General features: G+C 40.4%; 1 protein-coding gene across 2 annotated transcripts; it reads right to left on the reverse strand.

Annotated features, from left to right (window-relative positions):
• Positions 1 to 5,368: 5,368 nt before the first annotated feature.
• LOC149164583 (chaperone protein dnaJ 72-like) lies at positions 5,369 to 117,586 on the reverse strand. 2 transcript variants are annotated; one of them, XM_089432108.1, is made up of 3 exons: positions 116,977 to 117,586; positions 13,166 to 13,235; positions 5,369 to 5,598 (listed from the first exon to the last, which is right to left on the reverse strand). In XM_089432108.1, exons 1-3 carry the CDS (start codon positions 117,402 to 117,404, stop codon positions 5,437 to 5,439), a joined length of 660 nt encoding a protein of 219 aa, XP_089288234.1. In that variant the 5' UTR covers positions 117,405 to 117,586; the 3' UTR covers positions 5,369 to 5,436. The 2 variants fall into 2 exon arrangements, with proteins under 2 accessions (XP_089288234.1, XP_089288235.1); XM_089432109.1 differs by lacking the exon at positions 5,369 to 5,598 and adding an exon at positions 10,222 to 10,333 and having other exon boundaries at positions 116,977 to 117,582.
• Between the last annotated feature and the right edge of the window lie 26,593 nt (positions 117,587 to 144,179).

Below are 144,179 nucleotides of genomic sequence, written 5' to 3' on the forward strand. Positions count from 1 at the left end.
CCATATATAATACTTTCAGGGTTAGCGGGGTGGTGCAAGGACAACGAGTCACTTTTCTAATTGAAAGTGGGTCAACCAACTATTTTATTGACTTCACCTTGGTAGCCATAAAAAACATCCCTATAAAGGAATTTGAGGGATTTGATGTGGAGGTGGCTACTAGTGTAAGGATGGAATGTACTAGGAAGGTCCCATAACTAGAGCTAAAGATGGAGAACTACTCACTAACATATGATTTCTATGTGGTGGAATTGGCAGAAACCAATCTTGTATTGGGTGTTCAATGGCTTGTCTTTATAAAGGGACATTGGAAGAATTACCAAATTATGGAGATGGAGTTTACCACAATAGATGGCCAAAAATTGTTTTTGAGGGGTATGACTAATGGAAACTCTAGGTTGGTTACAACCAAAAGGATGGAGAGTAATTTTCAACATGGTGACATATCTTGAGTTGCAGAGTACTTGATCACATCATAAAAATATCTAGATAACAACCTACAATATCATGTAGATATTCAGTCATTGTTGAATAAACATGACAAGGTATTTAGAGACATTTCAGCTAGGATACCTCTTTATAGAGTTTTTTATCATACCATTGAGCTTGAAGAGGGGGCCAAACTAGTGATAACAACCCCGTATAGGCACTTCAAAAGGTTTAAGGAGGAAACGAAGAGGCCATGATCAAGGAGTTATTAGAAATGGGGCATAATAGGCCTAGTTCCATTCCATTTTATTCATCCATTATATTGGCTAAGAAGAAATATGGGACCTTGAGAATGTGCATTGACTATTGAGCCTTGAGCAAAAATACAATAAAAAACAGGTACATTATAACTAGGATCAATGAATTGTTAGATGAATTGAATGAGGAAGTTTTTTTTCAAAGATTGATCTTCGATCAAGGTATCATTAGATTGCGTCAACGAGTAGGACATCCCCAAGACCGCTTTCTGGTGTCATTATGGGCACTATGAGTTTTTGGTCATGCTGTTTGGATCAACCATTGCACCTACAAATTTATAGTAATGCATGAAACATATTTTCAATATCTGCTGGTATTTTTTGATGATATTTTGATATATAGTTGGACATGGGAGGACCACTTTCAATATCAAGATGAGGTGTTGGAAATATTGGAGTAGTCACTATATGCCAAAGAATCCAAATGTGAATATGGCATGATGAAGATATTATATCTAGGCCATTTGATCAATTCACAAGGGGTACATGTGCATCAAGAAAAGATCCAATCAATCGTAGATTGGCTAACACTAAACACTCTTACAGAGTTACAAGGATTTCTGGGAATTTGCAACTATTATCGACAATTTGTTAAAGGGTATTGACATTTGGTTGTGCCTCTAACAAATTTGATGAAAAGGGGAGCTTTCAGGTGGACAAAGGAAGCTCAACAGATATTTGACAAGTACAAGGAGGTAATGAGCACTTGCCCAGTTTGGTGCTTCCAGATTTCACTATGCCCTTCGTGCTCGAGTGTGATGCTTCGACACTTTGCCTAGTTTGATGCAAAATAGGCACCTAATTGCATTCAAAATAAAGAAGCTCAGGGAGACAAAGAGTTTATATTCCATTTATGACAAAGAGATGCTCACCATCATGCATGTGTTGGCAAGTTCATATAATATCTAGTAGGTGGTAGGTTTGTGGTTAAGATTGACCACAACATTTTCCAATATTTACTGGAGTAGAAGGACTTGAATAAGAGGAAATATAAGTGGATAAGCAAGATAAAATCTTACGACTTTGAAATCAAATACATGAATGGTAAGAAGAACATTGTTGCAATTTCCCTTTCTAAGAGACCTGCAACATGCTCTTTTATGGAGATTTCAGCTAACTGGAGAGAACACCTATTGGTGGAGTATTCCAAGAATTTTTTTTCTTGCAAACTAATGGATGGGCACATCCATAATCATAGGTACAAGGTGGTGGGTGACATCATCTACTATAAAGATAGGATATATCTAGTCTCGGAGTCCAAGCTCAAGGAAAAGATCCTAAGGGTCATTCATGAGTCACCTCTAGCAAGGCACCCTAGGTATTTTAAAACCTATACATAGATCAAAGAGAGGTTCACTTGGAACAACCTCAAGGATGATGTATCGAGGCATGTAAAGGAGTTGTGACTTGTCAACAAAAAAAGTCAGGGGCTACTCATCTCATATAGGTTTGTTGCATACCTTGCCAATTCCAGAGAAGAAGTGGGAGAATGTGTCCATGCTTTTTATCACAAGCCTTCCTGGGGTACAAGGAAAATATTGCATCTACATAGTGGTCGATCGACTGACCAAATTCACACACTTCTTTATAGTTCCACCAAAATGTAGGGTAAGATAGGTGACGAGCTATTTTTCAGGTAAATAATTAAACTCCATGGATTTCCTAAATACATTGTTAGTAAATGGGATAGTAGATTTCTCAGTGCAATTTACCAGGTGTTCAGGTTAGTTAGAACAAAATAAACACCAAACACTAGCTATCACTTAGATATAAATGGTTAAATAGAGATTGCAAATATGGGTTGAAGGATATATGTGGAACTATGGGTCTGGGCAACAAAACTCTTAGATCAAGTGGCTACTTTTGGGTGAGTACTGTTGCAACACCACCTATCATGTTTCAATTAGCATGATACCATTATGGGAATTATGATTTTTGATCCTTGATTTTTGGATTGGATTTTGGGGATAGTACAACTCCTAGAGCCAAGGATTAGATACAAGAGATCCAGAATATTCTCAAGGCTCTTAAGGAGAACCTATAAGTTGCCCAAAACCAACATAAAATGTATGCATATAAGCACATGATTGAACGCAATTTTGAAGAAGGAAACCTGGTTTTTCTACACTTTGATCCATACATAAAATATTCACTGAAGAAAAGTGAGGTATAAAAATTGAAACCACATTTTCTTGGTCCTTACAAGCTTTTATAGAGAATCGGGGAAGTAGCATATGAGCTCGAGCTACCTAAGGAAAGCATGATTCATAATGCATTTCATGTATCATGGTTAAAAAAGGCCCTGGGATGACATGTTATGACTTCGACGGATTTACCCCCACTAGATGAAGAGGGGAAACTCTAGTGAGAAAGTAGTTTCGGTGGTGAGGCCATCCACCCTAGTTGGTTAAGGTTGGTTTTAGTGGTGAGACTTATCTACCCTAAATAATATAAGGGGAGGACCACTCAAGTTCTCCATAAGGATTCAACAAGGGGGAGGACGAATTTGCTAGAGATAATGGAACTAGAGGGCAACATTAGATTATCTATTGTAATAGTTTTATTATTTTTCTGGGAAGGTCAAATTCATCTTAGGAAGGTCGAATTAGCATGCTAGACTGAGAGGCTAAATTAAATAGTGGCAGGCCAAATTTATATGAGTAGTTGAATATTCTGGGAAAGGCCAAAAATTCTTGTGGAGGTCAATTTTTAATTTGCTAGAGATCGAATAATTTTTGGAGTTGAATTTCTTCCCTATGGGGTTGAATTAATTATAATGTCTGGATATTATATGACGAAACTAGGGTTATTTAAGGAGGCCAAGTTGTATTTGGAGGATCAAATTATTTGGCAACATTTTTTGGGTATTATTTATGGACGTTGAATTATGTTATAGGTTTAATTATTGAAGAGGCCAAGCTAATTTATGAAGAGGTTGGATTCCATTTAGGAAGTTGAATTGATTTTAGGAGGAACCAATCGCGCCATTGTTGAAGCAAGTGTTCAGGTTCCAAGAAATAAGTCTGTATGTAATTTTCACATTTAATCTAATAATATTGGTTGATGTTATTGTAATGATTTTTATCAAGTAAAAATTTATCAATGGTGGTATCTTTAATTTTATTGTGTTTGAAGAAATAATTGCTTGTAAAATGTTTGGTTACTGTTTGAGAGAGTTTTTGCTTTGGTTTGCAAATTAAGTAAGCAAAATTTAGTAGGGAACATTACACTAGACATGTGAAGACTATGATGAAGACTCTAAAAGAGTCAATATTGTGACTCAAGTTAAGTGTTGAAAGAATCAAACTTGACTTCTAGTTTGCTATCAAGCTATGTTATAACAGGGCTAATATGAATAAAATGGATTCTAATCAATTTTTAGTGTATCTTGTTCTATAATAGCATATAGAAATAGATAATGGGAGTGAGAGAGCATAAGAGAGGGGGTTTAGTGTTGGTAGCAACCTACCAAGCCACATGTCTTACATAACTCCACATAAATTGTTTTTTTGTTTGTACTAGCATTATTTCCATTCTAGAAAAAAGGTAGTAGAGTAGCCTCATCTTCCAACTGATTTTTCTTCCATAAGGGTTTTCAAGAACATATATTGTGTTCATTACAGTTAGTGAGTGATCGCAATGTATTGTTCTTTATTTTTTGTAATTTATCTATTACATACATAAGCGAAAAACAATGATTAATAACTCTAGAATCTAAGGAAATTAAGTCTCATAGTATATATTTCAATATATGTTTTTCAAATTTGTTGTGACGAATTATCCAGTGGAATACCCATGACAATTTATGGATCAAGCATAGTTTTCATTTTAATTTAGCCGATTCCTTTTAATACATTAACCTTCCTTAAATGTATTAAATCCAGGAAACAAAATTGTTAGCAAAAAAATTATTTTATACAATTGAAAATGATAGTTCACTAAAGATAATATGAGACTTTGGTGGTCTTTATCCATATGAAGAAATATCACCAAGTCTGAAATCCTTATCCATCCTAGTAGTTTTGTACTATGAAGTAGCTTGATTATTTAAGGCACTTGAATATTTACTATTATAATATCATGTCTTTAAGTATAGCAAGAGGGGTTGTGGAGCAACAAGTCCCTGCCCAAGGGCATGGTAAGAGCAGAAAGGGCATGGCAAGAGCATCAAAGATTGCAAGTGAGATGGCTAAGTATGTGAATAGAGATGAAGAAATGTAAGTGCTATGTCAAGGTCCTTAACTATGGAAGTCATGGAAGTCAAGGATCCTATACTTGTACAAATTTCCTTTAGCCATATTTAATATAAAAAGTTTTAGTTTCATTCCAACGATCAAAACTATCTACAGAATGAAGCAATGGAAAGGCAATAAGTCTCAAGAAAACAACCAAACAACATTCCAACATATTATATCATCAATCATTCATATTATTTTAAGATTTTCACACACTTACAATCAAGGGTTTAGAAGAGAGTCATAAGTGTGCATGCCACTCTCACTCATAAACACATTCTATTGAACCAGAAACATTAGCAGCAGAACAAAATTGAACTTTGGGAAGAGATCGAGTTGATACAATAAACATTGTATGTTAGGTTAAAAAATGATGTTTTTTGGGGAATGAAAAACAAGAGTGAAAAAACACACTATCGTAGGAAAGACCATAGCTTTTCCACAGACCAACCCAGTTAAAATAAATCTCTTGAACTCATCGGCCATTGACTTCTTGATATATTTATGAAAATCAAATTTGTCCTTGTTTGACAGCCAAGGATCCTAGACTTGTGCAAATTTCCAACAACCATCTTTAATATAATAAGTTGCAGCTTCATTCCAACGATCAAAACTATCTGCAGAATGAAGCAATGTAAAGGCAATAAGTCTCAAGAAATCAACTAGACAACATTCCAACATATCATATCATCAATAATTCAGATTAGTTTAATATTTTCAGACACAATAATTTAAGATTTTCACACACTTACAATCAAGGGAACAAAAGAGAGCCATAAGTGTGCATGCCACTCTCACTCATAAACACATTCTATCAAACCAGAAACATTAGCAGCAGAACAAAATCAAACTTTGGGAAGAGATCGAGTTGATGCAATAAACATCGTATGTTAGGTTAAGAAATGATGTTTTCTGGGGAATGAAAAACAAGAGTGAAAAAAACACTATCATAGGAAAGACCATAGCTTTTCCACAGACCAACCTGATTCAAATAACCCTCTTGAACTCATCAACCATTGACTTCTTGATATATTTATGAAAATCAATTTGTCATTCTCTGACAAATGACCCTGTGTAGAGTTCCAACAAAGAAGATTTGCAAGCCTTAATCACATGAATGAAATTGGTGCTTACATAACAAAGATAAGTTAGAAAAGGAAGTTGGAAAGAGGTTCAGGCCATTGCAACAAGTCCAAATCTCAAAAAGGCCACAACCAAAGCATTTCTTCATCCTATAGCAAACCAGCCTGGGGAACCATCATATTACACATTCTACAAGACTCCAAATGGAGTCGGTCCTCCCTAGGAAATTACATTATTGGCATTACCAAAACAAAGAAGGCAAGAAGTGATCAAGTGTTCTCAGATTTGTATGATTAAATCCATGGCCTAGAGGAGCAAGAAGAAGCTACGACAAAATATATATGTTGTCTAGAAAGAGCAGATGGCAAAGGAGTTATTGGGAGATACAAGATAAACACAACTTGCTCCAAGTGCATAATCAATCTCCTTAGAGCTACAATGGGCTTTCAAGCTTTCAATTAGCCAAGTAAGCCATTGGATTTATTTCCTATGTAAAAAACATTGCGGTAAGGTAGGTTAGATTATAACTCTACGACTTCTTATTCTAAGGCTAATTTCTAGTTGGACTAGTCCTTAACTCTTATATATTCAATGCAAAGAACAATTTCTTGCGACTTCTGTTGAACACGCCAAATTATACCTATAATGTCAATCATGTTTTTAGAATAATAAATAACGTGGATCCACCTTGAGCATTGTAGCCAAATATTTTTATTCTTATTTTATTTTATTTTCGAATATTTTGATATAAGTCTAGCCTATATGTATCTAACTTACCATCACTAAATTTAAGAAAATAAAAAATAAATGTCCTCCATTTATAAAATGGTATGATATTTTAAGAAAATAAAAAATAAATGTCCTCCATTTATAAAATGGTATGATATTTTTTTATTAGATTTAGTTAAAATCATTTTTATTAAAGAGTTCCTCAAAATCCATGAGTTTTGTTATTTTCAATTGAGTGAACCAGTGCGATAAAGTATAATTGAAGTTTTATTAACAAAAACGTTTTTTTTTTTTTAACAAAAACATTTTTGAAAAAATAAATTATATAGTTTCTAATGAATACAAAGTCTATTTCTCACTAATAATGATATTTTATAAATATGTTTTATCAAGTGATAAATGAATTATATTCCAATTTTTATATTTTCTAATTTAATTATATTATAAATGGTTTAAAACTTATTATTATTTTGTTTTATTTAATTAATATATAAAAATGTACATATATTTTAATAAATAAATAAAGAATAAAATAATAATTAGACTTTGGTATAAACTATGGGACAATACCATAATTTGTTAATAGCACATGCTCCAAAATCCTTAATGCGTGTTCATTAAGGGATGTTTTTTTAATTAATCAATTTAATCAAAAAGGAAGAAATGACTTAAATACTTTTAAAATAATTCTCTCTCTCATTTGCCATCCAACGCTATGAATATTATAGAATATTTTGTGAAGGTTAAATCACTACTATCTACTTAATAATTATTGATAGTTAAATTAAAATTATGGAATCCCTATGTTACTACCATGATCATATAAACAAAATAGTTGGTAAATGCATATAGTCATCAATTTATGATAAACATCAAAATATTTACTTCATTCTTAACCATGGAGATTCATGCCCACTTTACCATATTTACAGATAGGCTTTGTTACAATATCATTGACCAATATTATGACTTGTCAATACCACAAGCTTAAGAGACGTATAACTCATTTCATATGACACTTGTCCAAATGACATTTCTTTAATTAATTAAATTAAAAAGGAAAAAATGCCATAACTATTTGGAAATAAATCTTAAATTTTTTATTTTACATATTAAATATCTAAATTGTTTAATTGTTAAATTTTCCTACAAAATATGGGGGAAATGATACCATAAAATGACCATTTCATTTATTAGTCAAATTAGACCAAATTAGTTGCCACGGACTAGCTGAATTTTGTTAGCGTGTATTTTACAAAGTGAATTGACTATATATACCATAGCAGTTTGGCGATTTCTGTGGTGCAATATTTGGGATTGAGAGATCAGAAATTCCACGATCTTCATTTTTAAGTCTACGTTTCGAGTCTAGAACAAGACTCATCTTCAGTTCTGAATCTCGGCAAGATTCAATTCTGAAGAAGAGTCATGTTCTAGACTCGAACCTTAGACTTAAAAATGAAGACTCTGGAATTTCCAATCTCTCAATCCCATATATATATCATCTATAGCATTTGTAGTCTTTGTTCAAATGTGGGGGCTGATTTATACCTTTCAAAGTTCAATAATTAAACTAACCAGCAGGGGACGCTAGCTATGTGGCCTTGTTTATATTATTTATTACTACATGCATCTTGATGACCTCTTCTTTTAAGGAAATTCAAAATACTACCTAAATTTAGCCCCAAACATTAAATAAATTAAACGGTTTGATCCTTATCATAGGTTGCCACCACCTATTCCACACTTTGAACTTTGGCTCTCATTGTTGTTATATATCCTCTACTTCATGAAAACAATCATCACATCAAAACAAAAACTGCCTATTCCATAATTATATATCCTCTACTTCATGAAAACAATCATGACATCAAAACAAAAATTGCCTATTCCATTTTATTCCATGTAACTTAAAATGTTGTATCTCAATTTTACAAAGAAGGCTGGACTTTGCTAAGTGCTGCAACTTTGTTTTTGTTAATAGTGAAAGATGCACATTGCCAAGTGCTGCAATCTTTGTTTTTGTTAATAGTGCACCTAACAGTTAAAGAGATAAATAGTAAAATCCCCTTTTATAATGTTGTGTTTCTATTTACTGCGAGCGCTGGACATTGCTGACTATTACATTCTTTGTTTTTGTCAAAATTGCTTAAAGAGATAACTAGTACAATACCCTTTGTGGCACTATTTCTTTGGTGCCTTGTTATTTAGTATTTATATACGAAACAAAAGACATCGATGAAAACATATCAAATGGAGCTAAAAAAAATGTCCAAATACCATTGGGATCAAGACTAAATTATTAGCATGAGTTCTCATGATTACTGTTTTATTTATATTGGAATTTAATCGCAAGTTTCATGATCAACTGCCAATAACTCTCCACAAGCAAAAGAGAGAACGGACATCAAGAATGTACAGAAAATATTGAAAAAAAACCCTAAAGAACGCACTATATCATTAAAGCATAATACATCAGATATAGATCAATGTTGAGAGAAAGGAAATTGAGAGGACTCCAAACCAATACATCACAAATAACTAAACGAGACCTCTATTTATACTATTTGGTCCCCTTATTTGTTACAATAACCTCCCTTGAATTAAGCCACACAGGTATGGTTAATGCCCATTCAAACAGTCCCATTAACACGCAACCCACTAAGTCGGGTTTGCACATGCCTTTATATGAAAATATCTCTACATTTTACCATAGCCAGAAAAATCAAACGACTTCATATCAATACAATCATACATATTCTCTGATCATTTCCACAAGTTATTTCGTCGTTCACAGTAGATTATTGTCCATCATTCAGATCTATTTACAATATTACTCACTGGATTCATATTAAGAATTCAAATTCTCTTTGAATGTGGCAATTGCCTTATAAGCTATGTTTTTGTTGTAAGGCCATAGTTGAGACTGTCGTTATATGACAGCACAACATGAAGGCTAGCTAGCTAATTGTTATAATACCGCAAGAAGATATATTTCAGTGAAACCAAGCTATTGAAAATATTTATTTATGCCCAAGATGTCCCCTTGAACAGCTTGCATACAGAACCTGCACTACTTTAGCGTTGCAAAACCATCAGTAGAGATAGTTAACTTATTTAACTTCTGAAAAATTGCAGTCGACAAACTATAGCTACAAATCTGCCTGTATTATTGAATCCCTGAAACAAGTGATAATAGAGTTATCTACCAGTTGTCACTTGACAAAACTGGAAAATACCTTCCTTTCAGATGTGGACTTGAAATGTTCACCATAAGTTTTCTGGCAGACACCGCACTCTTACACAATAATTTCAGAACTAATATTTGATGCTTGGTCAAATCCATAGTGACAAGAAAAGAAGATCCATGCGTCTGATACTGCAATAAACTTTCTTGAAATTTGCCTTGCTTTTAATTAAATTTTACCTTGTGGCTAGCTTTAGTACCTAAACATTCTCTGAATCCATTGCTTCTTGTGTCCTGGGTAAACTTTCTTTCTTTGTCTTATTTAAAACATCCATAGTCTCTTCGAAAGATCTCTACATTCAAAAGACAAGTAGTGAGTGTTGAAAAATGTGTAACTAGGTTCGGTCTTCATAAATATGAAATGTAATTTTGATTCTTGTGTATGTAAAATGAAAGAAAAATTATTATTATTATTTTTGGAGCATGGGTTTCATGCTCAAGGTCTTTTATTTTAGAGGTCGAGCACCCATTGAATGCTTCTAGGGTTTGTCCTAGGGCAAGAAGTCAAAGGAGTCACTGTCATCAGTTGAAGACCCCATCGAGCACATTGTAACTTGTAAAGAAAATTATTTTGTCATTAAAAGTGTCAAAATACCCTTCAAGACCAAGTCGGCCTGGTAGCTAAAAAGTCGACCTAAATTGAGGAGCTTCGTCCACCTTAAGAAGCCTATATAAAGGAGGGAACTCGACCTCCTTGGGATACATTCATCACTCACTCATTCAAGCGAAGGAGAAAGAGCAAGAAGGTAGCAAAGAAGGAAGAGGACAAAGAAAACTTGTTTGTGCTATTTCTCTCTCACACATGCGAAGGAAGGCTAGGGTTTCTACTGTTGGTCTAGGGTTTTTCTTCTGCAGGTTCGATCTTGAAGAAGGAAGAGAAAGAAGGTCAACAAAGGTCACTTTAGGTCATCCTCAAGCACCAGAAGAAGGAGAAAGTCAAGCAAAGATCTGAAGAAGTCCTGGGAGCCCAAAATAAGCTCACATGTGTGGCAACAGCTGCTGCTGGGAAGGCTGAAAATTTCAGACCTGCAGTAGAGGCTGAAATTATAAAGTTGGGGGTAGAAGTTGTGCCACTGGAAGAGATTTGACAAGGTTTGACTTGGATAAAGGAAGCACATCATCTAGAAAGGTTGGACTTGGTCTTGGAGGGTATTGGTCTTGGTCAAGAGGTCTTGGAATTCATCAATTGAAAAATATATAAGAGGAGATTTGTGGGTTTTCCTCTCAAGTGGAGAGGTTTTGGCCCTGGCTTGTAGCTTACATTTTGTGTTCTTGTTCTTTTTGTTTTGGTAGTTGATTGATGATATACAAACATAATAATAAGTAAAGAAGCTAATAAATAAGAAAAAGTAAAAAGAGATCACAAGCAGTTATCAAGAAAAGAAAAATCACTCTAATCTTTTCCCTGTAGATTTCTCAAACAGTGAGGGATACCAACTTCCATCTCTTTACATCAAGGGAAGTATCTGTGACAATTCCATAACAAAGCTATAGCCATTCCAATAACACAGGACAGGAAAAAAGCAGTCACATATTGACCAATATTGTAAACAGTCATATCTTATTAGTGCATACAAGTTTATATTCCAGCATGCCTATGTTGGGATGACAATATCCCACATTTTAAAATCACCATGACAAATCCTTCATGGTGACAGTGTGTGGACTTAATGTTGCTTGAACTTTTTAGAGATAAACTGCTATGCTTTCTGGACTTTTTGGCTTTCTTATAGGCTCAGAGTGTTTGCTTGGTTTATATATCAGGGGCTCCCCTCCAAAGCTAGGTTGGCCAAGAGTGGGCTCTCTGATGGTCTTTGCCCAATTCACCAACACCCAGAGACAGTAAAGCATATGTTCTGGGATTGTCAATTTGCCAAGAAAGCATAGCAGAATATCCAGGACAAGTAGTCAGCTATTCTTCAGGGAAGGGTCCATTGGAGGGCGGCTCTGCTGGGTGATTGCAGTTATTTCATGCATACATCCTTTGTTGGTATTCAGCATTTCCTGCAGACGTCAGTGCTTTTTACTCTGTGGAAAGATCCAATGTAGATCTATTTTTTACCATGAGGTCAGTTCTTTGTCTAGTTTTTGTTCCATGTGGAGGGATTAGGTACATATGACATTGCTGGCCAAAGGGGCCTTGCTAATAAAGGACATCAAAGTCCCAGATGCAAGTGTACTCTGATTTTATTTCAGCTCAAGTATTTTTTATGAAGAGAATATAAGTTCCATTGCATATAAGGATACCCTTCTACCTTTTGGTTTTGCTGATGTAAATATTTTTCTGTTTATGTAAAGATTTATCTTTCCAAAAAATAAAGGTGCAACAGCGGCTGTAAAACAGCATTAGAGCACTACAAAGAGAAAGCACGAGAGTGTTAGAGAAAATGAGCCATAGCCATAACCATAAGTGCACCAACAAGAGATTCAAACCATAAATAAAGCATTATAACAGGTAAAGAAGCACAATATGGAGAAGGTGCCCTTAGGCTTAAGACAATGAATGAAAAATAGAGATGGGGAGTTGTGTATTTATACACCATCCATGAGGTAGGGCACAAGTCCCAAGGATGTTTAACTAGGTCAACCTTAGCCTAGAATAGCCAAAAAATACAATATAATAGTGTGACACAAAGGTAGGCATTTGGCCATAACAATACAATCATATCAGCTCATGGCCTCTAATGGAATTAAACCCAGACGTTTAACACTTGGGGCCTTCCCCATCTACTTCTAGTCCTGTAGGGTCAGTTAGCAATATAGTGAAAAAAGGATTTTCGCTTGACATCATTGGGAAGGAAATCTTCTAGCCACCAAACAATCTAGGGAAAAATGAAAGAAGATCAGGTAAAAAGACATAAGACTGATTACATTCTTAGGTCTTGTTTTGTTGTAATCTGCCAAACAGGTATCGCTGGAGCCTGATTTACGTAGCCTTATTTCTATTAGTAGAAAATCAGACCTGTTATTTTATAAAAAGGGAATATATGCAACAATGTAAGCACATTACATAATCTATCTAGGAAAACGTTGAAAAACATGTCACATTGTTGTTGCTTATAAATAAATTGCATTAAAGTAATGGTGCCTTGATGTTTCAAGCTTAAGATCATCAAATTACATACTCCTTTGTTATTTTTTTGCCATATTGCTTTACCAGTGGCATCGGCAACAAAGAGACCCCCCGCGAGAACCCTAAAAAATGAAATCAAAGAGGATGTTAGATTTAATTTAAACATTGTTTGATGAGGATAAGCTTTTCTATAATTATTCTATGAGAAAGATTGAACTAATATCTTCAACTAAACTGGTATCTAAAATAAGAAATCAAGGATATTATGCAAAATATTCCATGAATCTATTCCATTCAATTTACACTCATTGATAGTTGAAAGAAAAAAGATCGAAAGCATAGAAGTACCAGTTATACATTATCTCCCATTTTCGCCAACTTACAAAAGAGGCATGACAATGATCACAACAAAACTGTGGCATTTTTACTTCCCTTATATCTTGACACAATCTTAAGTCTATGTCCTCACAACTTAATTTATATTAGATCTCCAAACTTTAAAATCCATAGTTAATATCCTTATTTGAGATAAAGTCCATAAGTTTTCAGCATCTGACCCATGAATTCTCTTTCCTCCCTTAGAGGATTGAATAGCTTATGCTTCTTCACATGTCAAAGAAGTGAAATGCCTCCTCCAATAGATGAATCTTCATATCCTACAACATTGAAATATGTCAATCTGATATGTATAACCATGTATAGGCCAATTAAAGTATATACAAGAGCTGGTCGGATCATAGTTTTAAAACTTGTCCCAGTCCGACTCGGAACTAGTCAATCTAGCCAAGCTGATAAGCCACGGGGTCAACTCTGAGATCAACTCAGACCCAAGGGGTGGTTTGGTATCTGTTCCCCAGCCATATATATGGCCCATGGGTAACCACAAGAGAAAAAATTTCTTCTATGATGCCGATTTCCAGCCAGCAGTCGCACTTCTCCACACTAGATATAATTGATGATACCTCCAATGCATGTCTTAGCTCTCACTTGTTGGAAAATGTAACTAGGTTCGGTCTTCATAATTATCATGGTACTTATGTCATTATATATTTCATGTAAAAAGCAAAAGAAGAAAAAGAATTTTTATTTTTCAAGCATGGGTTCATGCTCAAGTCAAATTGTTATTTAGGTCAAGCATGGTCTTCATGCTTCTAGGGTTTATTGAGTCAAAAGAATATTTGTCATGAGTCAAATTATTGTACTTGAGTCAAGTCCTATTTGGACTTTTGAAAGAAAATGGAAAAATAATTTTATTTGAGTAAAAATTGTCAATTTTGTCCCCACAAGACCAAGTCGGCCCTGAAAGGGACCCATTCGACCTCCTAGATGTGTGTACATATACAGTGCAGTTCGACCTCATTTGAAGACCATCAAGCAAGTTCGATTTCTGTGCCAAGAAGTGAGAGAAAAACCAGTGAAATACAAGAGAAGAAGAGCTAAAGTCAAAGGAGAGAGAGTGAGGATCAAAGGAGGAATAAATTTGCCACATGTGAAGATTCTGTTCTAATTTCTGTCACACATGCGAAGGTACAGATCTGCTGCAGGGCCCAAAATATTTCAGAAGTACTGCAGGTCTGAGAATCTGTTGCAGGGGCCAAAAATCAGAACTCTGGCCAGATTTGAAAGGCTTTGGCTATTGTTGACTTGAGTTGACTTTGACTAGTTGGAAGAGTTTGGATGGAGGACCTACTTGGGTCTTGTGGGAGGTCTTGGTCTTGGATATCTCACTTTGATCTGATCCTATAAGAAGAGAAGAGTTGACTGGGTTTTCCCCCTTGTGGGGTTTTGCTATGGCTTGGAGCCTATATCTTGTGTTCATTGTATTTTTGTCATCTTCATGGTATGGTTTTGGAAATTGTTTGATGAAAAGAACATAATGAAAATAATAAGAAACCAGCATATATTCACAAGCAATTATCAAGTAAAGAGAAATCAACCCTAACTGCTGCCCTCGTGATTTCTCAACATCACTCAAGTGATATTTTTCTGGTGCCATATACTTAAGCGTACATTATTTCCACTCTTCATAATGAGTGTATTTTCATATATAGGGGCCATTCCAGTGATCATTGCGAGATTTGTTGGATGAATCAAGACACTCTTTATTTGTGTTGTTTATGTTGTTTTTAGTGAAACCGTAGGTCATCACCCTCTTCTAGCAAAGTGTGACATCTCTTCAGGTTGGTTGTACTTTTAGCAAGTGCTTGAAAGGGGTTATTGTGTTTATATCCATACCATGCATAACATTTTCCATCTTTCCCTCGTATTCGTATTCATGGTCGAATTGTATGTTGAAAAATGTGTAACTAGGTTTGGTCTTCATAAATATGTATTATGAAATATATTTTTTTATTCTTGCAAATTGTAAAATGAAAGAAAATTATTATTATTATTTTTGGAGCATGGGTTTCATGCTCAAGGTCTATTTTGTAGGTCAAGCGCCCATTGAGTGCTTCTAGGGTTTGTCCTAGGTCAAGAAGTCAAAAGAGTCATTCTCATAAGTTGAAGACTCCTTCGGGCACATTGTAACTTGTAAAGAAAATTATTCGTCCTTAAAAGTGTCAAAATACCCTTCAAGATAAGTCGGCCTAAAATGAGGAGCCACGTCCACCTTGAGGAGCCTATATAAAGGAAGAAACTTGACCTCCTTGAAGCACATTCACCTCTCACTCGTTCAAGCAAAGGAAGAGAAAGAAGAAGTGCTAATTTTAGTTAACATGTTATTTGCTTAGGTCAATTACTTCAATGTTCCACATTAGCCCAATTTTCATTTCCATTTGTTTTCATTAGAAATCACATAAACCATTATAACATTGATAGTAATTGAAGAAAAAACATAAAAACATATGCAGAGGACAAGCCAAGACAAGAGAACACAGAAATTGGCTCAAGCCAGGGAAAAACCCCAAGATGGGGAAAACCCTTGAACAATTCTTCTTCTTATTAATATTAAGTGTTCAACAGAAAAAGAGAGAGAGAGAGTACAATCAAAGTCAAAACTGACTTGCCAAACATGATGACTCGTACCACTGTCCAAATGCCAAAGGAACTGCCCAGTCAAGTATGCAATTCAGCCTTCAAATAGTAGCAGACAAATTTTTCCCTAACATGTGGTCAGCAATAGTCAAAGCAACTACAAAATAATATCCTAAAGGAGTTTGGTCCTGAATCAAATAATGCAGCCTCCTTTGCTGAATATAATGAGCCCAAAACAGTCCAAGAATGAGCAGTCAAACCAGGTCAATGAGATAAGGAACTTTGCAGTCAAATGTCTACAATTAGGACTTGTAGTTATAGAGCCTAGATTTGGTCTCAATAGCTGCGATCCTCCTTCCTAGGCAAGTTGCTTCAATCTGCTACTGCCTAGCCTCCTAGGCCTATAAACTGCCCCATGTCTTTCTCTGTTTAAGCTCCTCAGACCTGTGGCTCCCTGCTGTAAGTTCTTGCCCATCAAACAAGAGGAGTAAGGCCTATGACCTAGCTAAAAGTACCCTACACAAGTGCAGCCTGCTGTAGGGAAGGTCTGCCACATAAAACATTCACAAATACACTTCTGAATTAGCCCAGAAATCCTCCTTAAGGATGCAGCCTTCTCCTGCAATGGCCCAGACTTGCATAAGAAACAAAATAACCCAAAACATGCTTCTTCGTCCTCCTTGCTTGGTCTCCTAGGGCTGCGGCCAACTTCAGAGAGAAAATATGTGTTGTGGATGTGTCTAATGAGGATGGAGATCACTTCTATTTATTGAAGATGGAGAGGGTTTCACTTTGTTTAATTTACCCCAAGCCAACCTTAACAAATTACACATATGTGGCTTGCTTTCAAAAATATACTTTTTCTTATCCAAATTTAGTGATCTTTAGGTCAATTTTGGTCCTCTCAAAAAGAGGAATTCAATGCCACAGTTATTTTCTTCAAAGGAGCTTCCCAAAGTGGAATTGGGCACTAGTTGCCAATTTTAACAAGAAGGCAACTAAGAAGGAAGAGGATGAAAAAGACCTGGTTTTTAGCTACTTCTCTCTCACACGTGCGAAGGAAGGCTAGGGTTTTTGCAACAGATCTAGGGTTTTTCCTCTAGAAGTTCGATCTTGAAGAAGGGAAGGCAAGAAGGTCAAGCGAAGGTCTAAGGAAGCCTTGGAAGACCAAAACAAAGCTCACAAGTGTGGTAGCAGCTACTACACGAGAGCCGAAAATTTCAGGTCTATAGTGGAGGCCAAAATTCTGCAGCTGGGGGTCGAAGTTGTGCCACTGGAAGAGAATTGACTGAGTTTGACATGTCCAAGGAAAGCACATCATTCAAAAAGGTTGGACTTGGTCTTGGAGGGTATTGGTATTGGTCTATAGGTCTTGGAATTCATCAATTGAAGAATCTATAAGGAAGAGAAGAGATTTGCGGATTTTCCTCTCAATTGGAGAGGTTTTGGCCCTAGCTTGCAACCTATATTCTGTGTTCTTGTTCTTCTTGTTTTGGTAGTTGTTTGATGACATACAAACATAACAATAAGTAAAGAAAGTTAAAATACATCACACGCAGTGATCAAGGAAAGAGAAATCACTCTTATCATTGCCCTATAGATTTCTCAACATCGTATTAGAGCTAAGGTTGGCTAAGGGCATTATGAAGATCTCTACTACATTAAAGAAGTTCCTCAAGAAGTGTTCAAAGGTAGCAAACCATCTCAAGGAGTGTATCAAGGAATCATGGAATCTTCTATTTACTCCAAAGAAGGAAGTGACCAAGACAAAGGATGAAAGACTCTTCTCAGTGCTCACTAGCACATTTCAAGATGAGAACATTTGGGTGAACGATAGTGGTGCATCAAGCAACTAAAGACATTATCAAAAGGAAAATCTTCTTACTCCATAGAACTTGGAGATAATAAGAGTTATCATGTAAGAGGAATTGGATCAACCTCAATAGAGTTGGAGAATGGAAGCAATATTCATCTCAACAACATCCTATTTGTTCCAGGTTTGCATAAGAACTTACTCTCCATTTCAAGTCTAGAAGATAAAGGTGATAGAGTGGCTTTCATTGATGGAAAAGTTGTAGTATGGAGTAAGAACTCAAGCATAGAAAATGCTAGAGTAATTGGCATTCGTGAAGGAAGACTTTATAGGTTGATATCTCCTCTTGCTCAAGCTTTGGTTCACATTGAAATCAGCCCATGTGAACTTTGGCATAGAAGATTTGGACATCTCCATTTCAAAATCCTTCCAACTCTAAGTTCAATAGTAGATGGAATCCCCGAACTAAAAGAAGATCACGAAGGAGTATGCAAAGGATGTGCATTGGGTAAGAACACCAAGAGACCATTTGGAAGCAGTGCTTCATGATCAAAAGAAATCTTGGATCTTATTCATTCTTATGCTTGTGGTCCTATGACTCCCAAATCACCTGGAGGTCATTTATATTATGTCACATTTATAGATCATTCAAGGAAGACTTGGGTTTACTTAATGAAATCAAAGGATGAAGTATTTGTTGAAGAAAGTGTAACTAGGTTCGGTCTTGATGACATTGTAATTATGATTTTCGTAAACAAGAAAATGAATTCATTATTATTCCTCGTTGCATGGGTTTCATGAGCAAGAGGTTTATTTATTAATAGCTCCCATTGAGAGCCTTAGGATATCAAAGAGTCAATGTCATGCTCTTCTTGAGCCTATGTGTAATGTATACAAGCCTATAGAAAGGTCTAGAAGCCCTCCAAAGACAAGCACAATCCTCTTGAAGAAGGCAACAAGCTAAACAATGTATAACATTGTCATGTTGGCCTGTAAATTAAATATAAATCATGTCGGCTTGCATCAACGAACACACCTCTTCACACTGTCATGTCAGCTCAATATGGAGGAAGAATTACTATATATACCCAACTAGGGTCTGCGCAAAACAGAGATATAGAACTCAGATTTGTCTGAAATTTTCGAATGTCTTATCACGCGATAATTTTCGGATGGGTATAGGGGTCTGCAATCTGCACTACAGGTCGACACAACTTCGGAGTTCTTTGAAACTTCGTAGGCACAGTTACATTCTCGGTGTAAACGCAGTCACTAACATTGTTAGCGCAATTACAGTGTCGGCATACTCTCTAAGCACAGCTACAGTCTCGACATACTAGTGATGAAGAAGATCTAGGTGGTATCTCTGTAACAGTCTCGGCATAGTTATGATGGGAAGGATTTTGGTGATCCAACAGTGACATAATCTGTCTCAGCTTGAATTCTGAATGCAATCATGATCTCAGAATCGCAGTAGTCATGATCTCAGTCATGATCGTGATAAAGATGTAGTTTCAAGATCTTGATCTTGATCTTGGTGCAGCGGTCATATATATATAGACATATCTAAAAGTATAAAGATCTCACTGTTTTGGTGAAGATCTCAGTGAGAAAGCAATTGTGATCTCAGTGAAGGAGCAACAAAGGTCTCGGTAAAGGAGCAGTAATAATCTCAGTCAAGATGCAGCGATGATGGAGCTAGAATGACCTCTGTGGTGCAATAGTAATTACCTCCGTGTAGCTGTAGTGATGATGATAAATTCAACAGTGACAAAGAAGAGGATTGGTGTCTTGGTCTTGGAGTGGCTTAATTAGGTCAAGGGTCATGGTCTTGGTATTCGTCAATTGGAATCTCTATAAGAAGAATTTTGAGCGGGTTTTCCTCTCTAAGAGGGACAGGCTTTTGCCCTGGCAGAAAGGCAACATCTTGTGTTCTTTTCTCTTGTATTTTGGTAACTGTTTGATGAAGTAAGAAATACTCACACTAATGATATCAAGAAAAGATTATGCTAATAAGCAAAAGTTAAAATACCTCATAAATAGTTATCATGCTAAGAAGAATCACATTAACTCTAATTGCCCTAGATTCTTCAACATGGTATCAGAGCTAAGGTGTTGAAGTCAAAGGAAGGGCAGCAAAAAGAGGCATTCAAGGATCAACTTCAAGAAGGGCATCAAAGCAAGTTGAAGGGCTTTGTCAAATTGAAGAATCAATCTACAACAGCAGGGGTTTTTGTCTATATAATCAAGGAGACAGTCTACAAAAACAAGAGCTTTTATATCCATAGTCATCATCAAAAGGCCACCAAGATCCTCATCAAGTTGTCTACAAAGCAAGGTAGCTCAAAGGAACTCAAAATTGAAGAGCACATCATTTGGAACAGTCTTGATCTACACTACAAAAGAAGGTGAAGCATATTAAAGGCAAGAAGGTATTGTCATTATCTTCAAGGCTATAAATCAAGCAAGAATCATCTCCTTGCCCTAGAAGAAGATCATCCGAGGAAGCAACAAATCATCCTCATCAAGAGAAGCAACCTTTTCTATTGAGGAAAGCCTTTCACATTTGAAAGAAGATCATTCAAGAGGAAGCCCTAATGCATCTGCTTCAACCACTTCCTACATGATCAAGGTGAAGATTTTATCTTCACATCTCAAGTAAGTATCTTTTCATTCTATAATCAAGTTTGGTTAAAATGACTTCGTGTTTGCAAGGGGATCTATAAATCGGTTGGGTCATCAAGATTCCTTGCATAAAAAAGGAGGATAGATATAGTCCCCGTAAAAGAAGTCATACGAAATCAGTCCTAGGTCCTCTCATCCCTATATAGCAAGAGAGGTGACATAAAAGAGAGATATGAAATGCTAGAAGATATACTCTCTGAAATACAGTAAAGAAGGCCATATCACTTAGACCTGATTGAAGGTATCAAAGAATGAAGGAATATCTTCATAAGATCTCAATTGGGAGATGAAGATAATCATCGTTGTTCTAACTAGTAGGCAAGGTAACGCAGAGGCTGCAAGAGTGATGCAGAAGGCCAAAGAGGCTGCGCAGAGTCTCAGCGGGCTAACGCAGAGGGTTTCAGGTCACACAAAGGTCAGTAGGGCTGACGCTGGGTTCAAAAGAAGTGCTGGAAAATTTGTCTATCTGTGGGTAAGCCAGTTTGGCACCCTGTTGTACTAGAAAATTGCTGAATAATAAAATCCTCCCTTGCTGCACCGGTTTTTCCACATTGGGTTTTTCCGGGACATTAGTCCAAAATAACTGTGTCAATGTGTTGATTCTTGTGCATATGTTTGTTTCTGTATTACGGTGTGATATCTGCAACAGTATTTATTTTAATGTTTATTGAAGTAATTTCATGAATAACTTATGGTGAAATAAGTAGGAAAAGTAAATCAGTTGCTGCAGTGATAGAATTTTCACATGGTATCAAAGCGAGTAATCAGAGACAGAAAGGGAAAATCAGTTATGGGTCAAGACCATGATGCAGAGGCATCCACCTCAGGGGACTCACGCAGATTTTCAGAAGATTGCACAAGAGAAAGAGATTTTGATTTCTCTATGTTGGCTTCCAGGCTGGAAGAAGAAGTGGCGTGCATGACTAGTGTTGCATCATCAGAAGTATGGTATATAGACAGTTGAGCCTTGCGGCATATGATAGGAATCAGGGAGTGTTTCTCATAATATCGAGAAGAGAAGATGAACTTTCAGATCACCATGGGGAACAAGGCAAAGTGTACTCCAGTAGGGAAGGTTACCATAGTTTTTCAGACAGAATTAGGAGAGCGGTTCCGTGCCACAAATGTGCTGCATGTACTAGGATTAGGGATGAACTTACTTTCTGTGTCACAACTACAAGGCAAGGGCTATGACATCTACTTCATCAAGGAAAAGGTATACGTCAAACACCCGGGCTGGAAAAAGAAAGCGCAGATCGGGATCAAAAGTAATCAGTTGTATAGATTACAACTAGAATCACCAATGGCACTAATAGGCAGTGATGGGGACAAGGACTTGAACGAACTATGGCACAGAAGGATGGGTCACTTGCACCATGGAGCTCTGAGAATTCTCAAGAGCACTGTAACAGGAGTTCCAGACCTGAGTACGGAATGAGATGATGTATGTAGGGGATGCGCTCTAGGAAAGTATGCTAAGGCGGCATTTCCTAGGAGCAAACACAAGGCCAAGAGTTTCCTAGGATTGATACACTCAGATATCTGCAAACCTATGTCTGTCAAAGCTCTCAGTGTTGCCGAGTATTTTCTTACCTTCATTGATGACCACTCGAGGAAAACTTGGATTTATTTTCTGAAAACCAAGGATGAGGTTTTTTGTTGATTCAAGGAGTTCAAGGCTCTGGTGGAGAATCTGACTGGGAAGAAAATAAAATTTTTGCGCTCAGATAATGGTGGAGAGTCTGTCGATAAGAACTTCACTGATTATTGCGCTAAGGAGGGCATCAGAAGAGAGTGCACAGCTCCCTACAATCCGGAGCAGAATGGGGTGGCAGAAAGGAAAAACAGGACTATTGTAGAAGCAGCTAGGGCCATGTTGTATGATCAGGATATGCCAAAATTCATGTGGGCGAAAGCATGCAACACAGCGGTCTATGTTCAGAACAGGACTCTTCATCGAGCATTGGGCAAGATTACTCCAGAGAAAGTCTTCACTGGGAAGACGCATAAAGTCAGTCATTTCAGGATATTTGGGAGTTTAGCATATTGCCGCATACCAAAAAAAAAAGAGTGTGAATTTTAGGTATGTTCTATGCTAAAAGCAATTTCTTTCAATTTTCACAGTTAGCTCCATATCTTTTCCAGATTAGCAATCACATCAGCATTAAAGTAAACTGCAGATAGAACATAAACATAAACCGTAGAAGACAAGCCAAGACAAGAGGACACAAGATGTGGCGCTAGCCAAGGACAAACCCCAATGTGGGGAAACCCTTGATCAATTCTTCTTTTATGTTCTTCAAAGTTCAGCAGAGAGAGAGTGAGATAGTACATTTACAATAGAAGTCAACACTTTGACTTATCTAGATATGAGCATAGATCATCTCCTATAATGACGATACATGAGATCAGTTGAAGACATTCTGCTTCAACTGATTCTCCAAGGTGACAGCTTCACCTAACATAGTGTTGCAGCTTGTACTCATGTTGCACCCATCACTATGTTGCACCTAGTCACTGAGTTGCTCCCATCTGCTCCCATCATCATGCTGCTCCTTACTAATATGCCCATCATGCTGCATCATTCATCATCATGCTGTCTCATTCATCATCATGCTGCCCTTTACTAATATGCCCATCATGCTGCATCATTCATCATCATGCTGTCTCATTCATCATCATGCTGCCCTTTACTAACATGCCCATCATGCTGCATCTTTCATCATCATGATCTGAGACTGTTCATCCTTATCATTCTCATTATGTTGAGATTGTGTCCTTTCACTGGTATGTCAAGGATCTCTTGACCATCATCAAAACCTATTTCGTTATCAGAGTTATGCCAGGACTGTAACTTCTAACATAATCTTCATTGAGCCGAGAGAATAGATCTATCACTGTTGTTCATTGTGTTTGGGCTGCTACAGGTATGCCACCGAGGTTTATATACCAAGACAATACGGTACCCTCATCCGAGCTCTTCTCTACTTCAAGTCATAGGTATGCTGAGAGTGTATTTAGTCCAAAACTTTGGTCAACACTGCGTCCTCATCACACCTCCTAGATCTGGTTACGATTGTACCTCAGAGACATCTCTATGTCGAGACTGTCTATTTGGTGACCTTGCTGCTCCATCAATCTGGGATCCAGCTTGACTGCACCTTATACCCATCCGAGGTGTAGTCAAGCCTTTAGACAAGGATACCTTAATTCAATGCAGATCTACTACTCCTTAATGCGAAGAATTCAGAGAGAGATAATGTGAGATCTATCACCCTTGAATGCGGGTCCCTGTACCCGAGTTCAGTTCACTTCATCTGCGGATACCTTATGCTTTGACTGCGGCTACTACACCCGAAATTTCAGAGAGGAAGAATGCGAAGTTCTTATCTTCTTTGACTGCGTGAACAGGTCTCCTTGTTGTGTTTAGATGTCTCCATTGACTGCGTTTAGATTTCCTCATAAGCTTGCGGCTTACTACAACTAGGGCATCAGCTATTGCGGCTAGGGCATCATCTATTTAGCCCAGCGTACTCTTAGTGTCTCTCTCCTTCACCAAAAACCCAAAGACGTGGAGAGGAGGAGATCACATGAAGAGTGTGTCTCCCAAATGACTTCAAGTCCTCTCCTATTTATACTAAAACATAGATGATGAATAGACATGACTATTGGGCTTCTGAGCCTACACAAGTTGCTGGCCGACTTGACAATTTGTCTTATAACACAAATAAATTCATAACTCCATGAATACTTGACGGAATCGGATGATCTTTAGATCAATCCTACACCTCTCGATGAGAGGGATCCAATAAAAATATCAGCTGCCATAAATAAGATGACCCACATGGAGTTTGGCCCTAGTTTCCAATTTTAACAAAGAGGAAGAAGCTGGATCAGACTGCAGAAAAGGGATATATGGTGGGATATAGCGAGAACGCAAAGGCATACAAAATCTATCTTCCAGGGAGTAGAAAGGTAGTAATACGACGAGATGTAAAGTTCATGGAGGACAAAGCTTTCAGAGGATCTCACGAAATGCCTTCCGAGGAGCAGTCAAAAGAGGATTTGTTGGTCATGCCTCTTCAACCAACAGAAGTGAAGAATTCTTCCTCAGGTCAGGAAGATTCTCAGGATGAGGAGGAGGAGCGAACAAAAGCACCTGCTGGCAGAGGGAGAACTAGCAGGGAACTTCATCAGATTTTGCGTAATGCAGAGAACTTCATCGGTGATCCAAGGAACAGTAAGAGGGAGCAAAAAACAACCAGACAAATATCAGGCATTAGTAGCTCAGGATGGAAAGCCTGCCGGTTTCAAGGAGGCAGCTTAGCATCAGGTCTGGCTAGATGCGATGGTAGAGCAGTATAACTCCATAATGGTGAACGATGTCTGGGAGGTGGTGTCAAGGCGTCAAGACAGATCTGTGGTAGGTTCAAGATGGATCTACAAGATCAAATATACTGCAAACGACAGTGTTGAGAAATACAAGGCAAAGTTTGTGGCTAAGGGATATGCTCAAAAGGAAGGGATTGACTGAGGAAACCTTCGCCCTGGTAGCCATGTATACATCTATTAGGACCGTGATATCTCTTGTAGCCCAGATGGGATGGGAGATCCATCAAATGGATGTCAAGACGACATTTCTGAACGGGGTAATAGAAAAAGAGGTATACATTGAACAACCAGAGGGCTTTGAAACTCATGAGAAGTCTCATGTATGCAGACTGAAGAAAGCCTTGTATGGGCTGAAGCAGGCACCGAGAGTGTGGTATGGTCGAATAGATGGCTATTTGCAAAAGATGGGGTTTGTCAAGAGTGACCCAGATCCGAATCTCTTATATCTAGTCATAGAGAACGAGTCGCTTATCTTAGTATTATATGTGGATGATCTCTTTCTGACAAAATCATCCAGACTCATTGAGGACTGCAAGAAGAATCTAGCCACAGAGTTCAATATGAAGGATCTGGGACGAATGCACTACTTCCTAGGGTTAGAAGTTTGGCAGCAGAAAGGAGAAATCTTCCTTGGGCAAGGGAGGTATGCTACAAAAACCCTGAAAAGGTTCGGGATGGGAGACTGTAGACCTATGGCTACACCAATGATCACCAACTGGAAGAATATTGATGCATCAGAAAACAAGGATGTCGATCCCACCCTATACCAGCAACTCATAGGGTCCCTGACATATTTGGTCAATACCAGGCCAGATATTTGCTACGTTGTCAACACCTTCAGTCAATTCATGGTGGAACCAAAGAGGGCACACTAGGCAGCAGCCAAACACGTTCTCAGTTATTTACAGGGAACAGTTGATTAGGCAGGAAGTTCAATGGATTGGAAAAGTACCTCTGGGTACTGTTTCAACATTGGATCAGGAATGACCTCTTGGTGCAGTAGGAAACAAAAGTCCATGGCTCTAAGCTCAACTGAGGCAGAATATATGGCAGCAAGCACAACTTCATTTGAGGCCATATGGCTTAGAAAACTGTTGGTGAACCTATTCAAAAGAAATATGGAGGCGACTAGGATCATGTGTGATAATTATAGTTGCATCAAACTCTCTGAAAATCCAGTGTTTCATGATAGGTCGAAGCATATAGATGATCGGTGTCACTTTGTCAGAGCTGTATCCAACGAGGAGTTGTACAGTTGAGCTACACTCCTACAGGAGAACAGGTGGTAGATATTCTTACCAAGGCCCTTGGAAAGTCAAAATTTGACTACTTCAGGGAAAAGATGGGGATGGTAAAGAACCCCTTTCAGAAGCAGAAATGAGTATGTTAGCAACACGAATGAAGAGGGAGTTGCAGTGCAGATGCAGAGTTGGGAGAAAGGACCAGCGGCAGCACAGATGAAGAGGGAGTTGCAGTGCGGGTGCAGTGTTGGGAGAAAGGACTAGCAGCAGCACGGATGCAGAGGGAGTTGTCGTACAGATACAGCGATGGCAGTAGTAGAGTCATGGGTAGCAGTACAGGATGCAGCAGTGCAAAGGATGTTGGGCAGGGAGCAATGTTGCACGAAGCGAGGACAAAGCGGGGACATTTTTTGGAAGCAGGGACGCAGAAGCGTCATTTTCCAAAAATCTAGGAAGCGAAGCGTCTGTGGAAGCGTCTGATATATATATATATATATATATATATATATATATATATTTATATATATTTATATTTTTTTGCATTTATACTCAAAACAAACATCCCAAATACCAAATTAGTTGTAGAAGACATGAAAACATGCATATTTTTGCATAAATCAAGATAGATATGGCATCCATGATTCCATTGTAGTTACTAGTATGTACATCAACCATCTATATTCTAGCAATTACAAACATACATCAAATTTTTAAGCATATTATAAAACATAAAACATTTAAGCATATTATAAAACATAAAACATAGAGCATATTATGATTTATCTAGCAAGTGAGCAACTGTCAACATTTGTCATGTCCAACATTCAAATAATAATGTTTACAAAATATGTCACTTGGTCACCGCCAAGACAAAAAAGGTTCAAATTCACAAACCTACAAGTCTAATGAGTAATCTATGACAAAAGTAGTAAATTGTGAATATATCTACTAATCTCTCCTCCTTCCACCATGAAGAGAACGTGGTGGCGGGCCTCCACGTGGTGGCGATGAAAAAGATGGTGCCTGTGGAAGTTGCGGCAGTGGCACTGAAACTGATGAAGACGAACCCCCTGCTATTGGTGTTGAACCATGGAACCTAGGAACCAAGGGACCAGATGGGGGTGGGGGTGGCATATCAACACGATCATCATCATCCTAGAATCGCTCAAAAAATTCATGCAAAAAAAAAACACTAGTTAACAAAAAAATTAAAAACATGAATTAGAGAAATGTTTTATAAGGAAAATTCATACTACAATGGACATACCTGGATAAGAGCATCCTCTAATTGCTCTAATCGCAACACTCCATCCTCCAAATTGGGCTCCTCTGGATTCTTTGTCCCAAATCAACAGGTCTTTATTAGTCTTTGCATCTTCGTAGTAATGGGACAACAATCGCAAGTTGTAATGAACATAAACCAAGCTCTTTGCCCGGTCTAAACTCAACCTGTTCCTTTTAACACTGTGGATGAAAGAATAAGAGCTCCAACACCTCTCTGCAGAAGAAGTGTTTACCACCTGTCATAGCACCCGCAATGTCAAAGTCTATAGAAGTGGAGTAGCCCCTCCATGCATGTTCCACCACTCAAGAGAAGAAAAAGTCTCTCGATCTCTAATTGCATACATGCTCCCAAATGGACTAGTGTTAAGCGTATAGTTACTCAACTGTCTCCGTACCATGGCAGCCTCCTCCTCATTAGGGATTAATTTACTCAATGCAGCCATATATTTTTTGTGAACCTCTTGATCTTGGTGTGGTTTTCTCCTGCTTCCCCCCCCAGGTGCTGGTGTTGAAAGCCATGATGGATGATAGTATTTAGGTGTCAAAACATATGCTAATGCATGCAATGGAACATTTAGCATTTTCCATCGATTTTCCACCTCTGCACGAATATAATTGTACAAGTTGATATCTCTAGGCTCAACAATGTCTTTAATCTGCCCCAACATGCTATCCATTTGCTCATACACCTCCCCAATTATTGGTCGATCTGAATCTCCAAACTTGATCATGTAATAAATTGGTTTGGTGAATTGCAAAACATATTTAACCTGTGACCAAAAGTAAATGTCAAGAACAGTGTCCTTGACTACATTAGCACCATCTCTGTCAGTGTTAATTTCATCCCATGATTCAGCACACACCAAATTAGTTAAAGCTTGTCTCACCTTCACTAGCCGCCTAAAGGTGAGGTAATAACTGGCAAATCTTGTCTTTGCAAGTTTAAGCAACTGCAACTTGGAGTAAGTGCCATAGAAGTAGTTTACCCTTGTATGCACTGTCATGAATTTAATTAGTTGCTTCCCTCTTCTGTAAAGCTCAGCAATCCACCCACATTCTTTGTGCTTCACAATATCATGCATCAAAAGGTTCAATGTGTGAACCAGGCACCCAGACCAAAAGATGTGTGGATGAGTACGCTCAATAATTTTTCCTGTTGCCTTACAATTTGCTGCATTATCTGTGATCACTTGAACCACATTATTCGGACCAACATCTTTGATTGATTGCAATAGGAGATCTGCAATGTTTTTTGCAGATGCACTGATGGAGGAGTCATGACATGTAATAAATATTGCACCACTAGCAGAAACACCAAGAACATTTATCAAATGTTGGTTTCTAATATTTGTCCACCCATCTGATACAATGGATACCCCAGAATCTACCCACTCATTTGTAAAACGTGTCAAAACTCTCTGAACCTTAGCTTTTTCTCTTTCTAATAACATTGTTCTAGCTTTCTCATAGTTGGGAGCCTTGTATCCTTTTGGGGCTTCATTGATGGCCTTTACCATTTCATGCCAATAGGGAGAGCGAAGCACATTGAATGGTACACCGCAAGCACAAAGAAAACGGACTATCTTTCCATCCACATCATCCCTCCTAGCGACATTAAGGAAATCCCCTATTGTTCTTCTACCTCCATAGCTTCCAGAAGTACCATGAGGAGATGAGCTACCAAATCTAGAGGTTGCACTTGATTCAGAATGAGCTTTTTGTTTCTTGTTTTTTTGTTGTGCAGCCTCCTCTATTTGGATGTAATTTCTTCTTTGTTCAAATGAAATGTTTGGGCAAATTTGTAGCCCCACGGGACCCTTTTTATCATCACTATCTAGCACCCCACAAAGATGCCTCCTCACACGGGTATATGAACCACTAAATGGTTTTCCTCCATGACAACCATGAGGGCACAAAAATTTGTAGCTTCCACCACCCTTTCCCCCTTCAAGTTTGATCACATAGTTCCACAAGGGTGTTAGTGCAGCGTTCCCCTGTAGTGTTTCAGTTTCCCCTTCAGGTTCAACATCATCCCCTTCCTCTTCAAACCCTTCCTCCTCATCATACATTGGGTCACTCATATTAGGACCACTGTCCTCTTGTGCTTCTTTCCTTCTATTCCTACTCCCCCTTGCCATCATTAAAACCAAAAGTGGAATGAATATGATACATAGGAGCCAAAAGAACACCATCTTGGAATATGGATATAGGTGGTGGACAACTTGCAAATAAAAGAGCAAGTAGAAACAATGGGAAAGAGTAGGAGAGGGAGGAGAAAAATACAAAAAAAATGTCAAAAAAATAAGGGAGTTTGGGGTTTGAACTTACCTCTTTAGCTGTTGTAGATGAAGTTCTCCAAGCTCCTCCTCCTTCTCCTAGCTCCTCCTCCTTCACTCCTCCGAGCTCTCCTCTCTTCTCCTCTCCTCTCTTCTCTTCTCTTCCCCAACACTCATAAACTCAAAGTGAGCAAATGAGGAATGAATGGGGGCTTTATTCCCTTCATTCCTCACCCCAAGCCAAGGTGGACCCACCCCCAATCTGCAAACTCACCAAAAATTAAAAAAATAAATAAATAAAATTTGATTTTCTAAGCAGCGCAGCGCACTTTTCGGAAGCGCGTACAGAACCGTTCAATTCGGCCTACGAAGCGCCGCGCTTCGTACGACCGAATCGTCGTACGAAACGCGCTTCAGAGACCCTGAAACGTGCTTCCGAGGGACGCTTCAGGAAATTCCAGGAAGCGTCAATATCAGTCCGAAACACATTTTGGAATTTCGGAACCACGTTTCTGGAGCCGCTTCCTGGACGCATCTGCACAGACCGCGCTTCGGCCATTAGATCCGTGGGAGGGGGAACGTTTCTTGCAACATTGGCAGGTAGGCTTAGCATCAGCACAGGGATAGATGTCGGATGATCAAGTTGATACTCAGTGAGGAGTATTACTAGAGCACAGTGCTCGCTAAGAGGGAGTGTTGATTTGGGGTAGCATCTGATGTGCTCTAGCCACAAAAATTGGTGGTGTTAATTTTGGTTATGTTCTATGCTAGAGCAATTTATTTAATTTCTTTTCCATATTAGCAATCACATCAGCATAAAGTAAACTACATATAGAACATAAATATAAATTGCAGAAGACAAGCCAAGACAAGAGGACACAAGATGTGGCGCATGCCAGGGACAAACCCCACAATGTGTGAGGAAACCCTTTGATCAAATCTTCTTTTATCTTCAAAGTTCAGCAGAGAAAGAGAGAGAGAGAGAGAGAGATAATACATTTACAAAAGAAGTCAACACTTTGACTTATTTGGATCTGAGCATAGATCATTTCCTATAATGATGAGATCAGTTGAAGACATTCTGCTTCACCTAAATCTCCTAGGTGACGACTTCACCTATCCATTTCGTTCATCTGCTGCACCTTACCGTGTAGCATCATCATGCTGCATCATGCATCTTCATGCTGCTCATGATCATTGTGCTACCCATACATCAAGTTGTCCATGACTTCATACTTCAACTGCTCATGCATCATCATGCTTCATGCTGCATCATGCATCTTCATGCTGCTCATGATCATTGTGCTGCCCATACATCAAGTTGTCCATGACTTCATACTTCAGCTGCTCATGCATCATCATGCTTCATGCTGCCCATGTTGCCCATGATCTCACCATGTTGTCTCAATCATCATTATGCATGCCCATCATGCAGCATCATATTGTTCTATTGCTGAGTTGTTGTATACAACTTTACTGCCCTCCATCATCATGCTGTACATATTTCGCTGCTGTCATCATGATAACTTGTTAGGGTACCAAGCACTATTGAAACAGTCCTTCAAACAAACTAGGACACTTCTTTGGTTATGTTGTTGATTTGGGCATATGTACAAGTCCTCAAAACTCATACACAATCCTAGACTGTGGTGTTATGGCCTGCGGCCTAACACACAGTGTTTCTGTGGCTTCCAGGCAACATAAACCTTGCTTCTTGTCCTTCCAACGAGATCCCAACAGATCTATCCCTTAGCTCCTCTAACTCGGTTCTCCTACAAGAAGAGAACAACTTTATGTAGTCACAAAAGAATACGCAGACAGTCCTGTCTCTATGACGATGTTGTCACCTACAGCAACTCGAACTTTCCTCCTTCTTTTATGCTATCAACAGGCTTTGATTAGTTGTGATAGTGTCTATTCTTGGAGTGCATATTAGGCCTCTCTTATCTGTGGTTAGGGCCTCCTTTGGCCAGCGAAGATGGACTGCATTAGGCTGCGTATTAGGGCCTGAATATAAGTCTACAGGTCAGCGTATTAGGGCCTCCGTATAAAACTTTTGGACAGTGTAATAGTGCTTCCATATTAAACTTCTGGACAGCGTATTTAGTGCTTCCGTATTAAACTTCTGGACAACGTATTTAGTGCATCACTTGACTGTGTAATGGAGCTTCTTTAGTTAGTGGATAGGAGCCTTCCCTTGACTGCGGCTAAGGCACGTCTGAACTGTGGCTAGGGCACAGTTGAACTGCGGCTAGATCATTATCTCAACTGCGTATAGGGCATCATCTGAACTGTGTATAGGGTCTCCTCAATGTCTGCGGATCTAGCCTTATCCAAGCCTTCCTTTGTTGCGGATAGGGCCTTCCCTTTAGCTACATATGAGGCCTCCTTTACCGCAGCCAGATCTCCTTCAACAACGTACAGCAGCGAGGGCATCATCCAAGGCTAGCGTATTCTTCTTAGTGTCTCTCCTTCACCAATAACCCAAGACGTGGAGAGGAGGAGATCACTTGAAGAATGTGTTGTGCTAATGACTCTAAATCCTCTCTTATTTATACGAAAAGTGGATGATTGAATAGACATGACGTTTGGACTTCTAGAGCCTACATAAGAGCTGGTTGGCTTGATAATAATTACATAAACAAAATAAATTCATATCTCCATAAATACTTATCGGAATCGGATGATCTTTGGATCAATCCTACACCTCTCGATGAGAGGGATCCAATAAAAATATCAGCTACCATAAATAAGCCGACCCACATGGAGTTTGGCCCTAGTTGCCAATTTAACACTCCCTCTCAACTAGGGAGAACTCCATCCGTAGATCCATAAGTCCGACTATACTATCTCTGCCATCAGTGCCCTGCACTGCTCGGCCCAGCTCTGCTCAGCTCTGCTAGCTCTGCTCTGCTTTGCTCAACTTAGCTCTGCTGAACTATGAAGAAGAAGAATTGATCGAGAATGTCTCATGCCATTCTCCACTGACCCGAAGTCAGTCTCAGAGTGCGTACCACTGGTCCCAGACCAGTCTCAACCGACCCAAAGTCAGCGTCATAGTATGTACCACTCCTACCACTGGTCCCAGACCAGTATCGCAGTCTCAGAGAGTGTACCACTGGTCCCAGACCAGTCTCAGTATGTACCACTCTCACTGGTCCCAGACCAGTATCGCAGGCTCAGAGAGTGTACCACTGGTCCCAGACAAGTCTCAACCGACCCGAAGTCAGCGTCATAGTATGTACCACTCTCACTAGTACCAGACCAGTATCGCAGGCTCAAAGAGTGTACCACTAGTCCCAGACCAGTCTCAACGACCCGAAGTTAGCGTCATAGGATGTACCACTCTCACTGGTCCCAGACCAGTCTTGCACTGACACGAAGTCAGTCTCGGAGTATGTACCACTGGTCCCAGACCAGTCTCAACCAACCCGAAGTCAGCGTCATAGTATGGTACAACTCCTACCACTGGTCCCAGACCAGTATCATTGATCCCAGATCAATGGAGGTCATCCTAGCATAGGGAGTACGGTAGATACAACGATGCGTCCATCGGTACCACTATGGTCCCTAACTTCATTTCCCTGCTCATTGATCATACGAGAGGTACTTCCCGTGAGTCCCAGACTGCATGGATAGGATGCCTCAACAGGAGAACTAATGAATCCTATCCTCACAGGAGAACACATCAATCCTGCTACAATCGCCATGGAGAACACATCAATCCAGGCCTCACAGGAGAACACATCAATCCTGCTACACAGGAGAGCGAATCATCCTGTTCCACATTGAGCGAATCATCTTGTCCCGGAAGAGAGCGAATCATCTTGTTCCAGTGCGCACCACCAGGGGAGGGTGAGTCACCCTGTGGTCGTATGTTGCTCCAGTAAGAACCACAAGCCCCCCAGAGCTCCCAGAGCTCAATGTATGCAACATGCAGGACCTTTTTACAAAGGTCTCTCGACGACTCCAAGTCGTTTGGGAAAATCACAAATTTGATCTTTCCCCGGGGCTCTGACATGTACATCGTCTCAGTGCGATGGAGCCTCCTTGCTCATCGACTTACCATATCCCAGATAAGGCAGTATTTGATGTCTATCTGCTGGAGCAATCATTGAATATGGGATTCCTCAATAATCAAATCTCGCCTCTGGTTGTCACAGAGAATCACAGTGGTATTCATCATGTGTACTCACTGAAGAGTTTCCACAACCAGGTAACTTCATACGAGGTCATACTCATAGTTAGGTATCCGGTCTCGACGGTACTTATAACAACCGATTTCTGCTTCCTGCTCATCCATGATATTGAAGCAGAATCCAAAGAGAACCAACACTGAGAAGTGCTCTAGTGATCCTCCACAATGCCTGCCCAGTCAGCATTCGAATAATTATGCAGTTTTCATATTTCCGGCAGTGTATCTCAATCCATGAGAGATTGTGCCCCGAAGATATCTCAGAGGATTCTTGGCATCAATCCAGTGAGGCTCAACCAAATATGAGCTCACCATGCTAACTGCAAAACATATGTCTGGACGGAAGTTCACCAAGAACATCAACGTGATTGAGTTTATGAAACTCAGAGGCATTTCCCAAATCTGGTCCGACATCACTATCATATAGCTTCTGAAAGTTAATATCCTTGAGGTAGTCACAGGCTTGCAGTTTATCATTCCACATACGGAATCCAACTCCCTCTGTTTCCTACAAATGAGAGGGTCTGCACCTGTCAGACATAGGTGTCGGTATGAGAGGTCTATCATCCACAACCTTCGAGTAATGGTTTGGATCGATTTCACTCCTAGTGAATCTCAGCTTCATCAGACAGCTATCAATCCTCTCATACTACGCCCGGGGTGTTTTGCTTCAAGCCATAGAGGGCTTTCTTCCACCTGTATACATGAGATTCCTGTTCATGAATCTCAAACTCCACAGGTTGTTCCAAACCTGTGGACCTGCTACATGAGGGGGAATGGTCCCCTTGTAAGATTTTCCTTCGGTACATCTTAGACATGTACCTTCATGCTCTTTTTGAATTCAGGCATCTCTGTCACCATTTGACTCACAGACCTCCGGTGTTGTGTCAATGGACATGGTCCCCAGTGGACTTCCTGCAACTTGATACAACCCTAAACTCAAAAACATCTTCGAAAATTCAAGTTTCAAACACGTACCTTTCCATTGACGAATGCCACCATAAAACCTTTTACTTCCTCCCTTTTCGGGATAGGTGGCATCAGCTCCAAGTGTAATCCCACGATTGTTTCCATCTCTATCAAATTAGAGAGTGCACCCTTCTATCCGATGAAGTGCTTTGAAGCACTGGGGTTCCTTGCTTCCTTGAAGAGTCGGCCGTGTCTTTGATGACCTGCATCTCTATCATTCGGACACTCCTTCGCATAAGGGCCGAACTCATAACCAAGACATCTACCTTTCCTTCCACCCTTAGATCCGAACTTCCTAATGAAGTGATCTTAAGGTATGCCATTAGAAGTTCTGCTGCGCCATTCTGATAATATGCTCTGTTTCGACTTCACCCTAAGTGAATTGTGAAGAACCCATTGATCCTTTTGTCTTGTCCCAATTGTCTTCGGTAATTGCTCTTTCACTCTTGCTTGGGCATTGTCTTCACCTAAGCTCTGATACCATGTTAATTTTGGGTATGTTCTATGCTGGAGCAATTTATTTAATTTCTTTTCCATATTAGCAATCACATCAGCATAAAGTAAACTGCAGATAGAACATAAATATAAATTGCAGAAGACAAGCCAAGACAAGAGGACACAAGATGTGGCGCATGCCAAGGACAAACCCCACAATGTGTGGGGAAACCCTTTGATCAAATCTTCTTTTATCTTCAAAGTTCAACAGAGAAAGAGAGAGAGAGAGATAATACATTTACAACAGAAGTCAACACTTTGACTTATTTGGATCTGAGCATAGATCATTTCCTATAATGATGAGATCAGTTGAAGACATTCTGCTTCACCTGAATCTCCTAGGTGATGACTTCACCTATCCATTTCGTTCATCTGCTGCACCTTACCGTGTAGCATCATCATGCTGCATCATGCATCTTCATGCTGCTCATGATCACTGTGCTGCCCATACATCAAGTTGTCCATGACTTCATACTTCAGCTGCTCATGCATCATCATGCTGCCCATGATCTCACCATGTTGTCTCAATCATCATTATGCATGCCCATCATGCTGCATCATATTGTTCTATTGTTGAGTTGTTGTATACAACTTTACTGCCCTCCATCATCATGCTGTACATATTTTGCTGTTGTCATCATGATGACTGGTTAGGGTACCAAGCACTATTGAAACAGTCCTTCAAACAAACTAGGACACTTCTTTGGTTATGTTGTTGATTTGGGCATATGTACAAGTCCTCAAAACTCATACACAATCCTAGACTGTGGTGTTATGGCCTGCGGCCTAACACACAGTCTTTCTGTGGCTTCCAAGCAACATAAACCTTGCTTCTTGTCCTTCCAACGAGATCCCAACAGATCTATCCCTTAGCTCCTCTAACTCGGTTCTCCTACAAGAAGAGAACAACTTTATGCAGTCACAAAAGAATACGCAGACAGTCCTGTCTCTATGACGATGTTGTCACCTACAGCAACTCGAACTTTCCTTCTTCTTTTACGCTGTCAACAGGCTTTGATTAGCTGTGATAGTGTCTATTCTTGGAGTGCGTATTAGGCCTCTCTTATCTGTGGTTAGGGCCTCCTTTGGCCAGCGAATATGGACTGCATTAGGCTGCGTATTAGGGCCTGAATATAAGTCTACAGGTCAGCGTATTAGGGCCTCCGTATAAAACTTCTGGACAGTGTAATAGTGCTTCCATATTAAACTTCTGGACAACGTATTTAGTGCTTCCGTATTAAACTCCTGGATAACGTATTTAGTGCACACTTGACTGTGTAATGGAGCTTCTTTAGTTAGTGGATAGGAGCCTTCCCTTGACTGCAGCTAAGGCACATCTGAACTGTGGCTAGGGCACAGCTGAACTGCGGCTAGATCATTATCTCAACTGCGTATAGGACATCATCTGAACTGTGTATAGGGTCTCCTCAATGTCTGCGGATCTAGCCTTATCCAAGCCTTCCTTTGTTGCGGATAGGGCCTTCCCTTTAGCTGCATATGAGGCCTCCTTTACTGCAGCCAGATCTCCTTCAACAACGTACAGCAGCTAGGGCATCATCCAAGGCCAGCGTATTCTTCTTAGTGTCTCTCCTTCACCAATAACCCAAGACGTGGAGAGGAGGAGATCACTTGAAGAATGTGTTGTGCTAATGACTCCAAATCCTCTCTTATTTATACTAAAAGCGGATGATTGAATAGACATGACGTTTGGGCTTCTAGAGCCTACATAAGAGCTGGTCGGCTTGATAATAATTACATAAACAAAATAAATTCATATCTCCATAAATACTTATCGAAATCGGATGATCTTTGGATCAATCCTACACCTCTCGACGAGAGGGATCCAATAAAAATATCACCTACCATAAATAAGCCGACCCACATGGAGTTCGGCCCTAGTTGCCAATTTAACAGGTGGAGAGACTAAGGCACGAGATCTCCAATACCCATAAAGGGTTCGGGCAGTTTCTAAACAATTTGAGAGATTTTAAAATAATTAATATTTTTAATGGAGTTCCTGTATTAATATAAAATTGTGTTAGAATGGTCCAAAATCATGGATCAAGCCAGATCTAATCTTAGTTGTTGATTAGGGACTTAATCTCGATCGTTTATCTGTCAACGAGAAAAGTATAAGAGGAGGCTTGAGGGTCACTTGGAGAATACACTGAGGGAGACCAATCAATTCAATTTTTGGAGCGGGGTTAGCTGAGAAATTGAACCAGTGGTCTGGAGAGCAGTTAGGAGGCAGCGAGTATGGAACAGAGAGACAGGAGATCAACACAGAGGCAAAAAAGGCAGACGCAGGGCCAGAGGGAGCCATGCAAAGGCAGCAGAGATTGCACAGAGCCAGCAGGGCCTGCATCATCCACGCAGAGGCTGCAGGAGTGACGCAGAAGGCCAAAAGGGTTGCGCAGAGTTTCAGTAGACTGACGCAGAGGGTTTCTATTAAAATCGGCAACTAGGGCCAAACTCCATGTGGATCATCACCTTATTTATGGCTTCTAATATTTTTCCTAGATTCCTCTCATCGAGAGGGGTAGGATTGATCTAAAGATCATCCAATTCCGATAAGTATTTATGGAGATATGAATTTATTTTGATTATGGACAAATTGTCAAGGTCAACCAGCAAACTTATGTAGGCTCAGAAGCCCAACAGTCACGTCTATTCATCCTCAACATTTGCATATAAATACAAGGAGCATTCTCCTCATTTGGACAATTCATTCACTCATCTTCTCTCTCTCTCCTACGCATAAAAGGAGCCTCTCTCTCTCACACGTGTGGCTGAAAGGAAGACGTCCTAGGGCAAGGAAGACGCAGAAAGAAGGACACTAGGACAACAGATCATCTCTTTGACCAGCGTTGACCATCCAAAAGTGTGGATTGGGTGTGGTTGCCTCTCCTAGGCAGGCCGCAATTTTTGGCACGAAAATCGAGGTGATCTGACCTCTAGTTTGATCGGTGTTGACTGCCCTAGTTTAGCGTTGAAAGTTGACTTCAGAAATCTGCAAATTGACTGAACTTTTGGGGTTGTTCAAGGGTTGTTTCTTCAGGGTGTTCGAGGAAAAGTTGACCAGAAATTGACCAAGTATTTTAGAGGTCTATTTCAACTAGTTTGACCAAGTTTCACTTCGCTGATCTAGGGTTTGCTGCTGCTGATATAAAATTACAGAATTTAGATTTTGTACTATTTCTCTCTGCTGAACTATTGAAGATAAAAGAAGATTTGATCAAAGGGTTTCCCCGTTTTGAGGTTTGTCCCTGGCTAGCTGCCACATCTTGTGTCTCTTGTCTTGCCTTGTTTTCTGTTGATCATTTAATGTTCTATCTGCACTTTACTTAATGTATATGTGATTGCTAATCTGTGGATAATAAGAAGAAAAATAAGTAAACTGCTCTAAGCATAGAACATACCATAATTTAACATGGTATTGGAGCAGAGGTGAAGACAAAGCCCAAGCAAGAGCAACAACAAGAGCAATCACCGAAGAGAAGGTTGGCAAGGCTATCTGAAATAAATCATGGGGTCCTCAACACACTTCCCTGCTCAAGACAAACTCCGTGAGAAGTCTGACTATCACGGATGGAAGATGTCTCTTGATCTAACATTAGAAGAACAGGAAGCATTGGACCATGTGAGAGGTGGAATTGTTGAACCTCCATCAAATGCATCCGTTGCTGCTAGGAACAAATGGACCAAGGGAGAAGTCAAAGCAAGGAAGGTCATCCGGGACTCTATCGACAAGCGCTTGGTGGCCTATGTTTCCGAGCTGAACACCTCCAAGGAAATCTACGATAGACTAATGAGTTTATTTAAAGTTAATAATGCAAATCAAGTCTTATTTCTTAGAAATAAGCTGAAGGAAATTAAGAAGGGCAAAGATGACAGTATACAAGCATATTTCTTAAGGATCACCGAGATCAAAAACGGTCTCCTATCTATTGGGGAAGTAATTCCTGACAGGGAAATGACACTCACAACTCTTGGAGGACTACTATCTGAATGGTATAAATTCAGGACTACTCTTCTCAACAATAATGTAATTCCTAGATTTGAGGAATTAATGGCCAAATGCGTTCAAGAAGAAACGAGGATGGAAGAGCAAGAAATGCCCATACTTAAAGGTCATCCCTCTGCTTTTTCTTCTCATACTAAAAGAAGAAACAATTCCGGGGCTAAATTCAAAGGAAAGGCTGGACCAAAGGGTGGAAGAAAAGGACGATGTTACAATTGCAATAAAACTGGTCACTATGCAAGGGAGTGCCCTGATAAAAGGGACTCACACCGAGATGATGATCAAAATCCCTCTCAAGGCAATCAAAGGAATGGCAGGTCAAATGGCAGAGGTAAAAGAAGTGTCGGAAATCAAGGAAGAGGACAACCATTCAAGGCGGCAAGAAATTCTAGGTATGAATCTAACATTGTTAACAATAAGCAAGATGAATATTATCTACCAGCAGCTCTATCTACTACTGCTCCCCCGAACTCACTGGGAAATTGGCTTATTGATAGTGGTGCCTCAAGGCACTTCACTGGTTACAAAGAAGCTCTCTATAATCTGATAGAGAAGGAAACCAACCGGGAAATTGTTCTTGGAGATAATTCAAAATACCCTGTGAAAGGCGTAGGAAATGTCACTCTTCAATTGAATCAGGGTAATAACATCCACTTACAAGATGTATTATATGTACCTGATCTCAAAAAGAACCTGGTGTCCATTTCGGCAATGGAAGACAAAGGCTACAAGGTGGCCTTCAGCGATGGCAAGGTACATGTATGGAAAAAGAACTTTAAAGATGCTTTTACTCTTGGGATTCGAGTTGATTCATTATATCGGGTCGGAGGAAGTCCGCTGGGTGTCATGTCTTGTGACATATCTCTTCAGTGCGAACTATGGCATCGGAGGTTTGCTCACCTTCATTATAAAGCTCTACCCAATGTAAGGAAAATGGTGACCGGGATTCCCGAGTTCAGACTTGAGCAAGAAGGGGTGTGTCCAGGATGTGTCAAAGGAAAGCTCAAAAGGGGACCATTCCCCTCAAGCCAAAGCAAGACCTCCGATATATTGCAGTTGGTTCACTCAGACATATCCGGTATGATGCCTATGAACTCCTTGGGAGGATATTTATATTACCTCACTTTTACAGATGATTATTCTCGCAAGACTTGGATATACTTATTGAAAAAGAAGGATGAAGTGTTCTCCTAGTTTTGGCACTTCAAAGCCTTGATCGAGAATCAAACCAAAAAGAAGATCAAGACCTTAAGGACTGATAATATGGGACTGAATATGAATCCAATGAGTTTCACGACTTTTGCAAAGAGGTTGGCATTAAGAGGGAGACTACTACACCATATACTCCTGAGAAGAATGGTGCGGCGGAAAGGAAGAATCGTACAATTGTGGAAGTTGTCCATGCTATGCTCCATGATCAAAAACTTCTGAAGTTTCTATGGGCCGAAGTTGCAAATGCCGCCGTATATGTACAAAACTGATGCCCTTATCAAGCATTGAGTTCCAAGACTCTCGAAGAAATGTTCGCTAGTAAGAAACCTGACATACCTCAATTTAGAATTTTTGGAAGCCTTGTATATTTTCATGTGCCGAAAGAGAAAAGGAATAAATTGGGTGCATCTCGAAAGAAAGGAATCTTCATGGGCAATAGCGAAAATTCTAAGGGCTATAGAATCTATGTAGTTGGTCAAGGGGAAGTCGAGATTAGTCATGATGTCACCTTTGACAAAGATATGGCTCTTAGCAAAGTAGACAATCTTCCTACTTTAAGGGGATCTAAAGAAGCTGACAGCAGGGAACCGAAGGAAAAAGAAGATGAGACGATACCCGATGTGGAAGAACCTATGGATCCTATTGATCCTCCTCCGCAAGAGCCTTCCTCTTCTAGGAAGAGGCCTTCATGGCTTAGGGGGACACTTGATGATGTTGACGGACACATTGCACCCAGAGGAACCTTCCGTGAAAGTAAGAAGCCGAACAGGTATCAAGGATACCTGACCATCATGAGCACGATCATCCCAAACGAGCCTTCATCATTCACAGATGTTGTCAAGCATCAAGTATGGAAGGATGCTATGATCGAGGAATATGAGTCCAGCATAAAAAAACGATGTTTGGGATCTGGTCCCCAGACCCCAGGACAAAGCAGTTGTCACTTCAATAATGGCTTTACAAGATAAAGCATGCAATTGATGGAAGTGTGGAAAAGTATAAGGCGCGTTTTGTCGCTCATGGCTCCTCCCAAAAGGAAGGTATAGACTATGACGAGATATTTGCACCTATTACTCGATATACCACCATCCGCTCGATCATAGCCCTTGCTGCTTCGCAAGGATGGAACCTACATCAGAGGGATGTCAAGACTACATTCTTACATGGTTCGATCAAAGAGGAGGTCTATATGGAGCAACCCGAAGGATTTGAAATTTATGATCAAGAATCTCATGTGTGCAGGTTGAAGAAGGCCCTCTATGGGCTAAAGCAAGCACCCCGAGCATGGTATGAGAGGATCGATAGCTACTTGATGAAGTTGGGATTCACTAGGAGTGAAGCCGACCCTAACCTTTACTTTAAGGTTATAGATGACAAGCCTCTCATACTGCTGCTATATGTTGACGACCTCTTTCTAACAGGTGCAAACCCTCTCATTCACAAATGTAAGAGGGAGCTAGCTTTTGGGTTCGAGATGAAAGACCTAGGACTTGTGCACTATTTCCTAGGACTGGAAGTCTGGCAGAAACCAGGGGAGATTTTCCTATCTCAAGGAAAATATGTGGTGAAGATATTGGAGAGAGTCGGCATGGTGGACTACAAGCCCGTAACTACCCGATGGAGCTTGACTTCAAGAAGTTAAGCGGTAGTGCTGTCGGACCTGTTTTACGAAATGCTACCAAATATTGTCAACTCGTCGGAGCATTAATGTTCTTGGTGAACTCCCGTCCAGATATATACTTTGCAGTGAACACATTGATTCAACACATGGTTGAACCTCACCACTCACATTGGATTGGTGCCAAGAATCTGTTGAGATATCTTCGTGGCACCATCACTCATGGGTTGAGATACACTGCCGAAAATGTGAAACTACTTGGGTATACTGATGTTGATTGGGCAAGCAGTGTGGTGGACCGAAAGAGTACTTTCGGGTGTTGTTTCTCTTTGGGATCTGCCTCCATATCCTGGATGAGCAGGAAGCAGAAGTCGGTGGCTTTAAGCACCGCCGACGCAGAGTACATAGTTGCTAGCATGGCCTCCTGTGAGGCAGTCTAGTTGTGAAAGCTCTTTAGTGAGTTGTTTGGTCTTACATTGGATACCACCGTGATCCTGTGTGACAACCAGAGCGGGATCCATTTATCATAGAATCCCATATTTCATGATCACTCCAAGCATATCAATATCAAGTGCCACTATATTCGAGATATGGTGCAGCGGGGAGCAATAAGGCTCCAACATATCGGTACAGATGAACAGGTCGCCGACATTTTGACAAAGCCCCTAGGAAAGGTCAAATTCCTAACTTTCCGATAACGACTTGGTGTCGTTCAGAGACCCTCTTATGAAGGTCGAGTATGATGTATTGAGCTCCGAGAGCTCCAGGGGGGCGCAGGGTACTTGGAGCGACATGTGATCACAGGGCGACTCACCATCCCCTGGTGGTGCACTATATACAGGGTAAAGGTTCAACCTTCCCTTGTGACACCCCGTGGCGACTGTGGAACAGGATGATTAGTTCTCCTGTGGGCCAGGATGATTCGTTCTCCGTGGCGACTGTGGAGAAGGATGATTAGTTCTCCTGTAGGCCAGGATGATTAGTTCTCCATGGCATCCACTGGGCAGGATGATTCGTTCTCCTGTGGACAGGATGATTAGTTCTCCTGTCGAGGCATCCTACCCATGCAGTCTAGGACTCATGCGAAGTACCTCTCATCTGATCAATGAGCAAGGAAATAAGGATAGGGACTATAGTTGTTAATTTATGGTATGTTCTATGCTTATAATAGTTTACTTCTTTTCTTATTATATTCCACAGATTTGAGATTAGCAATCACATGTACATGAAGTAAAGTGCAGATAAAACATTAAACGAACGACAAAAAACATGCCAAGACAAGAGACACAAGATGTGGCGGCTAGCCAGTGACAAACCCCACAATCACAATGTTTGGGGAAACCCTTTGATCAAATCTTCTTTTATCTTCAATAATTTAGCAGAGAGAAATAGTACAATAAATCTAATTTATATCAACACTAGCAAACCCTAGATCAGCGACATCAGCATTAGCAGCTTCATCATCAAAACTAGGGCAGTCGATATCTCACAAACCGACCATTGGATCGGCAAACCGACCATTGGATCGGCAATGCGGCCTTCAGAGGAGATCCAGATGGACCTACAGCGCAGTTTTAAAGAGGAGGTTTGATGGTCCACGCTGGTCAAAGTTTGCATCTGCAGTTGCAGCTTCAATTTCAGCAGCTTCCTTCAAACTAGGGCAGTCAATATCTCGCAAATCGTCCGTCGGATTGGCTTGATTCCACCACAAAAAGTTGCAGCCTTCAGAGGAGGTTCAGATGAACCTACAACGCAGTTCTGATGAGGAGATCTTCTGGTCCACACAGGTCAAACTTCACTACTGCAGTTGCTGCCCTAAAATCTGCAACTGTTCCTCCACATGTGTGAGAAAGGTCTCTTTTCTGCGCAATAGAGAAGAGCCTCTTTTCTACGCAGGGGAGAGAGAGAGATGTGATGAGATGAGTGAGTGCAAATGAAGAAAAGTTCTCTTGAATTTATACACAACTGTTGATGTTTGAATAGATGCGACTGTTGGGCTTCTAAGCCTACATGAGTTGTAGGTTGGCTTGATAATAATTCCATAATCAAAATAAATTCATATCTCCATGAATACTTATCGGAATCGGAAGATCTTTAGATCAATCCTACACCTCTCGACGAGAGGAATCTAATGAACATATTATCATCCATGAATAAGATGACCCACATGAAGTTTGGCCCTAGTTGCCAATTTTAACACTCCCTCTCAACTAGGGAGAACTTCATTTGCAATCTTTCTGTCGGTTGCTACTATTCATCCATCAAATGCACTGCCCTGTACAGCGTGACCCTTGCCCTGCTCTTCTCTATTCTGCCTGTTCTGATTCGTCTTGTTCTGCCCTGTACTGATCTGTACGACTCTGCTCTGTTATGCTCTCCTCTGCTTTGTTCTGTTCTGCTCTACTTTTGTCTGAATTATGAAGAAGAAGAAATTATCGAGGATGTATCGTACTGACTCAAAGTCAGTCTCAGAGTATGTACCACTGGTCCCAGACCAGTCTCAACCAACCCGAAGTCAGCGTCATAGTGAGTACAACTCCTACCACGGTCCCAGACCAGTCTCAACCAACCAGAAGTCAACGTCATAGTGAGTACAACTCCTACCACTGGTCCTAGACCAGTAACGGCCGACCCGAAGTCAGTGTCATAGAATGTACCACCCCTACCATTGGTCCCAGACCAGTATCATTGATCCCAGATCAATGGAGGTCATCCTAGCATAGGGAGTACGGTAGAAACAACGATGCATCCATTGGTATTACTATGGTCCCTAACTTCATTTCCCTGCTCATTGATCAAATGAGAGGTACTTCCCATGAGTCCCAGACTGCTTGGGTAGGATGCCTCGACAGGAGAACTAATCAATCATGTCCTCACAAGAGAACACATCAATCCTGCTACAATCGTCGTGGAGAACACATCAATCCAGGCCGCCATGGAAAACACATCAATCCAGGCCGCCATGGAAAACACATCAATCCAGGCCTCATAGGAGAACACATCAATCCTGCTACAATCGCCATGGAGAACACATCACTCCAGGGCTCACAGGAGAACTCATCAATCCTGCTACAATCACCATGGAGAACACATCAATCCAAGCCTCACAAGAGAACACATCAATCCTGCTACAATGTCGCCACGGGGTGTACATGTATACCACCAGGGGATAGTGAATCATCCTGTGGTCATATGTTGCTCCAAGAAGTACCCCACACCCCCCTGGAGCTCCCAGAGCTCAATGCATCATACAAGACCCTCATTGGAGGGTCTTTGAACAACTCTAAGTTGTTCTCGGAAAGTCAGGAATTTTACTTTCCCAAAGGGCTTTGTTAGAATGTTGGCGACCTGTTCATTTGTACCGATATGTTGGAGCCTTATAGCTCCCCGCTGCACCATATCTCAAATATAGTGGTACCTGATATCGATATGCTTGGAGCGATCATGAAATATAGGATTCTCTGACAAACGAATCCCACTCTGGTTGTCACAAAGGATCACGGTGGTATCCAACGTAAATCCAAACAACTCACTAAAGAGTTTTCGCAACCAGACTGCCTCACAAGAGGCCATGCTAGCAGCAATATACTTTGCTTTGGCAGTGCTCAAGGCCACCGACTTCTCCTTCCTGCTCATCCAAGATATCGAAGCAGATCCCAAGGAGAAACAACACACGGAAGTGCTATTACGGTCCTCCACATTGCTTACCCAATCAACATCTGTGTATCCAAATAGTCGCACATCTCCGACAGTGTATCTCAACCCATAAGTGATTGTGTCACAAAGATATCTCAACAGATTCTTGGCACCAATCCAATGTATGTGGTGGGGTTCAACCATATGTTGACTCAACATGTTGACTGTGAAGCATATATCTGGACGAGAGTTCACTAAGAACATTAATGCTCCGACGAGTTGCCAATATTCGATAGCATTTCGTAAAACAGGTCCAGCAGCGCTACACTTAACTTCTTGAAGTCAAGCTCCATCGGGGTAGTTACAGGCTTGCAGTCCACCATACCAAATCTTTCCAATATCTTCACCACATATTTTCCTTGAGATAGGAAAGTTTCCCCTGGCTTCTGCAACAGTTCAAGTCCTAGAAAATAGTGCATCAATCCTAGGTCCATTTCAAATTCAGAAGCCAACTCCCTCTTACATTTGAGAATGAGAGGGTCTGCACCTATTAGAAAGAGGTCGTCCACATACAGCACCAGTATGAAAGCTTTGTCATTTTCAACCTTAAAGTAAAGGTTAGGATCGGCTTCACTCCTAGTGAATCCCAGCTTCATTAAGTAGCGATCGATCCTCTCATACCATGCTCGAGGTGCTTGCTTCAGCCCATAGAGATCTTTCTTCAACCTGCATACATGAGATTTTCAATCATAAATCTCAACTCCTTCGGGACCTCTTCTTTGATCGAACCATGCAAGAACGCGGTCTTGACATCCATCTGATGTAGGTTCCATCCTTGTGAAGCCGCAAGGGCTATGATTGAGCGGATGGTCGTATATCTTGCAACACGTGCAAATATCTCATCATAGTCTATACCTTCCTTCTGGGAGAAACCACAAGCAACAAAACGAGCCTTATACTTTTCCATACTTCCATTTGTTGCATACTTTATCTTGTAAAGCCATTTTGATGTGACAACTGTCTTGTCCTAGGGTCTGGGAACTACTGCCCATACATCATTTTTCATAATAGACTCATATTCTTCGGTCATAGCATCCTTCCATACTTGATGCCTGACGACATCTGAGAATGATGAAGGCTCATTTTGTATAATCATGCTCATGATGGTCAGGTATCCCTGATACCTGTTAGGTTTCTTACTTTCACAGAAGGTTTCTCGGGGTGCAGCATGTCCTTCAGCATCATCGAGTACCCCCCTAAGCCATGAAGGCCTCTTCCTAGAAGAGGAAGGCTCAGGGGGATAAATAGGATCCATGGGTTCCTCCACATCAGGCATTGTTACATTATTTATCCATAGAAACTTCGGAAGTCTCTGGACAGATTCCACAGTCGTACGGTTCTTCCTTACTGCCACACCATTCTACTCAGGAGTATGTGGAGTAGTAGTCTCCCTCTTAATGCCTGCCTCAGGTATGCCTGAGTGAACTAACTGTAATATATCAGAGGTCTTTCTTTGGCTTGAGTGGAATGGTCCCCTTTTGAGCTTTCCTTCAGCACATCCTGGACATATACCACCTTTCTCTACTTGGGATTCGAGCATCCCTGTTACCATTTGTCTTACATTGGGCAGAGCTTTATAATGAAGATGGGCAAACCTCCGATGCCAAAGTTCGGACTGAAGAGTTGTGTCACAAGACATGACACCTAGCGAACTTCCACCGACCTGATATAATGTTTCAACTCGAAACCCTAGAGTGAAGGCATCTTTAACATTATTTTTCCATATACGTACCTTGCCATTGCTGAAGGTTACCTTGTAGCCTTTCTCTTCCATTGCAGATATGGAGACCAGGTTCTTTTTTAGGTCAGGTACATATAATACATCCTGTAGGTGGATCGTATTTCCTTGATTCAATTTGAGAGAGACATTTCCTACACCTCTTATGGAATATTTCATATTGTCTCCAAGGACAATTTCCAGGTTCATTTCTTTCTCTATCAGATTATAGAGAACTTCTTTGTAACTAGTGAAGTGCCTTGAGGCACCACTATCAATGAGCCAAATTCCCATTGATTCCGTAAGCGCAAAGGTAGATAGAGCAACTAGTAGATAATATTCATCCTGCTTATTATCTACAGTATTAGATTCATACTTGGCATTTCTTGCCCTCTTGAATGGTTGTCCTCTTCCTTGATTTCTAGCACTCCTTTTACCTCTGCTATTAGATTTTCCATTCCTTTGATTGCCATGAGAGGGATTTTGACAACTGTCCCGGTGTGAGTCCTTTCTATCAGGACACTCCCTTGTATAGTGACCTGCTTTATCGCAAATATAACATCGTCCGTTTCTTCGACCCTTAGGTCCAGCCTTTCTTTTTTATTTAGACCCGGAATTATCTCTTTTCTTAGCATGAGAAGAAAAGGCAGCAGGAGGACCTTTAGGCAAGGGCATTTCTTGCTCTTCTACCCTTGTTTCTTCTTGAATGCATCTAGCCATTAATTCCTCGAAACCAGGAATTACATTATTGTTCAGAAGAGTAGTCCTGAACACATACGATTCGGATGGTAATCCTCCAAGAGTCGTGAGTGCCATTTCTCTGTCAGTAATAGTCTCCCCAATATATAGGAGATCGTTCTTGATCTCGGTGATTCTTAAGAAGTATGCTTGCATACTCTCATCTTTACCCTTCTTGATTTGCATCATTAACTTTAAATAAACTCACCACTCTATCGTAGATTTCCTTAGAGGTGTCCAGTTCAGAGATGTAGGGCACCAAGTGCTTGTTGATAGAGTCTCGGATGATCTTCTTTGTTTTGACTTCTCCATTTTTCCATTTGTTCCAGGTAGCAGCAGATGCATTTGCTGGAGGCTCAACAATATTGCCTCTTACATGGTCCAGCACTCCTTGATCTTCTAGGGTTAGATCGATAGACATCTTCTATTTGTGATAGTTAGCTTTCTCACGGAGCTTGTCTTCGGCAGGAAAGAGTGTTGAGGACCCCATAGTTCTTTTAGGATAGCCTTGCCAATCTTCTCTTCGGTGATTGTTCTTGCTCTTGCGCAGGCTTTGTCTTCACCTCAGCCCCGATACCATGTTAATTTATGGTATGTTTTATGCTTATAACAGCTTACTTATTTTCTTATTATATTCCACAAATTAGCAATCACATGTACATAAAGTAAAGTGCAGATAGAACATTAAACGATCGACAGAAAACATGCCAAGACAAGAGACATAAGATGTGGCCGCTAGCCAAGGACAAACCCCACAATGTGTGGGGAAACCTTTTGATCAAATCTTCTTTTATCTTCAATAATTCAGTAGAAAGAAATAGTACAATAAATCTGATTTATATCAACAGTAGCAAACCCTAGATCAGCAGCATCAGCATTAGCGGTTTCATCATCAAAACTAGGACAGTCGATATCTCACAAACCAACCGTCGGATCAGCTTGATTCCACCACCAAAAAATGCGGCCTTTAGAGGAGATCCAGATGGACCTACAACGCATTTCTGAAGAGGAGGTATGATGGTCCACGCTGGTCAAAGTTTGGATCTGCAGTTGCAACTTCAGTTTCAGCAGCTTCCTTCAAACTAGGGTAGTCGATATCTCGCAAACCGTCCGTCGGATTGGCTTGATTCCACCACAAAAAGTTGCAACCTTCAGAGGAGGTTCAGATGAACCTACAGCGCATTCTGATGAGGAGATCTTCTAGTCCACGCAGTCAAACTTCACTACTGCAGTTGCTGCCCTAAAATCTGCAACTGCTCCTCCACATGTGAGAAAGGTCTCTTTTCGCGCAGTAGAGAAGATGCGCAGGAGAGAGAGAGAGATGTGATGAGATGAGTGAGTACAAATGAGGAAAAGTCCTCTTGTATTTATACACAACTGTTGATGTTTGAATAGATGCAACTGTCGGGCTTCTGAGCCTACATAAGTTGTAGGTCAGCTTGATAATAATTCCATAATCAAAATAAATTCATATCTCCATGAATACTTATCGGAATCGGATGATCTTTAGATCAATCCTACACCTCTCGGCAAAAGGAATCTAATGAACATATTATCAACCATGAATAAGATGACCCACATGAAGTTTGGCCCTAGTTGCTAATTTTAACAATAGTAGTACTATCGATGGACGCATCGCTGTATCTACCATACTCCCTATGCTAGGATGACCTCCATTGATCTAGGATCAGTGAGAGTGGTTCACACTCTGACACTGACTTTGGGTCAGTTGAGGATGGTATGATACATCCTCGATCACTTCTTCTTCTTCATAGTTCGAGCAGAGCAAAGCAGAACAAAGTGGGGTCCAGCTGTATAGGACAGTGCATTTCATGGATGGATAGCAGCGACGGTCTGACGGATTGCAGATGAAGTTCTCCCTAGTTGAGAGGGAGTGTTAAAATTGACAACTAGAGCCAAAATCCATGTGGATCACCTTATTTATGGCTTTTGATATTGTTCCTAGATTCCTCTCATCGAGAGGTGTAGGATTGATCTAAAGATTATCCGATTCCGATACGTATTTATGGAGATATGAATTTATTTTGATTATGGATAAATTGTCAAGGTCGGCCAGTAAACTTATTTAGGCTCAAAAGCCCAACAATCATGTCTATTCATCCTCAACGTTTGCATATAAAGACAAGGAACATTCTCCTCATTTGGACAATTCATTCATTCATCTTCTCTCTCTCTCTCCTACGCATAAAAGGAGCCTCTCTCTCTCTCTCACGTGTCGCTGAAAGGAAGACGTCCTAGGGCAAGGAAGACGCAGAAAGAAGGACGCTAGGACAGCAGGGCATCTCTTTGACCAGCGTTGACCATCCAGAAGTGCGGATTGGGTGTGGTTGCCTCTCCTAGGCAGGCCGCAATTTTTGGCACAAAAATCGAGGTGATCTGACCTTTGGTTTGACCAGTGTTGACTGCCCTAGTTTAGCGCTGAAAGTTGACTTAAGAAATCTGCAAATTGATTGAAATTTTGGGGTTGTTCAAGGGCTGTTTCTTCAGGCTGTTTGAGGACAAGTTGATCAGAAATTGACCAAGTATTTTAGGGGTCAATTTCAACTAATTTGACCAAGTTTCACTTTGCTGATCTAGGGTTTGTTGCTGCCGATATAAAATTACAAAATTCAGATTTTGTATTAGTTCTCTTTGCTGAACTATTGAAGATAAAAGAAGATTTGATCAAAGGGTTTCCCGGTTTTGGGGTTTGTCCCTGGCTAGCCACCACATCTTGTGTCTCTTGTCTTGGCTTGTTTTTTGTTGATCATTTAATGTTATATCTGCACTTTACTTAATGTATATGTGATTGCTAATCTATGGATAATAAGAAGAAAAAAATAAGTAAACTGCTCTAAGCATAGAACATACCATAATTTAACAATTTTAGGTCACATAAAGGTCAGTAGGGTTGATGCTGGGTTCAGAAGAAGTGCTGGAAAATTTGTCTATCTGTGGGTAAGCTAGTTTGGCACCCTATTGTATTAGAAAATTGTTGAATAATAAAATCCTCCCTTGTTGCACCGATTTTCCCACATTGGGTTTTTTTCGGGGACATTATTCCAAAATAACTGTGTCAATGTGTTGATTCTTGTGGATATGTTTGTTTCTGTATTACGGTGTGATATCTGCAGCAGTATTTATTTTAGTGTTTATTGAAGTAATTTCATGAATAACTTATGGTGAAATAAGTAGGAAAATAAAATCAATTGATGCAATGATAGAATTTTCACACGAGGAAGGAAGAGATCGTGAGATATGCAACCATGATGAAGGCAATCAACATCCAAATGACCAAGAAGATTTGACTAGGAAATCTCCCGGAAGGATATGAAGACTTTGATGGAAGTCAAAAAAAGATAGATACCCTCGACAATGGATATCTTTGGGAGATGTGTCAACGTGAATGTAGGCTGTTGATACCTACAGAAAGATGTCATGATGAAGAGCCATCTAGTAAGGGCTACTGGAACAAGAGTTGTAAGTACAAATACAAATGGCATTCATTTGGTGGATGGAAATTCCTGAAAGAAGCATGAGGGGAAAGAAGTAGCTACATGACGAAGGTTCCAGATATGTATCAAGAAGGCCACTTTCCATGAAGAAGGAATGACATGACGAACCAAGAAGGAGAGTGATCGATGGTTGATGCCCTACAAGGAAGAAGCTCAACTGAATTTTATGACATCAACGAAATAAGTTGATCAAGCCCCTGAAGGACCCATGAAGAAGAGGTTGCTGATGAAAAGGAGAGTCTCTTGTTAAGAAGGAGCTCTGACAAGTCCCAGATCAAGAGGGAACTTGGATTGGGCCACCTCTAATTAAAAAGGAGTGACAATTGTGTTTTTCTAATTCATGTGTCATGCACTAAACCAAGACTAACAACCATAAGTCTTAGTGAAGGCCATGAAGAGAACGTAGACACATAATGGATCTATCTTCCCTAATTGAGAGGGAGAGATAGACACAACATTCTTGTCTTCACCTGGAAAGAAAGAATGGGAGGATTGGGTAATTATCTGGCATCCTATGCTCTGAGGATGTGTAGGGCATTCAAGACAAGAGGACCGATATTCTTTGAGGGTTGGGAAACCAAGATAATAATAGTCCTAGAAGGTCATACTCAGTGAACACCTGGGTGGGTATGTACCTTGAGAGACAATGATGAAGGTGTCTATAGTCATTGGTCTCGCCAACATTGTGCTCTGATCTGATGAGAGATAGAGCTGTCAGTCAAGGCTTTGCTGTGGAAACAATGTTGGTTACTGTGATGCTATATAGATGGGATTGCCAATCTGATTCTTCTTATGAGAAATTCTTCAAATTGAGAATGACCAAGTACCATTATGAATACCTCACTAGTTAAGAGGGAGTGTTGAAGAAAGTGTAACTAGGTTCGGTCTTCGTGACATTGTAATTATGATTTTTGTAAACAAGAAAATGAATTCATTATTATTCCTTGTTGCATGGGTTTCATGAGCAAGAGGTTTATTTATTAGTAGCTCCCATTGAGAGCTTTAGGATATCAAAGAGTCAATGGCATGCTCTTCTTGAGCCTATGTGTAATGTATACAAGCCTATAGAAAGGTCTAGAAGCCCTCCAAAGACAAGCACAATCCTCTTGAAGAAGGCAGCGAGCTAAACGATGTATAACGCTGTCGTGTCGACCTGCAAATTAAATATAAATCATGTCGGCTTGCATCAATGAACACACCTCTTCACACTGTCATGTTGGCTCAATATGGAGGACGAATTACTATATATACCCAACTAGGGTCTGCGCAAAACAAAGATACAGAACTCGGATTTGTCTTAAATTTTCGGATGTTTGTCACAAGATAATTTTCGGATGGGTACAGGGGTCTGCAATCTGCACTACATGAGGACATAACTTCGGAGGTCTCTGAAACTTCGTAGGCACAGTTAGATTCTCGGTGTAAATGCAATCACTAACACTGTCTTAGCATAATTACAATCTTGGCATACTCTCTAAGCACAACTACAGTCTCGACATACAAGTGATGAAGAAGATCTAGGTGGTGTCTCTGTAACAGTCTTGACATAGTTATGATGGGAAGGATTTCGGTGATCCAACAGTGACATAATCTGTCTCAGCTTGCATTTTGAATGTAGTCATGATCTCAGAATAGCAGCAGTCATGATCTCAGTCATGATCGTGATAAAGATGTACTTTCAAGATCTTGATCTTGATCTCGATGCAGCTGTCATATATATATAGACATATCTAAGTATAAAGATCTCATTGTTTTGGTGAAGATCTCAGTGAGAAAGAAGTTGTGATCTCAGTGAAGGAGCAGCAAAGGTCTCAGTAAAGGAGCAGTGATAATCATGGTGAAGATGCAGCAATGATGGAGATGGAATGACCTTTGTGGTGCATTAGTAATGACCTCCGTGTAGCTATAGTGATGATGATAAATTCAACAATGACAAATAAGAGGATTGGTGTATTGGTCTTGGAGTGGCTTAATTAGGTCAAGGGTCATGGTCTTGGTATTCGTCATTTGGAATCTCTATAAGAAGAATTTTGAGCGGGTTTTCCTCTCCAAGAGGGAGAGGCTTTGGCCCTGGCAGAAAGCCAACATCTTGTGTTCTTATCTCTTGTATTTTGGTATCTGTTTGATGAAGAAAGAAATACTCACACTAATGATATCAATAAAAGATTGTGCTAATAAGAAAAATTTAAAATACCTCACAAATAGTTATCATGCTAAGAAGAATCACATTAACTCTAATTGCCCTAGATTCTTCAACAGTGTTTACAAAATTTCAAGAATTCAAAGTTGAAGTAGAGAACCTTACAAAAAGACGAATCAAGATATTAAGATCTAGTAACGGAGGAGAATATACATCCAAGGAAATCATAGCTTTTTGTAAGGATTCTGGGATTAAGAGGGAGCTGATAGTCCCATATAATCCCGAACAAAATGGAGTTGTAGAACGAAAGAATTGATCCATTGAAGAAAGTGTAAAAGCAATGTTACATGATCAAGACTTACCGAAATTTTTGTGGGGTGAAGCTACAAAGACAATTGTATACATACAAAATCGAAGTCCCCACAGGTCTCTAGATAACAAGACTCCCGAAGAGGTGTTCACTGGGAAGAAACCAACCGTAGATCATCTTCAAATTTTTGGTTGTCTTGTCTATATACATATACCTAAGGACAAAAGAAAGAAGTTGGATCCATCTGGCATGAAGGGAACCTTTATGGGCTACAATAACTCTTCTAAGGCCTATAGGATCTACATAAAGGAAGGACATCGAATAGAAGTCAGTCGAGATGTGATATTTGACGAAAGTATTGCATTCAAGAAATCAAAGGATCTCCCTATGGACTCTGATGATGAAGAACTTCCAGTATTTGAAGAAGAAGTTACTAAGGAAGAAGAAGAATCAAACCATGAAGATGAAGGTCCCTGTGAACCAATACAACCTGTGGTAATTCCCGAAACCAGAAAAAGACCTAATTAGTTGAAGTCTACACTTCTAGATGCAGAAGGTCATGGAGCAACTCAAGGTACATTCAGGGAAAGCAAGAAGCCCAAACAATATTTTGGGTATGCAGCCTACATGACAAAACTAATTGAAGCAGAGCCATCCACTTTTGAAGAAGTTGTCAATCACCAAGAATGGAAGGATGCCATGAATGAAGAATATTAATCTATAATGAAGAATGGAGTCTGGAGTCTGGGAGATGGTACCTAGGCTTGAAGACAAATTTGTGGTAACTTCCAAATGGATCTACAAGATCAAACATGCAGCAAATGGAATTATTGACAAGTATAAGGCAAGATTTGTGGCTAGGGGCTTCTCTCAACAGGAAGACATCGACTATGAAGAGACATTTGCTCCAACAACAAGGTATACAACTATACATTCGTTGGTCTCTTTGGCAGCATCAATGGGATGGAACATCCACCAAATGGATGTCAAGATTGCATTCCTGAATGGCACAATTGATGAGGAAGTCTATATAGAACAACCCTTGGGATTTGAAGTTAAAGATAGAAAGGCATATGTTTGCATATTGAAGAAGGCATTATATGGCCTCAAGCAAGCACCAAGGGCATGGTATGCTAGGATGGATGCATACCTACAAAGATTAGGCTTCACCAAGAGTTTTGTTGATCCAAAACTTTATATTAAGGTTGTGAAGGGAGAGCCAGTAATCATTCTTTTGTATGTGGATGATCTTCTCTTGACAAGTGTGGAAGGTCGAATTGAAGAATGTAAGAAGCATCTAGTAGTAGAATTTGACATGAAGGATATAGGACTGATGCACTATTATTTGGGACTGAAAGTCTGGCAAGGACCTGATGAAATCTAAGTCAAGGAAAGTATGTGATCAAGATGTTGAAGAGGTTTGACATGATGGATTGCAAACCAATGACAACCTCAATGATCACAAACTTGAAAAGACTAAGGAGTTCTGAATCAAGCCCTGTGGATCCTTCCAAGTATAGGCAATTGATTGGCTCACTGATGTACTTGGTGAATACTCAACCAGACATATGTTTTGCAGTAAATATTCTCAGTCAGTTCCAAGTGGAGCCAAAGCATGATCATTGGATAGCAACGAAACACATACTGAGATATCTGCAAGGAACAATCCACTACTGCCTAAAATATGATAGGAGGAATGATGTCCACTTGATTGGATATACAAATTCTGACTGGAGAGGCAATAAGCAGGATGGAAGAAGCACTATAGGAGGATGTTTTAGTTTGGGATCTTCCATGATCTTATGGATGAGTAGAAAGCAAGATACCGTTGCTTTGAGTAGTGCTAAGGTTGAGTACATTGCAGCATGTGAAGTAAGCAGAGAAGTTGTTTGGTTAAGGAAGCTTTTATCGAACCTATTTGTTAATTTATGGTATGTTCTATGCTTATAGCAGTTTACTTATATTTCTTATTATTATCCACAGATTAGCAATCACATGTACATAAAGTAAAGTACAGATGGAACATTAAACGATTGACAGAAAACAAGCCAAGACAAGAGACACAAGATGTGGTGGATACCCAGGGACAAACCCCAATGTGGGGAAACTCTTTGATCAAATCTTCCTTTATTTTCAATAATTCAGGAGAGAGAAATAGTACATAAATCTGATTTACATCAGCAGCAACAAACCCTATATCAGCCAAACTAGGGCAGACAATATCTTGCAAACCGACCGTCGGATCGGCTTGATTCCACCACCAAAAAATCTTGCCTTCAGAGGAGATTCAAATGGACCTATAGCACAGTTCTGAGGAGGGAGTCTTCTAGTCAACGCTGGTCAAACTTTGGTTCTGCGGTTGCAACACTGACTTCTGCGTCCTTCCTTCCACCTGTGTGAGAGAGTCACCTACTGTGCAGAAGAGAAGAGACTCTTTACTGTGCTGGAGAGAGAGAGAGATGTGATGAGTTGAGTGAGTCCAAATGAAGAAAAATCCTCCTGTATTTATACACAACTGTTGATGATTGAATAGATGCGACTGTTGGGCTTCTGAGCCTACATGAGTTGTTGGTCGGCTTGATAATTATTCCATAATCAAAATAAATTCATATCTCCATAAATACTTATCGAAATCGGATGATCTTTAGATCAATCCTACACCTCTCGATGATAGGAATCTAATAAAAATATTATCCGCCATGAATAAGATGACCCACATGGAGTTTGGCCCTAGTTGCCAATTTTAACACTCCCTCTCAACTAGGGAGAACTCCATTTGCAATCTGTCTATCGATCGCTACTATTCATCCATCAAATGCACTGCCCTGTACAGCTTGACTCCTGCTTTGCTCTGCTCTATTCTGTTCTGCCCTGTTCTGATCTGCTCTGCTCTGCTTTGTTTTGTTCTCCCCTGTTCTGATCTGCTCTGCTCTGTTCTGTTTTGCTCTGCTTTGCTTTGTCTGAATTATGAAGAAGAAGAAATGATCAAGGATGTATCATACTGACTCAAAGTCAGTCTCAAAGTGTGTACCACTAGTCCTAGACTAGTCTCAACCGACCCGGAGTTAGTGTCATAGTGGGTACAACTCCTACCACTAGTCCCAGACCAGTGTCATCCTCCACTGACTCAAATTTAGTCTTAGAGTGTGTACCACTGGTCCTAGACCAGTCTCAACCGACACAAAGTCAGCGTCATAGTAGGTACCACTCCTACTAATGGTCCCAGACCAGTCCTCCACTGACCCAAAGTCAGTCTCAGAGTATGTACCACTGGTCCCAGACTAGTCTCAACCGACACAAAGTCAGTGTCATAGTGGGTACAACTCCTACCACTGGTCCCAGACCAGTATCATTGATCCCATATCAATGAAGGTCATCCTAGCATAGGGAGTACAGTAGATAAAGCTATGCGTTCATTGGTACTACTATGGTCCCTATCCTTATTTCCCTACTCATTGATCAGATGAGGTACTTCCCATGAGTCCCAGACTACATGGGTAGGATGCCTCGACAGGAGAACTAATCAATCCTGTCCACAGGAGAGCGAATCATTATGTCCCACAAGAGAGCGAATCATCTTGTCCCACAAGAGAGCGAATCATTTTGTCCACAGGAGAGCAAATCATCCTATCCATAGGAGAGCAAATCATCCTATCCACAATCACCATGGAGAACACATCATCCAGGCCTCACAGGAGAACTAATCATCCTGCTACACAATCATCATGGAGAACACATCATCCAGACCTCACAGGAGAACTAATCATCCTGCTACACAATCGTCATGGAGAACACATCATCCAGACCTCACAGGGGAACTAATCATCCTGCTACATAATCGTCATGGAGAACACATCATCCAGACCTCACAGGAGAACTAATCATCCTGCTACATAGTTGTCACGGGGTATCACAGGGAAAGTTTTGATTCTTTTACCCTGTACATGTACACCACCAGGGGATGGTGAGTCACCCTGTGGTCATATGTCGCTCCAAGAAGTACCCCGCCCCCCCCCCCCAAAGCTACAAGAGCTCCATACATCATACAGGATCCTCATCAGAGGGTTTCTGAACGACACCAAGTTGTTCTCGGAAAGTAAAAAATTTGACCTTTCCTAGGGGCTTTGTCAGAATGTCAGGGACCTGTTCATCTGTACCAATATGTTGGAGCCTTATAGCTCCCCGCTGCACCATATCTCGAATATAGTGGTACCTGATATCGATATGCTTGGAGCAATCATGAAATACGGGATTCTCTGACAAATGAATCCCACATTGGTTGTCACATAGGATCACAGTGGTATCCAGTGTAAATCCAAACAACTCACTGAAGAGCTTCCGCAACTAGACTGCCTCACAGGAGGCCATGCTAGCAGCAATATACTCTCCCTCGGTGGTCCTCAAAGCCACCGACTTCTGCTTCCTGCTCATCCAGGATATCGAAGCAGATCCCAAGGAGAAACAGCACCCAGAAGTGCTCTTACGATCCATCACACTACCTGCCCAATCAACATCTGTGTATCCAAGTAGTCTCACATCTCTGGCAGTGTATCTTAGCCCATATGTAATTGTGCCACGAAGATATCTTAACAAATTCTTGGCATCGATCCAATGTATGTGATGAGGTTCAACCATATATTGACTTAATGTGTTCAAACTTCACTGCAAAGCATATATCTGGATGGGAGTTCACTAAGAACATTAATGCTCCGACAAGTTGCCAATACTCGATAGCATTTAGTAAAACAGGTCCAGTAGCACTACCGCTTAACTTCATGAAGTCAAGCTCCATCGGGGTAGTTATAGGCTTGTAGTCTACCATACCGAATCTTTCCAATATCTTCACCACATATTTTCCTTGAGATAGAAAAATTTCCCTTGGCTTCTGCCAGACTTCAAGTCCTAGGAAATAGTGCATCGGTCCTAGGTCCTTCATTTCAAATTCAAAAGCCAACTCCCCCTTAAATTTGTGAATGAGAGGGTCTGCACCTATTACGAAGAGGTCATCCACATACAGTACCAGTATGAGAGGTTTGTCATCTTCAACCTTAAAGTAGAGGTTAGGGTCGGCTTTACTCCTAGTGAATCCCAGCTTCATCAAGTAGCTATCAATCCTCTCATACCATGCTCAGGGTGCTTGCTTCAGCCCATAGAGGGCCTTCTTCAACCTGCACTCATGAGATTTTTTATCATAAATCTCAAAGCCTTTGGGTTGCTCCACGTAGACCTCTTCTTTGATCGAACCATGAAAGAATGAGGTCTTAACATCCATCTGATGTAGTTTCCATCCTAGTGAAGCCGCAAGGCTATGATCGAGCAGATGGTGGTATATTTGGCAACAGGTGCAAATATCTCGTCATACTCTTTTTCTTTTGCTTCCCTGGTGTCAGCTCTTCACTGTAGGAAGATTGTTCACCTTGCTGAGAGCCATATCTTCGTCAAAGGTGACATCATGACTAATCACGACTTCCCTTTGATCAGCTACATGGATTCTATAGCCCTTAGTATTTTCACCATAGCCCACAAAGATTCCTTTCTTTCTAGATGCACCTAATTTATTCATTTTCTCTTTTGGCACATGAAAATATACAAGGCTTCCAAAAATTCTAAAATGAGATACATCAGGTTTCTTACCGGTGAACATTTCTTCAGGAGTCTTGGAACCCAATGCTTGATGAGAGCATCGGTTTTGTACATATACGGCGGTGTTTGCAGCTTTGGCCCAAAGAAACCTCGGAAGTCTTTGATCATGGAGCTTGGCACGAACAGCATCCACAATCGTACGATTCTTCCTTTCCGCCACACCATTTTGTTCAGGAGTATATGGTGTAGTAGTCTCCCTCTTAATGCCAGCCTCTTGCCATCGCTAAAGGTCACCTTGTAGCCTTTGTCTTCCATTGTTGAGATGGACACCAGGTTCTTTTTGAGGTCAGGTCCATATAATATATCCTGTGAGTGGATCGTATTACCTTGATTCAATTTAAGAGAGACATTGCCTACACCTTTCACGAGATATTTCATATTATCTCCAAGGACAATTTCCAGGTTAGTTTCTTTCTCTATCAGATTATGGAGAACTTCTTTGTAACCAGTAAAGTGCCTTGAGACACCACTATCAATGAGCAAAATTCCCATTTAGTCCGAAGGAGCAGAGGTAGATAGTGCAACTGGTAGATAATATTCATCCTGCTTATTTTCAACAATGTTAGATTCATACCTAGAATTTCTAACCTTCTTGAATGATTGTCCTGTTCCTTGACTTCCAGCACTCCTTTTACGTCTGCTATTAGATTTGACATTCCTTTGGTTGCCATGAGAGGGATTTTGATCATCGTCCCGATGTGAGTCCTTTCTATCAGGGCACTCCCTTGCATAGTGACCTGCTTTATCGGAAATGTAACATCGTCCTTTTCTTCCACCCTTAGGTCCAGCCTTTCCTTTTGATTTAGTCCCGGAATTTTTCCTTTTCTTAGCATGAGAAGAAAAAGCACCAGGAGGACCTTTAGGCATGGGCATTTCTTGCTCTTCTACCCTTAATTCTTCTTGAATGCATCTAGCCATTAATTCCTCGAAACCAGGAATTACATTATTGTTCAGAAGAGTAGTCTTGAACACGTACCATTCAGATGGTAATACTCCAAGAGTTGTGAGTGCCATTTCCCTATCAGTAATAGTCTCCCCAATAGATCGTTCCTAATCTCGGTGATCCTTAGGAAGTATGCTTGCATACTCTCATCTTTTCCCTTCTTAATTTCCTTCAGCTTATTTTTAAGAAACAAAACTTGATTTGCATCATTAACTTTAAATATACTCACCAGTCTATCGTAGATTTCCATGGAGGTGTTTAGATCGGAGATGTAGGCCACCAAGCGCTTGTCGATAGAGTCCCGCATGATCTTCTTTATTTTGAATTCACCGGTTTTCCATTTGTTCCTGGCAGCAGCAGGTGCATTTGATGGAGGCTCAACAATATTGTCTCTCACATGGTCCAACACTCCTTGATCTTCTAAGGTTAGATCGTGTTGACCACTACCGGTCAACTACCCATGCAGTACACCCCCTCTTTTCTTGGCAGAAAGGGGTAGCACCTGAACGACGTGTCCGTGCCAGCCTGCAGTCATCAACAGCTTGATCATTTTAATTGTAAACCCAGTCTGCATGTATGAATTGTAAATAATCTTAGCAGATATGAGTCGTTTATGTAAAATTGCCTAGGTGGACCTAACTTTCTAATGATAATCTACGTCACGGAAGGTTTTTCGTCTCACCGATCTATGATCGGCAGAGTTTTCCTTCAGCCTGACCCCAAAGCCGGGATGCATTTTGTTATTAGAACTTTAGGAGAATCCTAGTGTGATAATCTGCTGGATTATAGTTGTGTCGCAGAACTGGGTGGTTTATGAGGGTCTATGATTAAGTGGGTTCGTCCCCTTAACATGTAAATTGTAAAAGTCATGAGGGTTGGAAAATGTTTTAAATCCTCTCATGAGTCCTAAGTCCTAGGTCCTAGGTGATGTTTCCAAAGGCTTAGTTCGATGATCCATTTAAAAAAATAAATAAAATAATAAAATAAATAAAAAATTTAAAAATGAAATAAATAAAAAATAATAAAAAATTATAAAATAAAGCAAAAACCCTGTATAATAAAATAATAATATTTTGAGTGAATGCATGCAAAATATTATTTTTAATAATAAGTTAGCAATTTCGATGGATGAGATTAAGAGATGTCTTGATCCTCATCGACGGTCGAGATCATTTCGACATGGATCACTCGAACTAGCCGTTGGGATCATTTCCTTTAAATAGGGTGCTAGGGGTCATTTCAGATCATTGGATCTGTGAGTCGTGTACTGAAGAAGCTCTCTTGTAATCTGTTTCTGGTTAATAAACGAAGACTTTGGGGTCCAAATCTTGCTGGTGCTACTCTCTGGAAGTGCTGTGAGCTAATTTAGTTTCTGCATATTTTACTTTTCAGCCATTAATAATAGCTTATTGTAGAGTATTGTGAGCACAGGTATCTTGTTCACTTGCTAGGGTTTGAGTGGTGTTAGGGTTTCTGAAGTAATGGCAGGTATCTCCATTACTTTTGGGATCTAGCAGCATTTTTGCCCTCTTTACTGATGGTTGTTTTGAGCTGTGCAGAAAACCCTTACTGAAGAAGATTGGTGGGCGTTTGGGGAAGTTCTCGGCTGAACCAGCCAACTCCCGCAAGCATTTTTTGCTGAGCCCAGTTGGATTTGACCCTGGGTCTATCATTCAGTTTATTTTTCCTAATTTGCATGAGAGATTTTCCGAAGTTCTTCATAGTGAAAATCTGAAATTTTTGTTCTTTAAAATATTTCTGCTCTTATTGCCAAATCTGGCTGTTGAAGGGCCAAAGTCTGTAAATTAATCAAGTAGTTTCGGGGTTTCGTTTTTTGTTTATTCTTCAACAGGTTGCAGGGTGTTCTCTGAAAGTTTCGGAGGGATTTACTTTAAAATTTTGCATATATCTGCGGGCTTTTGTTTTTCTATCTTGCAGATTACCGAGAAGATTTATGAGAATCCTGACGTTTTGGTTTTTATTTTTTGCTGGGGAGGTGACTGTATATGAAAGACAGCGTTTTGAAGGAAAGGCACATTTTTTTGAAACGCTGTAATCATCAGTATAATCAAGGCTTATAAATCAATCCGCATTCCTGTTCGCTGCCATCACCTGCGTAAATCTGTTGAACCAATGTCCATTTGCACATTTCATAACTCGCATTTCCTGCGGTGAAATACTCGGAAGTTTTCAGGACGTTGGTTGTCAACGAATCTATATATCCTCACGCAGAGAGCAGGGTTTCTGACAGCGTGGGTAAAGAAAACACTTGACGTTGGTTGACGGGTCAAGTGATTCATGAGTTTTGCTGAGCATAAGTCTTCACGCTGCTCTGTCCACCATCCGGTTGACCTGCGTACAAACAAAGCAAGCACACTATAAAGACGCAGCAGAAAACCGATCCAAGCACGTTGCTGTCAAGACAGTGTTGCTCAGTCCTCAGCGTGAGTAGGTTCCGGGTTAATGGTGCGTTTCGGAGTCAGGTAAAGCTCAATCGAAATCGCCAGGGTCATGATATTTCCTTTTCTCGGTGGCTGAGGTATCATCGCTCAGCATTTTTTAGTTTACGTTTTTCCGATATGTATATAGTTGCGTAGGTTAGTTTTAGTCTAGGGTTTATGCATAGTTTCGATTTTTTATTTTATTTTGATCGTATTTTAAAAGAGTTTTATTTTGGTTTTTAACTTAGCATAAATTCATACAAATAAAATAAAAAGGGTCAAGCGTAGGTTAGCAATAGTTTTTTATTTAGATTTTATTGTAGTTTTAATTTTACTTTTAAAAAATCATTAAAAAAAAAAAAAAAAAAAATTGAAAAAGTATAAAAAAAAAAATATATATATATATATATTGTGGAAATTTTTCCTTTTTTCCAGATTCAATTATTCTCGGGACATTATCGCGTTTTATTTCGAGATTGAAATTTTCGATTGATGCAAACGAATGACCATCTTAAAAGTGATATCCGGTTAATGATTTATGATTTGCGCGATTGTTTAAAGCATTTATTGAAATTTCCTTAAATTGTTGATCATTGTGGTTTTACTGGATATCTTGCATCGTTCAGGTTATTTGATGACAAATGATCGCTGTTCATGGTTTATATTTTTACATCGTCTAGCAAGTAATTGTTTAAACATCAATCTCATAAGGCACTGGTCCGCTAAATTAATAAAATCATTTTTAGTGCTTCGTGTCTCCCAGCCCAACTGTTTGGCAGTTGGCCTTCATCATCTCATAGGGTCTACCCCCCTTAGCCGTGGGAGACAGGCTTAAACGGAGAGATCGGGGATCAGAGTGACAGCCCCCGGTCTAAGCGTTGTCGTGTCAATCTGCGCGACAACATTTTTTGGCGCCGTTGCTGGGGACATTTTATTCTCGGCGTTTCAACGACAATCATCCTTTTCATCTCTTATCTTTTCATCTGGCCCGGCAACGCCAACATTTTTTGGCGCCGTTGTCGGGGACAGAGTTTTTTCTGTCCTTGGTTTATTCGACATTTATCATCATCTTTCATCTTTCTCATCTCTCATTTGAGCTGGCAGATTCAACATTTTTTTTGGCATCATTTGGATCTTATCTTTCGTCATATCAGCAACTTCTCTTCGTTTTGTTTCTTGTTTGGGTGGCGACTCCATTTTCTTATTTTTTCCAGACAAGAAGTCTTCCTCATATCTGCTTGTTGGTTGTTTTCTGGATCTCAGAATCAGATTCATTGTTCAAGTGGCGACTCCACTCCTTTCATCTATTGATTTTCTTGAGCAGAGATCTCGTTCTATCATCCATTTGATCCCTTATTATTCATCATGGATTATTCATTTAAACCATGTCGTTTTACTGACCGTCGCCATGATTTTCCGGAGGAGGCCATTTCTAAATTACCTATTTTTTCCGGTGGTGATTCAATCGCTGTTAGAAGGCATCTAGGCTTGTTTACTCGCATAATGATCATATATTGTAGACCCCCTCAGTTTAATCATGAAGATATCAAGATGCGTCTTTTTGTCTTTTCTTTAGAGGGTGATGCTTTGAATTGGTTTAACAATTTTCCTAAAGATTCTTTCACTTCTTTACAAGACATTGTCAATGCTTTTAAAGATAGATATGGTTATTCAAACAGCTTGCCTTCTGCCTCTAGAATTGTGCAAAAGAAAGAAAGTGATCCTATTAAAGGTCCAGCTGTTGAAGAAAGATTTCAAGATCAGAATGTGTCATCCACCAGTACTATTGCAGATCAAGTCCATGATAGTGGAAAATCAGGGACAAATGACAATGAAAAGGAAGATCAAAGGCAAATTATACAAGAACTAAGGCTGCTGGTGAAAAATATGGAGAGCAATCAAAATAATTATGTCAATGATGTGAAAACTTTATGCACACACCTTGAAAAACGTAATAGGGAGATAGAGATTATGCAAAATCAGCATGCTAAAGAAATTGAGGCCATGAAGACTAATCATGAAACAGAATTTAGATTCATGCAAAGCAAAATGTCAAACTTAGAGGAAAATATGGCGACCATGAAAGCGGATCATGATAGGGAAATTAATTCTATGCAAAACAAGTTATTAATTATGGATGAAGAAATGACTATCATGACGTTTGATCATAATAATCAGTTGGCCACCATGCAAGCAAATCACAAAGAAGAAATAAACTCCATGCAACATTGCTTGATGGACATAAAGGAAAAGAACGATAAAGTAATAAAAGATATGGAAGAAGACCATGTCAGGCAAATCAATGCTATAAAGGTTGAACACTCTAGTCAGATGGATGCCATTAAAATACAGGTTCAAAAGTTTCAACAATGGTCAAAGGATGAGAGAAACCAGGGGACATCAATAGATCAGGAGCCTTCTCATTTGCCGCAACAAGCTCCATCTTATTATGAGGAGGTCATTGGTTCGATTGAAAGATGGTTAATTGAAGGTGATCCAGATAGACTTAAAAATGATAAAGATCAGAAGCAGGATAAAGAAAGACATGACACGCATATCTTACATACTTCATCTGATAGCTTTGAAATAGAAAGTCACATGTCATCAGTGATACAACCTGCCACAAAGAAAAAGCATAAGAGAAAGAAAATGAGAAGAAGATTCGATACATCAGACGGCCGCGAGCAGCTTGATTTTCGGATAGGAAAAAGTCCTACCATATGCAGAATTGGACATGGCACATCCGACAAGCAGCCGACAGATTTGCCTGAAAGCAGGCAAATGCTCAGTATACACTATATTGAACACATCTGATGCCATGGGGCATCCTTTGTATTGTATTTCTAACCCTACTCCTTGTTTTTCCGCATTTTCATTTCTGTTTTAGGATTAGATTTACTTTTCTAGATAGTTAATAAATGAAGAGCTTTTATCTTTCCTGTGCTTAATGTATATGATGATTTTTGGGATGGACGCTACTTATATTTTATTGTGTGTTGCGTGGATGCAGATTCTGGATTCTCACATTCCTACAGTGCAGCAACGTGTCCCCAAGTAGAGCCAGATGTTGACCACTACCGGTCAACTACCCATGCAGTACACCCCCTCTTTTCTTGGCAAAAAGGGGTAGCACCTGAACGACGTGTCCGTGCCAGCCTGAAGTCATCAGCAGCTTGATCATTTTAATTGTAAACCCAGTCTACATGTATGAATTGTAAATAATCTTAGCAGATATGAGTCGTTTATGTAAAATTGCCTAGGTGGACCTAACTTTCTAATGATAATCTACGTCCCGGAAGGTTTTTCGTCTCACCGATCTATGATCGGCAGAGTTTTCCTTCAGCCTGACCCCAAAGCCAGGATGCATTTTGTTATTAGAACTTTAGGAGAATCCTAGTGTGTTAATCTGCTGGATTATAGTTGTGTCGCAGAACTTGGTGGTTTATGAGGGTCTATGATTAAGTGGTTTTGTCCCCTTAAGATGTAAATTGTAAAAGTCATGAAGGTTGAAAAATGTTTTAAATCCCCTCATGAGTCCTAAGTCCTAGGTCCTAGGTGATGTTTCCAAAGGCTTAGTTCGATGATCCATTTAAGAAAATAAATAAATAAATAAAAATTTAAAAATGAAATAAATAAAAAATTATAAAATAAAGCAAAAACCCTAAATAATAAAATAATAATATTTTGAGTGAATGCATGCAAAATATTATTTTTAATAATAAGTTAGCAATTTCGACGGATGAGATTAAGAGATGTCTTGATCCTCATCGACGGTCGAGATCATTTCGACATCGATCACTCGAACTAGCCATTGGGATCATTTCCTTTAAATAGGGTGCTAGGGGTCATTTCAGATCATTGGATCTGTGAATCGTGTACTGAAGAAGCTCTCTTGTAATCTGTTTCTGGTTAATAAAAGAAGACTTTGGGGTCCAAATCTTGCTGGTGTTACTCTCTGGAAGTGCTGTGAGCTAATTTAGTTTCTGCATATTTTACTTTTCAGCCATTAATAATAGCTTATTGTAGAGTATTGTGAACACAGGTATCTTGTTCACATGCTAGGGTTTGAGTGGTGTTAGGGTTTCTGAAGTAATGGCAGGTATCTCCATTACTTTTGGGATCTAGCAGCATTTTTGCCCTCTTTACTGATGGTTGTTTTGAGCTGTGCAGAAAACCCTTACTGAAGAAGATTGGTGGGCGTTTGGGGAAGTTCTCGGCTGAACCAGCCAACTCCCGCAAGCATTTTTTGCTGAGCCCAGTTGGATTTGACCCTGAGTCTATCATTCAGTTTATTTTTCCTAATTTGCATGAGAGATTTTCCGAAGTTCTTCATAGTGAAAATCTAAAATTTTTGTTCTTTAAAATATTTCTGCTCTTACTGCCAAATCTGGTTGTTGAAGGGCCAAAGTCTGTAAATTAATCAAGTAGTTTCGGGGTTTCATTTTTTGTTTATTCTTCAGCAGGTTGCAGGGTGTTCTCTGAAAGTTTCGAAGGGATTTACTTTAAAATTTTGCATATATCTGCGGGCTTTTGTTTTTCTATCTTGCAGATTACCGAGAAGATTTATGAGAATCCTGACGTTTTGGTTTTTATTTTTTGTTGGGGAGGTGACTATATATGAAAGACAGCGTTTTGAAGGAAAGGCACATTTTTTTTGAAATGTTGTAATCATCAGTATAATCAAGGCTTATAAATCAATCCGCATTCCTGTTCGCTGCCATCACCTGCGTAAATCTGCTGAACCCATGTCCATTTGCACATTTCATAACTCGCATTTCCTGCGGTGAAATACTCGGAAGTTTTCAGGACGTTGGTTGTCAACGAATCTATATATCCACACACACAGAGCAGGGTTTCTGACAGCGTGGTAAAGAAAACACTTGACGTTGGTTGACGGGTCAAGTGATTCATGAGTTTTGCTGAGCATAAGTCTTCACGCTGCTCTGTCCACCGTCCGGTTGACCTACGTACAAACAAAGCAAGCACACTGTATAACATATAAAGACGCAGCAGAAAACCGATCCAAGCACGTTGTTGTCAAGACAGAGTTGCTCAGTCCTCAGCGTGAGTAGGTTCCGGGTTAATGGTGCGTTTCGAAGTAAGGTAAAGCTCAATCGAAATCGCCAGGGTCATGATATTTCCTTTTCTCGGTGGCTGAGGTATCATCGCTCAGCGTTTTTTCGTTTACGTTTTTTCGATATGTATATAGTTGCGTAGGTTAGTTTTAGTCTAGGGTTTATGCATAGTTTCGATTTTTTTTTTTATTTTGATCGTATTTTAAAAGAGTTTTATTTTGGTTTTTAACTTAGCATAAATTCATACAAATAAAATAAAAAGGGTCAAGCGTAGGTTAGCAATAGTTTTTTATTTAGATTTTATTGTAGTTTTAATTTTACTTTTAAAAAATCATAAAAATTAAAAAAATAAAAAATAAAATAAAAAATTGAAAAAGTATAAATATATATATATATATATATATATTGTGGAAATTTTTCCTTTTTGCCAGATTCAATTATTCTCGGGACATTATCGCGTTTTATTTCGAGATTGAAATTTTCGATTTATGCAAACGAATGACCATCTTAAAAGTGATATCTGGTTAATGATTTATGATTTGCGCGATTGTTTAAAGCATTTATTGAAATTTCCTTAAATTGCTGATCATTGTGGTTTTACTGGATATCTTGCATCGTTCAGGTTATTTGATGACAAATGATCGTTGTTCATGGTTTATATTTTTACATCGTCTAGCAAGTAATCGTTTAAACATCAATCTCATAAGGCACTGGTCCGCTAAATTAATAAAATCATTTTTAGTGCTTTGTGTCTCCCAGCCCAACTGTTTGGCAGTTGGCCTTCATCATCTCATAGGGTCTACCCCCCTTAGCCGTGGGAGACAGGCTTAAACGGAGAGATCGGGGATCAGAGTGACAGCCCCCGGTCTGAGCGTTGTCGTGTCAATCTGCGCGACAACAAATCGATAGACATCTTCCATCCGTGATAGTCAGCTTTCTCACGAAGCTTCTCTTCGGCAGGGAAGAGTGTTGAGGACCCCATAGTTCTTTTAGGATAGCCTTGCCAATCTTCTCTTCAGTAATTGCTCTTGCTCTTGCTCGGGCTTTGTCTCCACCTCAGCTCTGATACCATGTTAATTTATGTTATGTTCTATGCTTATAGCAGTTTACTTATCTTTCTTATTGTTATCCACAGATTAGCAATCACATGTACATAAAGTAAAGTGCAGATATAACATTAAACGATCAACAGAAAACAAGCCAAGACAAGAGACACAATATGTGGCGGCTAGCCAGGGACAAACCCCAATGTGGGGAAACTATTTGATCAAATCTTCCTTTATTTTCAATAATTCAGAAGAGAGAAATAATACATAAATCTGATTTACATCAGCAGCAGCAAACCCTAGATCAGCCAAACTAGGGCAGACAATATCTTGCAAACCAACCGGCGGATCGGCTTGATTCCACCACCAAAAAATGCGGCCTTCAGAGGATAGTCAGATGGACCTACAGTGCAGTTTTGAGGAGGGAGTCTTCTGGTCAACGCTAGTCAAACTTTGGTTCTGCAGTTGCAACACTAAATTTTGCGTCCGTCCTTCCACCTGTGTGAGAGAGAATCACCTACTGCACGGGAGAGAAGAGACTCTTTACTGCGCTGGAGAGAGAGAGAGAGAGATGTGATGAGTTGAGTGAGTCCAAATGAGGAAAAGTCCCCCTATATTTATACACAACTGTTGATGATTGAATAGATGTGACTGTTGAGCTTCCTAACCTACATGAGTTGCTAGTCGGCTTGATAATTATTCCATAATCAAAATAAATTCATATCTCCATAGATACTTATCAGAATCGGATGATCTTTAGATCAATCCTACACCTCTCGACGAGAGGAATCTAATAAAAATATTATCAGCCATGAATAAGATGACCCACATGGAGTTTGGCCCTAGTTTCCAATTTTAACACTATTTGAAGGACCAATGGACCCTACAGTGATACATTGTGATAACACCAGTTGTATACGATTGTCTGAAGACCCAGTATTTCATGGAAAGACAAAGCATATCAATAACAAGTATCACTACATTCAGAAGCTAGTACAAGATGGTGTGTTGCAACTACAGTATATCTCCACCAATAAGTAGGTGGCTGAAATATTGACGAAATCTCTTCCTAATAAGAAGCTTGTGTATTTGAGAGACAAGCTTGGTTTGGTTGATGTATCCTCCCTAGTTGAGAGGGAGAGATAGGCACATCATTCTTGTCTTCACTTGGGAAGACAGAATGGAGGATTGGGTAAGCATCTAGCATTCGATACTCTTTGAGGATGAGGTAGGGCATCCAAGATAAGAGTAGTCATGGACCGATATTCTTTGAGGACTAGCTATCCAAGATAAGAATAGTCCAAAGAAGGTCATACTTTGTGAACACCCGGGTGGGGTATGTACCTTGAGAGACAATGATGATGGTGTCTATAAATCATTGGTCTCACCAGCATTATGCTCTAATCTTGTGGAGAGATAGAGTTGTTAGTCAAGGCCTTGCTATGTGACAATGTTGGTTGATATGATGCTAAACAGATGGGTTACCAATCCGACTCTTCTTATGAGATCTCTTCAGATTGAGAATATCCATGTACCATTTATGAATACCTCCCTAGTTAAGAGGGAGTGTTGAAAAATGTGTAACTAGGTTCGGTCTTCATAAATGTGAAATGTACTTTTTTATTCTTGTAAATTGTAAAATGAAAGAAAATTATTATTATTATTTTTGGAGCATGTGTTTCGTGCTCAAAGTTTTTTATTTTATAGGTCAAGCACCCATTGGGTGTTTCTAGGGTTTGTCCTAGGTCAAAAAGTCAAAAGAGTCATTGTCATAAGTTGAATACCCCTTCGGGCACATTGTAACGTGTAAAGAAAATTACTTTTGTCTTTAAAAGTGTCCAAATACCCTTCAAGATCAAGTTAGCCTGACAACTGGATAGTCGACCAAAAAGGAGGAGCCACGTCCACCTTGAGGAGCCTATAAAAGGAAGAAACTCGACCTCCTTGAAGCACATTCATCTCTCACTCATTCAACTGAAAGAAGAGAAAGAAGAAGGCAGCCAAGAAGGAAGAGGACAAAGAAGACTTGATTTTGGGCTACTTCTCTCCCACACGTGTGAAGGAAGGCTAGGGTTTTTGCAGCAGATATAGGGTTTTCCCTCTATAAGTGCGATCTTGAAGAAAGGAAGGCAAGAAGGTCAAGCGAAGGTCACAAGAAGCCATCCTCAAGCTCCAAAAGTCAGAGAAAGCCAAGTGAAGGTCTAAGGAAGCCTTGGAAGGCCAAAACGAAGCTCACACGTGTGGCAGCAGCAACTGCAGGAGGGCCGAAAATTTCAGGTCTGCAGTGGAGGCTGAAATTCTGCAGCTGGGGGTCGAAGTTGTGCTACTAGAAGAGATTTGACTGGGTTTGACTTGTTCAAGGAAAGCACATCATTCAGAAAGGTTGGACTTGGTCTTGGAGGGTATTGGTCTTGGTCTAGAGGTCTTGGAATTCGTCAATTGAAGAATCTATAAGGAAGAGAAGAGATTTGCGGGTTTTCCTCTCAATTGGAGAGGTTTTGGCCTTGGCTTGCAGCCTATATTTTGTGTTCTTGTTCTTCTTGTTTTGGTAGTTGTTTGATGATATACAAACATAATAATAAGTAAAGAAGTTAATAAGTAAGAAAAAGTTAAAATACATCACAAGTAGTTATCAAGGAAAGAGAAATCACTCTAATCATTGCCCTATAGATTTCTCAACATTGTATATGTTAATATCAAAGGTCCACCTTTTTGTAGTCCCATGAGAAGAAGGGCCTACTAAGCCCAAGTTCGATGCTAATGAGAAAGAAAGTTAAAAGAGCAATAATGTGTTGAAAAAGGTACCAAGGAGGTGTTTCCTAGTGTTATTTGCCTAAGCCTAGGAACACAAAGTGAACCCACCTTTTTAGTGTGACTTTATGAGTTATTAAAGTTGTGATTTTTCAGTGACTTTATGACGTACTAAAAGTACATTGTACTTTATAATATTAAAGTGACTTTATGAGAAAAAGGTACATGGTACAAGTTAATAAAGTGACTAGGGAGGCTTATAATGAAGTGGGAGACATAAGAGGGGATCAATGAGAGATTAGATCTCCACCCTTGACCAAGGAGAGTTGAGATCTAATCTCAGCGCTTGATGCTAAGGATAGGGCTTCTCATCATTATGAGACAAAAAAGGAGGGAAAAGGCAAAGGAGGCTCTCATTCTTCATGTGCAAGTGTTGGAGAAGAGGAGAAGAGAAGAAGTTGAGACAACCATATTCGCGGAAGGAGAAACTGAGGTAGAGCAACTTCTACAGGCGTGCATTTCGAGGCAGATCTGTAGCGCGCAACCCAAGGTAAAGGCAGAGGTTCCAGCATGCAAATCAAAGAAGAATCAACGTGATTTCGAGGGGCTGAGGGCAGAGACTCAACAAATTTTTCGAAATATTTCATAAGCATAAGCATAAGTTAAATAACATATATTGCAAATACAACAAGAATAGTCCTACTATATTCACAACATATGCATGAAAGTGTGTTGGCTCTGATTTTATTATTATAAATGAAAGTTCCATTCATACATACACCATTGACGACCACTAGCCCCAATAGTGGAACATTACAGTCAAGAACACTTGCTCCTCCAAAGAAGTATATTCTCTTTATGCTACGGAGAAGTCAAGGATCTTCACAATACTCCAAGCTCTTTCTAAGCCTAAGCCTAGACAAAATCTTGGCTCCCCAAAAGCCCTTTACATGAGTTATGAGGTTCTATTTATAACAAGAGGGGGTGACTCTTCAACTCCCCTTTGTGACCTTTGGACTACCCTCGTGACTCTTCAACTTCTTTACAAAATGACACATTACATTACATCATGACTCTTCATATTCCAATATTGGCACTTGGAATTTCACTTACAACATAATTACAAATAATATTACATTTTACACTCATACCCATATAGGACAAAATAGGGTAGAGACAACTTGACAACCTGAAAAGACAAAACACTATGATGCTTGAGTTTGGGAACACTCTAACTCGACAACTTCCACTTGATGCTTCTCGATCACGTATCGATGCCAAGCTTGGTACTGTGCAATGACATCCCCAAACTGCATGATGGTGTCAGGCTGGAAGCAGACTCTAGCCTCCATAGCATTCGAGTACAATGATTTGGAACCAGTCTTAACTTCTTTCTCGAGCAGGAGCAACATGGTTCTGATCTAGACAGGACCACCGATGTAGTTATGCATGTTTTGTCTGTTCAACTCTAAATCCTCCTTGGTGGCAACCTGTCTCAGCTGCTCCAAGTACTCTTCAATCTCCTGCCTGACTTGGTGTTTGCGTTTAGCTTCAATGAGTGAGTTGACTAATGGGATTTTGTGGGTTCTCACCATGAAGTCCAAATTGTTGTACAACCGTACATATGAGGCCTGAATGTTTTCAATGAACGAGGCGAGCTGATTTTTGTTCTAAATGAACATTCGAACTCTTACTTTCTCCAAATCTGTCTACGGCTTCATCTTCTTTACCAAAGTAAGTGGTGCCCCTTTGTATCGCATTGTCCATTCTTGCATGGTGGTGATGACAGTTTGTACATTCCTAAGAGTCTTGAAAAATTCCTTGCTCTGCTGCTGCAAGCTATTCAAGCAGACAACTGCCTTATGTATAGTCATGAGCTCCTCATAGAGGTCCCGCATGGTCTCTTCAAATGTTGATACCTCACCAAATATCGCTGCTCTCAATTCCCCCAAGTAGACCTGTGCAGGAGCAGCATTCTATGCTACTCTACGGATTTGTTCTATCTCTTGTCGGGCAACCTGTAGATTTGGTATCAATTGCTTACCCTCAGTTATCAAATATTGAGTGTTTGATCTTGTCGTACCCATGAAGGCCAAGTTGGCTTCGACAATGACATTTGGATTCCTGTTGGTGTCCGCCACTATCACCCTTTCTCTAATGAATTCAGGTGATACATGACCATTCGGAAATGCTCTCTCTACGCTTGTGCAATCCTCTTCTGAAGTTCATTATATGACAAATTGTACACATCCATTACTGGATCATCATCAAGAGGAACTATGTCCCCTTCCTCGCTCGAGGCTAACTCTGTAGCTAGAGGTTATGGACACTGAATGGTGACCTGTGGTGCACTGGGCATCAGGTCAAAATCTTTATCATGTGGTTCCGGTTCCAACTCCATGTCTGCAACTTCAATCAAGTCTTCAATCTGCTAAGCAAGCTCTCGATCCTATAGTTGTTCGCTCTCCCCCTCTACTGTTGGTTGGTTTTGTCCTTGCCCTTCAACTTGAATCGGCGTTGTTTCTCCTGACATTGTGCCTTGTCTTTCTTCTTCTTCCTGCTTCTGCTTCTCCTTTTGTTCTTTCCTCTTTTGTTCCTGTTCTTCCCTCAGTTCTTGTTCTTCTTTTTGCGCCCTCTATTTGCTTCTTGCAAGATCTACTTTTCTCTCTTCCTCTACTTTGCTCTTCGTATCCTCTACTTCCTTTTGCTTTTGCTGCCAAAGCCGCCTACATGAAGATTAGATCCGCTTTCATCTTGCAGCTTTGTTCCCGCTCTGTACTGTCTGCAACCTTTCTCTTTCCCTTATCGTGTATTGGGTTGCTACCTTCTGCTACTACTACTAGAATCGTTGCCATGTTAGTGTTGATTCATTTTCTATAAATAATTGAGTGTCCGCATATATTAGCAAGTTAATTGGCACTTGCTCAATTGCTTCCCCAGCACTGCTTTCAGTGGTCTCTTTTGAAGCATCTCTCTTTGGTGCCATGGTAACAATGATTGCTAGAGAGAAGTGTTTCACAAGTGTGGTACCTGTGGGACAAAAAGGACACTCATGGAAAGCAAACATTAGCTTCAGCAAATCTACCTTCAAAGCATGATCAAGAAGCAAGTCGAGCAACTGGATAGAAGGATTGCACAATTTTCATTGGCAAGAGAGATTGTCTGCCTGTGGGAACTGCGCACTGCACAGTCTCAACAGCCAAGGATGAAGCTTGAGGTTGGGGCTGCGCAATGCATAGTCCCAGCCTGGGCAGAGACTAGGAGAGACTACGCATTGCGCAATCTCAGTGGCCAAGGTGGCAGGTTGACCCCTAGAGCTGCACAGTGCACAGTTGGGGCCATCTTGTATTGCACATTGTGCAGTTCCAGAGGCCAAGCTTGTGGCTTGAGCCTTAGGATTGTGCAGTGCCCAGATGGGCAAGGCAACATCTGGCCAAGGGAAGTACAAATTTGCCTAGTGGAAGTGTGAAAAACGAGCAGATCTAAGTGATGGTGCAAGCTTGAGTGCAGATCTGACTAAGTGTGAAAGAATCATGAGGAGGAGGGTTGCCGCAACAGCGACCATTAATGCAAAAACTAAAAAATCGATGCGACAATTGTGAAAGGCAAGCGATAACTTGAAACAATACCTCTACAAGCTAAAACAAGTTGAACCACCAGCAACCATGAAGAGAAACAAGCAAAACAACACTCACACAAGCAAAACGACAAAATGCGACAGAAAAGGCGACAAAAGTGAAACTCACCCGAAAAAGCAACACCCCACCGAAGGTTCCTTGATCTCTTCGAGAATGCTAGATCTCCAAGATCGAATGTTCAAATGAGCTCTAGAGGCATCAATTAACTAGATTTTAGCAAATGAGGTTTTATGACGTGCATGCCTGAGATCAAGGACAAAAGCGACACTTGGCAGAAACTTCTAAAAATAGCAATGTGCCATCTTCAGGAAACTAATAATAGATCCCTACTTCCTAGGGATGCTTTTTTCCCTTTAGTTTTCTTTCTTTTCCGGGGGGGGAACTTGCCATCCACACTGTCGAGAAAGACTGCACAATTCTAGGGAACTGGGCAACTTTCCGCCTCAGTGTGCACTGCACAATTTCTGAGCTTAGTGAGGGTTTGCACAGTTTTTGGGCTCAATTTTGGGTTGCCTTCCATGATTGCGCAATTTCTGAGCTCAAGGCTGACTGCCAGTCAGGACTATGCAATTCCTATCATCAAGGCTACTGCCCTCAAGGATTGCACAGTTTCTGGAGGCAAGCCCAAAACTGCTGTGAGACCAAGTTGGGAGATCAACTTGTGACTTAGAAAGATAAGCTAAGTGTGAAAACAAGCAAGCACAAGCACAAATGAAAAAGATAAGTCTCAGTCGAAGCATGAATACCTAGATCAGTGCAAGATGAGCTCCTATGGATAAGAAGGAAGGCTCCAAAATCAAAGCATAGGAAAAATTTTGGAGGGTGGTTGTAACAGCGACAACACTGGCGACACATTGATAGAACTCCAGTTCTCTGTATGGATCTTGTCTCATGCAAAATAGGTCTCACCGTTCTGGAACTATTGTTCAATTCATTGATTATCACAGTTTCTTCACTTAGCTTGAGTTAAAGATATAGTCCCTACCATTCTCTTTATCGACAACACACATACCAAGCCAAGTCAAACTGAGTTGTTTCGATCAGGGATGAGGAGTATATAGATGCACAACTAAAAGAAACTGTCAGAGTCTTAGTTTTCATCTCTAGTGTTGCTCCACTGTTAGCAAGCCTGGACAGTACCCTGGCAGAGTCACTTCATGAACACAAGCATTGCTCCACTGCCAGCGAGCCTGGATAGTACCTCGGCAAAGTTGTTTGCTTCACCTGTCTATGCAGGAATTCTTTCTCTTCTTTCGCCCTTTATTTCATTTTTCATTTTTTCTTCATTTTTTATTTGTTCAAAGAATTGTGTATAGGCACTTATTTATTACATGGGGTGGAAGAGGGATCCCGACTTATTGAGAGCACAAGAGGTTTTCCTTTTAGAGAAGGATATTTATGTATACCTCTAACATACTTGTTATGGTTTTTCTCCCCTCCTTACTCTCCTCGACTTAGTTGCAAGAGTTAACCGAAAATAAAACACTGATTAGAGTAGGTGGTACAAGTTAAAAGTACAAGCATCGTGATTTCACCATGACTCTCTCCGAAAGGAACGTATTTTCCATCAAAGTATCATCGACTAAAAGAAATGCAAGATTCACATAAAGAGAGGGAATAGACAGATAACCAAGCATTGATAGCAATACAATTTCCTCTTGGATTTCACCGAGCTTGTTTGAGAAGCCAAACACGGTCTCATGCAGAAGCTAACCTATGACTGAAAAGAAAACAAACAAAAGGAAAGAAGCGGAGTGAAAGCAAAACAAAGTAAAGAAAATCAAAGGAAAAAAGCAAAGAAAAGCAAAACTACTCCTACTCCTAACCTAAACAGAGCATAGGCCAAACTCACGTGAAATGATACTTCCAATGCAGCCACTGGTGCATTGGCTGGCCTATGTGGGCGAGGGAATGCATGTCAAGAAAGATATACAAGCAAATTAGTAAACAAGAAAGATAGGACAATGCAAACCAAAATGTTCGAAGTTTGAATATACATGCAAAAAAGTAACAACGAAAAGTGCATGAAAGATATTCTGCAATTATATCATGGTGTCTCGACACACTGCGAGTTACAAACATACAAGCACAAACTTTCGAACTGCGAAGGTGAGCAAACATGAAGAAAGAAGAAAATTTTTGTTTTGCAATAGTGCTTGCCACATACGACTCCTCCAATGACTAAGTGATAGGATCGTGTAATACAGATGGAGGGTCCGACAATTGTAAGACAAATTGATTTTCAATATGTGTGATAGAGTGATGAGGAGCCTCAGAAGATTCAACACTATTCTGATCAGAAGTGAAACTAACCTCAAGACTACGAGAACCTGACATAACCATCAACTTGGGCTGAAGTGCCTCGACAGCTTGGGGAAGTTCCAACTCATCAGAAGGTAGATCGTCACAGATCGATGGCTAGGAAAGATTAGCAGTGGAAAAATCAAAATTGTAGTCATATGAATCAATGAAGAGGTTGTGACAGCCATGATCAGAAAGTTCAAGATCACAAATGGAGGCATCCTCATGATCTGATGAATCGCAAAGAGGGGAAGATGAAAAACGATAAATTTCACCCTCTAAGTTTTCAGAAAGATGAGATGAGAGATTAGGAAGATCAAGAGTAGAAGATTCATCCTCTCCACATCTGGATGAAAAACTAACATCCCATGTGTTTTGTGAATGATCGGAGGTAATAACATCATCAAGAACTAAATTTTCACAAGATTCAACAAAAATGACAGAATCGTGGGAAATGTTAGGATGATGAAGGAGAGGTGTAGAAGGAAGATAATCATCCTTCGTCGCAGGTTCTTGTTCAGTTATGGCTCCCCCAAATAATCATCGTGATTGATATCGCAAGTTCGCTGCTCAACACCAACTCCATCCAACACTTGATCCTCGTGAACATCACAAGAGAGATTTGAAACAGGTGAACACAACACATCACAATCCAGAGGATCAAAAGGACCAAAGGATGGAGGACGAGGAGATAACACTTCATCACAATCATCAAATTGACAATCCAAACCTACGCTGAAATTCTAAGTATGTGAGGTGGGAAAAGATGGTGGTAGATCAATAGATGAATTTTCAACTTCTCCTACCTCAGCCTGCGGAACTAGAGTTGTTTGATGAGAGGAGGACGGAGGGTCACTTGGAACAACAACCTTGTCTGTCACAAATTTAGAAGCTCTAACACCGAGGTATGTTGGGAGCGGCTCAAAAGATTCTAACTCGTGCGGATTTTCTGAAATGTGAAGAAGATATTGAAATCTTCCTGTCAAGAACTTCCAATCAAATTCATCTTTCGGATATTCAAAACACAAATGCATAAAACGAATGTGAAAATGATGCAATGATTCATCAAGTGATTTTCGCAATTCTAAAATTTTCTTGCCCAGACGTTTACGATCGAACATGTCAAAAGCGCAAGACAGTTTTGTGACAAGATGCTCGAAAGAGTGTATGGAGGCATCGGTCAATGTGTGACACCACTTCCTTACGCGCCCTTCGAACGTGAGGATGAACAACCTACAAGAAACATCCTTACAGTGGATGTTGTGCTCTGTGCAGAATTCAAGAAAGTGAACAGTATGCTCAAGCAAGGTTGTCTCACCCTCGCCATCGAATTTAAGGGTTGACAAGTCATCTACAATGCTTGTCGGCACTTGCAAACTTACGTCTCTGGAAAAACATGTCGGGATTATGATTGTGGAAGAAGTCATTAAATGAGTGCAGAAATTTAAAATAGACTTCAAGGGCTCAACGTGTCATTTGGCCCTCCTTCTAGCACCAGAAATGTTGACGGTGCTGGACCCGCCAACATTCAGGTGATCTCCCCGATATGAAGCCCCAGCTAGACCTCACACCGTTTGGAGTGGGAGTCCAAGCAGTGGGTGGTAATGTTATGCCTTGATTGCGGAAACGCGCAAAGGTAAGTATGATAACTTTGGGTGAGAGCAAGTGTGTGACCCTGCGGAGAGTCAAGTGCAATGCATGAAGGTTCCAACACACAAAGGGAGAAGGAAGTGCGCCCCTTGGAAGCCTGTAATAGTACGCAGCTTGAAAGGAACACATGAGCAGAATGACATCACAAGCTAAGATGTGGAATAGTCCACAAGTTAAAGTGATGAATTAATACAACAACACGCATTCAACAAGATTCATACAAAATGCAAACGAAATAATTCATAAGCATAAGCGTAAGTTAAATAACATACATTGCAAATACAACAAGAATAGTCCTACTATATTCGCAACATATGCATGAAAGCATGTTGGCCCCGATTTTATTATTATAAGTGAAAGTTTCATTCATGCATACACCATTGACAACCACTAGCCCCAATAGTGGAACATTACAATCAGGAACACCTGCTCCTCCAAAGAAATATACTCGCTCTACACTACGAAGAAGCCAAAGCTCTTCATAATACTCCCAAACTCTTTATAAGTCTAAGCCTAGCCAAAAGCTTGGCTCCCCAAAAGCCCTTTACATGAGTTATCATGTTCAATTTATAACAAGAGGGGGTGACTCTTCAACTCCCCTTTGTGACCTTTGGACTACCCTCATGACTCTTCAACATCTTTACAAAATGACACATTACATTACATGATGACTCTTCATATTCCAATATTAGCACTTGGAATTTCACTTACAACATAATTACAAATAATATTACATTTTACACTCATACCCATATAGAACAAAATAGGGTAGAGACAACTTAACAGCCTAACAAGACAAGACACTATGATGCTTGAGTTTGGGAACACTCTAGCTCGACAACTTCCACTTGATGCTTCTCGGTCACGTATCGATGCCAAGCTTGGTACTGTGCGATGACATCCCCAAAACTGCATGATGGTGTCAGGTTGGAAGCGGACTCTAGCCTCCATAGCATCTGGGTACAATGATTTGGAACCAGTCTTAACTTCTTTCTCGAGCAGGAGCAACATGGTTATGATCTGGACGGGACCACCAATGTAGTTCTGCATGTTTTGTCTGTTCAGCTCTAAATCCTCCTTGGTGGCAACCTATCTCAACTGCTCCAAGTACTCTTCAATCTTTTGCCTGACTTGGTAGTTGCGTTTAGCTTCGGTGAGTGAGTTAACTGATGGTATTTTGTGGGTTCTCATCATGATGTCCAAACTGTTGTACAACCATACATATGAGGCCTGAATGTTTCCAATGAACAAGGCAAGCTGCTTGTTGTTCTGAATGAACATTCGAACTCTTGCTTTCCCCAACTCTACTTGTGGCTTCATCTTCTTTACCAAAGTAAGAGGTGCCCCTTTGTATCGCATTGTTCATTCTTGCACAGTGGTGATGGCAGTTTATACATTCCTAAGAGTCCTGACAAATTCCTTGCTCTGTTGTTGCAAGTTATGCAAGCAGACAAATGCCTTATGTACAGTCATGAGCTCCTCATAGAGGTCCCGCATGGTCTCTTCAAGTGTTGATACCTCACCAAGTATCGTTGCTCTCATTTCCCCCAAGTAGACCTATGCGAGAGCTGCATTTTGCGTTGCTCTGCGGAGCTGTTCTATCTCTTGTCAGGCAACCTGTAGATTTTGTATCAATTTCTTACTCTCGACTGTCAAATACTAAGTGTTTGATATTGTCGCACCGCGAAGTCCAAGTTATCTTCAGCAATTGCGTTTAGATTCTTGTTGTTGTCCACCACTATCACCCTTTCTCTAATGAATGCAGGTGATGCATGACCATCCGGAAAATGCTCTCTCTACGCTTGTACAATCCTCTTATGAAGTTCATTATATGATAGATTGTACACATCCATTACCAGATCATCATCAAGAGGAACTATGTCCCCTTCCTCGCTCAGGGCTAACTCTGCAGCTAGAGGTGGTGGAGACTAAACAGTGACCTGTGGTGCACTGGGCATCAGGTCAACATCTTCATCCTGCGGTTCTAGTTCCAACTCCATGTCTGCAACTTCAATCAAGTCTTCAATCTACTAAGCAAGCTCCTGATCTTGCATTTGTTCACTCTCCCCCTCTACTGTTGGTTGGTTTTGTCCTTGCTCTTCAACTTGAATCGATGTTGTTTCTCTTGACATTGCGCCTTGTCTTCCTTCTTCCTGCTTCTGCTTCTCTTCCTATTCTTTCCTCCTTTGTTCCCGTTCTTCCCTTAGTTCTTGTTCTGCTTTCTGCGCCCTTAGTTTTGCTTCCTGCAAGCTCTGCTTCTCTCTTCCTCTGCTCTTCTCTATGTATCCTCTGCTTCCTTTTGCTTTTGCTGCCAAAGCTGCCTACATGAAGATTGGATCCGCTTTCATCTTGCAGCTTTGTTCCCCCTCTGTATTGTCCGCAACCTTTCTCTTTCCCTTATCTTGTACTGGGTTGTTGCCTTCTGCTACTGCTGCTGGAATTGTTTCCATGTTAGTGTTGATTCCTTTTCTATAAACAATTGAGTGTCTGCATATATTGGCAAGTTAACTAGCGCTTGCTCAACTGCTTCCCCAGTACTGCTTTCAGTGGTCTCTTTTGAAGCAACTCTCTTTGGTGCCATGGTAACAATGACTGCTGGAGAGAAGTGCTTCACAAGTGTGGTACCTATGGGACAAAAAGGACACTCATGGCAAGCAAACATTAGCTTCAACAAATCTACCTTCAAAGCATGATCAAGCAGCAAGCTGGGAAACTGAAGAGAAGGATTGCGCAATTTTCATTGGCAAGAGGGACTGGTTATCTGTGGGAACTGCGCACTACACAGTCTCAGCAGCCAAGGATGAAGCTTGAGGCTTGGGACTACGCAATTCGTTGTCCCAACCTGGGCAGAGACTGCGCAGCGCAGTCTTAGTGACCAAGGTGACAGGCTGACCCCTGAAACTGCGCAGTGCGCAGTTTGGGCCAGCCTGTACTACGCACTACACAGTTCCAGAGGCCAAGCTTGTGGCTTGAGCCTTAGGATTGCGTAGTGCCCAGCTGGGCAAGGCAAAATCTGGCCAAGGGAAGTACAGATCTGCCTTGTGGAAGTGTGAAAAACGAGCAAATCTAAGTGATGGTGCGAGCTTGAGTGCATATCTAACTAAGTGTGAATGAATCATGATAGATCAAATGCAAAAACTGATCAAATAGAAGGAAAATCAAGTATGTGAGGAGAGTCGTCGTAACGGCGACCATCAGTGCAAAAACTAGGAAACCGATGCGACATTTGTGAAAGGAAACCGATAACTTGAAACAACACCTCTACAAGCTAAAACAAGTTGAAACGCCAGCAACCATGAAGAGAAACAAGCGAAACGACAAAAAGTGACAGAAAAGGTGGCAAAAGACAACAAAAGCAAAACTCACCCAGAAAAGCGACGATGACCGCACTGAAGGTTCTTTGATCTCTTTGAGAACGCTAGAGCTCCAAGATTGAATGCTCAAATGAGCTCTAGAGGTGTCAATTAACTAGATTTGAGCAAATGAGGTTTTATGATGCGCATGCCTAAGATCAAGGAAAAAAGCGACACTTGGTGGAAACTTCTAAAAATAGCAGTGTGCTATTTTCCGCCGAGGGGGTGCGGGGAACTTGCCATGCACACTGCTAGAGAACTGGGCAACTTTCCGCCTCAGTGTGCACTGCGCAATTTTTGAGCTTAGTGAGGGTTTCGTAGTTTGTAGGCTCAACGTTGGGCTACATTCCATGACTGCGCAGTTTCTGAGCTCAAGGCTGACTGCCAGTGATGACTGCGCAATTCCTGTCATCAAGGCTGCTTGCTCTCAAGGATTGCGCAGTTTCTTGAGGCAAGCCCAAAACTGTTGTGAGACCAAGTTGGGAGATCAGCTTGTGACGAGTTAGAAAGATAAGCTAAGTGCGAAAACAAGCAAGCACAAGCACAAATGAAAAAGATAAGTCTCAGTCGAAGCATGAAAACTTGGATCAGTGCAAGATGAGCTCTTGTGGATAAGAAAGAAGGCTCTAAAATCGAAGCATAGGCCAAATTTTGAAAGGTGGTTTTAGCTGCTACAACAATAGCCTAATTCTAAACTTAGGAAATATGGTTAATTAATCAGTATTAATTGAGATAAGGTGAGAATTCTCTAGAAACTCGCATGGATCGACTTCTATATGATCTTGGCCTTGATTAAGTTTTAATCTTGATCGTTGGTACTCCAACAGAATATTATAAGAAGTCGATGGGCACTTGGAGAATACCCCTGTGGAGTTTGATTTCCAGAGAGCAGTAGCAGTTGCGGAAGAGCCAGAGATCGAAGCAGAGACAGTGAGGGGCAGGGACAATGATCCGGAGGAAGTTTCCTAGATCTGGAGAGGTAGCAGCAAGTGACAGAAGTGATTCACACATAAGCAGCGCAAGAATTGTGTAGTAGCTAAAGCAGGGCAGTTCGACTTAGTTGGGGATGAAGTCGATTCAGCATCCAGAGGCCGAGAACGTCTTCCAGAGAGCCAGAGAGTCACTTCTAGCAGCAGAGGCAGGCAAGACAACTTGCTTGGACGCTGATCTAAGCCGCATGTGTGAGAGGCAGCACAAGGACTGTGCAGAGGGCCTACGTTGGGGTTTGGACGACTAGTTTTTCAGGAGGAGCCAGTGTCAGGATTGCTTGTGGAGTGAGAGAATTTCTTCTCTCTAATTATTTTTGTCAGATACTTGTTGTTTGGATTGCTAGTTGGGCATCCATAGATTGTACTCAGATTTCACTGTTGCATAATAATAAAACCCTCAACTATTGCACTGGTTTTCCCAAGTTGGGTTTTTCTGGGGACAATTGTCCAAAAATAACTGTGTCATAATTTTGTGTGCTAGATTTTCTCAATTTCCAGTGCTATTTTCTTCCGCAGTTTATTTGTGAAAATCACAATGTGAATTATTTGATATTTGTCATAGCAAACAACAGATAAATTGTTAAATAAATTAACAATTAGAAAAATAATTTCCAGTTGTTGTGACAGATGAAATTTTAACATGGTATCAAAGCGTGATTGATCAAATGGGAAGCTCAGAAGTGAAGACGAAAATTTCACTATTCAAAGGGAGCAAGAGGCCAAATTTTCTAGTGTTGCGCCATACCTAAACAGGCAGATCGAATTACTGGGCAAGGGTTCGATTTTCAATTGCAAGGTTGCAAAAAATTCAGATTGCCTAGTATAGTGATTCTGGCAGTCAAAGGGAGAAATAGCAGCTCAGATTTTCGTTGAGAAAATTCCTTGGTTGGATGCAAAGCATTTTGCAGCAGCAGAATCAACATTGGGTGGAAGAGGAATAACACCAAGATTGTCTTCAGTAAATTCTTCAGTATGACCATGGACAGAGCTGACATTCAAAGGGCTTCAGATTTATCTTCCAGGTTCGAGGATGAATTTGCTTGCCTATCAGGCTCAGCTTCACAAGGTGTCTGGCATAAAGGCAATGGAGCATCAGCTCACATGATGGGGGTTAGAGAATATTTCTCTAGCTACAAGGAGGAGCAGATGGATTTCCAAATTACGATGGGAAATAGCACGAAGTGCACTCCAGTAGGGAGAGGTACCATTGATTTTCAGAGGGAGTCAAGAGCCAATACCAGCGCTACAGATGTACTGCATGTGCCAAGATTAGGTATGAACAATATTTCAGTATCCCAATTACAGGGTAAGGGATATGATATTCACTTTGTAGGGAAGAAAGTGTTTATCACTCGAGTTGGAAGAAGGTAAGACAAATTGGATTTCAAAGAAACAAGTTGTACAAGTTGCAGCTCGACTCTCCAATGGCACTAATAGGCAGTGATAGTAGCAGTGGGAAGGAACTGAATGAGCTATGGCATAGGAGAATGGGACATCTACATCATGGAGCACTCAAGATGCTTAAGGAGACAGTAACAAGGGTTCCAAAACTTGGCACGGAACACGATGATGTGTGCAAAGGGTGCATGTTTGGGAAATATGCTAAGGCCGCATTCCCAAGAAGTGACAGCAAGGCAGATGGTGTGTTAGGACTTATACACTCAGACATTTGTGGCTCGATGTCCACTAGAGGTCTCAGTGGGGCCGAATACTTCGTCGCCTTTATTGATGGCCATTCCAGGAAGACCTGGATCTACTTCTTGAAGACCAAGAATGAGGTCTTCAGTCATTTTAGGGAATTTAAGGTTCTCGTAGAGAATGCAACAGGGAAGAAGATCAAGGTGCTTCGCTCAGATAATGGTGGAGAATATATTTATCAAGACTTCACACATTTTTGTGCGGAGGGAGACATCAAAAGGGAGTGTACAGCTCCATACAATCCACAGCAAAATGGGGTAGCGGAGCAGAAAAACAAAGCTATAGTTGGGGTTGCAAAAGCAATGTTATATGACCAGGACTTGCCCAAGTTTCTATGGCCAGAGACATGTAACACAGTAGTGTATATTCAGGTCATAGAGCAGTGGGGAAGAGAACGCCAAAAGGGGTCTTCAATGGGAAGAAGCCAGAAGTCAGTCACTTCAGGATCTTTGGCAGTATTGCTTATTATCATGTGCCAAATGAGAAGCGCACCAAATTGGATTAGACTACAGAGAAGGGGTTCCTCTTTGGGTATAGCGAAACCTACAAGGAATACAGAATCTACATCCCTAGCAATAGGAAGATTATAGCAAGACGGGACGTAAAGTTCATGGAAGATCGAGCTTTCAAGAGATATCGCAAGATTCCTAGAGGTGATCAGACTCATCGAGTTGAAGCTCCATTGGTCCAACAGCAAGGGAAGCTAGTGGGACAGTCACAGGGATCCAATACAGTGACCAGTACTAGCATGTCCTCAGGAGCAAGGAATCCAATAAGATCTCAAGAGACGGAGCAACAAGGACAGGATGAGAAGGAATTGGTTGAACCTCCCACCACTAGTCGTTGAGCCAGTAGAGAGGTTCATCATACATTGAGAGACGCAGAGGAGTTCGATGGAGCTCCTAGGACGAACAAGAGAGAGCGCAGACAACCTGACAGATATCAAGCATTGGTAGCTCAGGTTGCAGAACCTTCCAGTTTTCAGGAAGCCGCACAGCATAAAGTGTGGGTAGATGTTGCAGTAAAAGAATACAGCTCTATCATGAGCAATGGTGTTTGGGAGGTGCTGTCGAGGCCTGAGGACAGGTCAATTGTAGGTTCTTAATGTATCTACAAGATCAAGTATGTTGCAAATAACAACATGGAGAAGTACAAGGCTAGGCTCGTGGCAAAGGGGTATGCTCAGAAAGAAGTGATAAATTATGAGGAAACCTTCACCCCAATTGCCAGATACACTTCTATTCGGTCAGTTATATACCTAGCAGCTCATATGGGATGGCAGATTCACCAGATGGACGTCAAGGTAGCATGTTTGAATGGGGTGATAGAAGAAGAGGTGTAAATAGAATAGCCAGAGGGCTCCAAGACCCATGAGAGGTGTACTCATGTGTGCAGACTGAAGAAAGCTCTATACGGGCTCACGCAGGCTCCCAGGGCATGGTATGGTCGGATCAACAACTACTTGCAGCAAATAAGATCCGTCAAGAGTGACATAGACCTTAACCTTTACTATATGATGGTAGAGAGTGAGCCACTCAGCCTAGTATTGTATGTGGATGATCTCTTCCTAACAGGATCATTAGGGCTCATAGAGGACTGCAAAAGAAACCTAGCAACAGAGTTTGATATGAAGGACTTGGGGTTGATGCACTATTTCCTAGGATTGGAAGTGTGGCAGAAAGACAGGGAGATCTTCCTTGGGAAAGGAAGATATGTTACAGATATTCTGAAGAGGTTTTCAGAATGCCGAATTGTAGACCCGTGTCTACGCCCATGATCACCAACTGGAAGAAGATAGATGCATCAAAAGACAAGGATTTCGACCCCACCTTGTATAGATAGCTTATCAGCTCTCTCATGTATTTGGTCGACATTGGGCCAGATATTTGCTTCACAGTCAATACCCTCAGTTAGTTTATGGTATAGAACCGAAGAGGGTACAATGGGTAGCAGCGAGGCATATTTTGAGGTATGTATGTGGCACAGTCGAGTATGGGTTGAGATATACCCGAGTGGATGATGTCAGACTATGTGGGTTCACAGATGCAGATTGGGTAGGCAGTTTAGTGGACAGGAAAAGTACCTCTGGGTACTGCTTTAGCGTTGGATCAGGAATGGTTTCTTGGTGTAGTAGGAAGCAGAAGTCAGTAGCATTGAGCTCTGCAGAAGTGGAGTATATGGCAGCAAGCACAGCTACGTGTGAAGCTATATGGTTTCAGAAGATGTTGGTAAGATTTTTCAGGCAGAGGATGGAGGAAACCAGTGTTTACTATGATAATCAGAGTTGCATCAAGCTCTCTGAGAATCCGTGTTTCATGATAGGTCGAAACACATAGATATTTAGTGTCATTTCATCAGAGATTGTGTGCAGCGTGGAGCAGTCCAGCTACAGTATGTTCCCACAGAAGAGCATGATGTAGATATACTCACAAAAGCTCTAGGGAGAGCTAAGTTCGTCTATTTTAGAGAACAAATGGGTATGGTGGAGAAATCGTTTCAGTAGTAAGGACAAATTAGTTCAGATACTTCTCAGTTGCAGTGGTTGCAGTTGCAGCAGCAACAGTTGAGAGGGAGTTGCAGTGCCGATGTAGGGTTGGCAGTAGTATGGCAACGTCAATGGCAACATCAATGGCAACACAGATGCAACACCAGAGTTTGCGCAGTGGTTGAAGGATAGTGACTAAGGAAACAACACAGTGACTGAGGGAACAGCGCAGTGACTGAGGGAACGGCACAGTGACTGAGGAAGTAGCATTGTGACTAAGGGAGCAACATTGTGACTAAGGGAGTAGCGTAATCATTTCCAGCAAAGTTTCCTGTCAGATATCAACAGTGTGACAGAGAGGTGATATAGAGGCAGGGTGTTGTAGCAGCAGTTGTGCAGCACTAGAACATAGTCTTCGCTAAGAGGGAGTGTTAGTTTTTGTAGCATCAGATGTGTTCTAGTCACGAAACTTGGTGGAGGGGGTAGAATACATGAGATCTCCATAACCCAGAAATCATTTCTGGAAATTCCACCTAGAGATGGCTCAATTAGATTATTAGCCGATTTTTTAATATTTCGTAAGTCTAAACTTAGGAAATATGGTTAATTAATCAGTATTAATTGAGATAAGGTGAGAATTCTCTAGAAACTCACATGGATCGACTCCGATATGATCTTGACCCTTGATTAAGTTTTAGTCTTGGTTGTTGGTACTCCAACAAAAGATTATAAGAAGTCGATGGGCACTTCGAGAATACACTTGTGGAGTTCGATTTCCTTGGCAATTCGATATCCAGAGAGCAGCAGCACCAGCTGCCGAAGAGCTAGAGATCGAAGCAGAGACAGTGAGGGGCAGTGACAGTGATATGGAGGAATTTTTCTAGATCTGGAGAGGGAGTAGCAAGTGATAAAAGTGATCCACGCAGAAGCAGCACAAGGACTACGTAGTAGTTGAAGCAGAGCAGTTCGATTTAGCTGGGTAGGAAGTCGATTCAACTTCCAGAGGCCAGGAAAGTCTTCCGGAGGGCTAGAGAATCACTTCCAACAACAAAGGCAGAGAAGAGGGTGATCTATGTTGAACGTGTGAGAGGCAATGCAAGGACTGTGCAGAGGGCCTATGCTAGGGTTTGGACGACTAGTTTTTCAGGAGGAGCCAATGTCGGGATTGCTTGTGGAGTCAAAATTTATTCTCTCTAATTATTTTTGTCAGATACTTGTTGTTTGGATTGCCAGTTGGGCATCCATAGATTGTACTCAGATTTCACTGTTGCATAATAATAAAACCCTCAATTGCTGCACCAGTTTTCCCAAGTTGGGTTTTTCCGAGGGCAATTGTCCAAAAAGAACGGTGCCATAATTTTATGTGCGCTAGATTTTCTCAGTTTCCAGCACTATTTTCTTCTGCAGTTTATTTGCGAAAATCACAGTATGAATTATTTGATATTTTTTGTAGCAAACAACAAATAAATTGTTAAATAAATTAACAATTAGAAAAATAATTTCCAGCTATTGGGATAGATGAAATTTTCACAAATAGAGCTTTGACCTTGGATACGCACCTAGATCCCTAGGTTGGTGGTAGAGCTTAAAAACCCGATGGTACCTAGATTGGCTAAAGCTTGAGTCCCCTTAGTCCCACCCAGATAGAATGCTCTGGTCAGGTATCTAGTTTGTAGCACTGAGTGTGCTAGAACTCTTCGTAGTTCATATCAATTTTGAGATCTTCCATGGACTTGTATATGTATGTAATTATGAATACCTGCCTAGTTAAGAGGGAGTGTTGAAGAACATAACTAGTGTCGGTCTTCGTAATTAAGTTTGAGTCATGATGTATTGTATTTGTCAAAAGAAATTGTATTGTTAAATAAATTGACTTATTAAAGTATGGGTTTCATGCTTGGGTCAATGGTCTATAGATCAAGCATCCACTGTAGGCTTCTAGGTTTGTGCCTTATGTCAAAGATCAATGTCATGGTGTATAAGACCCTTGTTGGGTTCATTGTATTAAAGAAAGAAAATTATTTGATCATGTTAACTCCTCCACTATCAAGTCAGTCTCAAGCTCTTCGAATTTGGCTCCAATTTCATCTTCTACAAGTTCACTTCTCCTACTAGTCATGTCAGCTCAATGTACAGGTGGAAACAACTATATACCCCAGTGAAGTTGACCCAATGCACAAAAAGTGAACAAGTTCGTATGGATTACAGACAGCGAAGTTAGAAGTGAATTACAGACATAAAAGTTTGGGTTATCAAGATGATTTGGATCACATATAGGACAGCGAAGTACTGGATGAATAAAAGACTGAAGCATGACATGAATTCAGGGCCGAAGTTTTCTCTCATTGCAGGGCCAAAGTTGTCTATAATTGTAGGACCAAAGTTTCTTTCTATAGTTGCAGGAGTCGAAGTCGTTTTATGATTGAAGAAGTGTCGAAACTCGTATTCTTGAAGATCAGTTTTGGAAAAGGACTACTTCAACTGAAAGGCTGACTTGATGGATGGAGAAAGGTTTAGGTCAAGAGTCTAGGACAGTCTCACTTTGGTTTTGATTCTACTAAGGAAGAGTTTCACTAGGTTTTCCCCTCCTTAGGGGCTTTTCCCTAGCTGAGTACCCACATCTTGTGTCCTTGGTTGTGATCTTCATTGTTTGGCATTTGTCTTGATGAAAGAAACATAATAATTGAAAGAATAATTAATAAGAAGAAAAGAACTATCAAAAGAAAATATCAAAGTCTAAGAGAAATCTACTTAAAAAATCTAATCTATACGATTGCCTTGATTTTTCAACAGAGCCCTCCAAGACCAAGTCAAAATTTTCTTCTTCTTGCAAAGTCAAACCAAGTCAATTTTTGCCTTGTAGCCACTACAATTTCTTCTTCAACCTAGACTTTGGACCTACAATCTTGGACTGCAATTCTCGGCCCCTGCTGCAAAAACCCTAGATGGCACGTGTGATATTTTTATGGTGATTTTGCCCTCCTCTCTGCTTCGCTTGAGATGACTTCTTCTTCTTGTAAATTCGGCTTGCAAGGGAGACTTCTTTTAACCCAAAACTCGGCTTTTAGTGATGACTGCAATCTGAACTTGCAGCAACTCTAATGTGCCCTAATTCTCCTTTGCACGTGTGAGAATGATGGCCCAAAAACACTTCCCAAAACTTAGATTCTTCTTCTTTAGAATCTTCTTCTTCGCTGATCTTAGATCTTCTTATCTTCATTTTATCGAACTTGTTGTGAGCATCTTGGATTGTCTCAAATGTGGTCGACTTCCCTCTTATATATAGGCTTCTAAGGAGCCTCATTAGGCTGACATGTCATCTCTAGGAGGTTGACTTTATTGTTTGATAAGCCAATTGTTTTTTTTTTTTGAATCTAGGATAACCGGTAACTGGTGATTGATAAGCCAATTTGTTGCTTGCACGTTGACAATGTCTTCGAGGGTCTTTGACTCTAACTTTGACTCAAATAAATTTTTCTTTACAATATGTAACATGCCCAAGAAGGTCTTCCATATATGACAATGACTTTTAAGATTTGTTGACTCAAAGACAAGCCCTAGAAACACTCAACGGGTGCTTGACCTATAAAAATAAATTTTCCTTGAGCATGAAGCCCATGCCTCAAGAATGACAATAATAAATTTATTTTTCTCTTTACATCAAATAGATAAAACCATGATTACATATGTCATTATGAAAACAGAACCTAGTTACACATTTCAACATCCCCCTCCCTCTCCTTTAACACCCCCCAATTCTTTATTTTCCCGTATCTCTCCCCTCCCCTTTCTCTCATATCCCCCTTTCCCTTCCCTCCTGCTCCACCCTTCCTATTGCCGCAGGCATAGATTTTTCGAGACTTCTCTTTGGTACCTCCCGTCTTTTCGTAATCATTGAGACAGTTAAAATCCTTGTCCTTGACGTGGCCATTTTTGGTTCTCGTCGCCATGCAGGGGTGGTTTTCTCTTATTCGCATGCTTGCCCTGTTGCTAATCCAAGGCCAAATCCTTGGAATCTCCAGCAAACCTAATTTCAAATGATTTCAGAGGAAGAGCGTCCGAGCAAAATTAATGTTGACATGAAAACAATCATGTGGCAGGTTAGGCAAATTGATGATAAAATGGCCCTCACACTGGTTCAGAGATTGTCAAGCAATTTGGAATTTTTGCGCTCCTATTTGCGGTCGGGGAATTGGGACAAAGTTTGGTGTGCGCATTTAGTTGTGGCGTCCAGTCGGGCTTCCTCTGGTCTCCTTTGTGTTGAGCCTTGGGGAGTGATCCTGGCTCTCTATCTGGCAATAGAGGATTCCAAGGCTCGCCACTTTTGTTCGTGGGTCATCTGGCGAAAAGGTCTTTCAGGATCGCAAGGCTCTTCTGTTGATCCCGACTCCTCAAACAAGAGGCTTCTTCATGCAATTAAGCTCAAAGGTAACTATGTGTCTACCCAATGAAATTTAGAAACTTCTTAGTCTTCACGTGGAAAGGCCAATTTGGGCTTTGGTATTGTTAAGTTATGGTATGTTCTACGCTTATCACAGTTTACTTCTTTTTCTTATTATAATCCACAAATTAGCAATCACATGTACATAAACTAAAGTGCAGAGAGAACATTAAATGATCGACAGAAAACAAGCCAAGACAAGAGACATAAGATGTGGCGGCTAACCAGGGACAAACCCCACAATGTGTGGGGAAACCCTTTGATCAAATCTTCTTTTAGCTTCAATAATTCAGCAGAGAAAAATAGTACAATAAATTTGATTTATATTAGTAGTAGAAAACCCTAGATCAGCAGCATCAGCATTAGCGACTTCATCATCAAAACTAGGGTAGTCGATATCTCACAAACCGACCGTCGGATCAGCTTGATTCCACCACCAAAAGTTGCAGCCTTCAGAGGAGGTTCAGATGAACCTACAACGCAGTTCAGATGAGATCTTCTGGTCCACGCAAGTCAAACTTCACTTCTGCAGTTGCAGCTTCAGTTTCAGCAGCTTCCTTCAAACTAGGGCAGTCGATATCTCGCAAACCATCTGTCGAATCAACTTGATTCCACCACCAAAAGTTGCAGCCTTCAGAGGAGGTTCAGATGAACCTACAGCGCAAATCAGAAGAGGAGGTTTGATGGTCCACGCTGGTCAAAGTTTGGATCTGCAGTTGCAACTTCAGTTTCAACAGCTTCGGCTTCACATGTATGAGAGAGATACCCTTTTCTGCACAGTAGAGAAGAGACTCTTTTCTGCGCAGTAGAGAGAGAGATGTGATGAGATGAGTGAGTGCAAATGAGGAAAAGTCCTCCTGTATTTATACACAACTGTTAATGTTTGAATAGATGCGACTGTTAGGCTTCTGAGCCTACATGAGTTGTAGGTCGGCTTAATAATAATTCCATAATCAAAATAAATTTATATCTCCATGAATACTTATCGAATCGGATGATCTTTAGATCAACCCTACACCTCTCGACGAGAGGAATCTAATGAACATATTATCAGCCATGAATAAGATGACCCACATGAAGTTTGGCCCTAGTTGCCAATTTTAACACTCCCTCTCAACTAGAGAGAACTTCATCTGCAATTTGTCTGTCGGTCACTACTATTCATCCATCAAATGCACTGCCCTGTAAAACCTGACCCTTGCCCTACTCTGCTCTATTCTGTCTATTCTGCTTTGTCTTGTTCTATCCTATAATAATCTGGACGGCTCTGCTCTGTTATGCTCTGCTCTGCTTTGTTCTGTTCTGCTCTGCTTTTGTCCGAATTATGAAGAAGAAGAAATGATCGAGGATGTATCATACTAACTCAAAGTCAGTCTCAGAGTATGTACCACTGGTCCCAGACCAGTCTCAACCAACCCGAAGTCAGCGTCATAGTGAGTACAACTCCTACCACTGGTCCCAGACCAGTAACATCCTCCACTGACTCAAAGTCAGTCTCAGAGTGCATACCACTGGTCCCAGACCAGTAACAACCGACCCGAAGTCAGTGTCATAGAATGTACCACTCCTACCACTGGTCCCAGACCAGTATCATTGATCCCAGATCAATGGAGGTCATCCTAGCATAGGGAGTACGGTAGATACAACGATGCGTCCATCAGCACTACTATGGTCCCTAACTTCATTTCCCTGCTCATTGATCAGATAAGAGGTACTTCCCATGAGTCCCAGACTGCATGGGTAGAATGTCTCGACAGGAGAACTTAATCAATCCCGTCCTCACAGGAGAACACATCAATCCTGCGACAATCACCATGGAGAACACATCAATCCAGGCCTCACAGGAGAACACATCAATCCTGCTACAATCACCATGGAGAAAACATTAATCCAGGCCTAACAGGAGAACACATCAATCCTGCTACAATGTCGCCACGGGGTGTACATGTATACCACCAGGGGATGGTGAAACATCTTGTGGTCATACGCTGCTCCAAGAAGTACCCCGCACCCCCTTGGAGCTCCCAGAGCTCAATGCATCATACAGGACCCTCATTGGAGGGTCTTTGAACAACTCCAAGTTGTTCTCGGAAAGTCAGGAATTTTACTTTCCCAAGGGGCTTTGTTAGAATGTCGGCAACTTGTTCATCTGTACCGATATGTTGGAGCCTTATAGCTCCCCGCTGCACCATATCTCGAATATAGTAGTACCTGATATCGATATGCTTGGAGCGATCATGAAATACGGGATTCTCTGACAAACGAATCCCACTCTGGTTGTCATAAAGGATCACGATGGTATCCAATGTAAATCCAAATAGCTCATTGTTGACCACTACGTGTCAACCACCCATAGCAGTACACCCCCTTTTTTCGCAAAAGGGATAGCGCTTAATCGACATGTCCGTGCCATTCGACAGTCATCGTCGACCTGATCATGTTATGTTGTAAACCTAGTCTGCATGTGTAACTTGTAAATAATCTTAGCAGATCTGAGTCATGTATGTAAATTGCCTAGGTAAACCTAATTTTCTAGTGATAATCTACATTCCGGAAGGTTTTTTTGTCCCACCGATCCATGATCGGCAGAGTTTTCCTTCAGCCTAACTCCAAAGTCGGAATGAATTTTGTCATTAGAATCTTAGGGGAATCCTAGTGTGCTTCGAGTCTATGTAAAAGTAATTTGGAAATAATTCTAACTATTTGGTTAGGTTATTACAAATTGCTTGATCTACTAGATTATATTTGTGTCGCAGAACTGGGTGGTCTATGAAGGTCTATGTCAAATGGGTTTTCCCCCTTGAGATGTAAAATTGTAAAATTCATGATGTAAAGTGTCTTGAGGGTTAGAAAATGTTTTAATCCCCTCATAAGTCCTAAGTCCTAGGTCCTAGGTGATTTTTCCAAAGGGCTAAGTTCGAGGATCCAAAAATAAAAAATAAAAAACAATAAAAAATAAAAGATATAAAATTAAAAAATTAAAAATAACTAAAAAATAAAAAATAAAATAATAATAAGTCAAAGTTTTGAGAAAATAAATGCAAAGTTTTAATTTTTTAATATATTAAAAAGCATTTAAAATTTCGATGAATGAGATTAAAAGGGATTTTGATCCTCATCAACGGTCGAGATTAGTTTGACATGGATCACTCGAACTAGCCGTTGGGAATTTTTCCTTTAAATAGGGTGTTAGGGGTCATTTGAGATCATTCGATCTATGAATCTTGTGCTGAAGAAAGCTCTCTTGTAATCTTTTTCTTGTGCAATAAAGAAAGACTTTGGGGTTGAAATCTTGCTGGTGTTACTCTTCTAAAATGTTGTAAGTTGTTTCATTTTTTGCATAAATTTATTTTCAGCCATTGGTAATAGCTTAATGAAGAGTGATGTTGAACACAGGTATCTTGTTCACTCACTAGGGTTTAGATGGTAATAAAATTTCTGAAAATAATGGCAGGTATCTCCATTGGATTTGGATTTTAGTACTGTTTTTTCCCTCTTTATTGATAGTTGAAGTGAGTTGTGCAAGAAATCTAGATTGTGAAGATCAACGGGCGTTTGGGGAAGTTCTCGGCTAAACCAGCCAACTCCCGTAAAGCATTTTCTTGAAGAGCCCAGCCAGTTTCGATCTTGGGTTTATCATTTAAATTTATCTTTTGAATGCATGAGAAGTTTTCTGAAGTATCTCATAGTAAATCTAAAATTCTGAAAATATTACTGTGGATTAATGACAAATCTGGCTATTTAAGAGCTTGCAAATCTATAAATATTGTAACTATTTGACTGGTTTGTAGGGTTTTAGTTTTAATCCTTGCATATATTATTTCTGGGTTTTCGGTTTTTGTTATTGCAGGTTGCAGGTCAGAAGAAAGCATATTATCCGAAACCAAATCCAAGCCCTGGAGGGTAGGATCTGGCCTCAGAACCAGTGTTCTTGCAAGTATACAATTATGTTCGCTGGGGTTTCATTTTCAGGAAAATTTTCAAAAAAAAAAATTAAAAAGACTGTGTGGGCCTCCTGGATCGTGGCCAACCTTCAGCACTGTCATTTTTCAGCGCAGCTCCCTCTTTATCAACTCTTGCAGGAAAATCTGAAACAGGGAATTTTAAATATTGATTTTGTGGAGAGCTTCAGGGGTTTTCCTGGGCAATTTGTTTGCAGTTGCCTGGAAACTTCAAATTTTTTGGGGAAAAATTCGAAATTTCGTTTCTTCAACTGTCCAAACCCTCGGACCTGCACTTCTCCATTCCCGCATCTTCGTAACCCGCAGCTTTCTCCAGATCAGCACGTTGTTATATAAATTGTATCCTTCGTCCCTTGCTACCATTGATTATCGCTTCTTTGGCTGCATCTAATCCTCACCTGCAAATTAAATCCGCAGCTGCCAGCCCGCTCCAATCTTCCGCAGCCATTATCGCAGTCTTCTCTATCAAGGCCGCGCATCCCTTTATTTTCCACGCAAATTTAGCATTTCATTTGTTGTTGTCGCAGCCTTTGAATACCGGCGTCCATCCCTCAGCCATCTCCACGATAGCTTCACGCTGCCTCCTTGTTGTCCAAAACCCTCCCACGCCTTTTCCTTCTACGCATTACGTAGCTACCTGTCTCTTGCATAAAGTCCTCTCCTATCCGCTCCAATCTGCTAAACGCAACTCCTCCCTTGCCATTCCGCCTACCTGCAACAACCATTTTTCTGCGTATTTCCTCTATGCCTCACGCCAACCTTTCTCAGAACCTGCGCAGCAAAACAAAAAATCGATTAATTCTTTTCATATGCTATACGACTAAGCCTGTTTTGATTTTCATTTATACGTACAGTGGCTTAGTTTTGGGATAAGTTTAGATTTTATTTGATTTTTATTTAGTTTTTATTTAAGTGTTGTATAGTTAGGAGTTAGATTAAACTTTGATTTTATTAAGTTAGATCTTAGCATTAGATTTTAGATTAAAGTTTAAGTTTTATTTTGGGTTTAGCTGTTAGCTTAGTTTAGTTTTAAATTTATTAAATTTTTGTTTTAGTTTTAGACTTGGATTTCTTTAAAATATTAGATTTAATTTTTTGAAGTTTGACTTTAAAAATAATATCAAAAAAATCATAAAAATTTAAAAAGGCATAACAAAAAAAAAAAAAAAATCTTTTATTTTAGATTTAGATTAGTTTAATATTTGCTTTTTTAAAGTTAGGTTTTTGTTTTAGTTTATTTGCTTTTTCACTTAGTTTAGTTTAGTGTTAATAATCTTTAAGTTTTATTTACTTTAATTTTTGCTTAGTTCATTTTCGTTCTATTTAAAAATCATAAAAATTATAAAATTATAAAAAGGTACCAAAAAATTTCCTTCATGGTTTAGGATTTTAATTTGGTTTAAATTTAGACTTTGAGTTATTTTGTTTAGTTTTTCTTTTAATTAAAAAAATAAAAATAAAAAAAAAATATACATATAAAAATATAAAAAAAATTGAAATATTTTTGTGTTGCATTTAGTCTTAGCATATTTTTGTCACGTTTCCAAATTTCGGTGTATTTCGCTAAGGCTAATAGATTTTTGATGTGGGATTAATTTTTATCATTTTTGTGTGGTTAAACATGCTTAAATATTCATTTGAAGATTAGCTACATGAAAGTGTTAACTGATCAGCATTTAAATTTTATGGCCATTTAAAGCATTTGATTTTTTTTTAAGTTTAATTGCTGGAACATTGTTAAAGCATTGAGCATTTATCGATTATCTCGCATTTGGTAAAATTAATCTTTGTTTGGGTTATTTGATGGTAAATGATTGTTAATGAGTTCATATTTCTGCAGTATTTGATAAACAATTATTCAATTATTAACTCCATAAGGCACTGGTACATTAACTTATAGAATCAATCAAGTGCTTGTTTCCCCTTGTTGTGTCTCCCAACCCAGCTTGTTTCCCCTTGTTGTGTCTCCCAACCCAACTGGTCCACAATTGGTCTTCCTTTATCCCATAGGGTCTACCCCCCTTAGCCTCGGGAGACGGCTTAAACGGAGAGATCGGGGATCAGAGTGACAACCCCCGATCTGAGCGTTGTCGTGACAATCTGTGCGACAACATTTTTTGGCGCCATTGCCGGAGACAGAGTTTTTTCTGTCCTTGGTTCCTTCGACATTCATCTCATTTCTTTCCTCTCGTCCTTAGCTCTTTCCTTTCGAGCCCTTTCGTGTTTCATTTCCTGTCCAGATGGCGACTCCACTTCATATATCATTTTCAAGAGTGTATACTAGAAGACATCCAAGCAGTTTGTGCAATCCTGCTCCTAATCCTGAAAGGGCTCTCAAGGTACGATTACACAAACTCTCTTCTCGTACACTTCTTGTTAACCTCGGACAAGAAGCCCTCTCTGATATCCATTTGCTTTTTACTAGTCAAGTTGGGCACGACATCATGGATATATATGCCCCTTGCGATTTTTCTAACATTCAAGGTTATCCCAATGATCTTCCAACACTTGGGATAGATAAGTTGCCTAGCTTTCAGGGAGATAATGCGATTAGTGCTACATCTGAGAGACTTTAGTATATGGATGGCTAAGTACACAAGCTCTGCTAATTTCGATCATGAGGATGTTAGAATGACTCTTTTTATTTTAATCTTGGGGGGCGATGCTCATGACTGGTTTTCAGAAAAACCTCAGAATTCATTTGATTCCTTACAATCGATCATTGATGCCTTTAAGGAAAAGTATGGAGATAAGAGAGAAGGAAGACACCTCGTGAAAGCTATTAGCATAATAAAAAAGAGAGAGAATGAAACCGTTGAAGAATTTAACAAAAGGTTTAATGATATTGTTAAAGAATTACCTCAAGATTATAAACCTACCGACAAATCTCTTCGAGATTTTTACATTGATGCCTTTAGTCCTGAGCCCTCTTATGAATTGAGGCGTGTTAGACTTAATGATTACAGGGATTGCCAAGCCTTAGCAATAGAGCTTGAAAAGGACAAGGCGGCGTCTGGGATGTCTAAGATCCCAGGTTTCGATAGGGCTACTACGAAACTAAAAGAACCTAAAGGAAAGGCAGTTCAAGAGCCTGAAAGCGAGCTTGTTCAGAAATTGCTCCAAAAGATCGAAAGCATGGAAATTAATCATAACAAGGAGATAGCTACTTTGCAGAATAGGTTGGTCCAAATGGAAAGAGCACAAACGCAAAGTTTCCAACCTAGAAATAATAATAACAGAAATAACAATTGGCAAAAAAAGGGTCAATCTAGTGAGCAAAGACCTCCTAATTCGCTTACTAATTTGGTCGATAATGCTCCACCTTACTGTCGAGTTTGTGATGCTCTTCATGAAAAGGCAACTTGTCCCATCGTTAGAAGAATTTTAGATAATGGAATGTTTGGGGCAGGTGATCAAATAAATGTAGTGGGTAACAAGTTTTCTTTATCTATGGATGATTGGATGGAGGTCAAGGAAAATAGTCGTGATGTTATGAATCCCTCGTCAACTTTTAGTATAAATAACCTTGAAAATGAAGATGACATTTTGGCTAAGTTATATGGTGAAAAACCCTTTCCAGAGCGAATCATGGAAATTGCTAGAGATAAAGGTTTAACCTATCAGAGAAGGGATAAAGATCAGAGCGGGAATCAAATTCCCCCTCGAACTTTTAACCCTAGTTTAAACTCTAGATTAGATGTCGATTTGGGAAGTTGGTTTAACAATGTGAAAATCTGGGTTCCTGTCTCCAAGATTGCTAAAATCCCTTCCAAAGAGATAAGTTACTAAAAGCTATTCAGGGTCCTCAAGTAAATATTTCTCAACATAAGACCCAGGAAGTTGACTATCACGATACTCCCATATATTTGCAAAGTTTAGATGCGGATAACAAAGATCACCAACCTTTTTTTATCACCTTGTTGGTTAATTGATATAAATTGAATAATTGCATGTTGGATTCTCGTGCATCAGCTTGTGTCATGACTAAAAGGGTCATGGAACAACTTAACATAAGAGTTTCTAGACCCTACTATAATAGATGTGCCATGGATTCTAAGAAGATTGAAGTGCATGGTTTGATCAAAGATTTACAAGTTCATCTATTAGTTTACCCAAACATCATGATTGTTATGGATATTGTTGTTGTTGATGTGCCTGATCCCTGCGGTATGCTTTTATCCAGAAAGTGGGCCTCTGATCTAGGAGGAAGTATTCAAATGAATTGGTCATATGCTATGATTCCTTCTCCTAGAGGTGATGGTTTTGTAAGACTTAATAGAGAACCCGAAAGAAAATTTCATGTTGAAGATCCTAAGAGACCCCACAACGATATAATTAAAGAACAATCTGACATTGGGAATTACGCTATCATGTCTAATTTCATAATTCCTCCTGATGATAAGATTAAGAATCTCAATGATAGAGTTTGGTGCATGTACTTTGATGGTGGATCGTCTAGGCATGGTAAAGGTACAGGAATAGTGCTTAAATCGCCTCTTGATCACATCTTCAAGTTTGCCTATCGATTAGAATTTGAAGCAACCAACAATGTCACTGAATATGAGGCTTTATTGTTGGGTCTTGAATTGGCAAAATCTTTGAGAATTAAGTTGCTTAGCATTAAGGGGGATTCTGATTTAATTATCATGCAGCTTAAAAATAAATTTACATGTAAAAATCAAAGATTAAGGAATTATCGAAATGCTGTGTGGGATACTATGGAACACTTTGATGCCCTTGACCTTAAATCTATCCCAAGGGGGCATAATAATTTGGCGGATGAACTTGCCATAGCTGCTACAACCTTCCAGTTATCTAATGAGCTAATTAAGGATAAAATCAAAATGGAAGTTATATTTAGACCATCTGTTCCAGATAACTCAGAGCATTGGCAAGTATTTAATGATGAAAAGCAAGTCATTCATTTTCTTGATAGTCTGGATGAGTTTGAAGATTTCCGAATAGATTCTGAGGAGGATGGATCTTTTAATCATGAGCATATCATAAATCCTACTCCTAGGAATGTGGTTGCCTTAGAGCAACACTTTGATCAGCATGATACCACAAAGTTGAGAGGGGAAAATAAGATGGAACCAGGCGAATATCTCGAGATAAACATTGGTACTCCTGCGAACCCAAAGATTGTTAAAATTGGTAAAGGTATTGGTGTGGAGGAAAGAAAAAAGTTAACTAATTTACTTCGCGAGTATCGAGATGTTTTAGCATTCCCTTATGATGAATTAAAAGGCTATAGGGAAGATGTCATGGAACATACTATCCCCTTAAAAGATGAAAATGCTAAAACCTTTCACCAAAAGCTTAGGCAAATTAATCCTAAGTTAGCCCCTTTGGTTCAGAAAGAACTTTCAAAAATGCTTGCGGCAAGAATTATCGCTCAAACAAGGCATTTGACATGGTGTTCAAATCTGGTGATTGTTAGGAAAAAGAACGGTACAATAAGGCTTTGTGTCGATTTTCGAAATCTTAATCTAGCAAGCAAGAAAGATAATTACCCTTTGCCAAACATGGAGACTTTGTTGCAAAGAGTAACCGGTTCTGGAATGATGTCATTGCTAGATGGTTTTTCTGGGTATAATCAGGTATGGGTTAAAAAGGAAGATCGTCACAAAACCACATTCACCACACCATGGGGTACTTTTGAATACATTAGAATGCCATTTGGATTAACCAACGCTAGGGCCACATTTCAAAGCGCTATGGATTATGCCTTCAAGGGGTTAATCGGGAAATTTATTGAAATTTACCAAGATGATCTTACTGTATTTTCTAAAGATGGTATCAGTCATAATCATCTTAGGCAGGGTTTCAATAGATGTAGAGAATACGGGATTTCTTTGAATCCAGCTAAGTTTGTTTTTGGAGTAACCGAAGGGAAATTACTGGGCCATATCATTTCTAAAGATGGAATCAACATTGATCCTGAAAGAATTGAAGCAATCCAAAAGATTCCTCTTCCTCATAAGCTAAAATCCCTTTAGTCCTTCCTTGGAAAAACAAATTTTCTTAGAAGGTTTATTCCAAATTACACAGAAGTAGCTAAGTCTATTCAAAGCCTTCTGAAGAAAGATGTAAAATTTGTTTGGCAAGAAGACGGCAAAAAGGCTTTTCAGGAAATCAAATGCGCTATTGCAAGAGCCCCTGTCTTAGCAAGTCCCGATTATTCCAAGGATTTCATGATTTTTTCGTTCGCTTCCAAAGATACCATTGCTGGTTTCCTGTTACAAAAGAATAAAGATGGTCACAAGCAGCCTATTGCTTTCATGAGTAAAGCGCTTCAAAATTCCGAATTAAAGTACAATACCATGGAAAAGCAAGCTTATGCCCTGGTCAAGTCTCTTAAGCATTTCAAAACTTATGTGGGTTATTCTAAAATCATTGCTTTTGTCCCACATTTTGCTGTTAAAGATATATGAACTCAAACTGATTGCTTAGGGACTCGTGCTAGGTGGGTTACTAAAAATACAAGAGTATGATTTGGAGATCAGACCCACCAAGCTAGTCAAAGGCCAAGGCTTGGCTTAGATGTTGACCGAAGGAAACGAGAAGACTCTTGGTTTGTTTTGTCTTAGCGATCTATCTTCGCCTAAGTTGCAAAGATTAGGAGAGCATGAGTGGTACAAGGACATTGTTTATTACTTGATGAATCTTACATGTCCTAACCATTTAGTTGTCCATAAGAGAAGGGCTCTTAGACTAAAAGCCACTAAGTATTGCCTTATGAAGGATGGCCTTGGATGGAGAAATCCTGAGGGCATAGTACTTAGGTGTGTTGATGAAATTGAGTCCAAGAAATTAATTTCTGAGTTTCATTCAGGATTTTGTGGTGGTCATTATGCTGCTAGAACTACCGCCCACAAAATTCTGAGAGCTGGTTATTATTGGCCTTCAATTTTTTTTGATGTGCATAAGTTTGTCTAGAAATCTTCGGCAAAATCACATAATCAACCTTTTGTCGACGCGTTTCGAACCAACCAGTGTGCATAAGTTTGTTAGAACTTGTCAAGCCTGTCAACTGTTCACTGGGAAACAGAAGCTTGTTGCCCTGCCCCTACAACCTGTCATTGTAGAGGCACCTTTTCAGCATTGGGGTCTGGACTTCATCGGGAAGTTCCATGAAAATTCTAGCAATGGCTACTCATGGATTTTCACTGCTACTGATTATTTCACTAAATGGGTTGAAGCCATTCCTGCTAAGAATGCCACTGAAAAGGTTATTATGGATTTCATTGAAAATAATATCATTACTAGATTTGGTGTCCCTACTAAGATCACTACTGACAATGCCAAAGCTTTTAGTTCATCATAGTTTTCGTCTTTCTATTTCAAGTATGGCATTGTCTTATCTCATTCATCAAATTACTATCCTCGGGGTAATGGTCTAGCTGAATCAAGTAACAAGAATCTCATAACCATTATCAAGAAGATAGTAGGAGATAATAAGAGATCATGGGATAGCAAAATCAAGTATGTTTTATGGGCAGATAGGATCACTAAAAAGAAAGCTACTGGTAAATCTCCCTTTGAACTAGTTTATGGCTTGGATGTAACCTTACCTGTGCACCTGAAATTGCCAACTTATCAGCCCCTTCAGCATTTTTCTACTAATAAAGATGTTGTCCAAAATAGAATAGATCAGATTATGGAGTTAGATGAAGCTCGTAGGACAGTGTTTGATGCTATATGTAAAAATCAATCTAACATTAAGAAAAGCTTTGATAAATCCTCTCGATCTAGATCTTTGTGGGTTGGAGATATGGTACTTTTTTGGAATCGCAAGAATGAAAAACCAAGAAAACATAAGAAGTTCGACAGTTTATGGCTAGGACCATACATCATCCGAGACATTGTTGGACCAAACTCATTCCACTTGAGCGGATTGGATGGCGAACCACTTGATTTACCTGCAAATGGCCAAATGCTCAATCTGTTCTTCAAAGATGATATTTGATGCCATGGGGCATCTTCTGTATTGTATTTCTAACCTTACTCCTTGTCATTTCAGCATTTTATTTCTATTTTAGGATTAGATTTACTTTTCATGTTACTAGATAGATAATAGATGAAAAGCTTATATCTTTCGTGTGCTTAATGTTATATGATGATTTTTGAATGGATGCTACTTATTTTTGATTGTGTGTTGCGTGGATGCAGATTCTGGATTCTCACATTCCTACAATGCAGCAACGTGTCCCCAAGTAGAGCCAGACGTTGACCACTACGTGTCAACTACCCATAGCAGTACACCCCTTTTTTTCGCAAAAGGGATAGCGCTTAATCAACATGTCCGTGCCATTCAACAGTCATCGTCGATCTGATCATGTTATGTTGTAAACCCAGTCTGCATGTGTAACTTGTAAATAATCTTAGCAGATTTGAGTCATGTATGTAAATTGCCTAGGTAAACCTAATTTTCTAGAGATAATCTACGTTCCGGAAGGTTTTTTGTCTCACTGATCCATGATCAGCAAAGTTTTTCTTCAACCTAACCCCAAAGCCGGAATGAATTTTGTCATTGGAATCTTAGGGGAATCCTAGTGTGCTTCGAGTCTATGTAAAATTAATTTGGAAATAATTCTAACTATTTGGTTAGGTTATTACAAATTGCTTGATCTGCTAGATTATATTTGTGTCGCAGAACTGGGTGGCCTATGAGGGTCTATGTCAAATGGGTTTTCCCCCTTGAGATGTAAAATTGTAAAAGTCATGATGTAAAGTGTCTTGCGGGTTAAAAAATGTTTTAATCCCCTCATAAGTCCTAAGTCCTAGGTCCTAGGTGATTTTTCCAAAGGGCTAAGTTCGAGGATCCAAAAATAAAAAATAAAAGATATAAAATTTTAAATTTTAAAATAACTAAAAATAAACTAAAAATAAAATTTGAAAAATAAATCAAAAAATTTAAAAAATAAAATAATAATAAGTCAAAGTTTTGAGAAAATAAATGCAAAGTTTTAATTTTTTAATATATTAAAAAGCATTTAAAATTTCGCCGGATGAGATTCAAAGGGATTTTGATCCTCATCAACGGTCGAAATTAGTTTGACATGGATCACTCGAACTAGCTGTTGGGAATTTTTCCTTTAAATAGGGTATTAGGGGTCATTTGAGATCATTCGATCTGTGAGTCTTGTGCTGAAGAAAACTCTCTTGTAATCTTTTTCTTGTGCAATAAAGAAAGACTTTGGAGTTGAAATCTTGCTAGTGTTACTCTTCTAAAATGTTGTAAGTTGTTTCATTTTCTGCATAAATTCATTTTCAGCCATTGGTAATAGCTTAATGAAGAGTGATGTTGAACACAGGTATCTTGTTCACTCACTAGGGTTTAGATGGTAATAAAATTTCTGAAAATAATGGCAGGTATCTCCATTGGATTTGGATTTTAGTACTGTTTTTTCCCTCTTTATTGATAGTTGAAGTGAGTTGTGCAGGAAATCTAGATTGTAAAGATCAACGAGCATTTGGGGAAGTTCTCGACTGAACCAGCCAACTCCTGTAAAGCATTTTCTTGAAGAGCCCAGCCAGTTTCGATCTTGGGTTTATCATCTAAATTTATCTTTTGAATGCATGAGAAGTTTTCTGAAATATCTCATAGTAAATCTAAAATTCTAAAAATATTATTGTGGATTAATGACAAATCTGGCTATTTAAGAGCCTGCAAATCTGTAAATATTGTAACTGTTTGACTGGTTTGTAGGGTTTTAGTTTTAATCCTTGCATATATTATTTCTGGGTGTTCGGTTTTTGTTATTGCAGGTTGCAGGTCGGAAGAAAGCATTTTGTCCGAAGCCAAATCCAGGCCCTGGAGGGTAGGATCTGGCCTCAGAACCAGTTTTCTTGCAAGTGTACAATTCTGCTTGCTGGGGTTTCATTTCCAGGAAAATTTTTGAATTTTTTTTTTTAAAAAGGCTGTGTGGGCCTCCTGGATCGTGGCCAACCTTCAGCACTGTCATTTTTCAACTCAGCTCCCTCTCTATCAACTCTTGCAGGAAAATCTGAAACAGGGAATTTTAAATATTGATTTTGTGGAGAGCTTCAGGGATTTTCCTGGGCGATTTGTTTGTTGTTGCCTAGAAACTTCAAATTTTTTGGGAAAAAATTCGAAATTTCATTTCTTCAACTGTCCAAACCCTCGGACCTGCACTTCTCCATTCCTGCATCTCTGTAACCCGCAGCTTTCTCCAAATCAGCACGTTGTTATATAAACAATATCCTTCGTCCCTTGCTGCCATAAATTATCGCTTCTCTGCCTGTGTCTAATCCTCACTTGCAAATTAAATCCGCAGCTGCCAGCCCGCTCCAATCTTCTGCAGCCATTATCGCAGTCTTATCTATCAAGACTGCGCATCCCTTTATTTTCCACGCAGATTTAGCGTTTCATTTGCTGTCGTCGCAACCTTTGAATACCAGCGTCCATCCCTCAGCCATCTCCACGATAGTTTCACGCTACCTCCTTGTTGTCCAAAACCCTCCCACGCCTTTTCCTTCTACGCAATACGTAGCTACCTGTCCCCTGCGTAAAGTCCTCTCCTATCCGCTCCAATCTGCTAAACGCAGCTCCTCCCTTGCCATTCCGCCTACCTGCAGCAACCATTTTTCTGCATATTTCCTCTGTGCCTCACGCCAACCTTTCTCAGAACCTGCGCAGCAAAACAAAAATCAATTAATTCTTTTCATATGCTATACGACTAAGCCTGTTTTGATTTTCATTTATACGTACGGTGGCTTAGTTTTGGGATAAGTTTAGATTTTATTTTATTTTTATTTAGTTTTTATATAAGCGTTGTATAGTTAGGAGTTAGATTAAACTTTGATTTTATTAAGTTAGATCATAACATTAGATTTTAGATTAAAGTTTAAGTTTTATTTTTGGGTTTAACCGTTAGCTTAGTTTAGTTTTAAATTTATTAAATTTTTGTTTTAGTTTTAGACTTGGATTTCTTTAAAATATTAGATTTAATTTTTTGAAGTTTGACTTTAAAAATAATATCAAAAAAATCATAAAAATTAAAAAAATTAAAAAAGGCATAACAAAAAAAAAAAAAAAAATAGTTTTATTTTATTTTAGATTTAGATTAGTTTAATATTTGATTTTTTAAAGTTAGGTTTTTGTTTTTGTTTATTTGCTTTTTCACTTAGTTTAGTTTAGTGTTAATAATCTTTAAGTTTTATTTACTCTAATTTTTGCTTAGTTCATTTTCATTCTATTTAAAAATCATAAAAATTATAAAAAGGTACCAAAAAATTTCCTTCATGGTTTAGGATTTAAATTTGGTTTAAATTTAGACTTTGAGTTATTTTGTTTAGTTTTTCTTTTAATTAAAAAAATATAAAAATATATATATAAAATAAAATAAAATAAAATTGAAATATTTTTGTGTTGCATTTAGTCTTAGCATATTTTTGTCATGTTTCCAAATTTCGTTGTATTTCGCTAAGGCTAATAGATTTTTGATGTGGGATTAATTTTTATCATTTTTGTGTGGTTAAACATGCTTAAATATTCATCTGAAGATTAGCTATATGAAAGTGATAACTGATCAGCATTTAAATTTTATGGCCATTTAAAGCATTTGATTTTTTTTTAAGTTTAATTGTTGGAACAGTGTTAAAGCATTGAGCATATATCGATTATCTCGCATTTGGTAAAATTAATCTCTGTTTGGGTTATTTGATGGTAAATGATTGTTAATGAGTTCATATTTCTACAGTATTTGATAAACAATTATTCAATCATTAACTCCATAAGACACTCGTACATTAACTTATAAAATCAATCAAGTGTTTGTTTCCCCTTGCTGTGTCTCCCAACCCAACTGGTCCACAGTTGGTCTTCCTTTATCCCATAGGGTCTACCCCCCTTAGCCTCAGGAGACGGCTTAAACAGAGAGATCGGGGATCAGGGTGACAGCCCCCAGTGTGAGCATTGTCGTGACAATCTGTGCGACAACACTCACTAAAGAGCTTTCGCAACCAAACTACCTCAAAGGAGGCCATGCTAGCAGCAATATACTCTGCTTCAACGATGCTCAAGGCCAGCGACTTCTGCTTCCTGCTCATCCAAGATATGGAAGCAGATCCCAAGGAGAAACAACACCCAGAAGTGCTCTTACAGTCCTCCACATTGCCTGCCCAATCAGAGTCTGTGTATCCAAATAGTCTCACATCTCCGGCAGTGTATCTTAACCCATAAGTGATTGTGCCACGAAGATATCTCAACAGATTCTTGGGACCAATCCAATGTATGTGGTGGCGTTCAATCATATGTTGACTCAATGTGTTGACTGCGAAGCATATATCTGGACAGGAGTTCACTAAGAACATTAATGCTACGACGAGTTGTCGATACTCGGTAGCATTTCATAAAATAGATCCAGCAGAACTACCGCTTAACTTCTTGAAGTCAAGCTCCATCGGGGTAGTTACAGGCTTGCAGTCCACCATACCGAATCTTTCCAATATCTTCACCACATATTTTCTTTGAGATAGGAAAGTTTTCCCTGGCTTCTGCCACACTTCAAGTCCTAGGAAATAGTGCATCAGTCCTAGGTCCTTCATTTCAAATTCAGAAGCCAACTCCCTCTTACATTTGAGAATGAGAGGGTCTGCACCTGTTAGAAAGAGGTCATCCACATACAGCACCAGTATAAGAGGTTTGTCATCTTCAACCTTAAAGTAAAGGTTAGGATCGGCTTCACTCCTAGTGAATCCCAGCTTCATCAAGTAGCTATCGATCCTCTCATACCATGCTCGGGGTGCTTGCTTCAGCCCATAGAGAGCCTTCTCTAACCTGCATACATGAGATTTCGATCATAAATCTCAAATCCTTCGTGTTGCTCCACGTAGACCTCTTCTTTGATCAAACCATGCAAGAACGCAATCTTGACATCCATCTGATGTAGGTTCCATCCTTGTGAAGCGGCAAGGGCTATGATCGAGAGGATGGTCGTATATCTGGCAACATGTGCAAATATCTCATCATAGTCTATACCTTCCTTCTGGGAGAAACCACGAGCAACAAAACGAGCCTTATACTTTTCCGTACTTCCATCTGCTGCATGATTTATCTTGTAAAGCCATTTGGAAGTAACCACTGTCTTGTCCTGGGTTCTGGGAACTACTTCCCAGACATCATTCTTCATAATAGACTCATATTCTTTGGTCATAGCATCCTTCCATACTTGATGCTTGACGACATCTGAAAATGATAAAGGCTCATTTTGTATGATCATGCTCATGATGGTCAGGTATCCTTGATACCTGTTAGGTTTCTTACTTTCACGAAAGGTTCCTTGGGGTGCAGCATGTCCTTCAGCATCATCAAGTAGCCCCCTAAGCCATGAAGGCCTCTTCCTAGAAGAGGAAGGCTCATGTGGAGGAGGATCAATCTGATCCATGGGTTATGCTACATCAGGCATTGATTCATCATCCTTTTCTTTCGGTTCCCTGGTGTTGGCTTCTTGAGAGCTCCTCAAAGTCGAAAGATTGTCCACCTTGCTGAGAGCCATATCTTTGTCAAAGGTGACATCATGACTAATCACGACTTCCCTTTGACCGACGGTGAACATTTCTTCAAGAGTCTTGGAACCCAATGCTTGATGAGGGCATCAATTTTGCACATATACGACAGTGTTTGCAACTTCAGCCCATAGAAACTTCGGAAGTCTTTGATAATGTACCATGGCCCGGACAGCTTCCATAATCATGCGGTCCTTCCTTTCCGCCACACCATTCTGTTCAGGAGTATATGATGTAGTAGTCTCCCTCTTGAAGCCAGCCTCAAATATGTCTGAGTGAACTAGTTGTAATATATCGGAGGTCTTGCTTTGACTTGAGGGGAATGGTCCCCTTTTGAGCTTTCCTTCGGCACATCCTAGACATACACCTTCTTTCTCTACTTGGAATTCGGGCATCCCTGTTACCATCTGTCTTACATCGAGTAGAGCTTTGTAATGAAGGTGGGCAAACCTCCGATGCCAAAGTTCGGACTGAAGAGTTGTGTCACAAGACATGACACCTAGCGGACTTCCACCGACCTGATATAAAAAATCAACTCGAAACCCAAAAGTGAAAGCATCTTTAACATTATTTTTCCATATACATACCTTGCCATCGCTGAAGGTTACCTTGTAGCCTTTGTCTTCCATTGTCGAGATGGATACCAGGTTCTTTTTTAGATCAGGTACATATAATACATCTTGTAAGTGGAATGTATTACCTTGATTCAATTTGAGAGAAACATTGCCTACACCTTTCACGGGGTATTTCATGTCATCTCCAAGGACAATTTCCAAGTTAGTTTCTTTCTCTACCAAATTATGGAGTACTTCTTTGTAACCAATGAAGTGTCTTGAGGCACCACTATCAATGAGCCAAATTCCCATTGTGTCCGAAGGACCATTGTGTCCGAAGGAGCAGAGGTAGATAGGGCAGCTGGTAGATAATATTCAGCCTACTTATTGTCAACGGTGTTAGATTCATCCCTGGAATTTCTAGCCTTCTTGAATGGTTGTCCTCTTCCTTGGTTTCCAACACTCCTTTTACCTCTGCTATTAGATTTGCCATTCCTTTGATTGCCATGGGAGGGATTTTTATCATCATCTCGGTGAGAGTCCTTTCTATCAGGGCATTCCCTTGCATAGTGACCTGTTTTATTGCAAATGTAACATCGTCCTTTTCTTCCACCCTTAGGACCAGCCTTTCTTTTTGACTTAGACCCGGAATTATTTCTTTTCTTATCATGAGAAGAAAAAGCAACAGGAGAACCTTTAGGCAAGGGCACTTCTTGCTCTTCTACCCTTGTTTCTTCTTGAATGCATTTAGCCATTAATTCCTCGAAACCAGGAATTACATTATAGTTCAGAAGAGTAGTCCTGAACACGTACCATTCGGATGGTAATCCTCCAAGAGTTGTGAGTGCCATTTCCCTGTCAGTAATAGTTTCCCCAATAGATAGGAGATCATTCTTGATCTCGGTGATTCTTAAGAAGTATCCTTGCATACTCTCATCTTTACCCTTCTTGATTTCCCTCGGCTTATTTCTAAGAAACAAAACTTTATTTGCATCATTGACTTTAAATAAACTCACCAGTCTATCGTAGATTTCCTTGGAGGTGTCCAGTTCAGAGATGTAGGCCACCGAGTGCTTGTCGATACAGTCCCGGATGATCTTCTTTGTTTTGACTTCTCCATTTTTCAATTTGTTCCAGGCAGCAGCGGATGCATTTGATGGAGGCTCAACAATATTGCCTCTTACATGGTCCAGCACTCCTTGATCTTCTAGGGTTAGATCAATAGACATCTTCCATCCATGATAGTTAGCTTTCTCATGGAGCTTGTCTTCGGCAGGAAAGAGTGTTGAGGACCCCATAGTTCTTTTAGGATAGCTTTGCCAATCTTCTCTTCGGTGATTGCTCTTGCTCTTACTCGGGCTTTGTCTTCACCTCAGCTCTGATTCCATGTTAAGTTATGGTATGTTCTATGCTTACAACAATTTACTTCTTTTTCTTAGTATATTCCACAGATTAGCAATCACATGTACATAAAGTAAAGTGCAGATAGAACATTAAACGATCGACAAAAAACAAGCCAAGACAAGAGACACAAGATGTGGTGGTTAGCCAGGGGCAAACCCCACAATGTGTGGGGAAACCCTTTGATCAAATCTTCTTTTAGCTTCAATAATTTAGTAGAGAGAAATAGTACAATAAATCGAATTTATATCAGCAGTAGCAAACCCTATATCGGCAGCGTTAGCATTAGCGGCTTCATCGTCAAAACTAGGGTAGTCGATATCTCACAAACCGACCGTCGGATCGGCTTGATTCCACCACCAAAAGTTGCAGCCTTCAGAGGAGGTTCAGATGAACCTACAGCGCAGTTCAGATGAGGAGATCTTCTGGTCCACGCAGGTCAAACTTCACTTCTGCAGTTGCAGCTTCAGTTTCAGCAACTTCCTTCAAACTAAGGCAGTCGATATCTCGCAAACCGTCCGTCGGATCGACTTGATTCCACCACAAAAAGTTGCAGCCTTCAAAGGAGGTTTAGATGAACCTACAGCGCAGATCAGAAGAGGAGGTTTAATGGTCCACGCTGGTCAAAGTATGGATCTGCAGTTGTAGCTTCAGTTTCAGTAGCTTCCGGCTTCACATGTGCGAGAGAGATACCCTTTTCTACATAGTAGAGAAGAGACTCTTTTCTGTGCAGTAGAGAGAGAGAGATGTGATGAGATGAGTAAGTGCAAATGAGGAAAAATCCTCCTGTATTTATACACAACTGTTGATGTTTGAATAGATGCGACTGTTTGGCTTCTGAGCCTACATGAGTTGTAGGTCGGCTTGATAATAATTCCATAATCAAAATAAATTCATATCTCCATGAATACTTATCAGAATCGGATGATCTTTAGATCAATCCTACACCTCTCGACGAGAGAAATCTAATGAACATATTATCAACCATGAATAAGATGACCCACATGAAGTTTGGCCCTAGTTGCCAATTTTAATAGGTATTTCACCCAAGAATTCCCTCTGCTTCCTACATTTGTGGTCTACCAACAGGAGTATTTGGTTCAGGATCTCTACATAATTGCACTCAAGGGAAAGGTCTGGGTTGATTGTTGGATGGTTAACTGCCAAGCTTTTGACCTCTCGGTCTGCAAGGCCTATTCTTGTCCATTCCAGTTCTACATTTTTCATATGGATACTAGCTCGGAATCTGGTGATCCTGTGAGTTTCCAACAATGTCCTAATTGCATCTCTGAAATCAAAGCACACCAAAATGAATTATAAGATCTACTGGTGAAATTCTGGAAGATGCCTCATTCACAGGTAGAACAATAAGAGCATACTTTAGCTCTCAAGCAGAAGCTGACAAGAATAGAAGATGAAGTGGATGCTCTCTGAGAAATTATTTCTAACCTCAAGCTCAACAAGACAAACCTCTCGGACCAGCCTATGGATGTCTCTGTCGAACCTGTTATCAACCTCAACAAGCCTGCGTCAGACTCAGATTGACCTTCATGTTTTGTGTTGGGTTTCTGTTTTGTGAAGTTTTCCTTGTGTCTACATTTTGTAAGGAACGGTATAGAGTCTTGTAATGCCTGGCCACTGTTGCCAAGGGTGTGGCATAGCATCTTCTCTTTATCCAGTTAGGTGTTATATGTTAATAAGTTGATAGATGGTGTCTAGTTTGGAGTCAGTATGATGGTCAGATGGTCTTTGTGGATTTGGAAGTTGTACTCCCTGTGTACTTGTTGCGACCGGGCACAGAATTACTAATATAATTACTCATTTTGGTTTCCAAAAAACAAAAAATAAAATACCTGGATATGTTATTTTTGCGTTATATTCAGTAATATGATGTTATCTTTCATGTCTAATCTAAATTCAACGCAAACAACATTGGTTTTACATGAAAATGTAGGGTTGACTGGCGAGCTTTTTCCGAGTCCCAAGTCAAGGTTGACTAGCGGTGGGACAAAACGGGTCTCAAACCAACTCAAGTCTGACAATTTTATTTTACAGAATCCCTTCATGATCATTTTTATCTTGCACATTTCAGTTTGAATTTAGTGGATCCCTTTTGAGTGACAAATTGTTCACCTTTCAAGAAATTATATGATTCTATAAATATTCTCTGTAGGCAAGTAGAACACACCCGCAACAAAGTTGAAAAATAGGAAAGGCAAAGGACTTGGTTGAACTTCAAGCAAAATATCTAAAGTGGGGATGGAACACTCTTGCACTGCACATGATGGAAATATTCAACAACTTCATTCGGCAAGGATTCCCAAGAGATTGGACAACTAGTCTAGCAATACCCCTGTTTAAAAGTGGAGACATTAATAATCCTTCCAACTATAGAACCATTATGATCAATTCTTTGTTTGCAAAGCTCTTCAGCAGCATGGTGGAAAATATCTAAAGTGAGCGGAAGTCAAAGAAAAGAGGGCAAAAGGGCAAGCAGGTTTTAGGCCGAAGCATTCTACAGTAGATCATAGTATCACATTGAGACACATTATTGAAAAGGTTTGGGAGGGCAAAGAAGAAGTATTTTGCTGCTTTGTTGACTTCAAAAAGGCATTTGGCACGGTCCTTAGAGATAAGTTGTGGAGTAGAATGGAAGAGCTTGAAATTCCTTTGCATTATAGAGTTGTTGTCCAAAGGCTTTATGAAGAGGTGAAAGTCAAAATTAGAAAACTTCAACAGGCATTTCAGAAAGCTTTAAAAGTGACATCAGAGTCAAGCAAGGTTGCCCTTTATCCCCTACTCTTTTTGGTTTATATATTGATAAATTGGAAGAATGGCTAAATCTGCAAGGTGGGGATGGTGTTCGGTTGGGGAAGTTTGTGATAAAGCTTCTTTTATATGCTGATGACCTTGTATTGATTGCTAAATCGGCCCAGGGATTGCAAATGCACCTTTATGCCCTTGAACATTTTTGTAAAGCAGTGGGGATGCAAGTCAATATTAGCAAGACCAAAATAATGATTTTCTCAAATAAAAAGAAGCAAAGCCAACATACGTTCTTCTTTGAAGGCAACATTCTTGAAGAAGTAAATGAATACAAGTACCTCAGGATTGATTTCAACAACAAGCTTAATTGGGAGCATTGTAGAAAGAAGAGAATTTTAGGAGGGTGGAAAGCATTATATGCTCTTCAAAACAGATGTAGAGAGACAGAGTTATGGGATTGGAAAACAATTAAAGTGCTTTTTGGGCTCCTAGTTTGTCCAATGATATTATATGGGTGTGAATTGTGGGCTAGCAGCATCTCTGTCTCAAAATGGAAGCAAATTGAGAAAATCTAAAAATGTTTGATCATGAGCAAGTTTAAAATAAAAAGTTTGGTCTCTTATGACATAGTGTTGAGTGAAACAGGAGCAACTTCCATCAAAGCAATTGCTATGGTGCATCTCATAAGGTATCTTCAGAGAATTGAGCAAATCGGAGAAGGTAGATGGCCTAATGTTATCTTCAATGAAGGAATGAGTGAAAGAAAGAAATCATGGATGAGGCAAAAAAACAAATGGATGCAAAAATGGAATATTTACCTCAATGAATGTCCCACAAAGAGCAAGGATTTAAAGAGTTATGTTATGGAGAAGTTTCGTAAGCATATATGGGGAAAAGAGTTGGGTAGAAAGAAGAAGTACTATGTTCAAGAATTCAACCCCACATGTGATCTCCAGCAAAAAGAGTACATTGGAGCTAGCATTCCATGGAGAGCAAAGATTCTTATTGTTCAATTAGGAACTAACTCACATCAACTACGGTGCAAAACAGGTCGGTGGAAAAGGCCTAAAAAAGCTTGGGAAGAGCGGGTGTGTACTTTTTGCACTTCTAGGGCAGTGGAATTGGAAAAACATTTCATTTTGGAATGTGATGCTTTCAGATACATCAGAGACAATTACAACAATATGTTAACTGCAATTCCTTGGCATTGTCTTTTCAATGAGGGGATTGTTAAAAGGTTGCATCAGCTCATCATTAATTTGAATAATAAGAGGATTGGATTGCAAAAGGCAAAAAGCAGGGAAACTAGTGATCCCATAGACTATATCTAGTCTCGTGGACGTTAAAATTTCATTCCATTTCAAAGTTTTGACCTATTCATCCGAGGCTAAATAGTCGGCTTGTTTGTGACTAGAAACCAAGTGACTTTGTTGGATCATTTTGGCAACGGTGATTTAGAGACTGCCCCGGGTCAGCAGGACTGCTATGAGTGGACTGTGATGCCTAAAAATTTGCAAGCGGCCACTGCGGATCTTGCAGACCATGGTGAAAACATAGGTGCCCAATAAAGATGGAGTTGTGTGCTTCACCAGCTAGAGATCGAAAACAAAACCCACAACGCTCTGGACATCAAACTTCTGACTTGATCCTGCAGGGCCAATATATGCGTTTATGGACTTTATATATATACACGCACAAACAGAAAAGGTCAAAACGATAAACCTGAGTTTATCCATGAAGAAGGTCCTTGGTTTATCGTCAGAGCTGAAATTCTAAATCAAAAATTTCGAACTGCAAATGCCAGTATTTGAATTTAACAGATTACACACAGAACGTCAAACCCTATATATTTCTTTGAAGGAAACAAACAAATAAAAATAAAAAAGGAATTAGTCCTTACCCCACAAGAACAGCGTGGATCAGAAAATCCATGCTGGAGAAATAAAGGCGAGGAGAACCAAATCCGAAACCCCAATTATATGAATAAGTAGGCCCCCTTGTGCTTCTTTGATAAGTATTATAACCACTTCTGTAGGTACTATACCCTCCACTGTAAGTACTTCGGTGGGTATTATAACCTTCCCCATAGTTACTACGGTTCCCATAATAGGAACCAGCTTTGCTGTAGGCCGCCCTCTTTTTATCGTCGCTGAGAACATCATAGGCCTCTGAAACCATCTTGAATTGTCGCAATGCATCGTCCTGAACAGCTTTGGATGCCTTAGCGTGGCGGTCAGGGTGAAACTTTAAGGCCATTTTTCTGTATGAAGCCTTAATCTCGTCCTTGGTTGCATCCCTTCTCAGTCCCAGAACCTTGTAATAGTCCATGAAGGTCGATATTTTGAATCTATTGAATAGAGTAAATTCACAAACCTTGAGATCATGGGGTCTTTCTGAGCAAATTTAAAATCATGCGTGTGAAGCATGCGAGTAAAATTCGTTGTTGTGATTGCAAGCTGCTTCTACGCGCGGAGAGTTACCGGTTCTTGTGGTGGAAAGCAATTTAGTGCTGACGTGGATGGCTTAATTGTCATAAGGTACGTTTTAAGTTTTGAATTTTGTGACGTGGCTATGGGAATGAGAACCTAAGCGGCCTTTTTCTGGCCTTTCTCACATGAATTGCTTCTGTGATCAAAATTAAATTTTCGAGACCATGATAGGTGGTTTAATGGTAAGTTTTAAAATTTAATATGTGATATAATGGTTTGTGGTTTAATGGTAAGTTTTGTTGGGCAAAACTAATTAGATAGCATCTCAAATCTTATTGTGTGTATGGTTTTTCAGCTCAAAAAGAATGTATATATCTGGTTTGCAAGTTGTTGGATATATTTTTAGTAATATGATGAGAAATAAAAAATACTATATATTTTCTTGGTGTAATATGTTGAGAAATAAAAAATAACATATATTCTTGCTAAAAATAATATATAAAATTAATGGATGTTAAAATTAATACTAAAAGTTCATTATATTAACATTGTGTGTGTGTGTGTCTTCTCTGATACAATAGATAATGAAAGTGAAGAGGAAGGAGAGAGGATAGTGCGCCTGCACCCGCTCTGCAGTGACATCGAATTTGGCTAGGGCTCTCAATGCCTCTTCTTCGCACCACGAGAGACTCGAGGACTCCACAGCTTCCTCTTTTTTGGCACCTTCTGGCACCTGGCATCAGGGTTGGCAACATTCCTCACTTTCCCATCACTGTCTGTCGGCGGGTATGGAGGAGGATTTGGTAGACTATACGATGACACATGTATTTGTGCCCATCTGGACAACTACTCCCTCTCCCCTGCTGGACACGTCGCTTTCTGCACTTCCGTTACTCATGTCAGTTACCCTAGGGCCAGCTCATCAGTTTACCCTTCTTGTCCCAACTCCTCGCAACCGACCTATTCCTCGCTTGTGGAATCGATTCCCTGGCTAGGTTCTAATTACCCTCCCCCTTCTCCGGCATCCCTACACTTCCTGGCTACTTGTTTGGACTCCACTTCTCCCTCTTATCCGTCAGGCAATGCTTCTACGCTCCTAGCTGTTGGTTTCCCTCATTTCTCCCTTTTGGATCCAGGTCACCCTACCTCGGTACCCCCTTTTGGTCCTCCACTTTCTCAGTTGGCTCCCCATCCCCATCAAGTCTCTGCTCCCCTCTCATCTAGTTGTTTCGACGACCCTCCTATTGACTTGACTGGTTGTGGACTTGATCCTAGGGTTGATGATATATAGGATCTTCCCCCCCTAAATCCTCCTCCGCTCCTCAGGGAAATAAACCCTCAAGTCCATGAAGAAATCCAAGTGTGTTAAAGCCAGGAACAAGGCCATCTCCCTCAGCTTTGGATAAGGGCTTCAGATGGGGGGTGTTATTGATATAGCGGACATGGTTTTGGTCCAGAGAGTTCACAGTCGCACATACTCCACTGCGAGATTACAACAATGGATAATTGAAATTTGGGGGCAGATCCTTTTTGAATTGTCATCGGTCACTACTCTCTCGCGTGGGTGGTTCGCTCTCCGATTCCAGTGAGCGGATTATACTTCGTGGGTGCTCTTGAAATATTGGCACATTGAACTTGCACCTGTCCTCCTCAAGAGGTGGAGTCCCATGTTCGACCCGAAGCGGGAGCAATTGGGGTTTGGTCCCATCTGGGTACATTTACCAGGCCTGCCATTACACTTCTAGTCTGAAGGTATATTCACCCACATTGGCAACGCTTTTGGAACCTATCTAAATTACAACAAATCTTATGTTGTCTCAGGCAACATGTCACTGGCTCGCTTCTTGGTTCATCTGGACACTCGGGAGGGTTTGGAGGAGAAAATTACATTACTTTGGAAGCACTTCACCCGTATTCAGATACTTGACTATGAAGGGGTGCCCTTCAGATGCAGACATTGTCATAAGGTCGGTCATTTATACAAGGAATGCATGTTGGTTATATCTGTCCCCTCTCCGGAGAATGCGCCTGATAGTATTGATTGGCACACATCGAGTTCATAGGAACAACAGATGCCCAAAGCACCTAGCAGTCAGACTAAGGCAAAGGCTCGAGAGAAGAGGCAAGTGATTGTTCCGATTCGCCCTCCCTCGCCTCCTCTTACCAGGCCTCGTGCGACAATCGTTGCAGCACTCACATCGGGTAACCCTCCCTCCTGTACTTTTGTTACATCTCTCTCATCCTGCATCTTTTTGGTCATCCTCTATGTCTCAATGCATCTTGTCATCTGTATCTGCATCACCTCCTCTAACCTACCCCTCGGTCTTTCCTCCTCCTATTTTCTCCAATACGCCTCCATCCTTCCCTGATCCTCCCCTGTCTGTCCCTTCAACTGAGGCATCAGATATTTCGCGTCCCTCCCACTCCTACAACCTTCACTCCTTGGACAAATCTTCTTCCTTGGATGTTTGTGGTATTGGTATCATCCCTCCTCCCAAGCTCTCCAAGACCACTCGTGGAAGACATTCCACTATCTCCAAGGCCATCCATCAAGTTGGTATTGATGTGGTTGAGGGCAGACAACTATCCATCGACTGGGTTCTTAGAGCATAGAGCACCCTATCATCCCCCCTCCCCCCCCCATGAAGTGGTTATCCCTTAATTATCGTGGGATGGCTAGCCCTGCCAAAAAGTTAGCCTTTAAGAGACTCCTAGAAACTGAATGGGTGGATGTCATATTCCTGCAAGAAACACTTGGCCTTATTGACTTGGTTATCCCTGTGTTGGAATCCCTTGTACTTGGGTGGCAATTTCATGCCCTAGATGTTCGAGGGCGATCTGGGGGCATTGCCTTTGGCTTCAATCCCAGAGTTGTAAGGATTTTAAATATATGGGGAGGGGTCGGCTTTATCGGTGCAGATATTTTCTCATCTGAATTGGGAAAGGAGCTAAGATTGATCAACATGTATGGCCCCTGTCACAACAAGGCTGCATTTTGGGACCAATTTCTCAATACATCCCTCTTACAAGCTGACAACATCATATTGGGTGGAGATCTAAATTTTTCTATTGGACATGCAAAGTCTTGGGGCACAATGCTCAAATTGACCCTTTATCAGACACCATGGAAACTCTATTGGATAACCATCGGTTCATTGACATTCCCATGGCTCGACCTCAGCCTACTTGGAGGAATAGAAGGACTAGCGAGGCCATGTTGGCCCGAAGGCTGGACTGGTTCCTCATCAAAGAACCACTTATTGGGGCTCTCTCTAACTACAGACAATGGGTTGGATCGGGGGGTTTATCTGACCACTCTCCCATTTATCTTTAGATTGTTGGTCATGTTCGCAAACCAAAAGCTCCCTTTAAGTTTAATGCCACTTGGTTAAAAGACTTGGACTACATCAGATTGGTCTCGGACTTTTGGAAGGCTCACCCCCTTGATACTAGACGATCTATCTCTAAAGGATTTGCCAACAACCTTCTTAGACTTAAGAGATTAACCATTGATTGGGCCAAAGACAAGAGAAAGAAGGATGACCTCAATCTTCTCAATATTGAACTTGAGCTCGCCAGTCTGGAAGATGTTGATGGGAGAGGATACTCATATGTTGAAGCTAAATCCCATCTCATCGGGCTCGAGGCAGAAAGGAATAGGATTCTAAATGACAGAGAAGAAACATGGTGACTCAGGAGTCATGCCATTTGGTTACAAGCTGGGGATGACAATACAAATTTCTATCATCAATTTGCAAATGGGTGATGGGCGATCAACACCATCTGGAAGATGACTAATGAGGAAGGTCAGAGAGTTCATTCCTTCAATCAACTTGCATCACTCAGCACATCACACTTCAGTCAACTTTTCAAGGCCCCATAGGAAGCCTCACTTGCTGAGATTATCAGGGTGGTTGGTGTTATGAAACCAGCTCAAGAAAAGATAGAAAAGATAAATCCACGCCTTAGAATTCAGCCTCTTCGAGGGGGAAACCTCCTTTACATTACATAAATGAACAATTCTTGGATGATACAAATGACAAAACCTCCTTTCTATATATAGGAGTCTAAGGAGTCACAATATAATCCAGTCGACCTAACAATAATAATATAAAGCCACAAAAATAACAATAGAGGGATTCTATGGGGCACAGAAATAACAATATGGGGGTAATAGGGGCACAACAATATAAATAAGGGGTATAACTACAATAGTAATGGGGTAATCACTAGTATTATAGGGACCCAACATGCCCCTCTCCTTCAAAAAAGTGTTGTCCTCAACGCTTGCGTAGTTCTGGATACTTTTGCATAAAATTCTCATCCTCCCATGTGGAATCTTCAGCGGATAAGTTCTTCCACTTGATAAGATACTATGAAATTGATCGATTTCGTAGCTGTCGAGTTCTTGTTTCTGTGACTGCTTCCGGTTCCAATATAATTTTTCCTTCCTCGTCAAGTTCTGGCAATATTTTTTGAACTGGGAGCTTGTCACCTATAACCTTCTTTAAACATGAAACATGGAAAAATGGGTGCAATCGAGAAGCTGCAGGAAGCTCCAATTTGTATGCCATAGTACCAATCTTTTGCAACACCTTGTACGGACCATAATACTTTGGTGATAATTTATTATCCTTCTTAGCTTGCTTTAGGGACATTTTCTTATATGGTTGTAGCCGAAGGAATACCCAATCACCTACATCAAAACTTCTTTCACTGCGATGTTGATCTGCCTGTTGTTTCATTCTATTTTGTGCCAACACGAGGTTATCCTTTAAGAGTTGGAGGACTTGTTGTTGATGTTCGATGTGATGTTCCACTGCCTGAACCTTAGAATTTTCTCTTAAATATGATGTGATGGATGGTGGTTGATACCCATAAAGTGCCATAAATGGGGTCATTTTTGTTGCTGTATGGAAGGAAGTGTTATACCACCATTCAGCCAGAGGCAACCATTTGACCCATTGTGTCTGTTTATCAGATACAAAGCAACGAAGATATCCTTCCAAACATTTGTTTACTATCTCAGTTTGCCCATCAGATTGAGGATGATAAGATGAGCTATGAGCTAACTGAGTACCAAGACAAGAAAATAATTCTGTCCAAAAATTTCCAGTGAAAATAGGATCTCTGTCACTTACAATAATCTTTGGGTTTCCATGTAGCTTTTGAATTGTTTCCATAAATGCAGTAGAAACTGTACTGGCTTTAAATGGATGTGATAATGCACAAAAGTGTGCATACTTGGTAAGTCTGTCAACTACCACCATGATGACACTCTTTCCCTCAGACTTGGGTAAACCTGTGATAAAATCCATTGAAACCTCCTCCCAACGTTGGCTTGGAATGGATAAAGGTTGTAATAGACCCGGTGTCTTAATTGTTTCAACTTTATTTTGTTGGCAAACCAAACATTCTGCCACAAACTTTTGAATATCTGATTTAAGGCCATCCCAAAAAAATTCCTTCTTAACCCTGTGGTAAGTTTTTAAAAATCCTGAGTGCCCTCCTAAGGGAGAAGTGTGCAATTCCATAAGAATCTTTTGTTTTAGCTGGGAATTCTTACAGAGGTATAAGCGATCTTTGTACCATAACGAATCATTTTGCCAGCTAAATGTATCAGACGTACTGGAATCTTGTTAGCTTTCGAATAAGTGCCCACACTTCTTCGTCATTCTTCCATTCCTCCCTTGCTTCGTTTATCCAATCTGGTTGGATAATAGAAATGGCGCACAACAATGCTTCCACATCCTCATCCTTTCTTGAGAGTGCATCTGCCACCACATTTTGCTTCCCTTTTTTGTAGATGATTTCAAAGTCATAACCCAACATCTTTGTGACCCACTTTTGTTGCTCTTCAGAGGATAATCTTTGTTCTAAAAAGTATTTAAGGCTATCATGATCCGTTTTTACCTTGAAGTGTCTTCCCATTAGGTAGGGTCGCCATTTCTTAAGTGCATGGAGTATTGCCAACATTTCCTTCTCATAAATAGCTTTGCTTAAAAACTTTCCCTTGATTGGACGACTTTCAAAAGCAATGGGTCTTTCATCTTGCATTAGAACAACACCAATTCCATTTCCTGAAGCATCACATTCCACAATAAAGGTTTTCATGAAGTCCGGTGTAGCTAAGACCGGTGCTTGGCACATTGCCTCTTTAAGATGTTCAAAGGCCTTTGTTGCTTCCGGAGTCCATGAAAATGCATCTTTCTTCAATAATGTTGTTAGAGGTGCTGCTATTCTCCCATAATTCTTAACAAACTTGCGATAATACCCTGTCAACCCAAGAAATCCTCGCAGATGCTTTATGGATGTGGGGATTTTCCATTCCTTAATGGCTTTAATTTTGCTAGGGTCTACCTTAACTCCTTCATGAGATACAATATGACCCAAATATTCCACCTCCTGGACTCCAAAGAAACATTTGGATCTTTTTGCATATAATTGTTTCTCCTCCAATAGTTGTAGCACCCTGTCAACATGTTCAACATGATCCTTCCAAGACTTGCTGTAGATTAGTATATCATCAAAAAATACTAACACAAATTTTCTAAGGAATGGTTTGAAAATTGAATTCATCAAACCTTGAAATGTTGAAGGTGCATTGGTAAGGCCAAAAGGCATGACCAAAAATTCATAATGACCCTCATGAGTTCTAAATGCCGTTTTCGGAATGTCTTCAATCTTCATTCTGATTTGATGATATCCCGAACGAAGATCCAACTTGGTGAAGTAAATTGATCCATGCAATTCATCCAGTAATTCATCAATGACAGGAATGGGGAACTTATCTTTAATAGTGAGCTTGTTGAGCTCCCTATAATCCGAACACATGCGCCATGATCCATCCTTCTTGTGCACCAATACTACTGGAGCAGAGAAAGAACTTTGACTCGGTTGAATTATACCAGCCTCTAGCATTTCTGCAACCATACGTTCAATTTCACTTTTTTGGACATAGGGATATCTGTACGGCCTGATGTTTGGAGGAACACTTCCTGGAATCAGATGAATAGCATGATCATGATCACGCATAGGTGGGAGACCTTTGGGAGTCTCAAATACCTTGGAATGATTGTCCAGGACTTTTTGGAGATCTGGAGAAATAGATGATTCTGATGTGGAAACATCTAGCGAACATAATTGTGCAATTACACCTCTTTGCTCCTTTTTTAGAAGCTTTGTCATACCATTAGAGTTGATTATCTTTCCTGGTTTCCCTGCAATACCCCTTAATTCAACTTCCTTTCCTTCCGTAGAAAATTTGATGAAAAGTTCTTGAAAATTAAAAGCTATTGTACCCAAGGATTGTAGCCATTGGACTCCTAGTACAACATCAGCACCTCCCATTGGAATGGAAAGCATTGGGCTAGTCAATACATATTCTCCCATGGATAGCTTGATATTATGGCACTTTCCAGAGCAATTTATTGTTCCTCCATTTGCAATCATCACTTGACACTCTGGTGTTGGATATAGGAAGCAATTCAATTCTTTTGCTACCCTACAATGAATAAAATTGTGGGTGCTTCCTGAATCAATAAAAACTATTACCTTTTTCTTCTTGATTTGTCCTTCTATCTTGATGGTTTGAGGAGTGGTAATTCCCGCCAATGCATTACAAGATATGGTCAGATTTATTTGTTCTTCATCTAGGCTTTGTTCCTGGAGTATATCCTCTTCTTTTGACCTTTCTTGCTCCTTTTCTTCTTCCTCTTCACAATCTATGTAGAATAATTTCTTCTCAGCACACTTATGACCTTTAGTGTATTTGCTATCACAACTGTAACAAAGCCCTTTTGCTCTTTTTTCTTCCAATTGTTGTGGTGTCAACCTTATAGGTTGTGGAAGACTAGGGGCAACAACACTTCCGTCTTTATAGTTGTGAGTGGTATGCTTCCTGGTTGCCATAATTTTGCTTTCCATTTTTCTTGCTAACCTGAATGCCTTCTCTAATGAATCAGGTTCCCAAAGGCGAACATCATGTTGGATATTATCCTTTAAAGACCCTGTTAGTGTCAGTCTTTCTAGCCTTCCTCCAGTGATCAAATATGCTCTTACAAAGTGGTCTCAGAGTGTCAAGGTCAAATTTTGTCATTTCAGTGAGTCTTCAAGCAAAATTTGGTCACTAGGCATTAGGTCTAGGGTTTGCTTTCACTCCTTCTAAAGTTGTCCAAATGTCAGTCCATGTCATCATTCAGCTGAGTCTATCATCATTCATAGGGTTGTCATTATCATCTCAGTGTCTAATGAGTCATTGTACACCTTGTTCATGCTTCAGTTGTGCCTTGGCAAGGTTCATTTCCCTCTCCTAGGGTTTTAAAGGCAATTTCTCTTGGATGGTCAAATCATTAGTAAAACTTGTATCTAGATGTTCATACACCTTCCCCTATCTTTCATGTACCTTATTAAACACTTCCCATCCCTTAGATCCGCCAAATTCCTCAATTTTGCACAAACCCTAGTTTCTAGCTACAACCTGGCAATTTTCTAGGTTTGGCCTGTGTGTTTGCCCTTTTGGACCCCTTCCCCTCACTCAATCTCTGAGATTCCGCTTTCCCCTGCTTCCTAACATCCCTCCCCACTCCCAAAAATTTCCCCAAGAATTTAGAAGCCCCCTATCCCCTTCATTTCGCTCCATTTCGACAAAATTCCTTGTTTCACACATCGGGACAAGTTGCACTCAAATGATGTTCCAGAGCAATAAAAAATGAATTTTGGAAAACTGAGAGAGGTTTTTGTCCATAACATGCCAAGGAAGAAAAACCTCCTTCACTTTTTGCACAGGTGTCATGGTTTTAAAGAAATGTCAAAAATACCGGCGAGAACGAAGGTGCTCCAAGGACGGTTGGCCAAAGCACAAAAACGAAGGAAAACGCCCGATCCACTCCAAATTTTGGCCAAAGCCTCTTTGACTGAGCATGGTACTTGATTAGGGACTCCCAGCCCAAATTTCAAGAAATTTGGAGAAAATTTTGTCATTTGCGATTTTTTTATGCCAATTTGCAGGTTTTTCCCATTAACGGGTCTCACCCCCCGCGCGACCCTTCATCATGGCAACTCCATTTGACAAAAACTCAGCATTTCTAGATTTTTCATGCAAATTTACATATGCTCATGGATGGACTTGAGATTTGGTGAAGTTTTGGGCCTCCAGAAAGTCAAAAAACTAGCAAAAAATGACTTTCTGCCACTTTTTTGAACTGCAGAAAGCAGTCTTGGGAGATTTGATTTTTGATAGGGCAAATGAACTCCAAATTCAAAAATTCCAGTTGGGTTGGAAATTAGACTCACAGACCTTTCCAACAAGCCTACGCTTGCCCAATTTGGACACCTGCAAGTGCCCCAAAAGTGGCTCCAAAGGCGCGTGACCCGTCAGGTAGGGGCGCGCGACCTGTCAGGCAGATTTCTCCAAATTTCAGTGTACAGCTCAGAAAAACGCAGTTTGACCCTGTTTGACTTTTTGGGGTGGATTATTATCCTCTTTGATGTAATTAATGTACTTTTATGACACTTTTACACTTATGTACCTCTTCTAGAAGATTCATTCATGAAATAGGTGAAAATTAAATGAATGAATTGGTTTCCTAGCTTATAGAGGCAAGTTGTTTTGACTGCCTAGTTTTTAGTGCTCAGTTTAGAATTGGTTGAAACAGCTCCTAGAAGGATGAGCTCGACCCCTAGAGGCAAGGAAAGGTGTTAGCTTGCCTATATTATGTATTTTCTTAGTCATTTTCAGGGGTTGGAAGGTTGGACTCTTGAGGGATAAGCTATCATTGTATTATTCACTGTATCTCTGCAATTTTTGGCTAAGGAAGACCAGGGTTTTGCAGTCCTCTTTGGGATTCTTGTGGACTCATGTGTTGATGGTGTGTTTCTCGATGTACTTGTAAGTGTGTTATGTGACTCATTTCCTTTCTTTTACGTCTGCACATTAAACAAACGAAGTGTTAAAGTAAGAATTCATGACTGTCATGCTCTGCTTTTAAGTTTGTTTAATTTCAATGTTTTCTACTGTCTAAAGAGAATTCAAAGTTATTGTTTGCTCTCTTTAGCTCTTCATCTTTCATTTCTGACCATCCACCTCAATCAAAGGCATCAATACTGTCTCCTACCTCGCCCCAAAGAACCCCCTGCAAAAACTGTGTCCAATCCCCGCACCCAAAATTGCCCTATCCTCAATTTGCCACCAAAAACCCAAAAAACCCCAAATCAAACTCTTTGATCAGTTTACTAGCCTAATATCAGTGTTACCTTATTGGTCATCTCATCTATTGAAGATTTTACCGAGATAGACCGGAGAGAGCCTTCTCCTGCCCCGTAGGGCTAGCTACGAGGCTAAATGGTTTGATGTTGCCTTGAGGTTTACCTTTCTCAGCCTGAGGTGAAATTTCAAGCGCTAACAGACCCTATGAACACATCAATTCTATGCTCCTCTGGAATATCTTTTACCCTTCAATTTTTGGAACTCCTCAATGTGCTCCATTATTGAACCCTTTTGTTTGTGACTTATCAATTGGCTAAAAAAAGTGCTGCTTTTTGTATCCTCATAATGTGCTATCAATTCTTCCGTAAAAATTGCCCAAGTGATAAATTGTTTACGAGAACAAAGCCATTGATACCATACAAATTGATTTGGTTCCAAATATACAGTTGTCATACGTACCTTTTGTGTGTTTTGCACATTATTGAGATCGAAGAACTGCTCCATCTGTATATCCATATGGCGGGATCCTTGCCATCAAACTTCCTCATATCGATTTTTGGAATATGGTGGGTCTTTGATCCAACATTAGAGTCTATGGAATCATGATTAACATTTCTTTGGTTCACATCATGAGTTTCCTTTACAACCTTTTCACCATTAGTATGTATTTCTTGTAGAAACTTTGTCAAATCTGTCTTCAAATCTGCCATGTCTGTCTTCAAATCTGTCTTCAAACCATCCATCTTAGCTTCCATGCCCTTTATCTTAGATTCCACACCATTTATCTTAGATTCCATGCCATTTATCTTAGATTCCACGCCATTTATCTTAGCTTCTGTTAGCTTTTGTGAGCGTGACATTTGTTGCACTTGTTCTTGTAATTTTGATATATCATGTAACATTTCTTCCTCTTCTTCATGAGTCATGCTAGAGTTCTCAGGTTCCTTACTAGGTTTTTGCATTTTCTTTCCTCGGGGCATCAGTTACCGATAATAATGCTTTACTATGCCCTTTTAATTCCTTCAAACCAAGCTTACGCAAAAATAAAAATAAAAAGCTACACACCTTTTTTCACTTTGTAGAAGCTTGATATTGAATCTGATGTATCTCTATAATTTTGGATCATCCAGTTCTGAAATTGCAACTTGTGGTAGCCTTCTGCGTCCTCTTTCCAATGCCACAAGTCTGACCCAAATTGGTTTCTCCAAGGAAGAGTTATGCGAAATCTCCCACAGTGACTTGATTATAGACTAGTTCAATAGAGCAAACTTGTACGACGTGCCACGAGTCACTGTTTCAACCTATGGATCTGAAAAATGCCTGCAAGAAACTACAGTCCGTCCTCTTTCTGTACCTTCTTACGAAATTTCAATCTGATCCCCAGAGAGAAAGTTATGACGATTTTCCCCAAGTCACCTGTTTTGAATGTAATTCAGGAGTCTGCAAAAAGACCAACTTCCTCAAATCATATCTCTTCAAATATCGCGCGAAAAGCTTTGAAATTAGGACCCAAGGTTCATCGCGATTTATTCTCAAATGGGTTTTTTTTGCGACTTTTGAAACGTCACAGAAAAAAAGTTATAGCGAAAATTCCACGATGACCTGTTTGGAGCAGCGAAACCCTAGAATCCAAAGCTCTGATACCAAATGTTATGAAACCAGCTCAAGAAAAGATAGAAAAGATAAATCCATGCCTTAGAATTCAGCCTCTTCGAGGGGGAAACCTCCTTTACATTACATAAATGAACAATTATTGGATGATACAAATGACAAAACCTCATTTCTATATATAGGAGTCTAAGGAGTCACAATATAATCCAGCCGACCTAACAATAATAATATAAAGCCACAAAAATAACAATAGAGGGATTCTATGGGGCACAGAAATAACAATATGGGGGTAATAGGGGCACAACAATATAAATAAGGGGTATAACTATAATAGTAATGGGGTAATCACTAGTATTATAGGGACCCAACAGTTGGTCTCTTCCTCGATTTGTTGATCATGATGTTGTTGAGGACCTCAACAAGCCTGTATCTATGGGGGAGCTGGAGGGAACATTAAAATGGTTTAAAAAGGATAAGAGCCTTGGCCCTGATGGATGGTCAGTTGAATTCTACTTGGCATTTTTTGAATTACTTGGGAAAGATCTGCTTCAAGTTATCGAGGAATGTAGAATCAGTGGCCGAATGTATGATGCATTCAACTCAACCTTCATTGCCCTTATTCCTAAATCTGATTCCCCTGAAACTTTCAATGACTTTAGACCCATCTCCCTCTGCAATTGCATTTACAAGATTATTGCCAAGATCATCGCCAATCGCCTCAAACCTATTCTATCTGCTCATATATCACCTGAACAGTTTGCATTTCTTAATCACCGTCAAATTCATGACGTTATTGGCACTGCACAAGAGGTCCTACACTCCATTAAGATTAAGAAATTAAAGGGAATGATCCTCAAGATAGACTTAGCAAAGGCTTTTGATTGCACTAGTTGGTTATACTTGAGAATGCTCCTTACCCATATGGGTTTCCCCCTGGACTTCATCAATTGGATTATGTGTTGCATTACCAAGGTTTCATACAGTGTTCTTATAAATGGATCAGCCTCCCATTTTTTCCATGCTGAACGTGGCCTCATACAGGGCTGCCCCTGTCTCCCTTACTTTTTTCTGCTCATCATGGAAGGCCTAAGTCGACGGATTTATGAAGATCGTAGGCTTGGTTGACTCCAAGATATTAAGATCACCAACAATTGCATCCTTACACATCTCCTTTGTTAAGAAATTCACTGCATAACATAAATAATTACTGAGAGGAATATATAAAAGAAAATAACCAGCGACAACCATAAACACATAAACACAAATGTTTATCTGGGAAAACCCAAAATCCAAGGAAAATCCCAACCTAATAAGATCTCATTAGCATTGGCCAAAACCCTGGACAATCCGACCAAGTGAGCCTTCACTGTTCACCTCCAGGTCTTGCATTACAATGAAGTCCTTCCAGCCTTTTATAAGCTCCATTACATATAATACCACGCACAGAATACTATGGGTGCACAATACCATGTGCCCCAAAACCATCACTGTTTAACATGGTCAACTTTGACTCTATCCTGAGTCAAGTTTACCTAACAATTCCCCCCTTAAACGTGACTTGGGGTTCCTTGACTAACTCCAGCCAAACCTGCTAAGTGAGACAATCCCACTCACTCTAGCTCTTACCCCCCTCAGAGTTTTTACCCGGGGTATTGTTAACCGACATCCCCCTATCACCTAGGTCTAACCCAGACTTTACCTGATCACCGAGGGGTACACATGCCTTACCAGGTCTTACAGTAGTATGTCCATTTACATGCAATAATTTTGACTTCATTAATTTTTATTTTTATTTTTTTTGGCTACTGTGATTTTGATCCATCCTCTCTCAATTTGATTTGCTCAAAAACTTCTATCAAACCGCTCCAACTGCGAGCCCGACGAGAACCTCGTAGATTCCAACACCGGTGGCCTCATGTAGTAGAAAACGAACAATTTTTGAAGCCGCATGAACAATTTTCTTCTGCTGACCTTCTTTAAATAGCCGCATGAATCCCGAACAATTCATCAGCATGTTCCAAACCGGTAAATATCGCAAATGCACTGCGATCCCTGGTAGTTACGGCACTATCTTCCGCACATTCTCCTCGAGGTTCTTCTGCGTACGATTGTTCCACCATTATTTTCAGACCCAGATCTGTAAAAAGGCTGCATTGATCTCATCAGGCACTATAAACCCCTGGCATCAAAGAATCCCTTTGAAGCCAATATCTGGCTCTGATACCAGTTGCTAAGAAATTCACTGCATAACATAGATAATTACCGAGAGGAATATATATAAGAAAATAACCAGCAACAATCATAAACACATAAACACAAATGTTTATCCAAGAAAACCCCAAATCCAAGGGAAAACCCAACCTAATAAGATCTCATTAGCATTGGCAAAAGCCTTGGCCAATCTGACCAAGTGAGCCTTCACCGCTCACCTCCAGGTCTTGCATTACAATGAAGTCCTTCCAGCTTTTTATAAGCTCCATTACATATAATACCACACGCAGAATACTATGGGTGCACAATATCATGTGCCCCAAAACCATCATTGTTTAACCTGGTCAACTTTGACTCTATCCTGAGTCAAGTCTACCTAACATCCTTTTTGTCGACGATGTTTTAATTTTCCTCAATGGGGGTATTGGTGATTCATCAACATTTCTTTCTATAATGCAATTATTCAGCCGAGCCACTGGTATGGAGTGTAATTCCCAGAAATCCACTATTTCATCTGTTGGATGCTCGCCACATGAGATTCATTATGCACACCAGAGATTTCCCTTTACACTTCTACCTTTTGATGATGGACTTAAGTATCTTGGGTTCCGACTCAAACCTCTTCATTATAATATTGCTGATTGGACCTAGCTTGTTGCCAAGATTGAAAGGAGATTGAACATTTGGCATCATAGATATCTTTCCAGGGCAGGGCAACTAGTACTAATCAAATCAGTTTTGGAAGCCACTTTAGTATATTGGATGTCCATGGCCTGGATTCCTAAGGGGATCTTGATGAGAATTCAACAGTTGTGTTGCATATTTCTATGGAAAGGGAAATAGGATGACCACATATATGCATGGGTTCGATGGGACTTGATTGCACTTCCCAAGAAATGGGGAGGTTGGGGACTGAAGAACCTCAACTCCTTCTCTAAAGCGCTAGCTGCCAAGATGGGCTGGAAAATCCTCATTGCTAAAAGCTTATGGACTGAGGTGGTTTATCATAAATATATCTGGCCCCTTCACATCCTTGATTGGGTCAGACTTCCCACTTGGAACCGCTCGAGCATCTCATCCATTTGGTGTGTTATCTTAAATTCCATATCCTACATTCGTGATGGACTGGCTTGGAGAATAAGGTTTGGCTCTTCAATTCATGTTGGTATGGATCCATGGTCCGAATGCGGTAATGCATATAGGATTCCTCCTGATCTCATACATTTCTTATCTAATGTTGGTATATCATATCTTGATCAAATAGCAGATCCAGAGAACTCTAACATTTTTTCTCAGGCATGGAAATCTGCTTTACATTTAGGCATTCCTAACATCTGGCATCTAGACTAGCTCAACTACATTAATGCTCTTGTTGAATCACATGTTAGGATAATTGATGGGGAGGATGAACTCATTTGGGTACATGCCAAGCATGGCAACTATGCTCCTAAGGATGGTTATACAATCATATATGTTGCACACAAGCCCCCGGTTATGGACTGGTGGTGGAGTGTATTATGGAAGTTGAAGGCCCCGCCACGATCTAGACTATTCATGTGGATTGTTCTCCAATATAAAGCACCTACAAGAGAAAACTTAAAGAAACGCTCATTCCATGGCCCTATCTGGTGCACTCTTTACCGACCGGATTTTAAGACAATTGATCGCCTCTTCCTTCACTGCCCCTCCATTTTACCTTTCTGGTCATAGATTCTCAACTCTCTCTCTATCACCCCTCGATGGTAGGGGGACTCCATCCTTGAGGCCTGGCAATCGTGGTGGACCTCTGCCCATCCTCCTAAAGTTAGGAACCTTCCCCTTTTGGTTTGCTGGTCTATTTGGCTACTTAGAAACAAATCCATATTCAAAGGTATTGAACCTCACTGGACTCAGGCTTCTGCTCATGTTATATCCCTATACTCCAGCATCCCCGATGATGACCGACCTGCACCTCAGCGAACCATCATTCCTGAAGCCATTGACAGGAGCCTACCTTGGGCCTATTTTGATGGACCAGCGGAGGAGAATGGTTGTGGGGGAGGTGTCCTCTTACATTTATCTCATAATCATTATTTCAAAATTTAGATGGGTTGGGCAATGGAACTAACAATTTTGTAGAATTGATCACTCTTAGACATCTTTTGTATTTTGCATTAGAAAAGGAGTGTAGGCATATACAAATATTTGGCGACTCTAAGATCATTATAAATTGGTTCAACAACACATCTATTTGTCATGTGCACACACTCAAGAATATACTAGATGATGCATTGCTTTTGAAATCATACTTTGACTCCATCTGTTGTCATCACATCTACAGGGAACGCAATCAGATTTCTGACCAGTTATCCAAGGAGGTTGTGATCCAACCTAGGGGTCTATGGTTGATTCAGGAGCAGAGGGGACCAGAATACTATCAGTACTACCACCGCCCATACATTGATCAGAGGATACAGGGGGGCGACAGGCCCTAATTTCATGGGTTATTTTTGAGCTACAGACAGACTTTTGCATCCAATACAATTTTTTATGTATATATCTATTTTTGACTTGTAATTATGTAATTATCACTAGACCACCCTATGGGGTTTTTTGTACAAGAACATCTGAAGGTGGACCACCCCAATTTACAACATATGCTTCTTTAAGCATCTACAATATCTAATTCTCAACATATTAATGGAAATTGTGATTTTTCCTTGGGGGCAAATAGATATATATATATATATATATATATATATACACACACACTTACACATTTATTAGGGAGATATAATTTATATTAAATATTTGATCAATGACACTTAATAATGCATACTTGTATCTATTAAGTATAATTAAAGTATTACATTAATTAGATACATATATTATTATAATTATTGCACTAATGTTACCCACGAAGTGTAGAAAGACAGTGATGGGGTGCAGTGTTAAGTCACTCTGTGATGTAAAGGTCACCGGTTCAAAAGTTTGTGGGGAAAAATTTAGTCATGTTAAGGGCTAGTGTGGGCAAGGCCAAGTGTGATCCACGAGTTATTTTGATGGCTTAGATTCCCTTGGGTCACGGTTTCTCAAGCCAAAGGTTAACCCTGTAGTCATCTCTGGAGGACACAAACAACTTGACAAACAAACAAAAAAATATTGCATTAATGTCAATTGGGGTTATCTCGGCTAGTTAAGAGAGGTAGTTGTCATCTTCCCCATTGAGGTTCAAATCCCCGCTAGTGATATGCGAGCTATAATGCCTTGATGAATATTGATGTAATGGCTTCGAGCCTTGTGAACTCTTAAATGAGTATGCTTGCGGGATGGTTTGGTACCAACAACCTCACTCTAGCCCTCAAGCTTAGAGGGAGGCAGATTTTCTTTCTCGGAAAAAATAAATAAACAAAATAAGTATTGCATTAATGCAATACACCTTTAGTATAAATTTTAACTTGCATTCATCTAATTAATCCCGTGTATTAATTATAATATACCCTTAATCATTTGAATATTTCAATATTCTTTGTCTCTACTCGGTCTTAGGGTTTCCTAACCATGTTATTCTTGATGTCTTTTCTACTATTAATTCCACCTCTACTCTCCATCTTTCTTATGTCTTGACAATCGACCTAGTTGGTGACTTTGAAACATCAACAGTAAATCTCACATCTGTGGATCTTCCTTTATCAATAAACAACTCCAACCACTAAAACTTGAAAACTATAATGAATGACATTGTGCCATTTTTTAGATCCATTTGTTATTGTTTATTTGGATGATATATTGGTATATAGTGCTACCTAAGAGGAGCACATTTGATACTTGACGCAAGTGCTAGAAACTTAAAAAAAACACTAGTTGTTGGCAAATCTCAAGAAATATGAGTTTGCACAACAACATTTGGTGTATTTAGGCTACATGATTGATGGAAGAGAATTGAAGATAGATCTTGCCAAGATGAATGCCAACGTGAAGTGGTCAGTGCCTTCTAATGTTTTCGAGGTTGGGAGTTTTGTTGGGGCGGCATTGTAACGCCTCCTCCCACATTTACCCACTTTTACAAGCTCTTTAGGGTAAACATGAGCTGAGTGTCACTATGATATGACCCGACCTCCAAGTTTCAATTATGGAAGTGCGGCCTACAAACTAAAAGTAAATTGACATCCCTCAGAGACTATAGATCACTCAGGAGCCTACGAATCACCTTAGGTGATCAATCCCTAAGTTGGAACTCTTTTTCACTAGGTTTACTTCCCAACCACACCCATAACAATTTATGCATGCAGTAGGAGGCTATAACCCAAAAATCCCTTGTTCTATGCATGCGGTCGTGATATTCATGTCACTTTTTCAGGCTAGCCTCCAGACCACTACCCAAAACTGCCTGTAACTTTCTAGAATCATGACAATGATGATAACAATGCTAAACAATCAAAACTTGAGCAAGATCTTGACCTAGACATGCCTAATGCAAGATAGACATTTCTTCAAAAAGATGGTAAACATATAAGCTACAGGTCATGAATGCATATCTGATCATAAACTTTTGAACTTCATTTGAGAATCACCAAGAAGGCTTTATGCCCTCTTAAGCTAGTTGCAACAACATTTGTTAGCCCATGCATTCATCAACCATCCAGTAACTTATCAAATCATGACAAGAGGCATAACTAGAGAACATCATAAAACAAAGCACATAACCATAATAGAAACTATGAAAAATCAACCATAGAATCACCATAGTAACCAGTACAAGTGCTCATAGATCACAATAGGAAAATAACTCATATTAACATATGAAAATGCCAACCAAGTGAGGGACTTCCACGTACCACCTGACCATATATTGGATAAAACAAAATCTCTCTTTCAACGAATCACCCTCGCGCCATATTCCAAGCATGAATTTGGAATCATATGGGTTAAACCAAAATAAAATTAACTAGGGCTTCCAGAGGTCAAACCACCTCTGATCCAGATTTAAGCAGGAACGCAACAAATTACAGAGATAACCATATACACAAAGATGCAGCGGAAATAATACTTCATTTCATTAATGGAAAATACTGACATATGCTTACAAACAGAAATGGCAATAAACTAGCTAGGGCGATGGTAGCTTATCTCTGAGAAGAGATGTGATGGCTACATGCCTCTGAACTGTTCTGAACTGTATTACAATGAGGCTCGAAGGCCTATTTATTGTTGAGAAACAATGGAAAACCCTTCACATACCGAAACCTAACCCTAGAAGATGAAATGCCAAATTGTGGGCCCCGTTTGGGTAAATTGGTACATCAATTTCCCGGGGTCGTAACTTTGGCATACGATCTCTGTTTGACGCGTACGATAGCTCGTTAGAAATATCTATCAGAGTACTACCACTTTGGGAGGCAACAGGGCTCGGTTGCCCCAGAATTCTAAAAAAACGTCGTTTAGGGCCTCAAAACGGCTCCGGAAGTTCAGGACCCGAAAAACTGCTAAAAATAGTAAACTGTGCTACAATTAAGGAAACTGAAAATGCTGAGAAAGACAATGGTGGGGGTTCAGGTGGACCTGGCAGGTGGCCACCAATATCCACCTGGATCATTCCTCCCCCCTTAGGAAGCAATGGTCCCCATTGCGTTGAGCTCCTCCATGAGATGAGGAAACCTCTGCTGAACTTGTTCCCTGGTGAGCCACTTGCCCTGCTGAAGGAGTTGGCCTGCTTTGACAACTCGATACAGTTGGATATGCTGTTGGCGAGTGTTCTTGATCTGTGTGTCCATGATCCGATCAGTTGCAGCTTGTTCCATGCAATCTGGATTTAATTCTGTGGGTTTGAGCTGTTCTGCAATGTCGGATGTGTCTAGCAATGGTGGAAAGTATGGCCGAAGGCGGTCCACATTGAACACTGGGTGCAGGCCAAGGAATGGGGGAATGCTGAGCTCAAATGCATTGTCTCCCATAGCCTTAGTAATGGTGTAAGGACCATATCGAAGTGGTCTCAATTTCCGATAGGCTCCAGTAAGGCGTTCCTTTTGCAAATGCAACCAGACTTTGTCGCCCACCTGAAACTTGTGTGGCACCCGGTGTTGATCATGTCGCTGCTTGTACTTGGCATTTGATTTCTCAAGAATGTCATGGACCTGCTGGCGAATATGTTGGATGCGCTCAATGAAGCTGGTGGCCTTATCTGTTTCGGACTGGACATGAGCTGAATTCATGTGAGTAGCTGCAAGTGGCATGGCCACATCAATGGGGCATAGTGGCTGGAATCCTAAACCCACCTGAAAAGGGCTATGGCCAGTGGAGCTGTGAAGAGCTCGGTTGTAGCTGTGTTGAACATAGGGGAGGCTCTCGTCCCATGTGCGTGGATGCTTTGAGTTATACATGCGCAGAATGTGCACAATCATCCTGTTGACAACCTCTGTCTGGCCATCAGTTTGAGGATGGAAGGCTGTGGACTTCGTGAGTTTGGTGTCCAGCATTGACCAGAGACTGGACCAAAATGTGCTGAGAAACCGACTGTCCCGATCTGAGATGATAGACTGTGGGATCCCAAAGTGCACCCACACTCGTTCAAAGAAGAGTTTAGCAGTGGCTTCTGCTGTGATATTCTTCTTGCAGGCCATCATAATGGCCATCTTTGAGAACCTGTCGACGACCACAAAAACACAGTCATTTCCATGCTTAGTGGAAGGAAGGCCTGACATGTAATCCATGGAGATGGATTCCCAAGGTCGACTAGGGGTAGGCAACGGGGTATAGAGGCCTTGCTTCTTAATGGTCGGTTTGGCAATGGCACAGGCAGTACATGATCGGATGTACTTCCCAACATCCTGTCGAAGATTCGGCCAATAGAAATAGTTTTGCAGTACTGCCACTGTTTTCTCGACCCCGAAATGCCCAGCAGCCCGACTGTAGTGTGCTTCCCAAATCATCTTGGCACGCTCGCTTGAAGGAACACAAAGGTGACCGAGGTGGCATAATAGGGCATCCTGGAGGTGAAAATCTGCAACCTGCCGACCCTCCAAGAGTGTCTGGTATGTGTGGCCGAATTCTGGGTCGCTTTTGTAGAGAAGTGGCCAATCAGAAGTCTCGTGCCCGCAAGAGTTGAGCACGGTGGTTAGCGCCATGATCGGTGGTCGACTGAGGCAATCTGCAACATTATTGGTGCTGCCCTTTTTATACTTGATATTCAAGTGAAACTGTTGCAGGTATGTAGACCACTTCTGATGGCGATCATTCTGCAATTTCCCTTGGGTCTGTATGAATTGCAGAGGTCGGTGGTCTGTGTGGATGACCGTTTCCTTCCCCAAAATGTAATGCTTCCATTGTCGGCAGGCCTGTACAATGGAATACATCTCTTTATCATAAGTGGGGTACTTCCGGACTGTGTCTGAAAGTGTTTCACTGTGATATGCCACTGGATGTCCATGTTGAGTAAGGACTGCCCCAATAGCATAGTCAGAGGCATCTGTCTCGACCTCAAATGGTTGTTGTAAATCTGGTAACGCGAGCACTGGTGCCGTGCAGAGGCGATCCTTCAACTCCCTGAATGCCTTCTGTTGAGATTCAGACCAAAAGAATTTTGCTTTCGCCCCGCCCTTGGTGACTTGACTCAAGGGCCAAGAAATATGAGAAAATCCCAACACAAACCTGCGGTAGAAGTTGGCAAGACCTAGAAAGCTGCGGAGCTCTGTTAGAGTGGTTGGAGAGGGCCAATCCCGAATGACTTGGACCTTGGCTGGATCGACATGCACCCCCTGTTCATCAATGATGTATCCCAGATACTGGACCTCGGTCATGCCAAAAGTGCATTTCTCCAAATTGGCACATAGCTTGTGTTGCCGCAGTGTTTGGAGAACCTGTCGGATGTGGTGGAGGTGCTCTTCCCAACTCTGGCTGAAGATCAGAATGTCATCCAAGTATACTACTACAAAGGAGTTGGTGAATGGCCGCAAGATGTCATCCATTAGCCTCATAAAGGTTGCAGGAGCATTCGTCAATCCGAAAGGCATGACCAACCATTCGAAGAGGCCCTCCTTGGATTTGAAGGCAGTCTTCCACACATCTGAGGGTTCAATTGGTACCTGGTGATATCCTGACTTCAGATCGATCTTGCTGAAATATTTCGCCCCCTTTAGTTGGTCTAGGAGGTCATCAATCCGCGGGATCGGGTACCTATTACGGACAGTGATCTTGTTCAGCGCCCGATAGTCAATACAGAGTCTCCACGTCCCATCCTTCTTCTGTACCAACACTATCGGGCTCCCACAGGGCGAAGAACTCGGACGGATGTGACCTTTCTGTAGGAGCTCCTGAATCTGCCTCTTGATTTCATTGTTCTCCAGAACGGAGCGCCGATAAATTGGTCCATTGGGTAGCGGCGCACCTGGGGTCAGATCAATGGAGTGCTTGACTTGACAGTGCAGAGGAACCCCTGCCGGGGAGGTGAAGATGTCTTTGTACTCCTCCACAATCTTGTCCATTTGTAGCTGCCGTGCAGAGGGACCTCGTTTGGAGGCCGCGGCCACTGTCTTCTTCTTCCCTTGAGGGCGTATCATCAGGAAAACAAATTTCCTGGTTTTGGAAATGATCTTACTGCATTGTTTTGCAGTAATCAAAGAGATGGCGGCAGGTGGTGGTACCTCTGGTATCCTGAACAACTTATTTCCCAATGTAATAATAACAGCACGGGGCCTTGATTCATACACAGCATGTCGCTTCCACAAGTATGGTTGTCCTAGTAATACATCACAAACTTCAAGGGGAGCAATGTCACACAATACCTCATCCGTGAAGGGCTTGATGTTGTATGGAAGGCGACACTGCTGGCTCACGCGAAGATCTCGCCCTTTGTAAAGCCACCCAATGGTGTATGGTTGTGGATGTGCTGTGGTCGGTAAGCCCAACCGCTTCACGACCTCTGCCGAAATGAGGTTCTTTTGACTCCCGCTATCAACAATGAACTGTATCGGGGAGCCCTTGACCCACATCTGGGAGTGGAAGAGACGCTCCTCCTCCTCTGGATCTTCGGGTTCATTTTTCTGGATCTTTGCGGTAGCAACAGTGGCGCTGGGATCCGCATCAATGATCTGCTTCCCTTTTTCATACCCCTTATCGGGTTCTGACTCAGAGTCGGAACATGCATCTGATTCTGAAACCTTTAGCTCAGCCACCAGTGACTGTTTGGCCCGACACTCACTTGTGTTGTGAGTGGAGCTCTTATGGAACTCGCACCATTTTCCAGTGTCCTTTCTCGGCTTCGCGGCGTTGCTCTTTGCTTGCAGCTTCAGCTGGTTGTCTTGGGCTGTCCCGCCTTGGCTTTGTCCTTTGTTCTGTGGTTTAGGGGCACCTTTCCCCTGCTTTGGATTCGCAGATCCAAAGTCTCGCTTCTTTTGTTTAAACTTCTGCTCGACTTTGACGGCATACCGGTATGCTGCGTCGAGCGAGGGGATGTTTAGGAACTGTATTTCTTCCTGGATGTACTTGTGCAGGCAGCCACGGTATTTGAGTATCAAATGTTGCTCCGAATCCTTGATACCCAACTTTGTGCGAAGGGTATGGAAAAGATTGGTGAACTCCGGCACATCTTGGTCCCTTCCCTGCCGCAGCGTGGTCCACTTTATGTATTCATCCTCATAGCTTCCGACAGGGTAGTACTGCTCCTTGATGGCATCCCGGAACGAATCCCAGGTGGGTGCGGCTGAAAATAGTGAGCCAGTACTTTCATCCTTCTGCTCGCAGTAGGTTTCCCACCAGTCCTTGACGTGGGGGGCTGCTTTGAGAAGAGCAAAAACAATCTTTTCCCGACTCGAAAATTCATGAACAGAAAAATAACCCTCTAGCAGATTTAACCATTTATCTACGGCATCGGCGTCTATCTGACCCTCGAATATGGGGATTTCAAAATTAACTTGTACCTTAAAGGGTGTGGCGTTTCCAGAGGAGCTGCTGGAAGCCGATGCGCCGCTTCTGGGTAGCCGCTGAAGGATCTGCGCAAAGTTGTCCATCATCGCGTTCCGTTGTCGCTCGAGCGCTTCTTCGAGCAAGATTTTGATGGGATCTCCTGCCCCCTCGTCTTTCTTCTCGTCCGCCATGGGAGGCCGTCGGGATTTGCGAGGCTGGTCTTGCAAAGGTTCAACCAGTTCAAGCCCTAACTCCTTATATCCCGACCTTGTTGGGGACATGCAAAGAAAAACAGAGAAAAAGCAGACCGCTCTGATACCACTGATCCAGATTTAAGCAGGAACGCAACAAATTACAGAGATAACCATATACACAAAGATGCAGCGGAAATAATACTTCATTTCATTAATGGAAAATACTGACATATGCTTACAAACAGAAATGGCAATAAACTAGCTAGGGCGATGGTAGCTTATCTCTGAGAAGAGATGTGATGGCTACATGCCTCTGAACTGTTCTGAACTGTATTACAATGAGGCTCGAAGGCCTATTTATTGTTGAGAAACAATGGAAAACCCTTCACATACCGAAACCTAACCCTAGAAGATGAAATGCCAAATTGTGGGCCCCGTTTGGGTAAATTGGTACATCAATTTCCCGGGGTCGTAACTTTGGCATACGATCTCCGTTTGACGCGTACGATAGCTCGTTAGAAAGATCTATCCGAGTACTACCACTTTGGGAGGCAACATAGGGTTCGGTCGCCCCAGAATTCCAAAAAAACGTCGTTTAGGGCCTCAAAACGGCTCTGGAAGTTCAGGACCCGAAAAACTGCTAAAAATAGTAAACTGTGCTACAATTAAGGAAACTGAAAATGCTGAGAAAGACAATGGTGGGGGTCCAGGTGGACCTGGCAGGTGGCCACCAATATCCACCTGGATCAACCTCAACCCTCAAGCACAGTGATCTCACCTATATGGTCCAAAAATCACTAATATCAAATAGATTGATCTCTACCCAAGTTTTCCAGGGTTCCGGGAACTAGTAGCTCAACCAACAACCTCTAGGGAGCCCAAACTGTTACAGGGCTCCAAAGATATCCCATCTCAACCCGTAACTTACAAGGAACGCAAGTTGTTTTAGGGCTCCAGAGAATTTGTCTCAACCCACAGCCATAGGAAACCTGAGAACCAATCAGAAACCAAATGGGGAACTCACTACATCATGGCTATCCAGGAAATGGTAAGGCAAGGATGAAACCATTATCAATTCATGAAAATCTCCTTGCCAATGACAACACATAACCAAGGAACCACATGCATATACCATGCATCCAAAAACCAGTAAGGAGATCACACATGCAACCTGTTACCTGGAAAGTAAGCATATTGTAGTTGTTGATCCAAATATCTCCTTTCGCTCCCTTTCTTTCCTTTGATTTCTTTCTCCAATCCAAATGATTGTTATATGCTCCAAGGATGCTCCAAAAATGCTCTAAGTGTGCAAGAATATGAGAGAATGAACAAGAGCTAAACTAAACTCAAAACTGTAAAAAAGTTGTAATGACAAAAAAATCAAAATAAACAAAAGCTAGAAATTGTTTCATTTATGCCTTTTAATTATTGATGTCTCCTTTTTCTTCATTTTCCTTCATTTTTCCTCTAATTTCCCTTGCATGCAAATTTGTGTATCTTCACCTTCATTTTTTCCTATTTTCCTTTATTTCTCATAATTAAATGTCATTTATTTCCTCTTTGTCCTTGCCAATGCCTTTGCCAATTTCCATAGCCATTATTGAACCACAAGTGATGCCAACTATAATGTTTACCGACCATTCAACTTGGAATAAGTGTCTCATGACCTTGGTCTTATTTATTTACATGGAAAATCAGCCAAGGGTTATTACAAACCCCTCCCCCTTGGGGGAACACCATCATTGGTGTTCAATGATGCTTATGACCAGCAAAACATACTACTTATGGAGATTTATAACAAAACTTGATGCAGTATTTATAATGACCAACTGCTGAAAACATGACAAGCATACTGCCTAAGGAGCTTTATAGCACAGATTGTTGTAGTATTTACAACATATTGTTTATAAAAATATAAACTGAATCACATAAACCAAATACATTTTCTCAACTATCAAATAAAGAAGGATATAAAGCCCACATCTAATCATCCATCTCCCACATAGCTTCATCAGGCCCAAATTTTGTCCATTGCACTTTAACTTGAATTATTGCTTGGTTTCGGATCATGAGTTGTTTCCACTGCAAAATGCATTGAGGTTCTAGATGGAACTCTTCCTCTCGTTCCACCTGCAATATAGACCAATCAATCACATGATCAACATCCTAAACATATCTCTTAAGCAATGAAACATGGAAATCATCATGGGCTTTCACTGTTGGGGCAATGTAAGTCAGTAGGACAATCGTCCAATCCTCTCAATGATCTTAAAGGACCCACAATACCGAGGTTTCAGCTTGGCACATGATCTAATCCTCAAGGATCTCCTCTTGGTCTTGATGCACAATTACACATGCTCCCCAATATGAAACTCCTTGAATGTTCTATGTTGATCTGCATAACTCTTTTGCTTGACCTGTGCTACCTTTAAATTCCTCTTAATAACTTGCATCTCATGTTCCATCTTAAACAAAATATCTGGTTCAATCAACACCCTGTTAACTGGATCACTCTAGCTGATAGGAGTATTACAACTCTGCCCATAAAGAGCCTCAAATGGACTCATTGTCA

The sequence above is a fragment of the Pinus tabuliformis genome, chromosome 5_1 (genome assembly GCF_031772625.1).
Source record: "Pinus tabuliformis cultivar Carrire ecotype Pingquan chromosome 5_1, CPIR1, whole genome shotgun sequence".
NCBI classification, from domain to species: Eukaryota; Viridiplantae; Streptophyta; class Pinopsida; order Pinales; family Pinaceae; genus Pinus; species Pinus tabuliformis.

Excerpts from the sequence above, each read along its gene's own strand:
- LOC149164583 (XM_089432108.1), bottom strand. The coding sequence starts at position 117,404 with ATGGACTATTACAAGGTTCTGGGACTGAGAAGGGATGCAACCAAGGAC. Across the intron at positions 13,236-116,976 it reads ATCCACGCTGTTCTTGTGGG|GGTTCTCGCGGGGGGTCTCT; the intron begins GTAAGGACTAAT and ends TTCATTTTTTAG. Across the intron at positions 5,599-13,165 it reads GGCAAAAAAATAACAAAGGA|ATAGTTTTGATCGTTGGAAT; the intron begins GTATGTAATTTG and ends TTCATTCTGCAG.